General features: G+C 36.5%; 3 protein-coding genes across 8 annotated transcripts; 2 read left to right on the plus strand and 1 right to left on the minus strand.

Annotated features, from left to right (window-relative positions):
* The first annotated feature begins 15384 nt into the window (after positions 1 to 15384).
* On the plus strand, positions 15385 to 88977 carry rev3l (REV3 like, DNA directed polymerase zeta catalytic subunit). 3 transcript variants are annotated; one of them, XM_058755029.1, is made up of 32 exons: positions 15385 to 15977; positions 42057 to 42246; positions 47806 to 47880; positions 48955 to 49115; positions 53441 to 53561; positions 53653 to 53747; positions 55193 to 55297; positions 55408 to 55492; positions 56531 to 56655; positions 57952 to 58080; positions 58631 to 58877; positions 59171 to 59313; positions 59413 to 63265; positions 63350 to 64218; positions 64915 to 65003; positions 65125 to 65250; positions 65446 to 65638; positions 67142 to 67253; positions 68428 to 68543; positions 68963 to 69081; positions 69170 to 69288; positions 69599 to 69740; positions 72732 to 72976; positions 73127 to 73235; positions 73830 to 74036; positions 76639 to 76748; positions 78508 to 78622; positions 78746 to 78883; positions 79024 to 79214; positions 84313 to 84559; positions 85310 to 85525; positions 88416 to 88977. In XM_058755029.1, the coding sequence occupies exons 1-32, from the start codon at positions 15839 to 15841 to the stop codon at positions 88554 to 88556; spliced, it is 9072 nt and encodes a 3023-aa protein (XP_058611012.1). In that variant the 5' UTR covers positions 15385 to 15838; the 3' UTR covers positions 88557 to 88977. The 3 variants fall into 3 exon arrangements, with proteins under 3 accessions (XP_058611012.1, XP_058611013.1, XP_058611014.1); XM_058755030.1 differs by having other exon boundaries at positions 58631 to 58862; XM_058755031.1 differs by lacking the exons at positions 15385 to 15977; positions 42057 to 42246; positions 47806 to 47880; ... (3 more) ...; positions 55193 to 55297; positions 55408 to 55492 and adding an exon at positions 55522 to 55695.
* Positions 88978 to 90071: 1094 nt separating this feature from the next.
* Positions 90072 to 94489, minus strand: mfsd4b (major facilitator superfamily domain containing 4B). The gene is made up of 4 exons (XM_058756796.1): positions 93890 to 94489; positions 92855 to 93023; positions 92134 to 92250; positions 90072 to 91935 (listed from the first exon to the last, which is right to left on the minus strand). The coding sequence occupies exons 1-4, from the start codon at positions 94145 to 94147 to the stop codon at positions 90650 to 90652; spliced, it is 1830 nt and encodes a 609-aa protein (XP_058612779.1). The 5' UTR covers positions 94148 to 94489; the 3' UTR covers positions 90072 to 90649.
* Positions 94490 to 100018: 5529 nt separating this feature from the next.
* LOC131527534 (RAC-alpha serine/threonine-protein kinase-like) lies at positions 100019 to 120543 on the plus strand. 4 transcript variants are annotated; one of them, XM_058756707.1, is made up of 15 exons: positions 100019 to 100221; positions 102230 to 102367; positions 107106 to 107254; positions 110159 to 110291; positions 110461 to 110572; positions 111030 to 111156; positions 111438 to 111569; positions 111727 to 111792; positions 113605 to 113673; positions 113883 to 114008; positions 114158 to 114286; positions 117054 to 117268; positions 118378 to 118465; positions 118556 to 118658; positions 118851 to 120543. In XM_058756707.1, the coding sequence occupies exons 4-15, from the start codon at positions 110207 to 110209 to the stop codon at positions 118928 to 118930; spliced, it is 1332 nt and encodes a 443-aa protein (XP_058612690.1). In that variant the 5' UTR covers positions 100019 to 100221; positions 102230 to 102367; positions 107106 to 107254; positions 110159 to 110206; the 3' UTR covers positions 118931 to 120543. The 4 variants fall into 4 exon arrangements, with proteins under 4 accessions (XP_058612690.1, XP_058612687.1, XP_058612689.1 ...); XM_058756704.1 differs by having other exon boundaries at positions 102230 to 102425; positions 110159 to 110287; positions 118851 to 120542; XM_058756706.1 differs by having other exon boundaries at positions 110159 to 110287; positions 118851 to 120542.
* Positions 120544 to 121896: the final 1353 nt, after the last annotated feature.

The raw sequence follows: 121896 nt of genomic DNA on the forward strand, positions 1-121896 counted from the left end.
TCAGTATCTCTCAGAGGTTGGGTTTCAAGTATAATTCGTTCGAAGTAATGGTGCTTCATATAACGTTATCCAAAGAAACAAGTGTTAATGATAAATCCCCTGTGATGTTTGTACTGGCTACTGTATACAGGCCACCAGGGCACCATACAGACTTTATTAAAGAATTTTCTGATCTTCTATCGGAGTTAGTGCTGACTGCAGATAAAGTCCTAATCGTTGGTGATTTTAATATCCATGTTGATAATGACAGAGATTCGTTGGGATCAGCATTTATAGACATTCTAAACTCAATTGGTGTTAAACAACACGTGTCAGGACATACTCATTGTCGAAATCATACTCTAGATTTAATACTGTCATATGGAATTGATGTCAGTGGCGTTGAAATTTTACAGCAGAGCGATGATATCTCAGATCATTATCTAGTCTCCTGTATATTCCATATAGCTAAAGCTGTAAAGCCAACTTCTTGTTACAAATATGGTAGAACCATTACCTCTACCACAAAAGACTGCTTTATAAATAATCTTCCTGACTTATCTCAGTTCCTCAGCATATCCAATAGCTCAGAACAACTTGATGTAACAGGAACTATGGACTCTCTCTTTTCTAGCACTTTAGATGCGGTTGCTCCTTTATGCTTAAGGAAGATTAAGGATAAGAGTCCAACACCGTGGTATAATGAGCACACTCGCGCCCCAAAAGAGAGCAGCCCGGAAAATGGAGCGCAGCTGGAGGAAAACTAAACTAGAGGTATTTCGTTTAGCTTGGCGGGAAAGTACCCTATCCTACAGAAAAGCATTAAAACTGCTAGATCTGATTACTTTTCGTCTCTTCTAGAAGAAAACAAACATAACCCCGGTATTTATTCAATACAGTAACTAAATTAACGAAAAATCAAGCATCAACAGGTGTTGGCATTTCCCAAGAGCATAGCAGTAATGACTTTATGAACTACTTCACTTCCAAGATTGATACTATCAGAGATAAAATTGTATCCCTGCAGCCGTCAGCTACAGTATCGCATCAGATAGCGCACTATAGACCCCTGAGGAACAATTCCACTCATTCTCTACTGTGGAGAGGAAGAATTGTATAAACTTGTTAAATCATCTAAACCAACAACATGTATGTTAGACCCGATTCCATCTAAACTACTAAAGAGCTGCTTCCAGAAGTCATAGATCCTCTTTTGGCTATTATTAATTCATCATTGTCATTAGGATATGTCCACAAAACCTTCAAATTGGCTGTTATTAAGCCTCTCATTAAAAAAACACAACTTGACCCCAAAGATCTAGTTAATTACAGACCGATCTCAAATCTCCCTTTTCTGTCAAAGATACTAGAAAGGTAGTATCCTCACAATTATATTCCTTCCTAGAGAAAAATGATATCTGTGAGGAATTCCAGTCAGGATTTAGATCGTATCATAGTACTGAGACTGCTCTCATTAGAGTTACAAATGACCTGCTTCTATCATCTGATCGTGGTTGTATCTCTTTATTAGTTCTACTGGATCTTAGCGCTGCGTTCGACACTATCGACCACAACATTCTTTTGAATAGACTACAAAACTTTGTTGGCATTAGTGGAAGTGCCTTAGCATGGTTCAAATCGTACTTATCTGACCGCCATCAGTTCGTAGCAGTGAATGAAGAGGTATCATATCGATCACAAGTGCAGTATGGAGTACCTCAAGGCTCAGTACTAAGGCCGTTACTTTTCACGCTCTATATGTTACCCTTGGGAGATATTATCAGGAGACATGGTGTTAGCTTTCACTGTTATGCTGATGATACTCAGCTCTATATTTCTTCGCGGCCCGGTGAAACACACCAAATTGAGAAACTAATGGAATGCATAGTCGATATAAAACTGGATGACGAGTAATTTTTTACTGCTAAATTCTGAAAAAACAGAGGTGTTAATTATCGGACCTAAAAACCCCACATGTAATAACCTAGATTAGGGTATGTTTTAAAAACGATCATCCCTCCAAAACAGAGAAAACATCTCCCCCAAACATCTACATGTCTGTGTCTTTTAAATAGTGTATATAATGAGTTGTATTTGTTTATCATTATAGCCCCAATTCTGAACCGCCGCAATACGTATCTGAAGCAACGTAATAAAAAAACAGCAATACGTACCAATATCTACGTAATAAAAACGTGCCAGGGTTCACATATTGAACCTGTGTTTTAGCGCCACTCAGTGGACATTTCTATTTGAAACTGCGGCGAAACGTGCAGCAAGGTGCGTAAAACGGTGTCGCACAAAAAGTGCGCAGAGGTACGTATTTTTATGAGACCAGGTTGTTCAAATCATTGCAAGATTCGTAGAAAAGGAGATGTGTGACATTAATCGATTTACAGGGGTATTATTAAGACCTCATTTCTAATGAGTGGAAGAAATTAATGGTCAATTCTTATAGGGGACATCCCATACTATATTCACACCTCAGAGGAAACCATTTTACTGCACCATTTTCAAGATATGGGACATTATTCGATTTAGAGGGGTGTACAGACACCATTTCTAATAAGTAGAAAAAAACAATAGTCAATTCTTATAGAGGACATCCCATACTATATGTACACCTCATATGAATCCATTTTACTGCAGCATTTTTGAGATATGGGACATTATTACATTTTGAGGAATATAAACACCCCATTTCTAATAAGTAGAAGAAATGAATGGTCAGTTCTTATATGGGACATCCCATACTATATGCACACCTCATATGAAACCATTTTACTGCAGCGTTTTGAAGAAATGTTGCATTATTCTACTTCAGAGGACTTCTAATAAGTTGAAGAAAAAAATGATCAGTTCATATATAAGACGTTTCATGCTATATACAGTGGGTACGGAAAGTATTCAGACCCCCTTAAATTTTTCACTCTTTGTTATATTGCAGCCATTTGCTAAAATCATTTAAGTTCTTTTTTTTTTCCTCAATGTACACACAGCACCCCATATTGACAGAAAAACAGAATTGTTTACATTTTTGCAGATTTATTAAAAAAGAAAAACTGTAATATCACATGGTCCTAAGTATTCAGACCCTTTGCTGTGACACTCATATATTTAACTCAGGTGCTGTCCATTTCTTCTGATCATCCTTGAGATGGTTCTACACCTTCATTTGAGTCCAGCTGTGTTTGATTATACTGATTGGACTTGATTAGGAAAGCCACACACCTGTCTATATAAGACCTTACAGCTCACAGTGCATGTCAGAGCAAATGAGAATCATGAAGTCAAAGGAACTGCCTGAAGAGCTCAGAGACTAACCCAGTTAGCTGGATTTGATTGTTGACGATTACTCTTGATCTTGGATCATTTGGTTCTTTGAAGCTCATCCCGGACTTGCTGTCATAGCAACAGGTCCATAAACTTAAACCTGCTCATTTCATGTAAACAGGATTAGTGTCACGAATCCGGTCTGTGAACTTCCATTCACTCACCACCAGAGGTCACTCACCCACCACAGTTACTCTTGCACTACACTAACTGTTGCACATCACCTCCGGACTACAGTTCCCATCATCCATTGCACTGACAACACGCACACAGTTCATTGCACTGATCACACACAGCTGATTCCCATTTGCACACCTTACTTAAGCCATGGACTTTCTCTCCCTCACTGCCGAGTATTGTATACGCTTATCGCTCCCCTAGCCTTAGCTACTCTACAGAGCCCTTGATAGTTTTCCTTGCCTTGCCTGTTTTGGATTGTGTTTTCCCCTGCCTGGACTATTGCTTACGTTTTGGATTACCTCTCTTGTCAAGCCCCTTTGGATACTGTTCGCTGTCGTCTGACCCACGCCCGTTTAAGATGACTCTTTGCATTGCCTATGATATACCTGTCTGCCATTGTTCGACCCTGCCTGTTAAGACCACCTCTCTTATCAATAAAAGCTTGCATATGGATCCGCACGTCTCACGTCTCGTCAGCCCCGTTACAATTAGATTGCATCTTTTTAAGCAGAATTGATACTTAGAATATGTCCCAGCCACCGCTACTTTATTACAAGAGTACCCTGATCCAGGGACAATAATATAAAATAATAATAATTAAAAAATTAATTTGAAAATAATGTAACAATGTTGTGTAGTTTTACTCATTGAAAGATGTATTAGTGATGAAATAATTACTTTATAATTGTATTGGAGTCTTACACACATGCTATACAGATAATCTGAGTCCTGCATTAATTTGAGTGGTGACAGCTATTATGGGAGTGGCTTGATGGAGCACAGGAGATGCAGATAACTTGATCTCAAAGAAACTTAAATTAGTGCTGTCACATAAGAAATCTGCTTCAAAGATTAAATTAAATGAATTGCTAATTACAACATTGAAATAAAAAATGTAAAGCCTGTACAAATACTAGAAATCATGAATATAAATAATTGGGAATCATGTAAAAAAAAAAAAAAAAAAATTACAAATAAATTAAAAACAGTGAACTTTTTTATTTGTCTATTATAACATTTATGTAGTTTTGTTCGTTTGGCTGTTTCCTTATAAAGGTCCAGAAATTTGTCAACTTTTTCGTCAGGTGTCTTATTTAATGATATGATGTCATTGCATTGCTGTCTTGCCACCAGCCAATCGCTGCATTGCTGATCGTGGTTTCGAGTATCGTTACATCTGCCCTTTTCGGGGAACACGAGAACGTGCAGTAATCTTAGACAACTTAATCCAAATATTTTAATCTAATACGCAAATTCATTTGAAGAACCAAATTAGCCAGATGTCAGTTATCAGGATTAGAAGATCTGGAATCTTTCAAATCATCTCAGATGTAATAAGCGACGTACGAAGAACAGGCCCCAGGCCGTCACATAATCAATACATCTAGCTGACTGCTAGCCAAGCTAACATTCTGTGGCAGTTAATTCAGTTGAGAACAAAATGGGCCTATCTAAAGCTGCATAAATTAAGAGGAGCTGGAGATAATATATCCAGCAGAAGTTAAATCTGCCAAAGACAAGAAAAAGATGAAAAATGATCCTGAAAGAGAACCCAGAGATGCTGTTATCTGACTACAGTGGACCAGAAAACAACAGAGTCCGGAATTCCATGACTTCCAGAGGAACTTCAGAAACCTTAAACAGGAGGTTCAAAAGATTAAGAAAGATCCTGAAGTAAAGAGCCAGGCAGAAGATGAGGCCGGCACAACCTCAGTTACCATCACTGACCCCAGCTCAAGAACACATGGGCACACCAGCACTCCTGCATCTCCCAAGATAAAGGCTTTGAGAGATAGCATCGCTGAGCTGGAGCAGGACTTCTTTCTGCTTAAAGAGGAAACTACCAACAATCTCCATCATCTGCTAAACCTGACCAGCCACCACAGTGTGCAACAACTTCAACAACTCTGCTCTGCTGTAAGACATCTGGAGGAGGACAATCAAGAGCTGCGCCAGGAGCTGAGGAGGGTGAGAGAGGAACTGGCCAGAAGAGAACAACATGGCCACACACTGGAGAGACTGCTGGAGGAGACCAGAACACAGCTACACACAATACAACAGCAGCAGTGTGTCAGCAAACAACCCCACAACCACAACTCAACACCAGAGGCGTGTCAGCACAAAATCTCAGAGTCCCTTCACCCCTGCAACCCGTAAGTCTCCTCAAGCCCATCAGAACCTCAAGAGGAAAGACAGCAGCAGCACTCAGATTCATCCACCGACTACAACATCATCATCCACGAGCAACGGCAGAGAACAGAAGAGAAAAGACAATATCGTCATCCTCTGTGACTCCAACGGCCACTATCTTGACTCCAGACGACTGTTTCCAGGGAGATCCGTGAAGAAGTTCTAGTGTCCCACCTCACACTCTGCTTTAAGACTGCTGCAAGAGGGTGCCTCGTCACACATTATTATTCACACCGGAACAAACAACCTCAGCACCAGAAGGGTGGACATCACAAAAGCCCTGTCTAATGTGGTAAGAACAGCTAGCAGGATCTACCCCAGAGCAAAAGTCATCATCTCAAGCCTTCTACCTCGCAGAGACGTGAGATAGCTAACATCTGAGCTCCAATACCGACACATACAGACCGGGAGGAGAGAGTTGTGCAGCTTCCCGGCAGCTAGATGGACAGCTACGCCGCTGTAGTGGCACGACGAGGTAGATCAGACTCCAGTGACCTTATCCAGATAAAAAACTTGCTGAAAATTATGTGTGATAATCTATTATCTTAAGCACACAATGGGTCTATAGTCAAGAATGATCATTATTTCTTAATGACTTGTTATTCGTTTATTTATTAACTTATTTATTTTGCTTATTTACTTGTTTATTTTTAAATGTAACGTAACATTTGTAAAATGGATCCACTCACTGTATTTCTCTATATTCTCCATATTACCTTTTTAATTGATTAATTTATATATTTACATGATTGTGTCATGAACTCATACATTATTCTGGTAATTACAATAATACTCAATGTCATCGTTTAAAATAACGTTATAATATTCAAGGGATGTTCTCTTCAGCTTTTGGGGAGAAAATTACTAACTCTGATTTTGTTAATACTGTATATAGAGAGGTGTGATCTCGGCAATAAATGCATTAAACTATTCATTACAATAATGGCAAATGAATAAATCATATAAATGAAAAACATCAAATAATCAAAACACAAATATAACAAATACATTAAATTATAAATGAAAATGCCCCATCGGGACAAGACCACGGAATCAGATAAGCCATTTGCACAATCTGACATGGCTGCGGTTGGAATTGAACTGCGGGTTTCGTCTGGCCAGAGGAGAAATAGCCCCCCGACTGCATGAGCCTTGTTTCTCCCAAGGTTTTTTTTTCTCCATTCTGTCACAGAGGGAGTTTTGGTTCCTTGCCGCTGTCGCCTCTGGCTTGCTCAGTTGGGGACACTTTAATTTCTAGCTATTATTGTTGATTTGATTGCACAGATACTAAACTAAAGTTTTTAGTTTAAGTTTAAACTAAACTGAGTGTAGCAGAGGCCAGCGGGTAAGTGCTGTGCAGGTAAAACCTCACTCCCCGATCTCAAGTGGCGCTCTAGCGACTGAAGCTAGAGGCCATGGCCTTTAGCCTCCTTGTTAGAGCGCCCACCTCCCACGCCGGAGACCGCGGTTCAAAACCCGCTCGGAGTGGGGCGAGTAGGACCGCGACATTGGTGCCGTGACCCGGATGGGAGTGAGGTTTAGGGGGGTGAGTGTAGCAGAGGCCAGCAGGTAAGTGCTGTGCAGGTAAAACCTCACTCACCGATCTCAAGTGGCACTCTAGCGACTGACACTAGAGGCCGTGGCCTTTAGCCTCCTTGTTAGAGCACCCGCCTCCCAGGCCAGAGACCGCGGTTCAAAACCCGCTCGGAGTGGGGCGAGTAGGACCGCGACATGAGCTAGACAATGACATCTCTGAATTCAATAATGAAATGCCTGAAAATTGAGTGTTTAATCTTGTCATTATACATTACTGACACTCTATCCTCCAATTTGATACTGTTAAGTGCTTTTACACAATCTGTATTGTTAAAAGCGCTATATAAATAAAGGTGACTTGACTTGACTTTAATGCAAAGAATTTATTTATTTATTTTATATTATTGCCTCTTTTACAAATTTACAAATCAAAACATTTGAACTGGAGTCTCAGTCTCATTCGAGTCTTTAAACAAAGTGAGAAGGAAAGTACCTTTGCACTGAAAGAGGCTGTAAACCTTTATTTTCTTCCAGTTCCATTCACCTTGATTAACTACGAGGGATGCCCTACTATAAAGTGGGTGGAGAAATCTCAACGCCATCTACAAAAGCACTGGATGATTACCCTGTTTAAGATAGTCGTGTAAGTTGTCTGCAATCAAGTCGCTAGAAGAGACTTTAACAGACGTTTCGGTCGCCTGCGAACTGCTGCTGATTTTACTAGCCAAGTTAGCATGTACAGTCGGTTTGGACTTTCCAGCCTTCTTTCCAGCACTTTTCCTTTTTTCTGAGCCACCCATTGTGGTCTTTGGCAAATATCAATCTAGTAATATCAAATTGAGTTAACAATGCTTTGGCAATATGTATCTAAGTATGCCATGCCAATAAAGCAATATGAATTGAACTGAACTGAGAGAGAGAGAGAGAGACCTCTACCTCGCAGAGACGTGCCACAAAGGATCATCAACAACATCAACGTGGAGATAGCTAACATCTGTGCCCCAATACCGATTGTCCACATAGCCAACCATCATCAAATCACACATCAGCATCTCTACGACCATATCCACATCCACCGAGAGGGCATGAGACTGTTTGCAAAAACCATCAAGGCATCGACCCTGAACAGCCCTCAGAAGACACATCCGGACCGTGAGGAGAGAGCTGGGCAGCTTCCCGGCAGCTACGCCGCTGTAGTGGCACGACGAGGTACATCAGACTCCACTGACCTTATCCAGATAAAAAACATGCAGAAAATTATATGTGATAATCTATTAACTTAAGCACACAATGGGTCTACAGTCAAGAATGATCATTATTTCTTAATGACTTGTTATTTGTTTTGCTTATTTACTTGTTTATTTTTAAATGTAACATTTGTAAAATGGATCCACTCACTGTATTTCTCTATATTCTCTATATTATCTTTTTAATTGATTATTCTATATATTTACATAATTGTGTCATGAACTCATACATTATTCTGGTAATTACAATAATATTCAATGTCATCGTTTAAAATCACATGTTACAATATTCAAGGGATGTTCTCTTCAGCTTTTGGGGAGAAAATTACTAACTCTGATTTTGTTAATATTTTATATAGTTCAGATATAATTATATTACTTGAGACGTGGAGTCGTTTAGACTCCAAATCCTACACCCCTCCAAACTACAGAGAGCTACGTATCCCCTCAATCAAACAGCCTAATGTTAAAAACGGAAGAGATTCAGGAGGAATCATAGTTTGGTTCAAAGACAATCTGTGGCAGTATATTCAGCCTGTGAAAAAAGGAAAACCACATATTTGGATAAAACTTAAAAAAGAGATTTTGTGTTTAGATGAGGACCTGTACCTATGTGCCACATATATCCCCCCACATGAGTCGCCTTATTATAATGAAGACATCTTCTCAACTCTACAGTCAGAGATCATATACTTTCAGTCTCTAGGCCCAGTTCTGTTAATGGGGGATCTGAACGCTAGAACAGGGAGAGAAGCGGACTACATTAGTTCAGATGGAGATAAATATATTAACAGTTCACATACGTACCAACAAAAACATTTACTAAAGCACGACAGAATTATGACAACACGGTAAACAGACATGGAAAACAAGTCCTGCAGCTCTGCAAAAGCCTCGGTCTATACATAGTTAACGGCAGAACAAAGGGTGATATCTCTGGGTCGACTCACCTACTGCTCCTGTCTGGGCAGCAGCACAGTAGATTACGCCATTACGGATCTAGACCAAAGTAAAATCAACTATTTCACAGTGATGCCACAGCTACCGTTATCAGACCACAGTCACATAGTCCTCAGTCTGAACACGTCAGTGAATCTTCTGCCATCTTCAGAGCAGAAGGTTAAACTGTACCCCCTCCCCTCCAAATTTATATGGAGTAAAGACAGTCCTGCCCAGTATGAAGCTGCGCTCACATGGAGAACATGATGGACTCATTTCTATTGACTTCATTTGGTGAAGAGAAGAAAATTATCAATTTAGCAACAGAACAATTAACTACAATTTTCTCTGCAGTGGTCAGAAAAGCCCTGAGAAAAAGAAAACATTATAGATGTAAAAAAGAAATTGCTAAAGCTGGTTGGTTTGATAAAGAATGCCAAAAACTAAGAAAAGAATTACGATCATTATCAAATAAAAAACACAGAGACCCTGCATATGGCAAGCCGTTTTAACTTTTATTCATTCTCAGGATATGACTTCTTGATATCAACAATTCAATTTTCACTAGTTAAAATGTTCATTCTTGATATCAGGAATTAGATTTCCACTAGTAACAATGGCTATTTTTGATATCAGCAATTGCATTTCCACTAGTAACAATGTTAATTCTTGATATCAACAATTACATTTTCACTAGTTAAAATGCTAATTGTTGATATCAAGAATTAAATTGTTGATATCTGTAATTGTATTTTCACTAGTTAAATGTCACCATAGGCTGCCATTCAAAATCAATTGTTGATATCAAGAATTAATTTCTTACTAGTAACAATTTAATTCTTGATATCAGAAATACAATTCTTACTAGTAAAAATGTCTATTCTTGATATCAACAATTTAATTCTTGATATCAACAATTTAATTCTTGTTATCAGAAATTAAATTCTTGATATCAACAATTTAATTCTTGATATCAACAATTTAATTTGTGATATCAACAATTTAATTTCTGATATCAACAATTTAATTGTTGATATCAAGAATTAATTCTTACTAGTAACAATTTAATTCTTGATATCAACAATTCAATTTTCACTAGTTAAAATGTTCATTCTTGATATCAACAATTTAATTCTTGATATCAACAATTTAATTCTTGTTATCAGAAATTAAATTCTTGATATCAACAATTTAATTCTTGATATCAACAATTTAATTTGTGATATCAACAATTTAATTTCTGATATCAACAATTTAATTGTTGATATCAAGAATTGGGAGGGTAATTTTTGATATCAACAATTTAATTCTTGATATCAACAATTTAATTCTTGATATCAGAAATTAAATTGTTGATATCAAGAATTAAATTGTTGATATCAAGAATTTAATTGTTGATATCAAGAATAGACATTTTTACTAGTAAGAATTGTATTTCTGATATCAAGAATTAAATTGTTACTAGTAAGAAATTAATTCTTGATCTGACGGATAAGGCACGCAGGGCTTTTTACAGTATAAGAAGACCCCTGTTCAAATTCAACCCACCCATTAAACTGTGGCTGAAAATCTTCGATAGCTTCATCAAACCCATTCTTCTCTATGGCTGTGAAATCTGGAGCTCCAAATTTCAATTAAACTATGAATCATGGGACAAAAACCCTGTTGAAATTTTCCACCTTGAATTCTGCAAAAACATTCTGGGAATTCACAGAAATGCCCCGAATCTCGGCTGCAGGGCAGAACTGGGCAGATTCCCTCTGCTCTCTGAGATCCAGAAGAGAGCAGCGAAGTTCTGGATCCATCTTTCAGACGCGCCGACAGATAGCTACCACCACAGTGCTTTCACTTATCGGCAGAAACACCCAGAGAGTGACCCCTTTCACTATTTAGTGGAAAAACATCAACTCAATTCAACAATTCAGTTAAAGAATTCAAAAATTAAAGAAACAGACAAAATAACCCATGAAGAATACATTCATGATTGGCAGCAAAAAGTAACTCAAGTAAAGAAATTAACTTACTTCCACAGAATAAAATCTGATTATAAATTAGCGCCATACCTGAGCAGTATTAAAGAGTATGGTCAGAGAAAGCTGCTGACGAAGTATCGTCTGAGTGACCACAGTCTGTGTGTGGAGACGGGCCGACACAAGCAGAGCTGGAGAGCCAGAGAGCTGCGACTGTGTTCTCACTGCACTGAGGGACTCGTAGAGGACGAGCTGCACTTCCTCACGGAGTGCAGCAAATATAAACACATCAGAGATGCCTATTTCAAACAAATAGCTCTAGTTTCACCTGAATTTAACCATGAAAGTAACTTAGACAAACTCTGTTATATTCTGGGAGAAAAGGAAAAATGTATCCACCTGGCAGCGCAGTATGTGTCCTCCTGCCATCAAATGAGGGACAAAGGCTGATCCCTCCTTTCCATTTATAACTGCTCTCTGTATTCATTTAATAATTTATGTATTTTTTTATTAATTAATTAATTTATTTATTTAACCTACATGTACAATATGGGCATGTATATGTGTTTCCCCATGATTTTATTTCTCTGTATAATATATGTATTGCTTTGGCAACATTGTGATGTTACACAGTCATGCCAATAAAGCTAATTTGAATTGAATTGAGAGAGAGAGAGAGAGAGAGAGAGAGATTAAGCGCGTGTGAATACCTGTGTCTGTGCATCTCTCAGCAGTGTTCAGCAGCAGCAGCCTCTACTAATAGCGAATCTTTAAGTTGAACTGCTTCAAGAACCTCGCTACTGAGAAATGTCATGTAGCTTTTCAGCTGCGAAACTATTTTACTGATAAATTCGCAGGGCAGCGCTGACAACAAGTTTCTGTCAGCGTGTGTGCGTGTCTGTGTGTGTCTGTGAGAGAGAACGGAAGAAATTGTAATCGACCTATCGGTAATAAGCCCCTCCCCTCGAACGCAGACTAGCCAATGGCAGTGGAGTATCAGTTACATTGGAAGATCCGAAACTCGCATCGGTTTTATGGGGTTTATGCTTCAAAAATGGAAAAACGATGTGCCTGGGGTACTTGTAACACGGATTCCAGGTATCCTGAGAGGATGGGCAATATAATGTATTTTATTACATTTCCTGAATCCAAACAAAACAGAGCAAAATGTCCCTAAGTATTCTCTTATTATAGAATTGTGCTATAATAACCCCTATATATATACAACTCATTATACACTATTAACACTTTAAAATAGACAGAAATTTTTGTGAAAGAAAGAAGTTTTCTCTATTTTGGAGGGATTTTAATTTTTAAATCATACCCTATTTATTGCATCAAAATTTGTTAATACATTTCTATAGTTATGGGGTGGATAATTTTATCAGTTGTTTATTATACATGCAACAATACTGTTATAGTTTTTATTTATAACCATTGCGGTGTAGCTGATAACTTTGTCTAGTGCTCTTATAAATGTTTATAGCATGATTTGTGAAAATTTAACTACCATGAATGACTTGGCATATACTTCTTCATAGTGTTTGCATATTTCATTTTATTCTGTAACCTACTTTTTCTAAAGATCTCTGCACTAGTGTTAAATGCTACTGTTTTTGACAGCGTTGATAACGTTTCTGACAGATAATATGAATTTTTTATTATTTTATTTTTTGCGTTTCCCTTATCGAATGTCAGAAATGGGCTTTTTTGATTACTGGTGATTACGGCGATGCAGTGTTGCCAGATATTGCTATTAAGATGAGCAAAAGCCCATCAGTAAATAAAAATAAACTGAATTACAAATCTTTTGCAAATAAGATAAGATAAAGATATCGCTGACCCTAAACCGCAAGGTCCTACATTATTAACTTTCTAAAGTGTCAAATTAAGTGGGAAAGACAAGTCAAAAACATGCATCCTCACTCGCAACTCTCTCAAGCCTCGTTCACTCCGCCAGCGTCCCGCAGCGATCATTTTCATACCACGGACGCTAAACATTCTTGCAAACTGTCTAAACTGAATTATACATACAGACATATGAGGAGTTTAATAGCAAATTGGTCATTCAGAGAACACATTTTATTTTTGAACATGAAAAATTTACCGAGGTTCGGACCTCGGTGACCTCATAGCTGGCTATGATAAATCAACAGTGTTGATCCTGCATGTTGTCATCCGCGATCGTGATGACCGACCGTAATATGAGACTTCTCCCGCTTGCATCGTGATCTGTAAACCCTGGCTTTGAGTCACCCACCGTATTTATTTTTAAATATTTTATAAATCCCTCCATGGAATATTTAATTCCCATTTGGTGGCCTTCTGTGCCCAGAATTGTGCAAAAACATCGTGGGACAAGGTTTTCACACTGCAGCTGTCATTGAAAGACAGTGAGCAACTCCGTTTGTTTGTCAGAGGGAGCAACAGTAACTAAGGGGGGCGGGGCTTACCGATAGGTCAATTTCCATACATAAAAAGGTAGAAAACATGGAAATAGTTTTTTGCCCTATTGTTTGTTATATTTATTTGCTCAATGTCTTCTGGGGTTTTATAGGTTTTATAGTCGGCATGAAACGGAAGTAGCGATTGTCTTTTTTCTCTACTGTGACCGTATATCCGAGTGAAACGGATTCTAAAATGAGAGGGCGGGACTTGATTTCGTCCTTCGAGAATTGATTGGATCATTGGAAGTTGGGGCGTTGCTAACAAAATGGAGGCAGATCTGAATGCCAGTTTGCAGTTAGTTGTGGGGGGATTTCTCTCCACTGGATTCACCGCTGACACCCAAGCATGAAGATTTATTTATTTATTTATTAAGGATGACGAGGACGATCAACGGCACAAAACATGCCTAACAGCGCGCGCCCGCGAGAGAGTGAGAGAGAGTGAGAGAGAGAGAGAGAGAGAGAGAGAGAGACTGCCTGAATGACTGAGCGCATCCTCCATCAGGTTAAGTCATATTCATAAAAAAAAAAAAAAAAATAGTTTGCAATGTCCTAAGAGTAATGTTGTGGTAATATCGTTTCAACTTTTAAGAGTAGTGTACTCCACCATGGCTCGCGTCAGCTGGTCAATGCATTTATTTCTATAAAGTGAAGCATTAGCTTCAACTTTTCCCGTCCCCTGGCTCCGCCCTTGCGCCATCTCATGTGACCGGAAGAGAAGATGAGTCGTTTTGAGGGGGAGGGGAGGTTAACATTTTTGATTAAAGATTACAAAGGCACATGAATTTTAAAAAAATAATAAAGTGCACGGATACATTTATAATAAACACTACAGTATTCCACAAACAAATAAGAATTTTCAATTTTGATTTCATGCCGACTTTAACATTTATAGATTAGGCTATAACAACCACAACACTTCATATGGTTTTGAGAAGATAATTTTGATACTCGGTAGAGGAGCAAAATATTCTATAAGGAAGCAGGTAGAGTGGATTCCATATACGCATGGCATGTCTTTATTACATGATATATGCTTCAAGTCCAAACAGTAGTCACAATTCTCAGTCAGGTCACAGGCTTGAGAAGGCTTATAATCAATAAAGATTCAATATTTGTAAATGAAGGGATGTCAACCGATTTTATTTATTTATTTTTACTGACCAGATAAAGCTACAGTCGACGCACTCACGTTATTATAATATTTTTGACAAAAAAATAAATAAATCGCCCAACCCAACAGGTAGTAGCAGTAGAAGTAGTAATTTGGTGGAAACGTCTAAATTAATTATATAGGCTGCGTCTGAAATCGCATACTAAGAAAGAAGTTAAATAAAAACTCGCGCGGTCCCACGTTTATTTCTATGATATTTTTTGTCATCTCTGTCTGTTCAACCCTATGGTTCAACCACCTTATGAATACATGTATATATAATCTGAGGCTTTTATTGTATTGTAATCTCCCTGTTATTTCCGCCTAACATGTGCCAATCAGGGCGCTTGTCTTCTAAATAAACCAATCCGAAGGCGTCTTGTCTTTAGTGCGGACCAATACGAACAGAGACAGCGTGGAGCTTCCTTTTTCAGCAGAAGTGAAGTGAACTAGCTGACCTAGCGGCTGGGTGCAAGGAATGCTGCAGTGCACTCAACGTGGATATGGGAGGGATGGGAATGATTAGGATTGCCCAACAGTGTCGAGATCGTATTCCAGTAGCGAGAGTGTACATTAGATTTTTCTTTTAAAATGAAATACGTGTTGTATTTGAACCGTTTGAGTAGGAATTATGGATGTGATTTATGGAATCACTTGCAGCATAGTATTATCGAATGATTATCGCGATCCATATTTCTGCAAATCACGTTCTGCTTAAAGCCGCCACGGTCCAAGCAATTCTCTGCAGAAATACAAAACATCGGGGCACCTTTAAGGGAAAGCTAGGACTGACTGCTGCCTGTGCTTTTATTATTATTTGTATCATAAATCATCTCATGCCTGCCCTGCAGAACCGAACAGAACATGTTTTCAGTGCGGATCGTCACGGCGGATTATTACATGAGCAGTCCGATCAGAGAGCTGGACGTCTGTTATTCTGAGTTCAGAGAGAACGATGTCAAGAAAGTGCCCGTGGTACGGATCTTTGGGGCCACACCAGCAGGTATGCATGCATTCATTTGTGTTCATATAACGTGAAACATTACCTAACTGTTGACATTCGGGTCCACGGTAATAACTTTGTCTTTTTGCAGTTTCTGGGTCTGTTGTTTTGTGCATGTGATTAGGAGTAAGTAACCTATTTTTTGGTGTTTGGGTGGTTTTGCTCCATGCGCCATGTTGTCAACACGTCTGACCGCCATGTGGACGTGTTTACTCTGACCGAATACCCTATGCCATTTTTGCTTGGCCATTCCTATGTTGTATTAACACAAAACTCAAAAGCACAAAGCAACAAATCACATCCGTGCAGATCTTTGTGTCTGATTTCATAATGGTGTGATTGTAACACTGGCTGGCTTTTTCGTTGTGGTTTAAGATTGCAGAGGAGGGGGGGGGTCATTGTTCTGGAGTGGTGATATTAGTAAAACTCAGTCGAAAAAAGCATCCCCCTCTCTCTCTCATTGTTGATTAAATAACTGCTAATTCAATTTGAAAAATGTTTAACTCCCGTCACACTTTGGCAACACGTTACATTTCTTACTTTTTGAGAACTTCATATTCTTGCAGGAAACAAAGCTGACAAATTAAATCTCTTAATTACATTTTGAATGCCCAGGTGTTCGGGAGGCACTGTAGCACTGATATATGCTTGACAAAGTGATAAATACACTATACATAGATCTAAATCCAGAGGATCATTTGTGTCCTCATTGTTTACCGCCCTAAAATGCTGTTACAGCATTGCCACTATACTAGGCATAATAGTATAACTTCGTTGTGAGATAGTAACAGAGGGAGGGAGGCGGGGGTCATTGTTCTGGAGTGGTGATATTAGTGAAAATTCTAATTATAAAGTGAAATTAAATCTCTCTCTCTCTCACTCTCTCTCTCTCTCTCTCTCTCTCTCTCTCTCTCTCTCTCACTCTCTCACTCTCTCTCTCTCTCTCTCTCTCTCTCTCTCTCTCTCTCACTCTCTCTCTCTCTCTCTCTCTCTCTCTCTCTCTCTCTCTCTCTCTCTCTCTCTCTCTCTCACTCTCTCACTCACTCTCACTCACTCTCACTCACTCTCACTCTCTCTCTCTCTCTCTCTCACTCTCTCTCTCTCTCTCTCTCTCTCTCTCTCTCTCTCTCTCTCTCTCTCTCTTCTCTCTTCTCTCTTCTCTCTTCTCTCTTCTCTCTTCCTCTCTCTTCTCTCTCTCTCTCTCTCTTCTCTCTTCTCTCTCTCTCTCTCTCTCTCTCTCTCTCTCTCTCTCTCTCTCTCTCTCTCTCTCTCTCTCTCTCTCTCTCCTCTCTCTCTCTCTCTCTCTCTCTCTCTCACTCTCTCACTCACTCTCACTCACTCTCACTCACTCTCTCTCTCTCTCTCTCTCTCTCTCTCTCTCTCTCTCTCTCTCTCTCTCTCTCTTCTCTCTTCTCTCTTCTCTCTTCTCTCTTCTCTCTTCCTCTCTCTTCTCTCTTCTCTCTCTCTCTCTCTCTCTTTTCTCTCTCTCTCTCTCTCTCTCTCTCTCTCTCTCTCTCTCTCTCTCTCTCTCTCTCTCTCTCTCTCTCTCTCTCTCTCTCTCTCTCTCTCTCTCTCTCTCTCTCTCTCTCTCTCTCTCTCTCTCTCTCTCTCTCTCTCTCTCTCTCTCTCTCTCTCTCTCTCTCTCTCTCTCTCTCTCTCTCTCTCTCTCTCTCTCTCTCTCTCTCTCTCTCTCTCTCTCTCTCTCTCTCTCTCTCTCTCTTCTCTCTTTCTTTAGATTTCATAGATTTCATCCTAAAAGTGTATGTACGCACAAAATATTTGGCGACGCACAAAAGTTTTCAGATTTATAAATCCAGAACGCCAGAACCTGCTCAAAAATCCATTTATAAATCCCTGTCAGCGGAAGATTGTGCATACATGTGTCTCCTCCTCAAAATCACCATATGGAGCTACAGCGCCTAGTTTTACGATGCATAACCTCATCTGCATATCACTTCCATGCCCATCCACGCAGCAGCAGTTTTAACATTAAGTGACATGACATCTGACGCACAGATGCCATTGGCACATGCCACTATGCTCAGTGACACTTCCGGTGGCACTTCCGGTTTTCAGTGGCATGTGCCACTAGAGAGTGGCATGTGTCACTAAAACCTGTGACACATGTCAATGGACTGCGTCTTGTGTCACGGACATTGTCGCAGTGCGTGTCGCACCTTCGGTAGTGACTGACACCTGCCGCTGGGTGCCGCTGCATAATGTAGATAACGGCAGAACGATATTGATTTAATTAACTATGTTGCGGTCAAGTAAACGATTTATTGCGTCGCTAAATTCAATTTTTTTGTACAACAAATATTCCTCTATTAAGATTCAAATGTGTGTAATGCCCCTTAATGTGTATTTTTCATTGTAAGTTTATTTCCAGTAGCCTGCTTTGTACAATATTCAAATGTAAATACGCTTTTTTTTTTTTTTTTTGCATAGATTTGACAGTTCAGCTTATCAGTTGTAATTATAAAATAATAGAGACTATGCAGAGGCCATAGCCAAAAAAAAATAAGAAAAGAAAAATGACATTTGCCTATGCGAAATTACATAAAAATATAAACTGTCATGAGAAAACTCCACAAACCATTATAAAGTGATGTCTACTATTCTAACGTGCTTTATGAAACTTACACCAACCATTCAGAAGTGTGCTTGACCTTGACACAGGCTTTTCACAATGCAATGTAATGTAGCCTCAAGCCCCGTTCACACTACAAGCGACACGCAGCGACAAAGCGACGCGATTCCATTAATTTCAATGGAGAGCTGGCGATTTCCGGCGACAGCGAGCGATAGCGACCGTTGGCGACCGGATGGGGCGTGTCCAGCGACGCGACAAAGTTCAGAATCCTTCAACTTTATGCAAATGAAGAGCGACTTTCGGGAGCGACAGCCAATAGCAAAGAAGACTGTAGCGCTCATGTGATCATTCTCCATGTGTGATCCACCCTCCGCAGCAGCTCATCAAACTGGGTCCGGTCAAGCCTGAAGTACTGCTGGAACCGGACTTCATCCAGCCGTAGTTTCTGCACAAGCCGTTGGTACTCGCCGTGCTGACATCGAGCCTGAATGGTTTTATGGACCCAGACAGACCGGCGTTGGCTTTTTCGCCGTAGATTAACGCACTCGATGGAAAAAAGTACCCTCTGTTTCTCATTCATTTTTGTTTGTATGCACAGATTCAGTTTATATTTATATTATATTAAGTCTTTTGTCTCCAAAATGTTAGTATTTAGCGGCAAGAAACCTGATTCGCTGTCAACAACGACGTTACTAGGCAACCAGTAATGAGAACGCCCACTAGCAACCTCATCGCCAGCCCCAGGGCGACATGCGTGTGAACGCGGCTAGTCACTACCGAAGGTGCGACACGCACCCCGACAATGTCCGTGACACAAGACGCAGTTCATTGACATGTCTCACAGGTTTTAGTGACACATGCCATTCTCTAATGGCACAATGGCATCTGTGCGTCAGATGTCATGTCACTTAATGTTAAAACTGCCATCCACGTGACACCATGTTTAACACCGTCAAAGATACAAGACGTTAGTTAAATATGACATTAGGACAAAAAAATGCTATTTATACGGTACATTACATTGCTAAAAAGCATTCACTGTCCTTGTCTTGTTTTCGATTAAATATCAAATAAAATTGTATAAAATACTTCTCAGAGAATCTTTTTAGAATAGAATGGATCTCTTTCTTTTCCACTGGCCAAAGCAGTAGGCTATATAATTGTTTTAAACAAATCCGATGCTTTAGGATAGCCTATTTAAATAGGCTACGGTGTGTGTAAATAAGTGTACATAATTGTCTGACGCGGCTTCACTGACAAAATATTATAAAGAAACGTGCAAATCTTACCGTTTGCTTCAGATTCCATTCAATCACAATGCTATTTTCATAATGTTCTGAAGATCGCAGAAGTAGTCTGCCTTCACGCGAAATAAACCCCTCCGTGCAGCCTGGTTGTGCAGTATCTAGGCTAATGTAATCTGACCTATTAAACTTGCCAATGGACCGTTCAACCACCGAATCCAGCAGTGTCTGCCACAATATCGAAGTGTGCATATCGTTGATGTTTTTGTTTAAAAAATATTTTCACTTAACATGAGATATGCAGTTTAAAGAAACATTACTGTGATGTCGTTAAAACAGCATGCAACAAGAAAAGTGATCAAAACACAGCTCGTTCATTACAAATATGTCTAAATATCTAAATTCATATGTTTTGTTTAACTTTTGAATAATGACTTTATGTAATGTCAATGCTTAACTCCATTAATCAGCAGAATATTTAATGTGTATATTGCAAGGAAAAGAGAGTCTGAAATCATTAATTCGCTATTACACCAGTAAAAGTGTGCGTACGCACGGTCTAGAGTTCCCGTATGGAGTCAATTTAATGCCGCATATATATATGCAAAAGAAAATAAAGTTTTGCAAAGAAAAATAAAGAATTGCAAAATAGATAAATAAAACGGAGCAAAAGCAATGATTTTGCAATACATATTTTCCATGGCCATATCTACTAATTTATTTGCAATGCAGCTTTTATTTTGCGTTTCAGTCAAGTTTGAGCTTGCGATACCGTTTTCCCTTTGCGTTTCACGTTTCTGCGCGTCTCACTTTGTGGCGCTGTTTTGACATGGGGAGGAGTCAGGGGACGGGGGCGTGTCCAACAGGCCTGGGCATGCCTTCCTGGAAGTGACGTCATCGGCCCGAGACGCAGATCACAGCTGATCCAGGCACCTTCACTGAGCAGAGGCATACGGGCGGATCGTTTCCTTTTATTCACTAGCTTTAAAACATGCATGCTTTCGTTTTATTAACAAATGTATATGTGTATTAGCAGCGTTTGCTCAAGTTAAAGAAGTTGTTAATATGAACATCTGCTGTTTATTTCTCTCAATGTGTGCACACTTTTATAGCATTAAAATGTGTACTGTTTCATCTGGTTAACTAAATGTGCATTAATAGTGCTTGTTTAAAATCTCTTAACCTGTGCACAGCGTTCTTTGTTTACATTAGTTCAGAGTTACTGCTAGTTTTAATGTAAAAGAATGCAATTAACTTCACAAACTATACATCATTAAAAAGGTCTAAGACTCAAGCTTCATATCCATCTCGTTTTTCATTTACATAACTCCTGGCATAAATTAAGAAATGAATGGCACTGGAAGTTTAAAAAAAAAAATGAAGCTTGAGTCTTTTGGTTTAAATTTCTGTGTACGAGATATTAATGGGTAAACAAACCAGCGTGACCATAGCAACCTGGGATTATCAGAGATGTATTTATTAATATTTTATTTTTAATTAAGAAAGTATAAAAAAAAAAATACATTATTAAATTATCATATTAACACCACCACGGGGTAATTTTACCCATGGCTGTTTTTCAAATAGGCTACATAATATATTTTCAATTAAAAATATCCAAGTCTTACAGTCATTGACTTTTACTAAAATTGTGTTATTTACAATCCCCTGTTTATTGTTAAAAAAATTGTTTAGATAAAACCAGAACAAAAATGGGGCATTTATACCTATAAGCGCCATCAAGACAAATTTACGCATAATTCCTGTCATCAAGTTCAAATGAAGATGTTTTAGATGTTTATTCCTCTACTCATAAATGTTCAAACTTTGGATTAAATACTAATTTGTGTTTGCAATTTTTATCGTTTATGGTTCGCTACTGTGTTGCTTATTTATTCCTGAAAAAAATCTGAACTATGATGTAATGAATAAAACAATTTTATGATTACCCCAAGTTTATTGGTGTTGTTCTCTTATTCAAATGATAAATTATATAACTAAACAAATTAATTAATTAGGTGAAACTGTGCACTTGAATTTGTCATTGTACATCTTTTGCAATGTGGTGAATTAGTATTGCTTATAATAGTCTATTTAGGGTGTTTTAGTCATTTAAATAACATGGGTTATCTTGAAACATTTTATTAGCTATAATATTACAACACCCAAATATGTATTTATTTCCTCGTAATTCTCGTTGTCATCGCAGACTGGTTTATATTCATCATTAAGAAAAGTGATTAGTGTAACCTGCTTAAAAATAGCTGTGAACTTAAAACAACAGGACAAAAACATAGCTGATGACTAAAAATAATAATTTTGTGACTCTAGACATTGTGAAGACAGTGGCATAATATAGTGACATACTACGTTTTTAGCCATATCAAAACAGTAGTCATGGCATGGGTAAATTTGACCCGCTGGCGCTTTTAGGTATACAGCGACCTCTGGTGGTTGAAGTGTTAACCATAGGCTACGAACTGGACTGTATCGCGATGTAGACAACATTCGAATTAAGTTTATTATGAATAAATGTTACATAAAGTATAATAAAATAGGCCGACAAGAAAACATTTTTATCCATCCCACAAGTCTTGTAAGTCCATGTATTTTATTAGTAATATTTTTATATTCGTTGTTATGTATTTGATTTATTTTCCCTTCATTTCGATCTCTTAACGTTCAGGGCTGTATAATAATAATAATAGCCTAATATACACATATATTACATAAAAAGACACGATCAACGGACTGTGGGATGGATAAATATATTTGATCAGTCTCTGATAATCCCAGGTTGCTATGGTCACGCGGGTTTGTTTATGCATGATTAAACTCATGGCCACGACATACAGTATTATCACGTTCCCACGACTTAATATCTCGTGGCCAAGACAAAACTAAACCAAAATGACTTTTTAATCTTTTTTTTAAACTTCCAGTGCCAGTCATTTCTTAATTTATGCCAGGAGTTATGTAAATGAAAAACGAAGTCGAGATGGATATGAAGCTTGAGTCTTAGACCTTTTTAATGATGTATAGTTTGTGAAGTTTTACATTAAAACTAGCAGTAACTCTGAACTAATGTAAACAAAGAGCGCTGTGCACAGGTTAAGAGATTTTAAACAAGCACTATTAATGCACATTTAGTTAACCAGATGAAACAGTGTGCACACATTGAGAGAAATAAACAGCAGATGTTCATATTAACAACTTCTTTAACTTGAGCAAACGCTGCTAATACACATATACATTTGTTAATAAAACGAAAGCATGCATGTTTTAAAGCTAGTGAATAAAAGGAAACGATCCGCCCGCATGCCTCTGCTCAATGACGGTGCCTGGATCAGCTGTGATCTGCGTCTCGGGCCGATGACGTCACTTCCAGGGAGGCATGCCCAGGCCTGTTGGACACGCCCCCGTCCCCTGACTCCACCCCCATGTCAAAACAGCGCCACAAAGTGAGACGCGCAGAAACGTGAAGCACAAAGGGAAAACGGTATCGCAAGCTCAAACTTGACTGAAACGCAAAATAAAAGCTACATTGCAAATAAATTAGTAGATATGGCCATGGAAAATATGTATTGCAAAATCATTGCTTTTGCTCTGTTTTATTTATCTATTTTGCAATTCTTTATTTTTCTTTGCAAAACTTATTTTCTTTTGCATATATATGCGGCATTAAATTGACTCCATATTCCCGTACGGTGCGCACATATTTACACCAAGTTTATTTTTTATAAATCCCAATATGTACGTGGGAAATTGCTTATGCAGTTGCAATTGCTATGCCCGTTTTGTGCGTACGCAATGTTTATACATAAAACTCTCCATAGATTTCATCCTAAAAGTGTTCATAGGCACAAAAGCTCGATTTTGCGTACGCACAAAAGTTTTCAAATTTATAAAACCATGCGTAAGCCGGAACCTGCGCAAAAATCCCTTTATAAATCCCAGTTAGGGGAAGATTGTGCGTACGTGCATCTCCACCCCGACTCCTCCCCGAAATCACCATATATGGACCTTACAACGCCTAGTTTTACTATGCATAACCTCATCTGCATATCATTTCCATGCGCATTCCCATCCACGTGACACCATGTTTAACCGTCAAAGGTAGGCTACAAGACATTAAGGAAATATTAGATACGGACTATAAATGCCATTTGTGCCAAACATTTTTATTTTATTTTTTTGTGTGCTAAAAGTCATTCAATATCCTTGTTATGTTTTAGAATATATATATATATATATATATATATATATATATATATATATATATATATATATATAATAAAAAATTCATAAAAACAAAACTGTTTAAAATAGTTATCAAATAAATATTTTAGAATAAAGTTTTAAAGTTATAAAGAATAAAGTTGATCTCATTCTTTTACAATGGCTATTTTTAGTGGAAACAGATAGGCCTATATTTATAGAGTGGGGGAACTATGATGTCACTTTGTAGGTGAAAACCCGGAAGCGAGTTAGCATTTTAGCACTTCCGGTTCCATAGTCCCAGAGTCAATGGGATTTTTTAATTAAATCCCTTAAATAAGGTCCGTGTTTCACACAAGCTCAAGATACTTTCACGTTTTATTCTACGACATAAAACACACCAGTTACACCCCACTCGTGATTTTTTTAAACTGTTATGTTTCTTAAAAAAGACGGTTGCTAACAAGCTGCTAAATGGGACTACAGGCGCTGTCAGAGACATTAAACGTCATCACGCCGAACAGTTTATCAATTTAGTATTTTCCAATTGTTGTATAATTTGTAATACAATTACTTTTAGAATAACCAATGAATAGTTTCCCGCATTTTATATTTTTGTTCGACAATGGTTTTTTTTTTGCTTTGCCCCAAAATGCAACAAGTCTTCGGATGGAAGAAGCTCGTTTTATCGCTTTCCTACTGATACAGAGACTCTGGGTTCGTACTATAAGGTAAACTCATATTACATGTAAACACCACATTTACCGGCTTTACGTGGTTAAAGTTAAACTTTAATGATGCATAGTGCTTAAAGCCACGTTAAAATTAAATGTTTAAGGCAACATGAAGCTGTTAGAAAGCATATAGATTGAGGATTTCCTAGAAGCAAGGATAAAATAACATTTTGTGTATCCACCCTAACAAAACGATAGCTGAAATGTGGTACTTTGTTCACTAAAATAAGTTTAATCTTACCATATCCAAAAACTTGCTCACTCTGCTGTTATTTAAAAGATTAAATACGCGGGGATACGTTTTTAATTAAAATATTCATATTAATAAAGGATTTATTCACTTTTAATGCACCTTATTTCGAAATGTACAGAAATACGTGCTTTAAATAGTATAGTGAATAAATTATTTCATTTATTCACTATACTATTTATTACTAATGTCTCATTTCAGTTTTAGTTTGTCTCTAGTTTTGTATTTATTCCAGTTTATATGAAACGGTTCATGTAGCAAGGATTAAAATTCATATACAGAGTAAATCCTTCACTAAACATGTTAAAAATAAGTTTGAAACAGTTGTTAGGAGCGCGGTGGTGGTGACGCTGAAGGCGAGCGACCGAGCTGCTGTAGTTCGTTTATAGCCTAAGTTTAGCTTTTCAGTTCTAGGTCTTTTATTTAAGCTTCAAAATTCGTCAAAGTTATATTATTTGGTGAAGATTATTTTGATGGACAAAACGTGTAAATTTCATGAACTATGATTGAACACAGAGCTTATTTTTTGCGATTATCCAAAAGCCTATGGAAAAATCCCATTGGGTTTTTGTCGAGGGAACCAGTTTCATGCTAACAGCCGATCCGCCTACAAACTGACGTCATAGTTCCCCCACTCTATTGCAGTGTAAATACAATTGTCTGACTCGGCGCGTCACTGACGTATTTTAAAAATGAAACGTGCAAATCTTACCGTTTACTTCCAGTTGTATCATTCAAATACAGTGGTATTTTTCATAATGCTGTGGAGATGTCTTCACACGACATTAATACCTCCGTGCAGCTGCGGTTGTACAGTAAGTTATCTTTGGACCTATTCAAGGTCGTTCGACCACCGAGTATCCAGCAGTGTCCGCCATAATATTGAAGTGCGCATCATTGATCATTGTTCTCGCTAAAAATATTTTGTCATAACATGAGATCTGCAGTTTAAAGATGAATTGTTGTGCACCTATAGCACTCCTCGCTGTCATTAAAACATAGCATGCCACATAAAAAGTGATCAAGCGCATCCGCTACAAATGTCTAAATTCATATAGCCTAATTTTTGTTTAACTTCTGCATAATGACTTTATGTAATTTCAGTGCTTATTTACATTATGAGAGTGGAATATTTAATGTAAATGTGTATATCGACATGAAAACAGTTTAAAATCGTGTTTAAAATTTAATAATGGTATATTAAAAAGTGCAAAACTTATTAAATAAAAATGAAAAGCATACACACACTTTCAAATCTAGAAATCTTTAAAGAACTATATCTTGTTATGCATGTTACAATAAATTCCCCAAGAAGTGCAGCAGCATATCAATTTTAGACCAAAATAATTATAATACTTTCTAATAAATATCAGCGAAATGCTGTGACAGAACTACTTCAATTGAATTGTAGAACATTTCAGTTATACCTGTATTTCTGGAAAGTACACTATGAATATTCCATCACTGAATAAAAATGAATCACAATGCAATTTGCTGCAAAAAAAAAGTTACTGGAAAACAAAGCACTGAAGTGAATAAATTGTATTTTCACAAACTCAAGTTAAGCCTGCAATGACTGAACCAAACAAAGAAACAGAACTTTTTAAGCATCACCATCATCTTTAAGTGGAGGCTCACTTTTGTTTGAGTTTGACTTGATGCATTTTCTGCAACTGAGGGCTTGCAATTCAGACCCCGTGGTATTTTAAAACTTCATCACAGGGCCTGTGAAAGGAAACCTAATCAATCAGTGGTTTTGAATTGGGGTAAACGGGTCTATTAAGCTCACGTACCCATTAAGCACACTTCCATTTTTCAGATCGGATTATAAAAAGAAAAAATTATTTATTATCTTACATGGTGTCTTAACCAATTGATGTGTTTGTTACTATATACATCTTATAATTTCAAGTCAATCAGATCATTGCACACTGAGATACGAGTCTCCATGTGTCAACACTGTCTGGCAGCCATTTTGAAAGCTGTCTAAAAACTTTCACCAAAAGAGGAGCCCCTTAAATGTGTGTTTTGTTTAAGCCTTTATTTTGGGTACGTTTCACTACTTATTGTAAAATTAAGAGATTAATGTTCAGACTTTTGCATATTATAACCTGGAACTTTGGATGTGGGAAATAATTACATTAGATCCAATAGATAGTTTTAGCAACACAGCACAGATGCTACAGAACACAGTTAGCTGACTAGCTGTATAAGATTGTGTGCCACACTAACATATTTCACAGACATTTCTGGCTTGTACTTTTACATCCATAATATTATAAATTGACAGTTTATTGCTGGTCTGTCATTTTACAGTGCTGTAATTTTTAAAGATTTCATTATTTTAAGGTGAGCTTAAAGGGTGCACTACTATGAAAATCACACAGCTTCAGTGTGACATCAATAAGAAAAAGTTTAATTTCATAGATAGTTAATAATAGTTGTTCATATTAAACTATGTATGAACTTAATACATGACCTAGACTATTTATTTAGCAAAATCCTGTCATTTTAATAATTATTACATGAAATGTATTAAAAATTGTTGCTGCTCCAATTAAGCTCAGTGTGCTCTCTTTAAGCTCTTCCACATTGAACGTCTGTGTAAATACTTCATAAACAGACTTTAAATATTAACTGATGGTTGTCACTTTAAGTTAAGTTAAGTTAATCGATTTTCTATGGATCCTGCCAACTCAAATCAACAGACTGGCTCTGACCTTTGCCAACTAGCATCAACTTCTCCAGACTGTAAATTGGTGGAAAATCGGGGGAAAAATCGTGTAGTGTATTCAGCCTTAAGAGACTATAGATAAGTTGATATCTATTTAAAAAGAGGTTTCATAATGAGGCTAGCTTCTGTGTTCATCCCCATGAATGAAATGTTTTGTTGGTTTGTTTTATTTGATTTTTGAATGTTACTTAGCTGAACATGGACTAGTCTAGATGTTGCAATGTGCTTAGATGATACTTCATTATGAATATATAACCGATCGACTTGAATGCCTTGTTGCTTGATTTTAGTGTTCTGGGTTTTTTTTTTTGTGTGTGTTTGACTTTGTACCTTCAAAAAAATATTTTTACAATTATTCTTTAAAGATTTTCCTTAAAATAAACAATAGTTTTTAATACAACATGATGTGAGCTTAATGGGAACAGGGGTGTGCTTAAAGCGTACAAAAATTGACCCATTAAGCACAGCCAGACTATTTGAATTTAATGAGGTATATCTTAATTGAAATGCTTTTGTCATTTAAAATAAAATAAAATATTTTTGTGAGAGATTAATATTTTATTTTAACATAACATTTTCTACTGAAACCAATATCTTGTGCACTAAAAATGTCTCAATGTAGATTTTGGTGAGCTTAATAGGTAACCAAAATCAGACTTTAAAAGGTACGACTTTCAAACTCTCCCTTGTGCTTCTGTGTAAGCGCTTGGTGAAGAGGGTGAAGCGATGATCATTGTAGCCAATCACAGTCATATCTGTTGAGCGTGTGAACACAATGTCCAATCAGAGGTGTTTAAGAGTCCACTCAACAGCGGTCAAATGTTTGCAGGAAATGGATGTTTTTAAAATTTCAGTACTGAATAGTATTGCGGTCGGTACTTTTGACAATACTACATCACACGGTGGTTAAGCTTGTTTGAATTTAGGTGCATAAACCAGTACATAAATAGGGATATCTTAAAGGCTTAGTTCACTCAAAAATAAAAGCTCTGTTATTAATTACTCGGCCCCGTGTTGTTCCAAACCCATAAGACCTTCGTTCATCTTTGGAACACAAATTAAGATATTTGTGATGAAATCTGAGAGCTTTGTGACCCTGCATAGACAGCAATGCAACTGACATGTTCAAGGCTCAGAAAGGTAGTAAGGACTAGGGCTGTGTATTGGCAAGAATATGGCGATACAATACGTATCACGATACAGGGATTGCAATACGTATCACGATACAGGGATTGCAATACGATATGTTGCGATGCATTGGGATATTTCTTATTTTAAGAATGGGATATATTTTTAGGAAAGCTGTCATTTAAGAACACGCCTTACCTTAGCAAAAAATAAATAAATACATAAAAATTATTTAACCAGAACACAGTGGGCTCTGCAGTTGCAATAATCAGTCCCTGTAACATTCAACGTTATTGAACAGTTTTTTTGTGCAGTTCAAGTAAATTTATGTGCTTGAAGGATTCTTTAGTTAAATGTATATGTATAAAATGTATTTTATAAAAAGAACATATATATATTTTTAGACCCTGCTTTAAAGGTTCACAGTTTAAGTTTACAATTGTAACATACAATGTCATAAAATTTTGATCTGAACAAAAAATTACATCTGCTTAATATCAATGAAAAGTAAAGTGCTTGCAGGATTCCTAAAGAAAACTATAATTTTTTTTTTAAACAATAAAATAAATACAGATGTTGAACATTCTCAGAACCTTTCAACTTGGATTTCAGCAGTTTTTCAGTTTGTATTTGTTCCACGTGGAATTGGCGAGACTGCGACGCGAGCACCACCCAACTGCACAAAATGTCCCCAACACAAGAGAAAGCTGAAGGTGCAGAAGGTTCTTCACACGGGACGCGGCAAGTGGTGGAACTGAGGTGGCGCCCGCACCGTGGTCCCGGGGCGGAAGTTACCACAAAATCCCAAATGACGCCACATTTCAGCTGCCAAATATGTTAATGTAGTGATTACGTCCATTTTTGGCGCTATGGCATTTCTGCGCGGTGTCGGAGATGTTAGCGTGTCTCTAATACGACTGGTCACAAACATGATCCCTGCACGATCTAATGTGTAGCGTCTTATTAACTCTCTGTCATGCATTGTGTCCAACACATTTCTTCTCTCTCTTCATGTTTCGTCCATTTTCTCCACTGCTAAAGAAACTCTTAAACCTCTTAAGTCCTCGTCCGTACTCTTAACAATTTTGGACCTTAAGACCTCTTTTAAGGGTTAAGATGCTTTCTGAATTACTTTTTTCTTTACTAGGATATTTTCTTTAATTTTAAGGGGAAACGCGCATATTTCTAAGAATTTTCTTAGAATTTTGTTACTAGGAGCAACTCTTAGCGCTAAGATTTTTCATGAATATGGGCCCAGGTGTTCAACCGTAATTTTAGGAAGCTACGAGAATACTTTTTGTGCACAAAGAAAACAAAAACAACGACTTCAACTATTTATTCTCTTCTGTGTCAGTCTTTGCTGCGTGTTAATGAGAGTACCATGACACGTGTGGTGCTGTGCTGATGCTGGAGGTGGTGTTCTGATGTAGAACCTAGATGTGCTGTGCCTTGTTTACAAGCAGAAGATTTCGACAAAGAGGATAACTTGCAATTTTTAGGCCAGCCTTAGTTATTTGAACATGCAGACAGATGATAAACTAAGAGAGATGGACATTCTGCATCAATTCTTTTTCACGTGGGTTGGTATAGATGTCTTCTCGGGTCCTAAAATCTGTACCCGACCCAATCACTTCTTACCTGAACCCGATGTGCATAAATAATTTTTTATTTTTTAAAGATAAACCCGACCCGACCGCATTTATTTTCGAACCCGACTGGACCCGAACGTGAACGGCATTGACGTGTGCACAGCCTGCAGCCTCGCATCGGTCTGGAAAAATCCCGGGGTCCTGCTGACTGATTTGGCCGCTGCTCCATTAGCCTACTTTCGTTCAGTTTATTTACTTATTAGCCTATTACTTTATAGTTTTACCTGCCTGATGGATACATGTTATTTCTGAGTTTGATATAGCAAACCATCTCCGGCTCCGCAGCAGCCGGGCCAACCAACGAACAGAGGGCGGGCTGAGAGCCGTGACGTAGATGCTAAGCGCCGAATTTAAGATTGTAGTTTAGGTGAGGGAAATCTAAAACGACAGCAGACATGGAGACACGGGATGCTATTCGCTCTGTTGTGGAGAATATTCCCGGCATTTGCCAACTGAAGCCCGAAAAAGAAGAGTGTTTGGTTCACATTTTGAATGGAGGTGATGTTGTGGCCCTACTCCCGACAGGTTTTGGGAAAAGTTTAATTTATCAACTGTTACTGATTGTCAGCGAGAAACTGGGGAGGCCAAAGTCCAACAAGGCGATAATTGTGGATGCGTAGATATACTTCACATAATCTGCAAAAGTCGTTCACAGCCATCTTCATTCCGCTATTTCGCTCGATGGTTTTGTTTTCGCCGCATACCTGTGTTTACAGCGGAAGTTCGATGCGGCTGAGCCGGCACATAACATACCTCACAATCAAATGTTATGTGATTGGCTTACGGGTACACCAATGAAACTTCAGACAAGCGCCCGCCCACGAGAAAGTAAACGCTTGTCAATTATGCCCTTCCAGACTCTGTCTACGAAGCAAAGCGAAGTAGCAGAGTTTGGTATTACCAGGCTACCCATGAAGACCTCTGGTATACATGCCTTTTGAGTGCATCTCCTTTGATAATTTCTGTTCTGATCACTTTCATCTTTTTGAGTTTGTGTTTCAATAAATTGGGGTTGCATTCACATATAACTCTGTATATTATTAAATTCTATGCACATTTAAAATTTACTTATACATTTAGTCATTTAGCAGGTGCTTTTATCCAAAGCTACTTACAAATGAGGACAATGAAAGCAATCAAAATCAACAAAAGAGCAATGATATGCAAGTGCTATAACTGTTGGCTTAATGCGGAACACGTAGCAAGGTTTATTTTTAATTATATAATGGATAGAATAGAAAAAGAAGAGATCAAGTTTTTGTTAACTGTATAATAAATAAAGAGAAATCAAGTAGATGGAATACAAAAAGATTTTTTTTTTTTTTAAAGAAAACAAGCAGTTAATGAATAGAGTGGAAGTCTAAAAGGGACAAGTTTTTTTTCTTCTTTTTTTCTTATTTAAGAATAGAATTGGAATAGAGATTGCTAGAGTTAGAGGTTCAAATAAAGATGGAAGAGATGTGTTTTTAGCCGATTCTTGAAGGTGGCTTGAAGGACTCAGCTGCTCGGATTGAGATGGCCAGGTCATTCCAGGAGGGAACATTTAATGTAGAAGTCTGTTCATGTGATTTTAAAGGGTATGTAAACTTTTGAACGGGGTCATTTTTTATGAATTCAGTTATTATTTTGTCTTGTGGAGTATATATAAACATCTGTTATGTAAAATAGTGTTTTACATAACAGAACTCAGGAGAGTAGTAAATAAAAATAACATGTAATTTTCATGATTCCTCTTATTTAGTTGAAATTAACAACACATTTGCATATTCTGCAAGGGGTATGTAATCTTATGAGCACAGCTGTGTTTAAGTATTGTCATGTTAAGATGTATAATATAATCCAGTTAGATGCATCGCTGGATATGTATGGTAATGGTAGCCTAACCTAAAACCATTATTTCAAGAACAAAATCCCACTGCTCTGCAAATATACACTCTATAGTTGGTGTGGCTACTTTCCATGCCCCAAAAACATAAGGCTCAATTTGACAGAAATTGTCATCTGAAATCAAATCAAATCATTACTGATCCCTGTCTGAGTGATAGCTGCCCAATGAGGCTTTTTTTTTTAAAGCAGGTAGAATCAGGTTTTTAATGCACCATTTTTAATGCTTCCAATGCAGGTTTTTATGGGTGCAGCTGCACATTGTTTCTTTGCCGCCAACTTGCAACTTGTGGTGTTGAAATACTTTAAGGAACATTGGTGGTGGGCGAGATTACAAAGGTGATCGCAAAAACAAAAAGACATTCCGGCCTGGGTGGACATTTCAGTGTTGAATATACTGGCTGTAGCATTGTTTTCAGAGAAGCCAATATTTCAGCTCGACTTCCTAAATGTCTAAATATATTATGGTAATTTTATTTATCAAGATAATTACAAAAGATGTAACACAAATTTTACATCTCAATTGTCTAAAATTTGCTAAAAGGGTCTGAAAGTTGCTAAATCGCTAATTATGCTAAAGTCGCACTCGTGTGTGAGACGCGGGAGCTGATGGCAGGGGGCGGTGGGTATTTGTGGTGGTCGATGTGGATATTGTGGCGGCCCGCCACAAATAAATCAACATATGGGAAACACTGCAGTGTGTAGCTTTTCGTTCTTAAACAACCATGTCGGAGGACGTACCAATGTACATATTCCAACATCACAATAAAATTCATCAGGCTCAATTTGTGAAATAGTGGTTCAGTGAGCGTGAGGAATCATTTTCATGTATGAATTGATCACCAGTCCTGAGCTTAACTCTACTGAATTGCTTGAGGATGTGCTGGAGTCGACTTTACAGAGTGACTAGACTTAGGCCAAAAATAAATGCAACTCTTGATGGAAATAAATGTTGTGATGTTGCATAATGCCACAACAAAGCACAATGTTATGAAAGCTATAGGTGGTCCAATGAAATATTAAGAGTGTGCAACTCCTTTTTGGACAGGCTATGTAAAATTGACTCCAGCACATCCTAAAGACTTTCAATAGAGATTAGGTCAGGACTCTGTGGTGGGCAATCTTTCACAGTTTGAGCCTGATGAATTTTGACATTGTTATCCTGGAATATAGACATGGGTACAACTTCCAACCTGGTTGTTTGAGAAAAGGCTACACACTGCATCAGTTAGGGCTAAAAGAATTGTTGCCAAACACACAACATGCCAGAAACATATTAATCACTTCAAGTAATGAGTCAATCCTTAAATATCAAGTATTTATTCATTTAAATCCAGACAGCGACCTTTTTTGGCCTGGCAGTATAAAATAAGAATTAAATGTATAGCCAGTTATTTTGAACTATACAACCTTAAGGAGAAGAGAATTCTGATAGAACTGGACATGGGCTTAAAAACATGAGCACTTGTGTTGTTCCAGGACAGTCAAGTGGCTTGATATCACTTGCACTGCATTTAAAAAAAAAATAATAATAAAAAAAAAATAAAAGGAAGGAAGAAAAAAGCATTAAACATTGAGTACCATTTACAAGAAAACACCATTTCAGTATTTTACTTCAAAATGTCATATTTTTTTTAAATGTATTAATCGATCTTTCTTTGTAATTACCGGTATTTGTACTTACACTTTACTCTGCATTGCCATTTGTAACAGCTGCAAATGTGCTTTTATTTCTCAAATGAACTGTAGAGAACAAGCTTAAGAAAATTGAATTGAATTCAGTGTACTTAAATCTTTAAGTTGACTGAACTTGTAAAACAGTTACCAATACTCAAGTTTTCATACTAACTTCTAGTTACCTCTACTAAGAGAGAGTGAGTTTTATCAAATCAAAAATGAGCTAATTTGCTGCATACTACACACACATGAGCAAAGCGAGACTGTGATGCCAATAAGAAAATTAGCATAACTATCAATGTAAATTAGTGCTGTCAATCGATTAAAAAAATTTAATCGCGTTAATCACCAGTCATAATTAATCGCAAATTTAAAATACTAGGATTTACCTGTAAATGTGTTGAAAAAGAAATGCATGACAAACTAGTTTAAGGAAACAGAACCTTTCACACTTCCGCCAGGTATGAGACATAATCCTTATTATTCTTTTATCATTATTATTTTGTTTTTATTCAGCCATTATCAGCCTTTAAACTGGCAATAAAACGTTTACCAAGCCACATCGCTTCAATCCCAATATTTACCCAACTATTATCAAAAGTTTTTTTCTAAATAAATACAACAAAACATTTCTTGCGACTTTACGTGAAGTAATGACAAAATGTATTATGAAGAAGAATTGGACCTGTTCTGCAGGTGCATTAAAGCTAACATTAGCATCATGCTTCATGAGACAATTTATGAGATTAATAGTACACTTTTACTCAGAACTCAGTTCAAACCACTATTGAGTGTTTGTAATAACTTCCTTTTACGATCACATGTGGAATTTGGCCGTTTACTGTTGTTAAAATATGCTATTTATAGCCTTTTATAAAAGATGCACAAATGAGCATTTCAGACGTACACATTCAACTCAAGAAAATCACATACAAATATCCTATCATAATCGTGTGTTTATTATCTTATATAATCTATTGGCTGTTGTCATGTTTATTTCTGCTGTGTAAAAGCCTTAACATGTATGCTCTGCTGAAACTCACGTTGTCTGTGATGTTACAACCGCCTCTCCGTTCTTAATTTGCCAGGGATACATTCCAAGTATAATACACATTAGTAAAAGGATCTATTTTAATTTTTATTTATCTATATACACTTTGGGCTGTCGTGGTACATTATAAAAGTAGCCCAAAAAACCGCAGGCCACGGCTCTGTAATTTTTCCTGTGACCGTATTTTCAAAATAGCCCACTTGTGCCGCTACCCTGGCAACACTGGCACTGTCCCCTCATCACACAATGATAGATGACCTTCCGCGCTGCGATGACGGGAAGAAGTTGGGATCAAACCTTATCAAACGACTAATTTGCGTAAAAAAAATATTAACGCATTAATTTTTTTTGATTAATCGCATGTGTTAACGTTGACACCCCTAATGTAAATATAAGACATTTATAATGTAAATAGAGCAGGTTGACATACACTTACCACATATTCTTTAATGAGTGTCTCCGTGTCTTCATTGAGGTAGATACTTGGGCTCCTCGGGATGTAATTGCAGTTGATTTTAGTCTTCATTCTCAAACATGCAGAACAACAAGATCCCAAAAACACAACATTAGTCATTGATTTACTCGGACATAAAACTCTTGCTCAACTAATGCTGCAACTATACAATAAACCCTATCAATTGGTACATTAGTATATTGCAGTGATTTGTAAAGTAACATTTAAATTGCATGTAAGGCTGTTTTTATATTATTATTATTATTATTATTATTATTATTATTTAAATAATACATTTCTAATGATATGATTTTTCTTCTCCAGTTTGCTGAAATACAAACATTTAGACAGTGGATGTCATTACTTGTTTTTTTTTTTTTTTAAAGACTAATTTATTCAAAATTACATTACATGTTGAAGAACAGGTTAAGTAAAAAATATAATGAATGTCATCTCCTAATAATCCCCATCCACTTGGTTGGCTCTATCACTCTCTCTCCTCTCCACTTGCAGCTGGTGTGTGGTGAGCGCACTGGCGCCGTTGTCCTGTGGCTGCCGTCGCATCATTCAAGTGGATGCTGCACACTGGTGGTGGTTGAGGAGAGACCCCCCCCCTACATAATTGTAAAGCGCTTTGGGTGTACAGCAATACACAAAGCGCTATATAAATGCTTGCTTCATTCATTCATTCATCTAGTGCATATATTTAACAAAATTATCCTTTTTATTTATTTATTTTTTTAGTTCAGTAACAAGTTTATAACTCACTCAATGGCTTTTCTGTGACATTGTTTACAAGCCGTTTCTTTGACGTGTTGAAATTCTGAGCGATTACATGAGATGTGATTCATTCCGGTAGGATGTTCTGTTTCTTTCAACACCTTCTGATGATCGTTCATGTTTATTTGCTGTGACTAGAAGTAAAGAGGAAGAGATGATCGGTTCATGCGAGTTCTGCACTGCTGCTTGTACTGAGGCACTAAAATGATCTTTCACGTTACATTTAACACCAAAACTGTATTTACTATTTAACTTTAGTGATACAGTTGACAGAATCTGAAATCTGACACTTTGTTTCATATCACAAGTGTCAAAACTTACTGTGATTTATTGTTTCATTAATTTAAGTTTACACATCAAGTGAAAACAGCATCTATCGATTCTTAGGATTGAGAAACGATTAAAATCGAAAAACAGATTTCAACCCAGTCCTAATTAGTACCATTAGCTAGCTGAAATAAACGATAGTCTGTGTCTTGATATTAGTGTAATACGATATCAACCGCACTAATAATACATATACAATTACATGGTCAAATAATATACATTGAGTACAGATAAAATATATCTTACCTTGCAAATAGATTATGATCCTGGCTGCTCCAATGCAAAATGGTGAGGAGATTCAGAAGAATGCTTCTTCTGGCACTGCTTTTTTTATTTCTATTTTTATTTGCACGTGCATTACCAAAGCCGCTTTAGACATGTTATTGTGCAGTACCGCCACCTACCGACTGAAGTTTGATAAACGATTCCATTTGTATGTAAACCAATCGCATGCAATTTTAACTAATTGGATCTGAATGGTTTCAGAGCCAGCTTTATTTAAACCCTATTCATAATTTTTAACTGATTAAATCTAATAGTTTTGACAGTTAACGGATTTATATTGATTCTAAGTAATTGGAGTACATACATTTTTTTTACTCATTTAAATAATCAAATAGATGCAAATACTTAATAAAAAAAAAATTGTGCCAAGAATAATTAAAAAAATATATTTTTTGAGTGTAACCAACAGTGACGTGAATAACGGCATTATAAATAAACGGCGTTACTAACAGCGTTATTTTTTTTCAGTAAAGAGTAATCAAACGAATTACTGTTTCCCCCGTTACAATGCCCTTTTTAAAAAAAAAATTATTTTTTTTATTGGGGGGGAATTTTGGCCCATTCTTCTTTGTAGAATTGTTGTAGTTCAGCCACATTGGAGGGTTTTCGAGCATGAATGGACGGTTTAAGGTCATGCCACAGCATTTCAATCGCCACTCCAAAACCTTAATTTTGTTTTTCTTGTGACATTCAGAGGTGGACTTGCTGCTGTGTTTGGAATCATTGTCCTGCTGCATAACCCAAGCGCGCTTGAGCTTGAGGTCACAAACTGATGGCCGGACATTCTCCTTCAGGATTTTCTGATAGAGTGCAGAATTCATGGTTCCATCAATTATGGCAAGTCATCCAGGTTCTGAAGCTGCAAAGCAGCCTCAGACCATCACACTACCACCACCATGTTTGACTGTTGGCATGATGTTGTTTTTATGAAATGCTTTGTTGGTTTTACGCCAGATGTAACGGGACAAACACCTTCCAAAAAGTTCAACTTTTGTCCCAAAGCCTTAGAAATGGCTTTATAACCCTTTCCTGACTGATACATGTAAACTATTTTGTTTCTCATCTGTTTATGAATTTCTTAACATCGTGGAATGATGTGTTGCTCTTTAAACATGCTTCACTTTGTCAGACAGGTTCTATTTAAGTGATTTCTTGATTCAACAGGTCTGGCAGTAATCAGGCCTGGGTTTGGCTAGTGAAATTTAACTCAGCTTTCTAAAATAATGTGGTTAATCATACACATACATACACATACACTGTATATGATATAAAATAGTATATCAGATAATTAATATTAGTCTGGTGAGTAAACTAGCCAATGGTAAAAATTTACTAGCTAATGGCAATTCTATTGCTAAGGTGCCCATAGAGGGTTGATAATATTTACAATAATATATTGAATTTGATAGGTGTCTCTCACATTGTCCCACAGTAACATTTAAAATAGTGTAGATTAGTGTACAATGTATTATAATAATAATTTATTCTATTTAGTGTCCATTTCCTTCATTTAACACATTTGATATTGGGGGCATCCAAGTTATTTGACACATTTGAACTTTTTTTTTTTTTTTTTAAGTAACGCAATAGTTACTTTCCCTGGTAATTAGTTACTTTTATAATGATGCAACTCAGTTACTATTTGTGAGAAGTAACTAGTAACTATAACTAATTACTTTTTTAAAGTAACGTGCCCAACACTGGTAATCAAAAATATCAGTCTCTAAGGGAAGAAGTCACTCAACAGTAGTTTCTCAGGGCTTTCAATACAATGCCCAGATGGCTTCACATCATCTCTGCACTGAACGTGATTGCAAGATATGAAAAGCAAGTGCAAAACAAGTGCAAGATACAAAAGACAACTCAATTTAGTACTTGCACAATCTCTTTTAGAACAGTGCTGTGGCTGGTCTGGTTGCCTAGCAACTACAGTTGCTCATATGTTGCTGGGATGTATCTGAGTAAGCTTGTTCTAAATGGGTGGATTTTGCTCTGTGTGTGTATTCATGCATTTATGGTTCATGAAAATGTCAGTAAAGCAGTCTCTTGCCTAAAGTTGTGTCTTCTTGCAGTAATTCTCTACCCTGTTCAAGGAGCACCCCACTACTGCCTTGGTCTTACACGCTCCAGCTCAGGTTTTTGTGTCTAAAGAACAGATGAGTGATGACCTGAGGTGTGTTTGATTTAGGATTAGGTTCCAGGGTCAGTGTTGAGAACCCCTGTTCTAGAGCAGGGATACTTTTTTTGCCGATACTTCAAAAAATTCTACGATTCGATTACAATACGATTCGATTCGGGAGTATATCGATCAATATCGATATTATATTATGTAACTTTTTTACACAACCAGCTGCACTTTTATTAACTCACAAATGCAACCAAAATATATAACATTAACATTTATCTGAAATTCAGTTAATTCAATTAAGTATTCACACGCTGTCTGAGATGCCCGCTGCTTTGTGTGTGTGCACAGAAAACTTTTCACACAGTGCTCAACAGTTCAGTCAACTGTTTCTGTCGTCTTTTACACTTGCACTGGGCCTTTGTTCAGTCCTTATTATTGAGCCTTAACAGGTGAATTTAAATGAAAATGCATGCACTGGTTGTAATGCAGGAAGATTTGCAATCATGCTATTATGGATATGTCCAAGTTTACTACATGCACCAAATGAGCTTATTTATGCTTGCAGCTTTAAATCCGTCATTGATGGCCAATTGAAGCATGTGTGTACAGATTTTTAGGTCACATCTTTGTTTGCAGCTACCATATTAATAGCATTGTCAGGCATGCAAGTGACCAATTTACCGTCCAGGCCCCGTTGTTCTACAGACTTTATCAAATTATCTGCCTTGGCTGGCAGCGGAGTGTCACTCTTCCAATGCTCGGGTTTCGTCATCAAGCCAGCAGCCGTTTACCCTGTTACATAGTAATGATGGCGCGGCAAAATGCATAGCATTGCTCTCTTCACTTTTTACGTATAGGCTTTTGAACCATTGGTTTTGTTTCCAAAGTGTCGGTACATAACGGCACTTACGTCAGTCCTATGAATGTACTACAAATGCTCTAAAGAACACTGAAGGTAATCAGAAATGTATATTAGCTCTCTGTTTGCAGTGTCTGTCACGCTCATCAGGAAAGTGAGTGAAACGCACACAAACATACATTATCAAATAAAACGTCATTAATAGCCGTTCACTTCTGCGATTTTAGTACTGTTGCATTCATATCAGCAACAAACCGTATTGGATTTCACTTGAACCGTACCCCAGACCACCCCTTTTAAGCGGACTTGGGTATGGTTCAAAGGGTGCACACCCAAGTTCGGAAGACAGCGTTCATATCATCCAAATGTACTGAACTCTGACGTCAATCGAACCCGAAGTGCTAGTGTGAAAGCACCCTTAGAATTACAACTTGACTTTCTTTTATTAAGCAGCTCTCCAGTGTTGAGCTAGCTAATGTTAAATCTTTTTATTAGTGAATGCAAAAAAATAAATAAATTAAAAAAACACCTAATTACATTAAATTGATGGTTTGGTTTGCAGAGATTAAAGCTTGCTAATCTAGCTCAATACTGTTTTGATTTTTATAACAATATAAGGTGTTTTACGAGAGCTAATGTTGTGAATAAAATAATTTATTAAAAAATGTCTTATAACTTGCCATTATTTTGTTCCATATGACTTACAAAAGCTGTTAGGCAGAATGAGTTACTTTTTCATACAGTTTAAATCTTCGTGGTTTTTCATACAATTAAATTAATGTGTCTCTCTGTCTGACATTTGTGTGCCAAATATATTTATTTATATTGTAAAAAAAAAAAAAAAATTGTAGTTATTAATATATATTAATATAATTGTTTAGCTAAAGCGGTTTAATTAAGTAGTTAGAATATGTATAACTCAATATTTGGTCCCACTTTATATTAGGTGGCCTTAACTACTATGTACTTACACTTAAATTAATTATTTGGTACAATGTACTTATTGTGTACATGTTTTTACATTGTACTTGTATTTTTAAAAATACCTACAGAAATTACAGATGTAATTACATATATAATTACACTGTTGACTCATATAATTGCACCTTAACCCACCCCTGAACCTACCCATACCACCAAACCGGTCCCTAACCTTACCCATATCCCACCTCAATGGCAGCAAAAGTGTTTTGCAATACAATATGACCACAATAAGTACGTTGTACTTATTTTTTTGTAAGTACATAGTAGTTAAGGCCACTTAATATAAAGTGTGACCCAATATTTGATCTAATTGTAAAAGCTGAATAATTGATCAAAGCTTATTCATTAATCTGTGAAATAATCGAATATTAGTCAACTAATCATCTATTATCAAAATAAACGTTTGTTGCAGACCTAATGGTCTCTAAAGTATTTTGGAAACCATGCTTTCAAGTTGAAGTTCTGATTTTGGGAATTTCGTAATCTTCCATGATGGAATATCGCAATAATTGACTATTCGTGCACACCCATAGTTTATTTGTCCACAAAACGAGTCAAGTTCCAGGGGTTTTGTTAAATCTACAAATTGAGTTTTTGCACTTTGCATTTCGCAAAAATCAAAACCGCATTATGGATTTCAAAGGTTTTGGCACAAGGGAACATTACAGTCCCTTTTCTATTTTCTCTCTCTCTCTTTTTTTCTTCTTCATATAGAACAGATTTTAAAAAATGTTCTCATATTTACTGCTTAGAGAGCCAAGTTTTATTTAAGCCTAACTTGCCAGTGGTGAATTACCCCTGTAAGTCTTGCAGTGTAAGTGCAATAGACATGTCACTTGATCTATTATGTATGGTGTTTCTTTGGATTTAAAAGCAAAAAGGACAAATTTAAAACCTCGTAATGTGCAGGATATTTATCAAACAATGATGACATTAACACAAATCTGTTGTGGCAGAGAGTGTTGTGCGGTCAAACCAAACTGCATAAGTACAGCCCCTTATCTGAGAAGAGTGCATAAAATCTCCCAAGCACCTTTTATTTAAAAAATGTTTGTCACTTGTTTAAGATGATGCTGATTCTCTTTATCTTTTGTTTCTAGGCCAGAAGACATGTCTTCATCTGCATGGTGTGTTCCCATACATCTATGTGCCGTATGATGGGTTTGGACAGGATGCAGATCGTTACCTTCGGCAGGTGGCCTACAGTATTGACAGAGCCCTGAACGTCAGCATGGGAAACCCCTCGTCTAATGTGCAGCACATCTTTAAAGTGGTTCTGGTGTCTGGCATGTATGTGTAAAAGGCACACAAGAGCACACTAGTGTTTTCTTGAACCACTACTAATTTTAACTAATTTTATTTAGGTTTTTATTACATAATAGAGACTTGTATATCTGCACAAGCCTGCCTGCACAAACACAGATCAACACCTACTTCATCATTGCCTCTTAGACCCACCCACTGGTGCATTAATGTGTTCAGGCAGAAGAAATACTGGACAGGATCACTGCACTAAAAACATCACCCTTTAAATCTTATGTTACGAAAGTGGCTGTTTATTTTCAGCCATATGAATGTTTCAGAGCATTATTTGTTTGTTCGGTTTATTTCACCATGGCTTCTCCAGTTGAAAATTGGTTTGGTTTGCAGGCTTTGCAAAAAAATTTTATGGACCCAACAGTAATGTTGCAGTATGTAAGCAACCAGTGACTAAATCATCAGCTTCACATTGTTCCTCTTACTAGTATATTTTATATGAATTGATTAAATTATATATAGAAAGCGAGCAAAGAGTGCTCCCATTTTTTTATTTTACTTTTTATCAGATCCGTCAATCAAAAAGTGCGAGCTCCGAGTTGCACTTTCGCCAAAACTTCCTCTAAAATTGATGCGGTCTACACTGCTCAGTGAAACTTGATAATATTAAATATTAATAAAAAGCATATATATAAATAGAATGCTGTATTCAACACTTAATAAGTAGCTAATCTTGGTAACTGTAGTGTTAAGATCATAGCAAAAGTTTTCAAAACAGTTCCACATATAAAATTGAATTCAGTATGTAGTGTAATGCTTTTCACAAGTGTTTTCAATGGTGCAATCAGCAAGTAGTCTGTTAATTAGTCAGAGATGAGTGTGTCAAAGTATTATCCATGTGGCAGTAGTATACTGCTATGAGAGAGATCATGCATGTGACTCATCATTATTTAAGTTAAGTAGACATAATGAATATTTTAGGCAATGATTACATCTTGTGATCATTATGACAATATAAAGATAGTATTTGACTGCATTATATGAATACTTGGCTGGAGGAGATGGCACTTTAACTTGGATTTAGAGAGCATGTCTGACCCCCAGATATTTTTTAGGAAGGCTACTCCAGTGTTTAAGAGCCAAATGCAAAATGTTCTGCCTCCATTAGTAAACTTTGTTTTTAGTACTATTAAAAAGTCCAGTTTTGTGACCTTAAAGAACATGATGGTTTGTAGCATGATAGAGGATCAGTTAAATATGAAGAACTAGACTGTTTAGGGCTTTCCTACAAAAAGGAGCATAATTAAGCAGATTCAACTTTTTGTAATATTATAGACATAAGTAGGATTTGAGATGGGTCTGTAATTTGCCAATTCACTATAGCAGTGGTTATTTGACCATAAGTGCCCTGCGAAGTGGACATCACAGGATATTCCAACATGAACATATGAAACATCGTTCGAAGGGCACGTATACGGTCCATTCAAAGGGGATTAAAGTGTGCGAGACATGAATTTAAATTGTATTTATTTACAGTTGTATATTGTCACACTTCTCTATGCTTCTCAGGTGTGTTAACTAAGAGAGACGTGCAAAATATGCAGAACGGTTTTACGCGAGGACTGTAATTGAGAACCACTGCGCTATAGTATCTAGAGCAGGGGTTCTCAACTCTGGCCCTTAAGATCCATTGTCCTGCAGAGTTCAGCTCCAACCCTAATCAAACACACCTGAACAAGCTAATCAAGGTCTTTAGAATCACTATGGCTGTGTTCCAGGTAATTTTTATTTTTTCTCTCATGCCCTTCACTCACAAACTTCCCTCAGTCTCGTTTACTTGGATGTACGTCATGAGTTTACGCTTGAGATTGTTGCATGAGTGCCCACTTCTGGTGGTACCCTTGCAATGGGCTGAACTGGAACATCCTAAGCCCTTCATCACAGAATCCGCTATGGAGTTGGTTTATTGTTTACATTTTTTCCCTTACAAATTAGTTTGGTGCAGCATTCAGTATATAGGTATGCTTGGGCTGTTATAAATGTAAAAAAAAATAATAATTTATATATTGTAGAGTTGTTTGGGGTGGGGATAAATTCAACGCAATCTGCGACGACATCACAATTGAGTTGCATTGTGGTCTGTGGAGTGTCCTGAAGTGTGCATATGAAGTAGACTCGCCCCCTCGGTCAAAATTGAGGGATCGAGGGTCTGTCCATATAAACTTACCTTGTCCACTTCATAAAGTGGAACGCACTTCAAAATGGCAGCGGGGATTCCCCCAAGGGGAAGTGCTTGGGGAAGTTTGCAAGTGCGTGTCTAAAAGTGGAGTGGAACGCAGCCTATAAAGTTACAGGCAGGTGAGTTTAATCAAGGTTGGAGCTGAACTCTGTAGGAAAATGGATCTCACGGGCCAGAGTTGAGAACCCCTGATTTAGAAGCTTAATAACTGTCAGCTTGAAGGTTATCAGAACAAGATAAGGAGGTGTTTATAATGATGAGAATAGGCACACCTGCTACAGGGCTCAATTCTTTCAGTAGTGTAGTGGTAGGGATCTAGTGTACATCTCGTTAGTTTTGATGTAGTGTAAGTTTTGTAAGTTTTATGGGAGTAAAGCACTGCAATTTTTCTTGGGGGATGACATTGGATGCTAAAAACTGAAACGCTGCTTCTTATTGTACGTCTGATTGTCTGTTAATTTTCCCACTGTACTGAATAATAATCTATGATTGTTTTGATAACTATATAATTATCAGAGGTGCTCAGCCTTGCCAGGTGCGTAGAGCCCTGTCTTTTTATTACAAGTAATAAAAAAATTTTTAAAAAATTTTTTTCCCATTCACACTTAAAGTTTGGATTTGTTGTCTTGAGAGCATATGCAAAGACTATTCCCAATTGTAGAAGTGAGCACCTGGCCAATTAAATGGTGTTCTAAAAATCAGTGTAGAAAATATCCTTTTATTTTAAGATTGCCAGTTATAAGCTGTCTCCCAATTCACACATCGAAAAGGGGTTTTGTTAACAAAAGGGATAGGTGAGAGTAACTAACAACTACTAAATGAATACAATGAATGGATAAAGTGCAAAAGATTGATAAATGCAAGTGACTGAGTTGGATGTTACTATGAACGTTATCTTGTGGAAAGATAAACTGAAGTTTCCTAGAAGTAATAAGGTAAATCTTATTCTAGTTTCGACAAAAATCGAAAGATTATTTGTTATTAACTGACATCAGTTTTCTAGAATCGAATGCACTAATACACTACACTAATGCCAATGGTCTCTGGAAAGAGTTTTGGAAAGAATGATATATTTACCTTCCGCCTAGTCATGTGCTGAGTTTGAGCAGCGACGTCTTCCACTTGTCGTTGCAGTGGAAGGAAAGGAGTTGGATCCATTTCACAGTCTTGAACATGAAGCACTGGTGAACGATAAACTCCTGATCACCAAGAAGGTTCTTTGGTCTGGAACACGCAAACCGGAGCCTTGAAGGTGAAGGTTCTGAAGTCTGTACAGAAGATCCGGACTACCAGGAACACGCAGGAGGGAGGATCATTTACGTTGATGTTCGTAAAGTCGTTGCAGAAGATCCTGGCAGTCTGGAACTCGCAAGTAGAGGATCGCTGAAGAGAAGATTCTGAAGTCATTGTAGAAGATTGGGGGGCACTAAGCTTGTGGTCATTGTTGCTGTGGCAGTTTCCAAACTCCCCCAACTCACTTCTTGCAGAACTTCTTATTTTCTGCTTAGAACCTAATTTTGCAACAACATCTTAGCGCAAGGTCGACCACACCACTTGGCACACTCTTTGTCTTGAAGATAACTTTTATTCCTTCCCTGAGAAGGCGGGGTTTGCAAGTTGGCACCTTTCAGATCCAGCATTCTGATTGCCTGATGCTGTCAGGGGCCACCCTCTGGCATGAGGTCTATTTGCATAGCTTAAAGTCTGCATTTGTAACAATGTATTTAAAGTTTTATTATGCATAATTCACTTTCCAAACCAGTTCCAGATTAACCTACAAATTGTGCTGAAAATATGAAGACAAATCACCAATGGGTAATGCTGAGCATTGACCCCTGCATTCATATAATATAACATAATTCACTCTCTTCAAACTTGTTTAACTAATGATTAAATTCTCATTAGTTTGTGTATGTCTGTCTGTAATCTGCGACCGTTATGCTTTTATTGAACGGTAACATTTCATTATTGTATTAATTCACATCTGTTTACTCTTAAAATAGGTAAAAGCAAAGAAAACACCAAGTTATGTAATAACGCCAATAATGTAATATATATATATATATTTTTTTAATTAGTTCTTTTCAATGGACGTCAAGCGAACAGAAGCCTTCTTAAGCTTCCAATTTTATAACTTTGTACTTTTGAGTTCAAAGATGTTTTTTTGTTTTTTTTGGTCAGAGCTCATATGTGGTTATGTTAGCAAACAAACAAACACATTTGACAAAGGCAACTTAAGGTTCTTATCACACCACTTATCTCAGATCTCTATAGGCGTTTCATATTGAGCTGAGAGCTGATCTGTGCATTTTTAACTCTTCATCCTGGAGGAGCTGGACTACCTTTACGACCTGATTGGGTTTAAGCTACTACCCCATGCTACAAGCAGTGAGAAGGACCCTAACAAAACACAAACTTGAGACAAATCAGTCTGGAATGAAAAGGAGAGTGCAATCGTATATGGCCACCAGCTGTGAAACCATTCGTTTTTTTTTTTTAGGTGTTTTCTTGCTGTTGTAGGTGAAACTAATTTACAATCACTAATGCTTTGTAACCGGACAGAATGATATCCTTGATTGTTTAACCGACTTGGTGTTATACTGTGATTTAAGTGTTCCCTTATTCATTTAGTCATTTATTTAATTGCTTTATGATTGTTTATTCTGATAATAATTCCTTTTAGAGAGCTCTGCAGTTAAATTTGTACTAGTAGACTAGTAGTTCTCATTGGTTGAGTTATCTAATTGCATAGTGTCTTTCCAGTATATAATTGTAGTTAGATCTCTAATATGGTATTTTTACATGCAAGAATGCAATTACAAGAACTCTACATTCAAACATGTCTTTAAAGTCATCATGGAATCAAAATCGACATTTCTTTTTTTCAAAATAACATTGCCTCCCTGCTACAATGACGTCTCTTCTCTTCTCTGATGATATTTGACTTCCAGTAGTGTTTCTCATCGCAGCAATAGTAAATCAACAATCCAGTCAGTTCCTGATGGACGTGTAATCGTATCCCATTTGGATATATCACAATAGTGAAGAAAAGACCATTTCAACTTCCATTTCATGCTGACTTTAATGTGATTTGTCAGTTTGATTAGTTTTCTTTTTCACTTATACCAACTATTTGGCTATTATACAAATAATGCTATACAAAATTAATCTTATGCAACAACACTGGGGCACAGATTGTGGACACTATAGCACATAGTAGTATAGAACAAGTGCACATGAAATCGCACTATCCACAGCTAGTTAAACAATGTTGTTTGCAAAGACACAAATTTGATCTCTTCTCTTCTATTAAAACATTTGGACATGGATCTGACCATCTTATCTCTCCTTAGGCCTTTCTACGGATACCATATGAAGGAAAAAACCTTTATGAAGATTTACCTGTACAACCCACAGATGGTCAAAAGGTGAGTCCTAGTAATCTGGTAGTTGTTGTTTCTTTTTATGAACAAGTGTGTGTGTAACTACATACTGTGTGGATGTGTCAAGGGATGTCAAAAAGTACTGGTACTTCTGTCGGTGCTGATAGCCTTGTGGGCAGCGCGCCGACTTGTAGCACCGTTGCACTCCGGGTGTCCCGAGTTCGAGTTCCGGCTCGCAGACCTTTCCTGATCCCTTCCCCCTCTCTCACTCCACTTCATTTCCTGTCAACTTACTATCCTATCCAAAATAAAGGCATAAAAACACCAAAAATAAATCTAAATAAAAAGAAGTGCTGGTACTTCTGGCTCAAGTTGATGCTGTGACTTGTAAAGGTCTGAGTCTTGCAATGCAATTCCATTTTTTTATGATTCAAAGGATAACAATTTGGTTACAAAAACAAATTTCAGTGCATCAGTTGGTCTTGTCTATCCATTTTTTAAAAATACCCTCTGGAGTTGTCACTGCCAACATTTCATTTGAAATTGTATTTCAATACAAGAGAAATGCAGTTATTATAAAATTAATAATAAAATGTCTTTTTTTTAAAATTGCAGATTAATCATGAAAATGTCATTTCAACTAACTAAATATAGCTTCACATACAAGCAACATTACAAGTAGAAAACCTGTAGAACCCTTCACTATCTAAGTGTTTTAATTATTAAAAAGTAAATAAGTGTCGGTGCCAATAGCCTTGTGGCTAACTGAGTTCGATTCCCATCTTGTGATCCTTTTCCCCTCTCTCCGCCCAATCCTGTCTCCTCTTTACTGTCCTATCACATTAAAATCCCATACATGTAACTTAAAAAAGTAAATTAGTGTTATTATAGTGATACTGATTATTGTTATTGACATTATAGACAGCGATATGTATAAGAGACTGTATTCACACAGCACAGATCTGTTTTTACATAGGAATTGGTATCGACGACTAAAAATTTGGAGCCAAACTAACCTTTGGTTATTTGGTGCTAATTGTTCTGTGTGTGGTGGGTGGAGGAATTGTACATCAGGATGTGATAGGTGTTGCTGATTGTATGCGTGTTTTCTTTTTGTAGGGTGAGTGAACTCCTGCAGGGTGGAGCTGTAATGAATAAGAGTTTTCAGCCCCATGAAGCTCACATTCCCTTCCTGCTGCAGCTCTTTATCGATTACAACCTCTACGGCATGAACATGATCAGTCTTGCTGCTGTTAAGTTTCGAAAAAACCATGCAACAGGTAACACACACAGGCACACACACACACACACACACACAAGTAGCCGCTTTAAATAGGGGTGGGTGCTATAACCAAAATCACAATACAAGTAATTTTTCATAACACAATGAGCAAATTTTCCTAAATGAGTTATGTTAAAACCTTCGAAATGACATATGATTTATTGGATTCGGACAAAAAATGAGCTACGCTTATTTGAAATTGATGGTTAGCAATTTTGTTCATTTTGTCCAAACTGAAATCACCTAGCCGCCATACCTTTAAATCTGTAGTAATACCACAAAATTCGGCACACCACGTCAAAACCTATAACCCCCCCCAAAATGATACCGCAATGCACCGTGCGGGTTGCTTTGATCAATCACAGAAGACATTTAATAGAGGTGTCAGTCTTCACTTGCATCATGATTCGATTGGATTCAGAGGGTAACAATTCGATTATAAAACAATTATTGATGCATCACGATGCATCTTTTCCTCAAATTCTTTTCTTAATAATAATTACTTTATTAATCACTATATATATTTATTTATTAAAAATAAGAGCAAAGATGCAAATAAACAGTAAAAACATTCAAGTAAGAAAAACAAATAATTAAATGTAAATGTCAGGTGCAAGTGCTTTGCCTCTGATGGACAAGTGCAATGTTTTTATAATTGTGTAATATGTGCTTATAGTCAAGTCACCTTTATTTATATAGTGCTTTTAACAATACAGATTGTGTCAAAGCAATTAACAGTATCAAATTGGAGAATAGAGTGTCAATAATGTTCAAGATTAAACACTCAATTTTCAGTTAAAGGCATTTCATTATTGAATTCAGAGATGTCATTGTCTAGCTCAGTTTAGTTTAAATAGTATCTGTGCAACCGAATCGACGATAATCGTTAGAAATGAAGTGTCCCCAACTGAGCAAGCCAGAGGCGACAGCGGCAAGGAACCAAAACTCCCTCTGTGACAGAATGGAGAAAAAAAAACCTTGGGAGAAACCGGGATCAGTCGGGGGTTCAGTTCTCCTCTGACCAGACGAAACCCGCAGTTCAAAAGTTTATATTTCTAGTTTTATTTTGTAGCCATTTCTAACAATAATAGTATTTATGTAGTTAGGTATTTTATTATACTTCTAGTTATTTTGTTATATTTTTAGTTTTATTGTATTCAATCGAGGTTTTCGCTGGGGATATGTCTCTGGGGCTCATCTGGGTGTCCTGGTCTCCGCTGACGATCAGGGCTGTAGACATCATCTCTTGGTGCTGATCCACCATCTGATCGGATACGGACTGAGAAACAGAATAGGAAAGAAACAGACAAATATTAGCATAGATGCCATTACTTACGATGTAACGAGTACATCGTGTGTTATGGGGAGTGTTCCCGGTTCCGGTTGATCTAATTAATGCAGCCTAACAATCCTTTAACGGATTTGAATAATAGAAGCGTATTAATGTGTTATGTGTATGCCAGGTTAAAGAGATGGTTCTTTTAATCTAGGTTTAAACTGACAGAGTGTGTCTGCCTCCCGAAAAGTGTTAGGTAGATTGTTCCAGAGTTTGGGTGCTAAATAGGAAAAGGATCTGCTGCCCGCAGTCGATTTTGATATTCTAGGTATCTGACAACGGCCAGAGTTTTGAGAACACAGCGGACGTGGAGGACTATAGTGTGATAAGAGCTCGCTCAAGTACTGAGGAGCTAAGCCATTCAGGGCTTTATAAGTAGTTAACAAGATTTTAAAATCTATCCGATGTTTGAGCCAGTGCAGTGTTGACAGAACCGGGCTAATATGGTCATACTTCCTGGTTCTAGTAAGGACTCTAGCTGCTGCATTTTGGACCAACTGTAGTTTGTTGATCAAGCGTGCAGAACAACCACCCAATAAAGCATTACAATAGTCTAACCTTGAGGTCATAAACGCATGTATTAACATTTCTGCATTTGACGTTGAGAGCATAGATCGCAATTTAGAAATGTTTTTATAATTAGCACATGTGCATTCCAACTCATTTTGCCAGCACGGGTCACATATATCACAATACAGTTATTTTTGCTTGGCAAAATGGTTGTTTTAAAATCATAACTGAGGTTTTTAACTGAATATTTTCATAACTGAATATTTTTTTATTTATGTGCTTTTGGAAATGTATCTTTACTCTCCCTAATTATTTAAACATTTTGAGCACAAAGTGTGCTTTCTGCAAATATAATTGTTGCATGCGTAATTCGTTAGTTTATTTATTTATTTATTTATTTTAATTATTATTAATATCGAGGTGTAGTTTCACTCATGTACCTTAGTTAAAGTGTGTGGGAATTACTCCATTGTGATGGCAGAACTTTTGTAAATGTTTAAAATTGTGTGCAAGACAATCTCACACCCTGTTCAGGCCCTGTTATGTCATATAACAGTATATAGACCTTATGCCCCAGAGAAACAAGTGCGCATCTTTAGAATTCTGTCTTCAAACTACAGTTTTTGCAGTAGCTCTATAGCATCACTGTTGAAGAGTATTTAGCTGGTGAAGTGGATTTACTTATTGTATAGTTAATGGAAGATATCATGTGCATTTTAATGTTTGAAGCATATCAAATATCAGTAGACCGGGAAAATTTTTAAATGAGCGGTTCATTCTTAAATTTGTACTACCTTGCCTTCATGCTATGGAAATACAAACTGGAAGACAGAAGACAACAAGCGCAGCACTGAAAAGGGGTGCCCAATTATTTCTTTAATTTTTTTTTTTAACATGTCAAACCTGTTCACAAGTCAGACTGAATCAAACTCCGAAATCAGCGATCTGACAAATCACTTCCTCACTAAGTTGTCACTCATTGTATCATTATACAGTTGGGTCCATTTATATTTGGACACAGGTACAATGTTTATTGTTTTAGCTGTTGACTAAAACATATTCAATTTACAGTTATATAATGAATATGGGCTTAAAGTGCACACTCTGAGCTTTAATTTGATGTTATTCTCATCACAATTGGAGGAAAAGTTAAGGAATTACAGCTCTTTAATATGAACCCACATCATGCGGTCAAAGGAGCTCTCCGTACAGGTGAAACAGACGATTGTTAGGCTTCAAAAACAAAACCAATCCATCAGAGAGAGATAGCAGGAACATTAGGAGCAGCCAAATTAACAGTTTGGTACATTCTGAGAAAAAAAGAACACATTGGTGAGCTCAGAAACATAAAAAGGCCTGGACGTCCACGAAGGACAGCAGTGGTGGATGATAGGAGGACAATGATAAAGAAAAACCTTTTCACAACATCCAGCCAAGAGAAGAACACTCTCCAGGAGACAGATGTGTCAATGTCAAAGTCTACAATCAAGAGAAGACTTCACGAGAGCAAATACAGAGGGTTCAGCACAAGCTGCAAACAAGGCCAGATTAGATTTTGCCAAAAAACATCTAAAAAAGCCAGACCACTACTCAAAGCATTCTTTGGACGGCTGAAATTAAGATCAACCTGTACCAGAATGATGGGAAGAAAAAAGTATGAAGGCTTGGAAAAGCTCATGATCCAAAGCATACAACATCATCTGTGAAACACGGCGGAGCAGTGTGATGCATGAGCATGGCTTCCAGTGGCACTGGGTTACTGGAGTTTAGTGATAACGTGACAGAAACAGCCGGAAGTATTCTGAAGTGTACAGGGATATACTGTCTGCCCAGATTCAATCAAATGGAGCAAAGTTGATTGGACGGTGCTTCATAGTACAATTGGAAATGACCCAAAACATACAGCAAAATGAATTTGTGAAGGTAAAAAAGTGGAATATTCTGCAATGGCCAAGTCAATCTCCTGATCTCAACCCGATTGAGCAGCATTTCACTCGCTGGAGACAAAACTAAAGACAGAAAGACCCACAAACAAACAACAACTGAAGTCAGCTGCAGTAAAGGCCTGGCAATGCATCATGGAGGAGGAAACCCCGTCTCTGGCGACGTCCATGATGAGTTCCAGACAGTCATTGCCTGCAGAGAATTCTAAACAAAATATAAAAAATTTACTTTTTGTTTATGATTATATTTATTTGTCCAATTACATGTGAGCCCCTGAAAATGGGAGGACTGTGTATAAAAATGGTTGTAATTCCTAAGCTTTTTTTTTTATATATATATTTTTGTTCAACCCCTTGAATTCAAGCTTAAAGTCTGCACTTCAATTTCATCTTGATTGTTTCACAGAGCCAAAATAATGAAAATTGTGTCAGTGCCCAAATATATATATGGACCTAACTGTAGTTTTCGTGACGTTACATGTACTCTTTGCCTACACCTTGCACCTTTATTGCTACTTGTTTCTGATTCTGCAGGAGGAGAGCATATGTCAAATAGAGGGGGTATCTCCAGCCCATATAAGTATCCCTGCACATCTAAACTCAGTGATGGTGGGCTGAGAGATACAATGCGCTGGGAGGATGACAACATACCAAGGTGTGTCTGTGTGTTTTTGCTATACATCAATACATACCAGAATTGTATGGCATTTTGACCTTTATTTCATGTGTGGTATGTGTTTTTGCAGTTCTCTGATTTTAGAGGAGGTGGAACGGATGAGTGTGTGTGAGCTGGAGGTTGATGCCGTGGCTGCTGATGTTCTCAACCGCCTAGAGATTGAGAGTAAGAATTGGTTGTGTGTGTGTGTGTGTGTGTGTGTGAGCAAATCCCTGTCTACACTGGGTAATAGCCATGATTGCATAAATCAAAGGATTTAAAATGTGGCCATGCAGAATAAGTGAAAGTGAAAAAGTGAAAGTGACATGACATGACATGTGGCCAAGTATGGTTACCCATACTCGGAATTTGTGCTCTGCATTTAACCCATCCAAAGTGCACACACAGACACACACTGTGAACACACATCCGGAGCAGTGGGCAGCCATTTATGCTGCGGCTCCCGGGGAGCAGTTGGTTCGGTGCTTTGCTCAAGGGCACCTCAGTCGTGGTATTGAGGATGGAGAGAGCGCTGTACATTCACTCCCCCCACCTACAATTCCTACTGGACCTGAGACTCGAACTCGCAAGCGTTGGGTTACGAGTACGACTTTCTAACCATAAGGCCACGACTTCCCCAATAAGACATTATAATTACTAATAAACAGCCAATATGCTAGTATTATGTGTGCTAATAAGAAACTGATAAGAAACACTAAATAAGAAAGTGAGTGACACTTGTATACACAATCATTAAACTATTAGTTTATAGTTTATGTATTGTAGTCTCTACATTTTGTTAATATATTAATGGGCTTATATATAAATAGTGAGTTCTTCATTGTCACTGTAATTAACACTTTAACACTATTATCATTTAAAAGTAAAGGAATTGTTAATTATATATATAATTTGTAATGTGTAATTTTAAAGAACACGTAATAATAATGCAGTTAATGTAAAGGTTGTAAAAATGTAAAAGTAAAGGTCAGTTTAAAGCACTTGACATTTGAGAAATGATATTTCTCGATTTTCTGTTACCAAATCTAAAATGAAAACTATTTATGGTTAAAAAGCTGTCAGCAAAGCATTATTTATCTCTCTACATGAGCTAATTAAACATTCATTGTCACTGTAATTAGCACAATTATTGAAGAACTCACTATTTGTACAGTCTATTAATGTATTAACTACAGTTTATAAACTATGAATTAACTATAAGCTAATAAACTAATAGTTTGTTCATAATTGTTGTGCGTACTTAATTTATATAGCACATTGCATGTATATGACCTATTTTTCAGCGGTATTCAGTATGAAATTTGACCGTTTGATTCATAGATTATATTGGCTCAAATAGATTGCTTATACAGATGTTTTTTTGTTGTTTTACTAGTTTACTACACTGTTACAAAGTTTTAGTTTAAATGTTAATACAATTAGTTGTTGCATACTTTCGTAGTATTAAGCACTTTAACTGAATATTTGTTGTGGAAAAAGCAACATGGTAAAATCAAACTTTGTTAGAATCAACTATGCACGTTAAGTCTCTCTGGAGTTGTGTTGTGTAGTAAATTTTCTGAGTATTTTTTTTTTTTTTTTTTTTTTTTTTTTTTGCATTTTGTGTCCAGATCAGATTGGGAGAAACCCTGGTCTTCAGGCCATCTGGGATGATGAGAAACAGCGACGACAGGAGAGATGTCAAAGTTCTCATATTGACATGCCTGAATCACAAGGTCAGAAAAGATCTTGTATGGAAACTTAATAAAACATAAACAATTTTATATAAAATATTAATTTTTTTATTAATATTATTTACCATGTTGCGTGATGGCTACTGTTTCAGATCGAGGCTTTGTAGAGTTCGCAGAGAGTGAAAAAATCTTCATGAAGAGATTCAAAGAAATTCTCAAGGAAAATGAATTTGACATGTGAGTGAAGTTTTCCATATGTTTCTAATAAATGTGTTTTCCATCTCCAGGTTGGAAGCCAAAGAAATAAATGTGAATTTCTGTCTAACAAAGTTTACAATAGAAATTGAGGGACAAAACGTTTCAATGCAATGTTTTAATCACCACCCACGGTCCTGACAGCTTTATGGAAGCCACCTCTGTGCAAAAAACTGAAAAAGCAGGTACAACCATTTGTAACTTGAATGTGCAAGACTTCTGGTGCCGTCTTGCTCTGTATGTTATGCTACTTGATAGTGCAAACTGGTATTTATCATTATTTTAATATATTATCATAATCATAAACACACTAGTGCAAATAATTGTATAATTTACCATGCTTTACTCTAAGTTATTTACCTATAGAGACTGGATGTGTGTAATCAGACACTGGAATCAACTATTACATGCTCCTTAGAGTCTAAGGTATAATAAGGTATGAAAATGGCAACCGCTTGTAGTGTTAAAGCTTACAGTTTTAAAGAACAGAATTTAATTATTATAGATTATATTTGGGAGAGTAGACAACCATATTGCACAGTTCCTCTAGTCATTTAGGGGAAATTAACATTACTAGAGAAATACAACATTGCACCAGCCAACAGAGGTATGTGCACTTCAGTCCTCCACACTCAAGTTTAATGAATCAGCTTAGCTTTTATCTTGGGTCATTGTTGATGGTAACAAGAATAAATGACCAATCTTGAGCTCCACCCAACATGATGTCAGAATCTAAAGAAAAGAGAGAATACAAAGAAGGAGCAAAATACAAATATACCTCTTCACAAATACTGTATATTACATACAAATAAAAATAAAATATATGTCTTAAGACATAACACAGCCCAAACCCACATATGCATAAACCCCCCCACACACACAAACAAACACACACACACACACACAGACACTCACACCATGATCTCTGGTGAAGGTACAGGATGCTAATTGCATTGCTAACTGCATTGAATTGCTTGAGAGTGGGCAGGCAGATGGCTTGATGTTTATCTTGTTTTGTAGGACTCAAAGTGGGTCTGAAGTTGACTCTTTCCCTGAGCTCTCACTCTATTCTACTGTGCTGAGCCCAGATGACTTGCCTTGCATACCTGCCAGCCAAGTGGATGTGCATCAAGATGCATTTAAAGGTGAGGTGCACAGTCTCAAGTAACCCCTTGACCACATATACAATTACACTCAAAAATAACAGTACAATTTTTAATAGTCATGCCAGGGGTCCACTTATGATATTATAAATGCGTGAAAGGGTTAATTATTGATTTCCAGCTGTTGAAATATTAAAGGCATGGTTGACTGCTTTTTGTAATCTACAGCTACAAACTTTTGCTGTAGTCCATTTAAAAATGTTAAATACACAAGTTCAACAGTGATTTGATTTTGATTTATTTTGAAAAGTTTATTTTGAATTTTTTTTTTTTTTTTTTTTTTTTTTACTAAGACTAAATCAAAATACTGTAAGATTAAAATATGTTGCTGCCCTCTCTCACTGTCACAATATTGTTTATGGGTCATTAGATTTTGCATACGGGACAAATTTTGCCTTTAACTTTAAAAATGCACAAAATGATCAAAATTAAAGTTCCACTGAAATGCACTTTATGGGTTTTGTTCTATGCAAGATGTTATTCTACTACTACATCACATGGTAGTCATTTCAATCAATGTCAAGACACAAGTCATATAACCTTTATTTCTCGAACAGCTGTAACCGAGAACATTCATTTCTATGTTGCAAGACCAAAAATTTCATCCAGTTTGAATAGGTTATTTTAAGTACAGGTACACCTTGGAGGGTACTCTTAGTGGAAGGAAATAATAAATTTTAGTTTTGTTTTGTTATATTGTTAATATTCTCTTGATAGTCCTGTCCTAGTCAGTGAGGACTACATCATCAGAACATAACAGAACTCTGAAGATTCACCTGCAGTCATGTGCCAGTCTTGTTCTCAATAGGAGTGCAGGAGATATTGCCACAGTTTATATTAAAAATTACGTAACACTAGCCTCAGAAAATTGCTTCAGTGGGTCCTGGTTGGGTCCTTCAGCTCAAAATACCCCACTGATCATACATTATACTATGATGTCAATGTCCATTTTTGGCTGGAAGCAAAAAAATTTGTGTGTATCTTTAAATGCAAATGAGCTGCTGCACCCTGTGCACCCTTTCCTTTCTATTGCACTCATGTGACGTTAAAAAAACGTGACGTTGAAAAACTAAGCTGTTCAGGTGCTTGAGTTAGTTCAGGAACAGTGTTTAGTGGTATAGAGAATAACTACCTTTGGAGTGCACTTTATGCTTTGTAGCATTGTAGATTGTTTTCATGCACAAACAGCAACCTTGTACACTAAAGAAAAAAAAGCATGATAGGACCACTTTCAAATTGAATGTATTATTAAAAATGTTTCCTTTTTTCTCCATATAGACACAAAAATGCATGGTGGGAAAGATGCAGAAGTGGCAGTTGTTGATGAAGAGGCCATTTTGAGTTTGTTGGAAAACAGTCAGACCTTCCTCCCTCATTCTCAGGGACCCAACCAATCAGCAATACTTGGTACTGAGATTATCACAACTAATATATCTATTTCCACAAGCAAAAACTCTTACCTTTTCCCTACATTTTCACACTGCAATTTTCTTTTTTCCTTAATCAATAAAAAATATTAAAAAAAAAAATTCTGAGATCCAAATATACAGTAAAATATATTACTCTAGAACATTTATTTTTAATCTATGTTCATTTTTTTTTTTTTTTTCTTTTTTTTTTGTATTTGTGTATTATATATAACATTCACTAGATTTATGGTTTTAAAAAAAATGGGAGTAGGAAAAAATGAATTTCAAAATACATTCTCTTAAAACAAGTCTTAAAATATTTTAATGTCTGTTTCATGCTTTTCAAGTAAACCCATGTTTTGGATATTTATACTGGAAAACACACATACTGGTGAAGAAAAAAAAAATTATTTTGCAGTATTTTGTGTGCATATCTTTTATATTCCCAATTTTGATTTGCTTATGTGTACACACATGCATAATTCCTCTTTTCTTGCACATGCTCTAATTATATTTTCAAATTTACATTTTCCACAATGTTTTAACAGGCAGCAGTCAAGACCAGGCTATTGTTGATCTCTTTGAAGCGTTGGCTGATGATGGATTTAGAGCCGACAGGTCCAGAGCAGTGTCCCAGCAGCTGCCAGGGATTGCTAGCTGCATCTGTAACAGTGATGATGACGAAGCTGGGCCTGAGCTGGAGAAAGAAGAGTCAGAGCTCAGTAGAATCATGTCCCAAAGATGGGACTGTGACATGCCAGGGCCCTGTGCTGGGCAAAGGTCACCAGACTTCTCGTTAGTATTTTTGGAATTGTCTATTATATGCTTTTAATTCTTGTTTGCATTAATTATATAGTTATTTTAACTACATTATACAGTTCTTATTATATGTTATTATATGGTCAGTCAGGTTCATTTGAGCAGAAAGCTTAACTTATTATACCTTTCTTAACAGGCATTCAGAATAGGCCTCTTAAGAAAACACTGGCTGGTCCACAGCAGATGGTGCCTGTGTGATGTTATGCCTTTCGATTATTTAAATTGATGGCGTGTTGTTTAATCATAATCTGTGTTGCCTTCCTGCACAGATTATGTATGAAAGAAGCAAATGAAAGCTCCAGTGAAGAGCAGCAGGCCTCATCAGATGAAGAGATATATTGGAAGGGAAACAGTGCTCTTCGTACTGATCTGTCCATTCCACAGTTGGATGGAGCTGCAGATGAGAATAGTGGTTAGTAGAATTTTAATTAATTTAATCTAATGAATTACAAGGAAAAGTATGATTGCTTTTGGTGCAGTGGTGTATACATACTTGTCATGTTTCCTGTAGATTCATCACTAACAGACAAGGAATCCCGGACACGCTCATCTCTAAAAGCAACAGACAAGATCCTTGGTAGCAGAAATGTTTTTCCAAATGAAGCTGTTCGTATGGAGCCACCATCTTCTGCTAAAATTGTTATTGAATACAAATGTGCTGAGCAGAAACTCAATCAAGAGGATTTAGCAGAAAGGCAATTAAAAAGTGAAGAGGCAAATGAATATTCAACTGGATTAAGAGTTAACAAAGAGGTGCCATATATTCCACCAGTTAAACACCCAATTACTTTTAAGACAGCAAATATACCTAAACTTGGTGCTGAAAAAATAGGTGTGCACTCTTTGTACACGGATGAAAACCAAGCCACTGGCCTTAATCAGCTAGATCCTGATGATTCAATTTTTGGAAACTCTAAGCTTGCCCAGAGCATTAAAAATTATACCAGTATTAAAAATGTGGAAAAGAACCATTTATCCATCCCCGAGAATCACAAGAGCTTCTTTGTATGTTACTCTGAGCTGATGAACTGCCCCACCAAGACTGAAATGCAACTCAGTCCAAATGACTGCAGAAGACCTGTGATAAGTTTCGACCAGACACAAAGCCCTTTGGAAGAGAGCCAATCTTTGGGCCCTCAAGAAGGTGAGACAGGACAGGATAAAAAAGAGGAAGATGTCAGCAAACTGAAAATAAAATATGAGGATTACCAAGAGAATAAAACTGAGAGGACCATTGTGGCACAACAGGAGGCACACTACAAATTTTTCCCCAGTGTTATTCTGTCTAATTGCCTGTCCAGACCAATCAAGAAACAGACTGGGAGCAAGACTGGGGATAGTTGCTCTACCTTAGACCATCCTGAACAGCGAAGGTCAAGGTTAAAGTTGATCAAAAAGAAAACAACATTGGGTCAAAAAAGGGTAAGTCCTGTGAGGATAACATCTCCTATGAAAGAGGAAGCCACAGCACTTCTTTCCAACGCTCTAGGCTCTCTTAAACGGAAAGAAACGGATAAGGAGGTTGACATGGAAACTTCAGATCCACCAACCATTGAAGGTTTGATTAAGAACTCAGTAGAGGATGAACTTGCAGATATTCCTACCAAAATCTCTTGCATCAAGGTGTCCAGTTTACCAGGTAGCAAATATACCTTGCGGGCAAAAAGGAAAATGAGTTATGACAGTGAAAATGGAGATCAGGCAAGTTCTGGTTCTTTCAAACAAACTTTGGTGCAACATGAAGGCCTTAAGGGCAAAGATCATGTCTTCAGCCAAAAAAAGAGGAAACTGACTAAAAAAGAGCCACCAATCATCATTAAATATATAATTATTAACAGATTCAAAGGTCAGAAGAACATGTTAGTGAAGATTTCTAAAATTAACGCTGATGAAACTTGCACAGTTTTAACACCAGAAAAGCTTGCCGAATACAAAAAGCTCGCTCCCCTCAAAGAATTCTGGCCCAAAGTGCCAGAGTCTGCAGCAGTGAAGTACCCGCTACTTGAGCCAAAAGTAAAGAAATGTCCCAAACGAAAGGCTAAGGTGAACCCAGTGTCAAAGAGGGCCGGCACCTCTCCAAAATCTAGGTGTCCACGAGCTGGTCAGACTCGGAGGGCGAAGCATGCAAAAGCACTGATAACTTTACCGAAATTACCCCCTCCATGGCCTTGTTATGATGAGTTCACTGATGACTGCTGTACAGAGTATTCTGATGTGATGGTGGAGTTGGGTTATTTGTCAGAAAGAGCCTCCAGTCCTACTGATTCAACCCCACCTAGATGTTGGTCGCCTACTGAGCCCTTACTGGGATCAAATTCAAATCTAATAAACCCACATAATGATCCATGCCTAGGTTCATCCTATCAAGTACTAGCTCCAAAACCATACCAAAGAGGTCTTTGGGATAGAAGCAGAACACCCAGGTCTAAAAGGACTTCTGCTACCAGCCCAAAAAGACAAGCTAATACTACAACAAAGTCAGTGAACAAAGATTCAGTGACAACTGTGGATTCACAGAGGAAAGGTATTCGAGCAGCTTCAAGGAGACATAAGAAACGTTGTGAAAGTATTGAAGGAATTGTTCTGGAAGATGACACATCTACCTCTCAGAAAGACAGGATGCTGAATGAGAAGCAAGTCCCAAGAAAAAAGCAGGTCCAAGGTGAGGAGAGTGATAATTCACAGGCTCCACATTCAGTTAACAGTGCACCTATTACTTCCTCACCTGATGACTTAACTCCTTATCAACATCCCAGTTCTCTAAAAAGCAGTCAAGAGGACTTTACTATCAGTTGTTCAGGCTCTCAAACAAAGGTCACCAGCACTGGAAAAAAATCAAATCAAGATGTTGTTTTTGTCTTCAATACCATTGCCTCAAATGACTCACAAAAAGACTCACAGATTGTCCTCAATCCCTGTATTGAAAAATCTCTAAATCATATGCTTTCCCCATCCACCAAGACGGTAGGACATCCATGTTCCGTCATCACATACAGCAGTTCCAATTCAATATCACAAAATATGAGTCAAGATGAGACTATCACAAAAAATCTATATAAATTCAAATCAGATGTCTCTGGCCATGAAGAGAATCCCAGAACTGTACAGCATTTACAGTCAACCAGAAAAACGACCATAAAATCAAGAAGACCGCAAACAAAAAAGAAAGATACCATAACTTTATTGGAGTCTGTCGATTGTAGATCCTCCCTTATGCCCTCTGCTAAGAGTGCAGTTAAAGCTGGATTTCACACAGGTCTTACGTTGTCCTCAGACCCTAAAATTGATGAAATGTGTGTTCCTGAGTTGCCTTCTGGGCTCGCTGTCTTGAAGGAACTTCTCCAGAAGAGGCAACTCAAGGCAGGACAGGAACCACATGAAAGCGATCATGTGACTGAGGATATGTCTTCTACCAGTCAACCTACAGATACTCCCAAAACAGCCAAATCTAAAACGGCTCATTCATCAACATCAAGAAAACCAAGGGGTGCAAGAACTAAAGTGCCAAAAGAGTTACAGTTCAAAATCAGAAGTAATAAAATGAAACGGGATGATTTGAGAATTGACCATCTTTCATCAGATGACAGTCCTGTGTTTTTCTCTGACCCTAGCTTTGACAGCTGTTGCTCTATGGAAGATAGCTTGTCCCCAGAGCTCCCAGACAATTACAGCTTTGATATCAATACCATTGGGCAAACAGAGTTCTCCTGTCTTTATTCTGGTAACCAGTTTGTGTTAACTGATAGGAACTTGCCTCAGAAGTTTCTCAGTGATGTCAGTCAGGAGGCAATCATTGCCCTTGTTGGGTTAGGTGACAGGACACAAAAAGTGTTTGATGTTGATGAGAGCAGCAAGCATGAACAGGACTGGCATAAGTCTGGGGCTCTTAGTCCAGAACTGTTTGATAAGTCATTTTGTGAAAATGGCAAAGTTTATCCCAATAAGGTATCTCTTGATTCAGAAAAGATCTTTAGCAAAGATTGGGGGGGCTCTTTAGGTAAAATCCATGGCCTTAGCCACTTTCAGGACTTTCACTGTGAAAAGAAAGATGTGTTGCTTGACCCAGAGCCCTTTTCCCCCCTTACTTCTGCTTCTTTTGCTTATAGTGGTGTTTCCCCAAATAGTGATCCCCTAGATGGCAGTTCAGCAACACCAAGCAGTTCCCCACAGTCCATCAACTCGCTGTCCCAGCTGAAAAATGGAGGTCAGAGTTCAAAGAGTGGGGGAACTCACATTCTCAAACCTCTCATGTCTCCACCTACTCGAGAAGAAATCTTAGCTACTCTAATGGATCTGGACCTCTCAGAAGCCACCTACCAGGAACCATTCTGCAGTGACCCATCAGATGCACCCTTGAAGTCTAGGTAACATTTATAATGGATCACCTGCATGGGTTTTGTTTTTGTATATTCTTTAAAGTTACTGTTTTCTTTTTGTTTTTTTCCCAGGGAGGTTGGTGGTCGGAAGTTGATTTTGGAAACCAGGTTGGCGAATGAACTAGTTGAATTTCATGGAGACTTATCTCAAAACGGCTTACAGTTTTGGAAAATTGCGTTTTCTGCTATGACAAATCAAGCCTCTGCACCAAACAATGGGTGTAAATCCTCTATACTGACCAAGGACCAAAACCCATTTTCTGGCAGTGATCAAAAAGTGATTATGCTTCCCTGCAAGTGTGCCCCAAGTCGAGAACAGGTGCAGCTCTGGCTGCAAGCCAAAAAACAGTATGAGTGCCTTCAGAGTGATAGGAAACAAGTGGGTGGCCAGACAACTGTGGAACTTGGTACATATGAAAGGACCTCACCTCAAAATGAGGACTCTAATTTACCATCCTCAGAGAGTCATGATAAAAGGTGGAAGAAAAATGATGAAAAGGCTTCAGAGTTGCAGAGTATCAGTAGGAATGGCTTAAGTTTACCACTCCATATTTCACCAGTTAAAGCAGCTTCATCTAACAGTAGCCCTAAGAGTACGAAATGCATCTTGGACATAGAAACAAACAAAGGTTGTCAGATCACTTCTCCAAATTCTCCTGATCTTTCTACATTGCAACAAAGGCCTGCTGAGATTAAACAAGATGAGGACAAGGAGGATTTGACTGATGTATTACAATCCCCCAGCTTGGACCAGTCTCAAAATCTCAATGACACATCACTTGAAAATGTACAGCCAAAGGAGCTCTTGAGTCCATCAGTTTTTCCTGTTACGCACCTAGATTCTGATGTCAAATGCTCTTACCTGCTCCATAGCACACCTGTCCACCGGAGAAGCTACATTGATGACGATGGGTCTAGCTACAGTCCAATAAGAAATGAAGGTAAAGTTTTATGGTTTTTCTTGAAAGCTTGAATGTTTTAACTAAGTTGTTCAGCTCTGTTATCTATAATGGGTTCCCAAGCATTTTCAGACTGGAACCCACCTAGAGAGGTAAATCCTTTTGTGCCGATGGGGTTGACATAGGGCTTGGCAATAAACAATATCATATTGTGATCATTATCAAATTTGCCAATGACGATGATAAGCTGTGGACATTTTACTCAATTGGGATTAATCTATCAGTCTATAACAGCAGAAATAAATGCGACAACAGCCAGTCAGTGCATTTCACTAATAGGGCTGCATGTTCTGCTTTTTTCTGTGTGAATGAATGGCGTAGTTTTGTCTGCTACCCAGCTACACATGAATTTTATTACGATAGCTCTTTGACAGTCTCTTCTCTGTGTATTTGACAGTAGCTTTTCTCAAATGAAACAGTGAAACTCAAACATCTTCATGGCAAACTGCCAAAATAAAAGTTTGGTTTAATTTAAAGAAATTATGACATAAATATTACTATTGTACTATTACTATACAATTATAGTTGCTGATAATTGTGAATCAGTCATGCTTACTTGTCTTATGCAGTCATGCTTACTAGACTTTTTTATAGACTTTTATTTCCAAAAAAGGTGACTACTAAGCTTTTACATTTATCTTCTCATTGCAAAATTCTTTTGGATCTGTTTTTGTATAGACATAGAGCCCAGATCACAGCGACTACATCAGAAGGGTAACAAAAACAAAGATGCTTTACGGAGAGTTTTGCTTACCACACAAATGAAGGTCAGATGAATTTATTCAGATGAAAGTTAATGAATTTATGAATCTCCTGAAGTTTCAATCTTATAATCCTTGTTTAGTATTGTATAGGGTTTTTATAGCACATGCATTATATCCCATACAGAATCAGCTTAACACTATGAATGTTCCGAAAAGAGAAAACTCCCAGATTGAGGGACCATCAATCTGTAATTCATATGGCTTTAAAGTCAGTATGCAGAACTTGCAGGAGGCCAAAGCATTGCATGAGGTAGGATCTTCTTTTGACTGTTTTAGTAAGAACTGCTTTCATTAAACTGAGTGATTAATCAAACTTACATAAACACGTAAAATTCCGTTTTAACAAAGGGGGAAAAAAAGCTTCATGTCACATGGTTAGAAACTCAAGTTTATTTTTATGGGATTTCAACTGATCTCATCTTACGTTTTTATCTCCCTGCTATAGGTACAGCACCTCACAGTGATAAGCATGGAGCTTCATGCAAGGACTCGTCGTGACCTTGAGCCTGACCCTGAATTTGACCCAATTTGTGCTTTGTTCTACTGCCTCAGTTCTGATGTCCTTCTCCCAAATTGTGACACTTCCCAGATGACAGGTGCCATTGTCATTGATAAAGATTGTTGTTCTTCAGCTCAAGGTGAGATTGGTGTTGTTTGTTTATTACTGATGTGTGTACCAATTGTAATTGTAAATTGTAAAAAAAAAAGCACATAACTATAAATCAACTTAATGTTGATCAGAGATGTGTTTCCCGTACAACATAACTCGCTGATTAACCACCTTAGTATGATGCATTGTAGTGGAAATGAACTTTCTAGTCACGACTTTTCCCAAACACTGTTGCATCTTTAATGTTCAAACCACATTAGTTCAAGGGCCATTGTTAATGACTTGTGCTAAGTAATTGATTTGAGATCTCCGAGATGCTGCTGTGTTGATGGCACCTGATGACTAATTTACAGTTTTACCTTTTTTCTTTTTTTTTTTGTTCCCTGTCATTTTGCTTTATTTGATGTTTGATTCATCACAGTTTCCCTCGTACGTCATACTGTGGGGTTCCCTTCATGGGAATTATGCACATGCGCATTCTTTAAAAACACTGCTTATTGATGCTGCACTAAAATATATAGATTCAAATTTGTATGTATTTAAATAGAATGGAAGATATCGATTGTAACTTGAAACTTGCGACCATAGTTGGCTAACGATGCTTTTGGGAAACTCTGTCCTTGCTGGTTAATGTTGAATCACCAAAACAATTATGCCATGTAATTGACACAATTTTTGGTTTTGGGTTAAATATCCCTTTAATCTGTCCAGCAGCCATTTAGCCAATTAATGAGAAATTTTCTTTGATCTTTTGACATAAAAGTAGTCATTGTCATATTTTAAGACTGTATTTTTAATATTATTGCCTGTGTGTGCAGTGGTTCTGTTATTTTGGAGAATCTGCGTTTTGTTGAAGTCAACAGGTTTTACTTCTAGACCTACCAATCTCTGTTTAGTAATAGAGTTACTGTAATAGTTGATGTCAGCATCAACTTCCAAAAAAAAAAAATATATATTGTTTGCAAGTTGTTGTCTATGAAAGTTATTTCATGTTTCTCCTTTTCTCTAGACAGGGTGTTAAACTTAGTTAGCACATAGTGTTATAATTAGATTTATTGCACAGCATTCTACAATACATCATTCTGCTTGGTTAAAAGACATTCTAAGGACTTTTAATTTTTGTTTAATTTTCATCAACTGAAGTAGTTCCAGGTCTTACTCTTGACCTAATTGGTTACATACTGTATTTACTTTTACATGTATTCATTTAGCAGATACTTTTATCCAAAAATTACTTGCAAATGAAATACATCTGCAATTTACACAATGCCAATTTAAGTGTAAACTAGTTAAGTACAGAAAGAGGTGAGATATTATAGTAAATGCCGTTGTTACATTTGCTGCATTACTTCACTTATAAAGTTTTGCTTCACATTGGCGTGTGCATTATTTTTCAATAATTCATGACTTACCTGATTATTTTTTTAGTCTTAACATTAGTATTAGTCCTAGTATGCATGATTACATATTTTGTATAGTGTTTAGTCCGTCTATGTTGCAACATTTATTACCTGTGGTATTTTTACTTTAGCCTCCAGGAGCACAGCACCGTTGCTTTTTAAATCTGGTGTGACAGGACTGCCGGTGACCTATGTCAGTGATGAGAAGGAGCTTTTTGAAGAGGTCACAAACATTCTTAGAAAGTAGGTTAACAATGTATATTTTGGATATTCTTTCTTGTATGTAGGGCTGCTATCCACGGTTCAAGCCTCCGTTTCTAGGTCTAAAATGACGGTTTGGAATTAGCAATGGTAAGAGTATTTTAAGGACAAAAATCTGATGAATATCTTGAAGTACAACATCTGAACAATGTCTTAAGGTGTGGTAACCATAGAAAAAAACGGAATAATTCAGCAGCCTATCGTCATTTACTCCTTACATATAAAATTAACTTGTATATGCTGATATTGGTCAAATCTTTATTTAAATTTTAAAGAAATAATTCACCCAAAAATGAAAATTGTCATAAATTTTTATTCTTGAAGTTCTGAACTTTTGTTTTGTTTTTTGTTTTTTTCCTGTTGAACACAAAAGTAAAAGTTTGAAGTAGCTCTTCTATACAATAATATGTCATTGTTACCATTCTGTAATGCACCAAGCAGGACAAAAAGTCACTGAATATATTTTCTTCCACTACCATTCAGGAGTTGCACTCAAATTAAACTTTGAGTGGAGGGGCGATGATGATCTGTAAATATAAGCTTAAAGACAATAGACAACACACAGTAGAGTCCACAAATGGACCACAAAACCAGTCATAAGGGTCCATTCTTCGAAATCATCCGAAAGCTGAATAAATAAGCTTTCCATTTGATGTATGGTTTGTTAGGATCGGACAATATTTGGCTGAGATACAGCTATTTGAATCTTGAGGGTACAAAAAAAAAAGTCAAAATATTGAGAAAATCGCCTTTAAAGTTGTCCAAAATGAAGTTCTTAGCTATGCGTATTACTAATCAAAAATTAAGTTTTGATATTTACAGTAGGAAATTTACAAAATATCTTCATGGAACATGATCTTTACTTAATATCCTAATGATTTTTGGCATAAAAGGAAAATCAATAATGTTGACCCATACAATGTATTTTTGGTTATTGCTACAAATATACCTCAGCGACTTAAGACTGTTTTTTTGGTCCAGTGTCACAAATAGTATTCTCATTTTGTGTTCAACAGAAAAAAAAAACAGCACACTGGTTTAAAAAAAATATTAGGGTGAGCATGTTTTTACTGAATTTTGATGATGATGATGATGATAAGCTATACACCCAGTACAACAAATAAACTCATGAACCCACCAACCCCACCACCACTAGATATGACCCAGACATTCTGGTTGGATATGAGGTCCAAATGCACTCTTGGGGGTACCTACTGCAACGTGCATCAACGCTCGGTGTAGACCTGTGCCAGCAACTCTCCCGTGTGCCAGGTAAGGTTAGCTCATTTAGCAGTAGGGCACCTGTTTATTACATGTTTTTGCTTCACTATTTCACCATAAGAATTAGTTCCAAACAAAGCCGTAGCAGACAGCCTTTCTAAGCAACAAACAGCTTTTAATAGTGAGTTTTTTTTTTTTTTTTTTAATGAATCGAGTGGGCCAATGATTCAGTGACCCATTCATACAGACAGTCACTTGGTTTGTTTCTGAATGCATCAGCCATTCGAATGAATTGAATGAATGAATGACTCGCTCATTAAGACATACTGAAGGTTTTAGTTTTATGTTTACAGTATAATTTCATAAAAAAAAAACATTTTGTGGAGTTGAGGCAGGCCAGGTTTTCAGCCAAATTAGTTTTTTCGTATCCCTTTTCTCAAATGTTGTATTTGATGTCATTACTTTAACAGGAGATGCAAAAGAAAATCGGTTTATGGCAGAGAAAGACGAATATGGTGCAGACACTATGACGGAAATCCATATTGTTGGACGTGTTGTCCTCAACATGTGGAGGATTATGAAGACTGAGGTTCCCTTGAAATTCATACCCCAAGAATGCCAGAGCTAACACTGTTTATCTGAGAGAGTTTTATCAAGTGCTTCATGTATGTTTTCAGGCTTCATTGAATAACTACACTTTTGAGAATGTGGCTTTCCACCTCCTGCATCAGCGCTTTCCTCTCTACAGCCATCGCACACTCTCTGACTGGTTTGACCACAACACACACCTGCACAGGTGGGAATTGTTCTCGCATCTGTCAGATGCCTATTACTGGTCTTGTTGCAGGGTTGTTCCTATGAATATCATTGCTTCATTCATCTTTCAGATAGTTAAATTCAGAATTGAATCCTAGCATACTGATTCCTGCATATTGTACCATATACAGTGGGGCAAGAAAGTATTTAGTCAGATGTTAAATAAATAGATGTTAAACATCAGTGCATTTATGGGATATCATTTTTGCACTATGCATGTGATATTTCTGGTCATACAAACAAAATGGTGTTTATTACATTTTGTGTGTGTGTTCTGTTGTTTGGGTCAGGTGGAAAGTGGTGGATCATTATGTGAGCCGTGTGTGTGGCACAGTCCAGTTGCTCCAGCAGCAGGATATTATCGGCAGGACAAGTGAGCTGGCACGCGTGTTTGGAATCCAGTTCTACCACGTGCTAACCAGGGGGTCACAGGTAAACATCCATCTAAAACCTGTCACACAGATGCCTTTAGCTCTCTGTCCGATCACAATATACAGTACAATTGTGATCAGAATTGGTAAATATGAGCAAAGAAGTCTTTGAAAATAAATCTGCGTTGTGTATCCTTTTGATATTTCATTAAAAGATTCCACAAAAGTCTAACCTTTCATTGAAGTAAAACGATGGGAAAATCTCATAATGAAATGTTTTTATCCATTGCACAGCTATTTGCCACTTTTTGCAACTTCCATTTGCCAAGATAGCACTGAATCTTCTCCTATAATGCCTGATGTGGTTGGAGGACACCTGGCAAGGTGTTCCATACAGAATCTCTCCAGATTCTTTCAATTCCCAAGTCCCATGTTGTTGCCGCTCCTCTTCAGTTCACCCTACTAATTTTCTATAGGAATAGGGTCAGGGGAATGGGATGGCCATGGCAGATCATTTTGTGTTCAGTGACTCATTTTTGTGTTCAATGTTTGTTTTGGATCACTGTCCAGACAGAAGACCCAGCCATGGCCCATGATAAGATTTGTTGCAGAGGCAGTGGAGGTTCTGAATGTTTTTAATTTTTTTTTTTTTTTTTTTTGGTATTTAATAGAAAGACAGTTTGCAATCTTAAATATTTTTTCACTTTGTATCATTGAACATAAAGATGGTATATTTTAAATATTTATTTAATAGCATCTTTTTACTAAATAATAATACTTATACTGATAGATTTTTTTTTAAATCAATTTCTGGGAATTAAATGAGTGAATATTGCCATTCAACATTACAGTAAAATTTGTGATATAATTTTTAACATTTTAATAGCCATAAACTGCTACAAAACATTTTTCTTCTTTTAAATAAACTTAATTCAAGTTTGTTGTATATAGTAATGTTTCGGAGTTGTTGTTTTTGTGCTTTCATTTTCACAATTTTCAAAATTTCAATTACCAGTTAATGCAAGGATCGATCCTCTCAGAACAACATCAGTATTGCTTATCATTGAGACAAGCATGTTACTGACAGGATAAAAAAAGGCAGCCAGACGGAGCGTGAAACATGCAAGCATCCTGTGAATTTCACGTGTCATGACCATCAGTGGCTGATCATAGTCACTTTTACATTTACATTACATTTAAATTTAGTCACTGAGCAGACGCTTTTATCCAAAGCGACTTAGAAATGAGGACAATGGAAGCAATCAAGATCAACAAAAGAGCAATGATATGCAAGTGCTATAACAAGTGTCAGTTAGCGTAACGCAGTACACACAGCAAGGTTTTTTTATTATTATTATATAATAAATTAAAAGAAAACAGATCAAATAGAAAAAGAATAGAGCAAGCTAGTGTTAGAGGCCTTTTTTTGTTAATTGTATAATAAATTAAAAGAAAACAGATAGAATGCAAAAAGAATAGAGAAGCTAGTGTTAGTTGTTTTTGTTTTGTTTGTTTTTTATATAAAGAAAACAAGCAGTAAATGAATAGAGTGCAAGTCTAAAAGGAGCAAGTTTTTTTTATATATAGAATAGAATTAGAATAGAGAGTGCTAGAGTTAGTGGGTCACATAAAGATGGAAGAAATGTGTTTTTAGCTGATTTTTGAAGACGGTTAAGGACTCAGCTGCTCGGATTGAGTCGGGCAGGTCATTCCAGGAGGGAACAGTTAATTTAAAAGTCTGTGAAAGTGATTTTGTGCCTCTTTGGGATGGCACAAATAAAGCGACGTTCACTTGCAGAACTAGCTTCTAGAGGGCACATAAGTCTGAAGTAATGAATTTAGGTAAAGGGGTGCAGAGCCAGTGGTGGTTTTGTAGGCAAACATTAATGTCTTTATTTTTTTTTAATTATATTTCTACTTTTATTCTTATTAATGTTAAAAACAGTTGTGTTGTGTAATATTTTTGTGAAAACCTGCGATGCATTTTTTTTTTCAGGATTCTTGAATTACAATGAATGAAAAAATAACAGCATTTATTTGAAATACTGCGTGCGTTCATGTGTTTGTTTGTTTTTTGTTTTGTTTTTTTTTTGGTTGGTTTTTTTGGTAACATTGTCAAAGTCTTTGCAGTCAATTTAATGCACCCTGAATGCATAATGAATAAGTGACACTAAATGTTTTCATATTAGTGATTATACCGATTTAAGTGTCATAAGTATAATATGACACAGTAACAGTTTTTAGTTTGTTTAGAGTTATAACTAAAAGTAATGACTTGAGATTGAAGTGTCATTTTGATAAATTCAGTAAGAACTGGTTTTTAAGAAGAACCATTTGTTTCGAAGTGAAGGCTAGAATACACAACGTGACTTTTGGCCTTATTTGCAGTCTGGAAGAGTCAACACTAGTTGACAAAAATCAGTCTGCAGATTGGGGAGTCATAGGAAATCACATAGTGGGCACTGACAACTGATTATTATTATTTTTTTTTTTCTAAACTTTTTTGGCCATGATTCCATCCAGCTGAAGAATCAGACATATTTGATATTTTGAGCCAGTTTTAGAACACACTTTCGTTTGTCATAAGTCTGCTAGAGACCTAGTACAATATGTGTATTGATAGGATATATGCCAAGTTATTGATCAAGTATTTAAAAAAACATTGGGTCTCATTCACTAATAATTTTCACGGATTATTTCTTATTTGTACATACAGGAGAACATTTCACAAATAATTATGCCAAATTCACAATAAACACCTTCAATACAGCCCCAGATTTTAGACCTGTCATTGGACAGCTGTACATGCTTATATCTGTGTTGTTATTCAATATATAAATTATATATAATTTATCTTTTTGTGAACGTTTGAACAGATTTTACGCACCAGCTTGTCAATAAACAAACATGTGAATGAGATCCAGTACTCCTTTTAATTCTTCAAAAAGAGAGATTCACAGATGTGTGTTATATTTAGGTTTTTAATGATTAGATTCATAAATACTTTTTTGCAGTTTTGTGTTAGTAGTCAATCTTTCTCCTCCCATTGCAGTACCGTGTGGAATCAATGATGTTAAGGATTGCAAAACCAATGAATTACATCCCAGTGACTCCAAGCACACAGCAGCGTGCCCAGCAAAGAGCCCCACAGTGCATTCCGCTCGTCATGGAGCCAGAGTCGCGTTTCTATAGCAACTCTGTTATTGTGTTGGATTTCCAGTCACTGTATCCATCCATCATCATTGCCTACAATTACTGTTTCTCCACCTGCCTTGGACGCGTTGAGAATCTTGGAACGTAAGCATGCTTTATATTTAGAGTAAAACTACATTAGATCTAGTGTTGTAACGTATATTAATGCAGTATTTCTATATATCCGCAGTATTTCTATATATCCACAGTATCTGTTTTGTGGTTCATTAGTGTTCATCTCTTCCACTCTCTCAGGTGTGATGAGTTCAGGTTTGGTTGTACATCTCTCAGAGTCCCTCCTGACCTCCTTTACCAGCTCAGAAATGACATCACCATTTCTCCCAATGGTGTCGCATTTGTTAAGGTAGTTCTGAGAATACACTGCCATTAATCTCTTTCAGTTAAACACCACCTACTTTTATGTGATCCTTAAATGGCATGTGATGAGCCATTTAATTTGGTAGTAGTAGTTGAAGTGGAATACTACTGTACTGGAGCTTGAATCCTTACTGTATACTGCACTGCCTACTATTTGGATATCGACAGGAGCTCAATTACACAATTAAACTACATTTTCTTATTTACATTTTCTTATTTACTAATTTACTTATTGCTGTTATAAAACAGTAGCCACAAGAATATGATGATTAACACCAGGGTTCAATGAATAATTAAAATAATGTAGCTAATATCATTGTTGATGTTGCTTCTGCTTTTGGTTACCAAGCATCATAAAGGTCATTCTATGAACAGAAACCGATATATAATGCATTGATTAAAAAAAATTCAAGATTCAACAGATCGGATTTATTTTTTTTAATTTATTTATTTATTTTTTTAACTTTGAACACATTTCATCCAGCCAGATTTTAGAGCAAAAACGGTCAATTTTATAATAATATCTTGTATACAATGCCTGTGTCCAAGTCGGCTCAACTCAAAGTCTCTGTGTGTTCAGTCATCAGTGCGGAAGGGTGTCCTGCCAAGTATGCTGGAGGAGATCTTGAAGACGAGGATCATGGTGAAGCAGTCCATGAAGGCGTACAAAAATGACAAAGCTCTATTACGCCTGCTGGATGCCAGGCAGCTTGGCCTTAAACTTATTGCTAATGTCACATTTGGTTACACTTCTGCCAACTTCTCAGGACGTATGCCCAGCGTTGAGGTGGGTAGTGTAACTTTACATTTTAAATCAGTGGTTCTAAACTGAATGGTTGCAACCCAGAAATGAGCCGCATGACATATATTTGAACACAGGCAAAAAGGAAAAACAACTAATTGTTTTGATGACAAAATAAATAGCCTGATCACCTTTTTAAAAGTTTTGATTTAAAATTTGCTCTCGGCCAGTAGGTTTTTGGCTGCTAAATTCAAGAAACTTTTACAGACTGAACTACGGTGGCCGAGAGAGCTCAACGCGCTGCAAATAGAAAAAAAACACCTGCAAATTAAGAAAACAACTTTGTCAATTTGTCAACACACAGCTCTGCAATTGCTCACAACACAACCAAATAAAGAAACCCACTGCAAATAGAAGAAGAAAAAAAAACTGCAAATAGGGATGCATGATACATCGGCCACCATGTCGTTATCGGCCAATAAATTATTATAATTTTTGTTCTGTTATCGAACCGATAAGAAAATTTGGTCGATATATTAAAGCCGATAAATAATGCATTATTTCCTGCAGAGGCACTTAAGATGCGCACTGTTCCCCATGATGGTTTTTAATTGTTTGAAATATTATTGGAATCACTTCAAAAAGGAAAATACAGTGAAGTGCAACATTATGCAAGTCTGTCATATTATAATGAGAACATTACTGTTAAATAATTAATGGACTCTTTGGGCGCCCGTGTTTTAGTACTTTGTTACGGAAAGAGCGCATCCACAACGGATCTACATATTCATGCACAGTTAAGTTCGCTTGTGCATTTGCAGCCTTTTGTGCAATTGTAGGTTGTAATATTGAGTTTATTTTATGCATATATATCTGATTTATCTCATAGGTCCATAGAATTTGGTTAAGCTAATAGATCGTTACTAGAGCGCTTCAGTGATCATCTTTAGCTCAGCGCATGCAGCTCAAACAACAGCGCACAACATTAATAACTATATGATTGGGACTATCATATATATAATATTATATTGAGAACATATTATTATAAAACGTTGTGAATTCTTTGGTTTAATTTGTGGTGTGTCAGCGAGTTGTTGCGGGGAGAGCGCATCCAGAAGTTACACATTCTGGTTAGCACGTAACTTAGTTCGAGTTCATTTGTGCATTTGCATCTTTTTGTACATAAGTTGTAATATTATGTTTAGTTTATGTTGTACAAATAGCTGATTAATCTCATATGATGAATTTCCTTGAGTTAAATAAGCTGCCAGCAAAACGCTTCTGTTTACCAGTGTTCATTCAGCTCAAAGTTTCATTGCACGCAGCTCGAACAGCAATGCACAACATCTATATCATATATATATATATATATATATATATATATATATATATATAATATAAAATATAAAATATTATAATGAGAACACTATTATAATAAAACGTTGTGAATTCTTTGGCTTAATTTGACGTGTTTCAGCGCGTTGGGGGAAGAGCCAAGATCACTTGCGCATTTGCGTCTTTTTGTGCATGTATAAGTCATAATATTATGTTTATGTTGTATAAATAAGCGCTTCAGTTTACCGGTGTTCATTCAGCTCATTAGCAGTGCATGCAGCTATTTGAAACAGTGGTATTAAGTTAATATACTACTATTTCAAAATCATTGATATATTAATTATAAGAACCACCACTTTTATTTTTATCATATTATTTTCATCAACAATATGGTTTAATTAAAATAATTTAATTGTCGGTGCGGAGGTTATTCCGTTCAATTTATCTATGGCACATGATTTAAATTTATTTTTTATTTATTTTTTTTACATGATTTTTAAATGTAACCGTTAAGTAATGTTGTCCAGTGACTTGTATGCATTATTTAAGCATTGTTTTATTTATTTGTACGGCTGCTTTGTTTGATTAATGTTGAAGTGTTTAATGCTTTTAATGGTGAGACTTTTTTTGTAATCGGGTTCAAAAATTATATGGATTTAGATTTATCGGCCAACATATCATCGGCATCAACATCGGCTTTCATTTATAAAGAGTTATCGGTATCAGCCAAAATTTTCATATCGGTGCATCCCTACCTGCAAATTAAGAAAACAACTTCATCAATTTGACAACACACGCACTGCAAATGCTCACAACACAACCACACAAAGAAACGCGCTGCAAACAAAAAAATTTTTTGGGTTGCGTTGTGAGCATTTGCAGCACCTCTGTCAAATTGATGAAGATGTTTTCTTGATTTGCTGGTGCTTTTTCTATTTGCATGTGTTTTCTGAAGTTGCAGCTCTCTCGGCCACCGTACTGAACACTAGTTAATAAGCAACTAGTTAATATTGAATAGTGTTCCCTAATCTAAAGTGTAGCTGATTTTGGTTTTTGAATGCTTATGTATGATAAATAATTTTAGGTTTACCCTTGATGTTTGACTGGAAGGGCCAGTCTTTCTTAATTGGTATGCAGCAGTGTTGTATGCACAATTTGCTAATGACCAAATATATAACTTAAAACCAAGTCAAATTTAAGACCCAGATTTTACATTGAACATCAAATGGTAACCTAATGCAGTTTGTGTGCATGATTACTATGTTGCCAAAGAAATCAGAGAACATATTCTGTCTCTCTCCTCACATACCAGGTAGGTGACAGCATTGTGCACAAGGCCCGAGAGACTTTGGAGAGAGCCATAAAGATGGTCAATGACACAAAGAAGTGGGGAGCACGTGTTGTCTACGGAGATACAGACAGGTAGAGAAGTAAAAACTGGCTCAATTAGTTCATTTCAATGTAGATATGACCTACAATGTTGCTGGCCAAGCAGGTGTGTTAATTTTATTATTATTATTTTTTTATTGGTCATTTTCCTCCACTTTGACTCATTCAGTCTGATTTACAGACCTTTTTCTTACATGAATGGTAAGCAATATAATATTACTAGATGAATTAGCCAAGAATAGTGCTGTTGCCCTATAAAACGTTGTTCATTGTTGTGGTGGGCCAAATGCAGTTCAGTTTTAAAATTTATGCTGCCTTCTGATTGATTTTTATGAAATTCCTGCTCTGTCTGGTATGTGAGAGTGTTCCTTAAAAACAGAACTCGGTGTCAAGTAGGGCTGAAACGATATAATAAAAAATAAATAAATAAAAAAAATTGTCGACAAATATTTTTGTTGTCGAGTAATCGCTTGATTTCACATGACCTAATGCAAGACACACCTGAAACTGAGCGGCGTTTGATGAATATGTAAATATATATTGCACACTTTCCTCTCAGTAACAAAATAAACACAACAAAAACTGACAGCAGTGTGAAAGCAGCAGTTAAAAATGCATCTGATTACAACGATGTGGATGTTTGCATGCGCTCTGCAGTTCAGTACTCAAGTAAAGTCTGTTAACATCATGTTTATTTATATAGTACTTTATGCAATAGCCTTAAATCAAGCAGCTTTACGGTATTAAACATGAAAACCCAGAGTCAGTGTCGCTTTCAGTTAGAATTACAACTTGATTTTCTGAAATAAAGCAGCTCTCCAGTGTGGAGCTAGCTAATGATAAAATGTTTTTACTAGTGGGGGAAAAATATTGAATTAAAGTGATTAGTTTGTTTTACAGAAATCATTATCATAACCCGATACCGTAGGCTATTTTAAGATTCTTATCACTTACAAAAGGAGATGTTAGGCAGAATGATGTGTTACTTTCCATGTAGCTAATTAAATGGTGAGAGAGTGTGTCTGTCATCTCGTTTTGTGTGCCAAATACATCTATTTGTATAATGAATTGGTAACACTTTAACTAATGTTAACAAATGATACCTTATTGTGATGTATTAATTAACATGAATGACCAATACATTTATTAAATTCATGTATTAATCTTTGCTAGTGTTGGTTAATAAAAATAGTTATTCATTGGTAAATGCACTGTGAACTAACATGAACAATGTTAAAAAAACACAACTTGTGATTTTTATAAGTGCATTAGTAAATGCTGAAATTAACATTAACCAAGATTAATAAATGCTGTAGAAGTATTGTTCATTCTTAGTTCATGTTAACTAATGTTAACCAATGAACCTTATTGTAAAGTGTTACCAATTAATTGTATAATAATTGTAATTACATAATATGCTTTTCTAAAGCTGAATTGACCTTTATGTTAGAATATGTATAACTTAATATTTTAACTAATTGCAAAAGCTGAATAATCAATCAAAGTCTACTGATTATTCAGTGGAATAATCGACGATTAGTCGATTAATCGGTCTAATAATCGTTAGATTAATCGATTATCAAAATAATCGTTTGTTGCCCTAGTGTCAAGTTAATATAACAGTGTTCATAAATAAGCAGACACTAATAACGTAAACATGTTCTCATTGGCTGTTATGTTGTGCAGTAGTTTTGCGTTCAGTGTGAACAGACAAATTGCTTGTCAGTGGAAATTTGTTGTTTTGTGCCTGCTTAGTACACCGTCTCTGATACCTGTCCGTTTCTCTTTTTAGTATGTTTGTGTTGTTGAAAGGAGCAACCAAGGAACAGGCATTTAAGATTGGTAATGAAATTGCAGAGGCTGTCACTGCTACCAACCCTAAACCTGTCAAATTGAAGTTTGAGAAGGTTTGTGAAGTGGTTTGTGTCTATAAGTGTACTCTGTTTTTGTTTTGAAGGGGAGCTCTTTTAAGCCATATGATTGCTGTATTCCAATTTTGTGACTGTCTGCGTTCTTGTGTGTTTGGGTAGGTGTACCTCCCATGCGTGTTACAGACAAAGAAGCGTTATGTTGGATACATGTATGAGAGCTTGGATCAGAACAACCCAGTCTTTGACGCCAAAGGCATTGAAACTGTACGTCGTGATGGCTGCCCTGCTGTTGCCAAGGTAACTAGCATTCCAAAATGATTATTTCCTTTTTGCCCAATCACTTGATAAAGTCCTGCTCCACCTATCATTCACATTGCAGTTGCAATGCAGTGTTTCTCAGCCAGTTGAGGTTAATGAATGAAATTCTATTATGTTAGATTCTGGAGCGATCTCTGAAGCTGCTTTTTGAGTCACGTGACATCAGCCAGGTGAAGCAGTATGTGCAGCGGCAGTGTGTGAAGGTGCTAGAGGCAAAAGCCAGCATGCAGGACCTCATTTTTGCCAAAGAGTACCGCGGCAGCGGATCGTACCGACCAGGGGCCTGTGTCCCTGCTCTGGAACTCACCAGGTGAGTAAGTGTATGTGTTTGAAAAGGTGGGTCAATGCCAAGTATGGATGTCATCTGAGATTAAAACTGAGATATTAACAGGTTATGGAAGACAGTGATGGCACTTATGTTTATTATTATGCAAAAAATTTGCAGTTGTGTTGTAATTGAGGTAAAGTGCACATCTATGTAATTTAGATTCTGAGCATTTCTACACTTTATTCAAGAGAAGGTAGAGTATTCATCTGATCACTATACACTGTATTATGTGTGAGATTACAGCAGACTATTTAGATGAAATGCTCATTTTAGCACTGTTCGTTTACCTGTTATCTTTTTAACACTGTTGTCAGAGACGTATAGGTAGTGTGTGCTTTTTTGCATTCCCCAGCAGTGTGGTCAGAACTAGAGTTTAGTTTGCCTTTGCCTATCAACACATAGGGAAAATATATTTACTCAAATACTGAGTAATCCACTATATTTACTCAATAAAATTGAGGTAACAATTTGCACTCACTTTGTTTGAGTAGATTCTATCCTATATATTGAGTAAAGAGTACCTAAATTTTACAGCTATGACAAACTAAAAGAAATTAGGTAATGTCTACCTAATATTTTTCATTAAATTACATAACTAATTACTTATAAAAATTGAGTAACATTAACTCTATTGTTAGTAGGCAACAGTTCATCACTGTAAAACCCAACAAGTTAGGGTAACAAACCGTTTGAGTAAACCGATTGCCTTAAAACATTTAAGTTTTTAAAACTAACAATTATGAGTGCTCTGAACTTATTTCAGTCAGACATCTACAGAAGATCTTATTGAGAATTAACTAAGGTTTAGATGTTGATTTATTGTTTCAATTGAAGTAACCATGTTAGAGATCAGTGTCTGCTTTAGTTGGGCTCTTGACCCTTGACTTCTGTGTTAGATGGGTTTTTTTTTTTTTCTCTGGTTGTTGTAACCATGTGTTCCTCGGACATATTTGTTACAGCTCAAAAGCCCAGAGGAAATGATCAGTAGTTGGTTGTCATATATTTATAATGACAATCATCTGTAAGTGAACTGATCTCATTGAGAGTGAGCACAGACTCGTTGTGTGTCTAATCTCTGGTTAAGTGAATGTTGCATTGATTATAGTAAAAGTGTTTCTGTGACAGTCAGTTAACAAAGGAGTTTCTAAACCGTTTTTCCACAAAAAGTTTCAGTCTATGGCAGCAATTGGACTCACACAGACATCATGAATCAGCTTGTGAACCTCAAAAATGGTGACCATTAAAAGAAAAGAAAAATCATGCTGCAATGCATGCTGGGTACTAGCATAGTACAAAACTTATCCATGGCTCCCAGCATGCATTGCAGCATGATTTTTATTTTATTTTACTCAGTTTTATTGAGTAAATATAGGGGATCACTTTTTACAGTAACAAGCATTAATATGTAAACACAAGTGGAGTATGTATGAGAGCACAGCACACCTTGATGAGGTTAGCATCACTTGAGCTGGTTTTAAGTGCTCCATGCAGTAAGCAGAAACAAGTTTTCCATTGTTTTTGTTATTCAAATTGACAAAGCAATAATGAAAATTAATAATTCTAAAAAGAATGGACAAAGTCTTTCTTTGCCTTTATCATCCCTACTTATAAGTGTGTTAAGTAAGAGGGTAAAAACACATAAATCACATTGGTATACTAAAAGTAGCATTTTTATAATGTAAAATAAATCATGTAAAATAGTGGTAAGTAAAACCAACCATTTATAAACATTCTAAACACTGTAAACATAGTAACACTCACTGCTAAAAAAAATCTTTCAAATGTAACACTACAGGACAAGAATTAAATGTATGGTATAAAAGCATATATGTTATTTTATTATATATTTATAGTTGTATTTATTAGAAAACAACATTTATTATAAACACCAAGCCTAAATGAAGCTAAACGGAATTACCAGTGTAATGTGTTATGCAGATAAACTTAACATACCTTACCCTGTCTTACAAGTAGGGGTGTATGGAAAGTATTCAGACCCCCTTAAATTTTTCACTCTGTTATATTGCAGCCATTTGCTAAAATCATTTGTTCTTTTTTTTTTTTTTTTTCTCATTAATGTACACACAGCACCCCATATTGACAGAAGAGTATTTTTGCAGATTTATTAAAAAAGAAAAACTGAAATATCACATGGTCCTAAGTATTCAGACCCTTTGCTGTCCCTGCAGCTGAAAAACACCCCCACAGCATGATGCTGCCACCACCATGCACCATTTTGTTATTGCAGGTTAAATGCATTCATGTCTTGTATTAAACAGTGTGTAAATACATCTAAATGCCACTTCAGATGCAGTTTCTGTGTTTCCTCTGCACTGAAAAGATTAATTTTGTTGATACTGATTTCATTTGCTTGGCAAAAGCCCAAATGTCTATTTCACTGATTAAATGTAAGAATTTGACTCCAAAGATAATGGACACTTTTAGGGAAAATGGCTTTATAAAGGTAAAAATGCCCATAAAATGTAAAAATCAGTTTAAACTTATTGGAAAAGATTACTTTCTATCAATGTGAACTGATCACCACACAGAACATGAAGAATATCAAAAACTTTAGGAGTCAGCTGTCCACGGTAGTCCTTAAGGTACCAGCACAATAACACACAGCAAAATATCGCCTGATAATCGTCATCGATAAAATACCAGAAAAAGTTAAAGGGGAGGAAAGATAAATCCCATGAATAAAACATTTTGCACAGTTTACTTGCAGGATATTTACAGAATTTGAAAAACATAAAAAAAATATATAATTTATATATAATTTTTCAATTAAAATATAATAATATAATGGATTTCTGTTATTTTGACAGGTAACATTTCTGATCTACAGCGTTTTTCCACTTCACCACATTAAATTATGTGAATATAGGGAAATGAGGAAATAAACATCTATTAAAAATAATTTGTTGCAAAAAAGACAGTGGATGAGAATAGTGATGGGGCGTCACTTTTTTGACTCTGAATAGCTCTAGAGTCGGTAGTTGTAGTTTATATTAATGCAATAAATATACATTTGGTTTTCCATGGTTAAACATTTTGTTCATAATCTTTAACCTTAAATCACGAAAACCTTACATCAAGAATAAACAAGTCAACGAGTGTACTTTTTTTTTTTTTTTTTGTATGTACTGAGAATGAAAAAAAAACAAACAAACCTTACTGCGTTAAGCTAACTGAGACTTGTTATAGCATTTGCATATCATTGCTCTTTTGTTGATTTTGATTGCTTCCATTGTCCTTTAGTCATTTAGCAGACGCTTTTATCCAAAGGTAAATGACTAAATGTACTGTATTTATTTTTTATATATTTAACACTCCAGTTCAAGCAGATTAAGACAAAGATCATGTGTGTTTAGCACCATCACCCGACCATTATAATGGGGTGAATTCATTCTTCCTCGTTTTATTTAATTCCAACCATGACTGTTTGTCGTGACTTCCTTTTGTGAAATTGGGTATCGTCAACAGTTAGGGAACATTGATAGCTACTCATTTCAAGGTAACTTCAGCACTAAATTGGACTAATTTGGATAGTCACACTAAAAGTGTGTTGTTTTGATAAGGGGAATTTAAGGCAACATGTCAGAGAAAAAATTAATAGTGTAATTGGAATTGATGAGACACGGTGGGATTTGGGAAAAGAAATGAGATTTCATGTGCATAATTACTCATGGAATATTGTTAAAATCATGGATTGTTGAAATCATCAAATTTTGATATAATTTTGTAATTTAGAAATCTAATACATTAGCGAGCCACCCGAATGACTGCTCAGCTGGAAAACACACATCTGATGAATCTTATATATGATGGGTTTGGTAAAAGTGCTTAGTTTAGAGGTGTGTTTATTCACAAATTTTATTGTTTTCAATATAAAACTTGGAATGATTTGTATTTATGAGTACTTTTTGAACATTTCCAGCACATAATACTGATAACCTTGATCATTTTGGTCCCTGTAATTGTGAAATGAAATTTCATCTCAACACTACACAGCATAAATGAGTATACCTCTGAACATAGATATATTTCTGTTTATCACTTTTAAAATTCATGGAAAGATAACAGTATTATATCATTTAAACATATACTTAATAAAAAGTATAGAAAATGTCACCGCATCTGCAAAACAAATAAATTTTGCTTTTGCTTAAATGAAGGGTTGGAAAAATGAATACGCTCTTTTGTAAATCCAACCATTAAATTCATCCATTGTGTAATGTTCTAGAATGTAGTATGTCCATAACTTAAAGAATGCTTCTCTGACTTTTCTTGGCATGGAGTTGTATAAGTTCAAGTTCAAATTGTCACATCTATCCTGTTTAACTCACATAAGTCACTGTCATGTTGAAAAAGTGCCTAATGACACAGGGAATGAGGAGAGGGCAGCATCTTCTGTTCCGTTACACATTTAGGTTGGTATGAGTGTCTTTTGCAGATTGAGTCGTAGTGCTGATTTGTGCCAAAATGCAACAATCTCAGCAAAGTTTAGTGAAGAATAATAAGGCTTAAGCCATACAAAAAAGACACTAACAGTAACAGGAAAAGCCAAACGTAGTACAAATCCAAATGAATATCTGCCTTTAATCACGTTCATTTGCTCTTACAATAGTCATCAGCAAAATGAATTTCAGGCTTAGTCAAATATTTTTGCAGGAGTAAATTAATTTACATAACCCCCCCCCCGCATTACATAATAATCCAGGGAAACTTGCAAAAAATAACAGTGTGCGCTCTGCAGACATTTTTACTGAGTGATATCAGGTTTGCACATTTGAATGCGTGTCTGTTTTTCCAGACAGAGCTCAGTTTATTGTCTGTACGCTGCAGGACTGCCTTACTGTACCTTAGACTGCTGCCTAGCAACACACCCATTAACAGATGCTGAAATTAGATCTGAGCCATAGTTGAGGGGGAATTCTGTCTTCTGTTAATATTGCTGCTGTTTATGTGTTCTGATTTGCAGGCTGAATATAAATGCTTTAAAATAACAGAAAAGTTGCGGTCCAAGATTTTTCTTTTTAATTTTGTTTTTGTTTTTTCTTTTCTGTCTGTCTCTCAGGCGAATGATGGCGTATGATCGACGTTTAGAGCCACGCGTGGGTGAGCGTGTACCGTATGTTATTGTGTACGGGATGCCAGGACTGCCGCTCATACAGCTGGTTAGACGTCCTGTAGAGGTACTGCAGGACCCCAGTCTGCGCCTCAATGCAACCTACTACATCACCAAGCAGATCTTGCCACCGCTCGCACGAATTTTCAACCTGATTGGAGTAGATGTGTTCAGCTGGTACCACGAGTTGCCGAGGGTTAGTTATTTGTCATTTTGTCTTTTAGCATATGCAAAATATAAACGATTAAGCTTGAAGTTGAAACATCATTCACCTTAAATGGGTGCATCTACAAGTAGTTCTTGTTCCTTTGTTACTGAATTATACTAGCTAGTATCTATATAAAGGCACCATCTGGTGGTAGGTAGGACTGCAAATGTGTAATGTTTTACATATTAAAATACTTTCACCTGTCCCAGTTTCGTATGCAGAGACAACTGTAAGTAAACCAGTAAACTCTCCTGAAGAGAAAAAATCGTTGTCTGGTTCTCAAATATTGCTTGAGCCAGTGTTGCTCTGTCGAGCTGGTCTGGCTGCTCAAACAGAATGGCGTGAATTTTGCATTCAGCTATTCAGACAAGTTCCCCTTCCTGGTGTCATGTCTGTGCCCTGCTGATCTTTTTAAATAATGACTGATTTCCCAAATACTGCAGTTTGCTAAGGACAACAGGTAGCGCCATACCAAACAAATGCCATTTGTTTGAGCCATTATTGCTGTGTCAGGCTGGTAATAATGTTCTAACTAATAGAGTGCAGAGAAGAACCACAGTGTTTGCGCAATTTATTTGTTTGTTGGGTATGAAAGTCAATCATATCGTTAACTAGGCATATACAAATTGGAGAAGGTATTTTAACATTTCAAAAAACTGCGTGCTTTACCTTTTTAAAAAGCACAGTTAAATGAAAAGAAATATCCAGTGAAAGTCTGTGGTGTTATTCACTGCATAGGTACAGAAGGCATGGAGCTCTGTGAATGGAGGCGGGGAGGAGGGCACAAGAAAAGGCACCATCTCTCAGTACTTTACAACGCTGCATTGTCCAGTTTGTGATGAGCTGACACAGCTAGGAGTGTGTGAAGGTTGTCGGGCTGAACCCCAACGTGTTGCGGTCCACCTACACCAAGACCTGCGGCTTTGGGAAAGCCAGCAAGACCAGCTCCTAAAGGTAAGAGGTCATGTTGTCTTAGTCTTAGAAGGCCATAAAATGCCATTTGATTCCATCATTCCAATACATTCTTCATAGCAACCTGTGTATGTGTTGCTCCAAGAGAGCAAACATACATTTGTGTTGTTCTTTTTTTATATTAATTTAGTCATACATTCATTTATACTGATTTATCATGTAATCATTTTATTACATTTTATCATATAATCATTTATAATACTACATTTTAAACAGATTCTTTCATTCATTGGTCATTAAATTATTATATTTTATTTTTCCATTGTTTCCAAAGTCTGAGCATTGAAACATGCAAATGAGATTATTCAATACTGTTAATGTCAATACTCTAATGTCTATTAATAACTTGGCAAATTTTGTAAATCATTATTACTTTGTCTCCAGGGGCCTGTTCTTCGTACGTGGATTACTCAGTTAGCTGGATTTTATTGTTGACGATTTGACATTATCCAGGATAGTCAAGTTCTCTGAAGCTCATCTTGGAGTTGATGTCATAGCAAGAACTTGGCTCAAACCTGGGGTGCGTTTCCCAAAACCATCATTAGCTAACTATGGTTGTTAGTTCCATTGAACTCTATTAGTAACGACAGAACTTGCGACCATAGTTGCTTTTGGGAAACGCACACCTGCTCGGAGCAGACATATTTCATGTAAACAGGGTTAGATTGTATGATTTTAAGTGAAGGTGATACTGAAAGTCTGTCCCAGTCACTGCTATTTTCTTACAAGTGTACCTTATTAAAGCAGGAAAGATAATAATTTAAAAAAAAAAAAAAATATATATATATATATATATATATATATATTAAAACGATGTGTAATCTATAATAGTAGAGGAATCCATAATGAGAGAGTCATTAAGGAATAGTTACCTTATAGTTTTATTGCAATCATACACACATTACGTAGTTTGTCTCTCAGCCATGCATTAATTTGAACAGTGTGCTTTTATGCTTGTGGCTTTGATGCATCGCAGGAGATGCAGGCCATTTCTCAAATCTCAAAATGCTTTTATGATGCACAATTCAGTGCTTAAAGTTCTCCGGCACCGTGCCGGTGTTATGCCGAATTCTGCACCCCTGCCAGATTCTGCACCCCCTCGTTGAAGTCACTACCTGATTCCCTAATCCTAACCCCTCCCCCACACCTACTCCTAAACCTACCAATACTAGGGGGTGCATAATCTGGCAGGGTGCAGAATTCGGCACAACACCGGATCTCTGGCATGCGGCGTTTGGCTGCAGGAAAAATAGAGAGTCCTACATTTAAAAAACACTTGTTGATATCACGCTCAAGTTCATGAGTTCGCCTACCAATGTATGAGAGGAGCACAGCTTTCACTCTCAACCAAACTAACTTTACTATCCAATTAGAAATTTGCTCTTATGATCGCAAACACGAGACGCGCATAATAGTATCCAGCTGATGAATGGAAAAGAAGCCTGGGTCTCGAGCGTGACACGTTGAAAAAGCTGCGAGGCACAATGGTCAAAGATATTTACATAGAAAAGCTTTTTGAAAAGCAGTGGAGCTTGTAAAGTCTTTGTATATTTCCTATTTTATATTCATTTCCTAGTATTTAATTTACCATTATTTCTTTTCAACAAAACAGTTTCAGAAATGTCATGTTTTAGATTGTAGGTCATCTTGTACCCTGTCAAGGACAAAGCTAACCAGCAAAACTTGATATCAAAATCATCCTAAATGTTTTGCACAATTTTGTAGTGAGTAAGTTTCAAATAGCCCACCATAATCTGTAGTCTGAGTCTGACAAGGGCTAATGGCAGATACGTTACTAGTTAGTTTCAAGGAAAATAATTGTCAAAGTTGTGTTTGGTTTTTTTTTGGTTTTTTCCCCCCAAATATAACCCTGTGTATGTGTCCACCCCCGCAACCCCCCAAAAAAGTTCAGGCTCCAGGATTTTTTTTTTTGCTTTAACCCCTGACAATTAATTTAAACATGGTCAGTTATGTCTTAAAATGGGTCTTATGGATTAAGAAACTTAAATGAATGCTGTCACGTATAACATCCACTTCAAAATTACATGAATTTCTAATTACAATAATCTTGAGCTTTAAAAAATGCAAAGCCTGTACAAATACTAGAAATGGTGAAAAATAATTGGGAATCATTAAAAAAAAAAAATGGTTACACATTTTATGCATTTATTATAACTTTTATGTTATTTTGCCTGCTTGACTGTTTCCTTGATCTTTATTAAATGATGTGATTTACGTTGCCGTCTTGCCTCCAGCCAAGTACTGCTTTGTTGATTATGGTTTCGAGAATCGATATATCTGCCCTTTCCGATTAACATGTCAACACAGAGTAATCTCAGACAATTTAATCCAGATATTTTAGTCAAATGTACTAACTTGTTTGAAGAACCAAATTAGCCAAAAATCAGTTATCAGGATTAAAAGATCTGGTATCCGTCAAATCATCAGTATTAAGCGAGATACGAAGAACGGCCCCCTGCTGTTTTTCCTCTTCCGGCTTTCTCAGTCAATTTATTGGCTGATAGAAGACTGTTTAATACCCAAAACTCATTAACAGCGAGTCTTGTCTGGTACCCAAAACAGTATTAACAACTATGCTGACTAGTTGTTCAGATACTAGAACAAAAAAAAAAAACATTTTCTGACAGGATTTGATCTAGATCTAATATTTCTGGAGTGGAGATTTGATCTAACAGTGTTTTTTGTTGTTGTTTTCTTCACATGTTTTATGTGAAAGAAACTTAAGCTGCAATGAGAACCAGATTTGGGCCCTTTAGTCAAAAGTCTGGCTACATGAGAGACTAGAGGTCAAATGTTTCATGTTTGTCATATATCAGTCTTTTATGTTCTTCTGTTGTGATTTGATTGACAGGTATGTAGAAGTTGCAGTGGGAGTGCAGAGCGTCAGGTGCCATGCGTCTCATTGGACTGCCCTATACTCTACAAATTATCTCGGGTTAATCGGAATCTTTCCCGAGGACCATATCTTCGCCAGCTGCTGGAGCAGTTCTGATAGTCCAGCAGTCTGTCCCCTTTTCATTTTACTCTGGTGCTAAACACTGTGCCATTCAGCACAATTTCTGTGTATAATAGTTTAAAAAGGTGCTTTTTTCTATGTGTCCTTGGAGAGTTTCCATCTTATACTGTTTGATTTTGTGTGGTACTGCAGTGAGACTAAAGAGGCCTTAAATACAGACAAGAGGAAGATGATCTCGATGCACTGTGTTTGAATTTGCTTGGTAGTTGTCTTTAGTGTTCATTAAATGGTTACATTTCTGCAGATTGACAGGTCAGACATTTACAGAATAATCCTCTCTAAACTGAACCGGATGTGCTGTAGCAATCTAAATGAAGCGGATTCAGTTCTGACTGTAAATCTTGTGGAGCAATGTTTGTCTGCAGTGAACCCTCCCTCCCCTCCCTCCCCTCCCCTCCCCTCCCCTCCCCTCCCCTCCCCTCCCCTCCCTCCTCCCTCCCCTCCCCTGCTTTCATTAGATCAGTCTGTTGTAAATAAACCTTGCATATGATTATCCAAAATTCTGTCTATGAACACTGATAAAAAAAAAAAAAAAAAAATCTAAACATTTTTTCACATGTATGTTCTGGGAAGTTTTATGTCTGTCCATTCTCTACAGAGGCAAGTCTGAGGACAAGCAAGTCAATATCAGCCTTAACTTAGACTTCTGCAATATGTTTGATAAGTATATATTGTCTTTGTGCATAATTGTTCTTTTAAAATACTTTTCTAATGCTTTCTCTACTTTAAACCAGACATTATGTTACCGACCTATGCTACCTACCAGAGCTACATAGCCTATGTTTTTGTAAACTTGTAAAAAATTTTAAGGTGCTTTGTTTTTTAAAGAACATTTGTGGGTGGAGATTTAATATTGATATAATAAAATTCAGTGTATTTAACAAATGTTTGTTTCAGTTAAAATGGGTCCTTTGGTTTTTACGTCATTTTGGGGTATACACTGTTTAAACCCTTTCCAATACAGATCTGTAAAACTTACCATGTTTGTCATGCTTGTTCAATGACCCATAAGCAATTATTGACACTAACAATTTACTAACAATTGACAGGCGATATGAAAATAAAGTCAGTTATAATAACTTGGGACAGTAATGAGACTTTTCTACTGACTTTGAAAAACACTCCCAAAAAAAAAAAAAAAGATGCCTAGTGTTCCTGCAGTTCAATGTGAGAGGACGTTGTTTCCTGAGTTTATTAAAAGTTTTTTTTTTTTTTAAGTGCAAAAATGATTGTGGAAACTGGCAGCTGCTGTCTTTAATCACAGGCCATGTCCAAACCGTCACACTGTAGAAGATATTTGATGTTTATACAGTCATGTTGAGTGAGACCTCGAACGAATAAGATCGTCATGATAAACAGGGCTACCTTATATAAGCAGTAGAAAGGACTATGGTTTTGTCCTGACAAGCCTCGAGTGACAATTTACACACAAGTCACATCTGGTTAGTATCAGGCTTTGAGGGGAAAAAATAAAAATAAAAAATCACATAATTTAAACCATAATGTGTTAATATTTATTAATTAATTAACAATCATTCAGTATGATTTGAAAAGTGAAAATAAATATTTTGTAAACAAAAGGTAAGGACTTTCAACAAAGACATCAAAATATTATTAATGTAACTTTATACATTCATTCTGACCATACAATACAAAAAAAATGACTTGTGAATTGTGCTGGTTACCATTGTACAAAATAATTTATGGTCAATTAATCAACAATAACAAATAAGAGCAAATCTGAGGCAAATGAGAGAAGAGATGTAGTCCGACATTGGTGTCCAATAATTAGGCTGATCTGAAATAACAGGACAATTCTCAGTTAAATGTACAATATGCTAATTACACTTCTTTAGGATAATCCTGTACAGTGGTAAGCAGAAACAGGCTTGGTGTGGGTCATGTTGCTTTATGTAAGGGACATCAAACGTGCAGTTGGCATTTAGGAAGTACCAAATCAACTGGCTAGTGTGATCTTTTCACCCAAGAAGAAAAAAAAAAAAAGCAGCCACTTCTCAGTTCCTGGCTAAGAGCTAAAGTCTGAGACTTCTTTGATGTAGTGCAACATATTAGTCTTTCTTCTCCCTGTTGAGGGACATTAACAGTTTGCGTCTGGGAGAGTCTGTGGAAAAGGGCAGTGTGTGAGACAGAGAGGCCAGGGTTGTGGGGTCTCTTGAGGGTGCTGGCAATGGGGCGGTCACTGATTGGGCAGCAAGTGCACTGGCCGCAACATCAGGTGGCACTGAGGCTTTAGAAGGAGAGCTCAATAGGCTGGCATCGTCCATCTCTATCACCTCAAAGTCTGCATCATTCCACTGGTCAGCTTCACTTTCATTTTCCTGCTCCTCTTCTTCCTCCACATTGTCCAGCAGTGCTTGCCGGTACTCACTATCATCAGCATCCTTGGTGCGTTTCCCTGGCGTTTTCCGCAAGGTGGCGTCCCCTCCTTGTGACGCTAATTTGTATAAGACAGGGAACAAGATAGAAGTGAAGGTGGATGTGCCAAGTGCCAGGTACATCAGCAACGGCTGATTCTGCACCTGCCCCAGTAAGAAGCCCAAGAGAGCTGGCAGAACCATTTCTCCAAGAGCTGCACCCACCACAAACACCGCAGCTGACCGCCCTGTCACAGTCGTGTACTGCTCAACCCATGAAATTCCACTAGGAAAAGTGGTAGACATAGAGACACCATATATAGCAGTGCACGCCCAGAGCATAGGGGAATTTTGGCTAAAAAGACAAAGCAGGAGCGCGGAAACTGTGGTACCCACTAGACTCATTAGGATCAGGATGCCTGGGCGCAGACAAGTAGCAAAGAATATGGCCAGACCACGACCAGCCGCAAACGTTCCCCAGAAGAGTGAATTCAGTCCTGCTGCATGAACCGATTTCATTCCAACATAGTCCTTGCCATAGGTAAATATAAAGGAACCGTACGCCACCTCACTTCCAACATAGAAAAAAAAGAACAAGGACAGCAGGATTATGAGTATGTTATGGTGTTTGGAGAACAGCTGCTTTCCTGAGTGTGTTTTTGCCCTATTCGAGCTGGGGGAACTGCAGGAGTACAGGAAAAAAAAGATGAGTGACACCAATAAAACAAAAGCACCAATCACGATGTAGGCTGACATGGATGTTAGAGTGGTGCTCTTTAGATGGGTAGTTGGCAAGATGGCATTGAAGGTCTTGGAGGCATGGCCAGACGTGTAAGTGGAGACATTGTTGTAACTGTGGCCAAAGAGTAGCTTGGCTATGATTGGAGAGGCAAAGGCTCCAGCAGCAAAGCTGAAGTGCAGAGCCTGCAGGTGAGGTCCAGCTTGTTCTCCCCATGTATTCAGTATGAGAACATTACCACCTGTTGACAACCAGAAACTCAATTACAGTAGCACCTATTAAGGTTTTTATATATATATTTATATATATATATATATATATATATATAGTAAAGTATATGAGCATTAACAATGCTTAATGCTACTAAAATTCATACTGTTAATTGCTTAATGCTGGAATTAAATTACAACACCTTGTCTACACCAGGCACTTATCTTACCTGTATCTAAAACTCCCATTGACACCCCCACACCGGACATCAAAACAGTGAGCAGCCAAGCCTTTTTACAGAAAGGAGTACCAGACATCCCAAATGCTGTGATTAACAATGAGAAGCCTGCAGATATAAATCAACTGTGAGTAACGAATCACTAATCATACTTTATAATATCACACATGTATCCAAAAAAAATAAACATACAAATACAAAATAAAGGGGAAAACATACTCCAATGTACTACTGACAAATGTCCTGTAACTGCCATGACTTTTGAAGTTTCTAAAACATTTCAGCTAAATAAATCTACTAATCTGTGGGGTCTTAACACAAAACATAAACCATGAGACATGGCTCCTCTGTTAACAGTCACTAAACTCATACAAGATAGCTTCTAGAAGAGTAACAGGGATGCTTTATTGGGCAATTTAATCTGCTTTTCTGTAGCCTTCTGTTTATTTTGCCCGTTCTGCTTTTTCTTTCTCTTTTTGATTCATTTAAAGAAATACCTCAAAATAACGGTTAATCAGGTGATAGTGAAAGGACTGCAGATTCTCCAAAGCTGCAACCTTTGCATTATGAGTCCATATGGTTAACTGTTAGACCAACTCCTATAATCAGTTATAGCACACTTTCATAAGTAAATGATTTACAAAAGTTAAATATTAAATGGCTCTTTCAATTAACACAAAGTCCTTTTCTCTATGGAGTCTATGGGCCTTACCCAAAAGCAGATGGGGATTCACACAGTCAAACAGGATCCCTCCTAACAGGGAACCTCCAATATATCCCGATGAACGACCCACAAATATATAGGATAAATTACTGATGTTCTTGTTGACATTGACAGCCAGGTCTTCAAAGGTAGGGCCCAATACAGAGATGGCCATTCCCTATAAATATAGCATGTAAACAAATACATAAATATAAAAATACACGATAGTTAATGTGCACATTCCAACAGGTGCACATAATGATATCTTACAGAGGTACAGTCTTGACATTCGATGGTACTTGATATTTATATACCACAGCATTTACATGGTACTCCAAGATAATTCAAACAATACTATGCTATTATAAATAATATGGCATTTAAAAAATAAATAAAAGGTACTTTTAGTGAATGCACAGAATCTGTTCATAAATCATGACTCCTGAGGTGATTAGATCTATAATTGTTCAACTTAGTTCTTGACATTTAGAGGTAAATAATGTGCTTCAGAAGAGACATTTCTGCAATTTTTATACCAATCCCACACTTTAGCATTGTACGTGTAGTATTGCATTACTAAACTAAACTCAGCCACCCTACTGTGTACATGGTGTTGTCTGCATATAGTACCATGCTAATACCACGGTAATCAAGTACATTGCACATACTATGTTACATACTCCATGGCACATATGGTAACCAAGCAGTATCATGTCAAAATATCATAGTATTACCCTGAATTCATAGTACCCAGGCCAAGATGAACCTGTCAGCCCTGTTACACCACTGCTAACTTGTCTGACATCTTCCCCTAGGCAAATAATCCTGTTTCACTAGGATACTGCAAGGCGACCAGGAAATTACCATAACAATGATTTTTAACATCTATTTTCAGTTACACAGACACAGGACAATAAGCTACCTACATAGACGAAATAAAAAGGGATATTATTTTATCCCTGCAAAGCACAGGTTTTAGGTTTTCATATGAAGGACTTCTGTTTTACATGTTGCAACAATCAAACCGAACATGCATAGACCTACCAGACCGAGAAACGATGCGCAAAGCGCTAGGCTTACTAGCCATCGCCAGCATGCCCCAGTATTACCAACTACATCAACCCGATCAGTCCCCGGGTTCAGTACACCTTTGCCCCCCTTCAGAGCGCTTTTCAGTCCCTTCTTCACGTCTTTTCGTTTGTCGAAAAGCGTATCCTCTTCCTGCTCGTCGTGTTCAATGCCCTCTTCCATCTTAGCGAAACGAACGTGTTTTTTCTTCGGCGCCGCTTCAGCGGAGGGCATGGCAGCACGACTGTACGACTGTCGCGCTCTTGTGTACAAATAAACTGTCAACACATTCGTTGGTTTATGGCCGACCTAAAATGACCCACACTTGACCTATTCTTGCCTACCAACGTGTTGTATTTATGGTTTTATTTAAAAAAACAAACAAACATTTGGCGCCGATCATAATTAAAGCAAAAATATCGTGTGATTATACACTGTAAATTGCAGGTACTAGTTAGAAAGCTTGAGGTTCAAAACTTCCGTATACTAGGCGCGCATGCGCACAAACCAACAATTCTTCTACATGCGGCTTGCAAACCAGCTTGCGTGCATATTGCCATCTCTCACGCTGGAGAGTGGATAGACTTGAAAACTCTCTCTCTAGGTCTATATTTATGTATTTATTTTATTGAATGCTTAGAAAACAACAACCACTCTCATAACAATACAACAGACGTTCTTCGTACGTCGCTTATTACATCCGAGATCAATGACACATCCAAGATGATATCATCGCGCTAATTCGGTTCTTCTAACGCACTTGTTGCTGATGATTAGTATATCTGGATTGAGTTATCTGAGATAACTACGCATTCATGGGTTGGTTTAAAAGGGGCTATGTATCGATAATCGAAACCACGATCAGCAATGCAGCGATTGGCTGGCGGCAAGACAGCAACGTAATGACGTCATATAATAATAATATTAAAAAAAGACACCTGACGAAAAACTTGACAAATTTCTGGGCTTTTATAAGAACCAAGCGAATAAAACTACATAAATGTTATAATAGATAAATGAAATGTGCACTGTTTTTAATTTATTTGTAATTTTTTTACATGATTTTAGGGTGACCACCTGGCAATCAGGGCCGGAGTGGGATCCATTTTCAGCCCGGGAGTGTAATGCTCAGAGGTGGACAGTAACGAAGTAAATTTACTTGAGTATTGTACTTAAGTACACTTTTTGAGTATCTGTACTTTACTTGAGTATTATTTTTTCTGGAAACTTGCGACTTTAACTTCACTACATTTGAAAGACAAATATCGTACTTTTTACTCAACTACATTTATATCAAGGTCCCCAAGTAGAAAGTCGTTATATGTAGCAGTTTTTACAGTGTGTGCATTTTCAGATTCACTGAACCCTTTTTTCTGCGAAAATCCGGCCTGCGATCTGCCAGGACCTTCCTGTGTTGCCAAGTGTTACAGTATTTCTAAGCCTGCAGTTTTCCGCCTAGCTCGGGATCTTCCCCACTAAACTAATGTAAACGTCCGCGCTACTGCACAGCTAAAAGCGCTCTAAAAAGGCATGTGTTAACTCATTAAAGCCCTTTGGAAAATTAACCATGTTTTTACTATAGTAATCATAACTATGGTATTTGCAGTAAAATCACAGTATCCACAAATGGACTGTTATCTCACTATAGTAACCATATGCTATTTGTAGTAAAACTTCAGTAACCACAAATTTACCATAGTTTCATTATATTAACTATAGTTTGATTTTTGTAGTTAAACTATGGCAATACAAATGGTAGGCTAATATATCTGTCAAAAATCACTGCCCTCACTTTACTATATATATATAGTATATGTTGTAGGAGTGTAGGAGTGTTAAATGAAAAAATAAAGATGATTATCTTTATTCAGTTGTTCCATTTCTATAGGTTTGGTAACATAAAAGCTCTTAATTCCAAAGATAATACAAGCTAATCAGTGTATTCAGTAGGTTGCATTAGTGGCATAAAGTATTGTAAGTATACAACAATGCGACAATAAAACAATACATTTACTTTTTACTTTTGATACTTAAGTACTTTTAAAAACAAGTACTTCTGTACTTTTACTTAAGTAAAAATCTGTCTTTACAACTTTCACTTGTAGTGGAGTAGTATTTGAACAGTGGTATCTGTACTTTCACTCAAGTAAGGAAGTTGTGTACTTTGTCCGCCTCTGGTAATGCTCAAGACCAGCCCACCACCTAACCCCATCCAACCCCCTCCCACTGTGGTGGAATCTGGATAAATGAAGTGACAGATCTGTTCTTACTATCCTGTTATATTTATTTTTGGCATGTTTCAATAAAAAATATGAATAATGTAAATATGGACATAAATATCAATAACAAATCACATACTGAGTTTTCTGCAACAAGTAGTCCAACTGTTACATTATGAAAAAATGGTTTGCATTCAAACGAAAATAAAGTAGTGCAGTAAGAAATTTTTGCACTATTGTTTTATATATATATATATATATATATATATATATATATTGGAAGAATACAGAGTTTGCCCAGCACTATTACTACCATTTTTGAACAAGAAGCAACGTCACAACTCTTTATCCATCATTTATCTGTAGAAATGTATTACCTGCAAACTGAAAATTCCCAGTTGCTTATCGTGAAAGAGCGATAGGAAGATATGTAAGAATGTGTGGTCGTCGTTGTGTTAGAGGAAGACATAATATGTGCAAAAATGAACAAGCAACTGTCAATTTTCAGTTTATTTGTAAAAAAAATAAATGTACTGTAGCCTATATAAAAATGTTCTTTCTTTGTATACTAAAGTATTGACTTTTCCCTGTAAATTTTTACCTACCATTGAAATCTAAGTCTAAAATGTTTTTGTGTTTAATAAAAAACAGAAAGAAAAAAGATTGATTAGTGAAATGAAAGAATGGTTTAATAAAAAATCAGAATGATTAGCAATTGTCTCTAATTGGCCTGTTGTTTTTTTTTTTTTTAGCTAAGCCCTCAAAACACTTCTTATTTTCTGGTATTGCATGATTTTGATTATATTTAATAGTTTACACTTTTCATAAACATTTGCAATAAGTATTAGTTTTTAAAGGGTATCATTACATTCTTAAGGACTCTATGCTTGCATTTCTTTTCAGGAGCACTTGTGCTACTTAAAAAACTTTAGGAACACCTTCTGGTCAATGACAGAAATTAACATTTGACTCCTTGAAGTTTTTTTTTTTTTTACCTTTGTAATGCCTCTAACTTTATTAAATGGATGCCATCTTTTGTGCCAAAAAAATGTATATTTATAAACTTTTATCAAAAAATTTAATTAAACAATAAATTAAATTAAAATAATAAGACACAATCAGGAAAAATAAGTTACTAGTCAAATGAAATCAGCATCAACAATTCAGCTTTGCACGGCACAGAAGAGTGCCGTGCAAACAATGTTATGAAATTGATGTTTTAAATATAACGTTTTTAATATATATATAACCATTTAATATATTTAAAAACCATTTAAATTACTCAGTTTATACTTTAGAAATGAAACTGAACTTTCACGATCTGTGCTGTGAGGAGCAGCACGCGCACCGATAGAGAGGCATTTCCATTGGCTGCAGTCTGCAGGTATTATGTGGGGATGGGGATGCACAGGCCCTCGCCCGGCACATGTCCGACAGTTTAACAGAATTACCGGCCCGAGTCGAGCCCGTCTTTTTTTCCCCTTTTCCCAAATCAGATTATAATACTGTTTCAGCTATTAAAATAGTTCTGTTTTGTATGTAATGGCAATAACTTTTTATTAAGTTAATTTAGAAAAAGGTTTGGAGCATTTTTTTGTTCGTTAAATAAGTTTTTTCTTTCTTAAAGTAACGACCAAGCGGCCAGCGGCAGACCGGAAGGCTGATCATAGCTGTTTGATCAATTTAGCCATCTCAAATCATCAAGACTTGCCTAAAATAAAATCTATAGCTAGCCTACAGAAACAGTTCAAGCATATAACAATGTTTAAACGTTAAACCTAGATAAATGTGCGCTGCATCTAATAGTTTGTGTGGAGAGTCGAAGCTAAAGCGCAGGACATGGAGGCACCAGCACAATCAATTGCATTTTTTTCAATGGAAACACCTTAAAATACGCCATAATGTTCACTCATAAAGGTAAGAGTAATACATCATTCGGAACTGTAAAGGGTCTACTTTTATTTGTGTGCACTCACAATATCAACAAAACGTCGTGCTTTTAATAAAAGAAAACAATGATGCGCTTTCTGCCATCTAGTCTTGAACAGGAGTGCTTCACTAAAATGAACCGAAAGTCAGCGAATACATGCCTCACAGACATGATAAATATATCTATAGAAAGCTTTAAATTACTACTTAACGAAATAAATCAAATCGATAACAAAAACTCTTTCATTCTAATCCCTGAAGATGCACTTCTCTCTAAAGGCGCGTCTAATGAGAGGGAGAGTCAGGATCATCATCTTCACCTTAGCGACACTGACACAGAAAGCACTAGTTTATTAGTAAATAATTCAAATATATCCTTACTATTTCCCCCGACACATTCATGGTAATTACTTTTGCTGGGGCTTTGCGGCAAGCTTCAGCCTATTGCGTGTATTTGAACGCAGAACCAGCTGTAACAATATTTACAAAACAATTGGCTGGATCGAAGCCCGGCCCTAGAGGCGTAAAAAAAAGTCGGGGATTTATCTCTGATAAATCTCTAAAACTATAGATAATAGATATATATATATATATAAAAAAAAAAAAAAAAAGTTAGTCAAGACAAACTTTAGGCTGTCTTGAGAAATAGCCTGAAAGTTTTAAGTAGTTAAAGCAGGGGTTGGAGCCATGAATCATTGAAGTCATGAATCATTTAAACCAGTGTCTATGGTTTTTGGTTTATAGTTCTATGGTATATCAGTTTTGTAAATCCGTAGACATTTTTAATGAGACATTTGTGTAATTAAAAGGAAGAGTATAGCCTAGTTCATAGTCTCTTATTAGTCTGTTTAGACAAACCCTAGATAAAACAAAAAAAACAAGCCCTGTAAATTATTAAAAGAACACATATTATACAGACGCTTAATAAGTAATGGTATTTGATGATTTGTTAATTAAATCTGATATATTACACTTCCAATAAAACATTTGCAAAAGGTTTGTAAAAGCTGTTTTATGTTTGTTTTGGCCAGAGTTTGTTGCATTTACACAGTTTTGACCAGCAGGCGTCACCAGCATGTGTTGTTTCAAAAGCTTTGAAACAGTGATTCGTTTTGTGAAGCAATCGGTTCAGTTAATTCGCTTTGAAAAGGTTAATTTCTTCCCTCACTATTTAGCAAACTAGAACACACGCGGTCATACAACAAAAGACTATCGCTGCATTACTGCATTGTAAATCACTGCAATGATTTCGTGGTTAACTTTTTTTTTAAACCTCACCTCATTGTTTTATTTGGAAAAATCTAATTATCATTTTATTATATTTTTTTTTTAGGTATGAGATTACTGATGACAAATTCAATAACCACTTTGTTCGCAATCATAGCAAGAGGAAATCTATTCCAGCGTCACAGATTTGTTAATCTATTAACAAACAAGACTATTAAAATATTAGATGCAACCTATAGTACACTCAGTATATTCAAAATATTGGTAAAACAATACAACAGATGACAATTTGTTAATCTTTTTGTTATTCTTTGCGATTTTTAAATGAAACATTTTGGGTAATAACCTGCTACTGTCATTTTTTTCGTAGACTATAAAGTTTTGTCTTTGATCTTTGAAAAAATCTTTAAAAATTACTTTCGATGTTTAATCTTGTATAATTTTTTGTTTGTTTGTTTTTTCCCCTCTAGCTTGGTTATTTATTATTATTGTTTTATGATAGGCCTATCTCATTCTCTATTGTAGACTGTGGATTTTTTGGGATCAAACACAAAGGAATAGTCCATACACTTATATATTTGTTGTATATGTAAGTGTATAATTATAATAATTGATCTAAAATTCCTACTAAAGTATTTTCAAACGGAATATTTTTGCTGTGTGGTAAGGTCTCTTTGAGGAAATGTTGGGTCTGTTTAAGAAAATCTGACGTCACCGCCTGCGCAACTCATTGCTCACTTACTGCACCGCACTGAAATATCCCTCACGAATGAAGGATGAAATAACCGAGAGACAGATACAGTATATAGCGAAATAAGAGCGGAAAGAGTTTTGCAGGACGTACTTTTACCCACAACATGATGGAAATAAGTTGTACGAGAAGACGCTCGAAGAATTTGTGAAATGAGCCGAAGCCACATCTGAAGTCTTGGGGTATGACATGATTTTGTACACATGTGCATTTATTTTTTTAAGAAGCTATGCATGATAGCAGTCTTGTTTTGGGTAGAAGTGGACATGAGATGGTTTCCTCAGGCATCTAACCGCATCACGGCTGAAGTTGTCCGAGCTTACAAAACTTTTGTCATCTCAGTAAGCAAGCGAACATTCTATTCTTCAGAAGTCAAAAATCAGACGGTCAGGGTTTTGTTGTTGTTGTTTTTAATTTATTTGTTATACAGTATATGGCAGCTTTCAAATGCCATAAATGTTAATACACACTCTAAAAAGTGTAAATAGAGATGCAATGCAATGACTGTACATACCAACTGCATCCAGATCAAACGGCAAAATTATAAGTTAGAGTGATGTTTGGCTTCAAACATGTAGGCAGACTTAGACCATATATAAACAAATGATAATAAAACCCATACAACAAGATTAAAGCTGATACTGCAGGTTTTTGTTTATTTTTTATAAACAGTTCTGTAGGCTATTCTGTGTCTGATTTGCGCAATGTGGTGGTCAACCAAGGTAGTTTAGTGCCCAGGAGCAATGTTCTCTGTGTGAAGTTGGAAAAGATGTTTAGAGCGAAGGAAAAAATGCCAAAAATGCTTGACATAAATCTACAATTGTCTACCAAAACCAGCTAGCCCTGTGTATTGATCAGTATTGTGGATATATTAAAATTGTATTTATTTCTTGAATAAGAAAATGAGAGGGATTGCTTTATTAAGAAGATCATTATTTTTCAGTATATTTAGATTATAAATTTTAGTTCATTCGGAGATGCCTCATGACTTTTCTTACATCCAATTATCAATTTTTTTTATTTCACTTAACAGTGTACTACTCAAAACCCACTACACAAAGGCTGTTTAGCTTCTGAGAGCAATCATGTCCTGGTTTTAAGAAAAATCCTTAAAGAAAACCACCTCATCCCCAAGCTGAGAAACCTGGTGGCTCTCTCAAGGTGGTCCATTCTCAACCAGGGGTGTAGTGGTTGCTAAGGAACTGAACATAAAAACAAACAGCCCTCTAAAAGCAGTAATTCAAGACCATGTTGTCTTACCCGGAATAATTTAAATTTCTGTGTTTGGAAACTTTGAATTCTGTATTTGGAAATTATCCTATACTCTACCTTGTAAATAATCCCTTATTTATTTACACACCAATTGTTCTAAATTAATTGTACATATGAACTCATGTGAGCAAACATTCATGTATTTAAAAAAATGAATTATGTATTTGTCATCACTATGCTACTAATATTAAATATTGGTTACATTTTGGAATAATTTAGGATTTTTCATGTTTTTTTGAAAGACGTCTTATATGCTCCCCGAGGCTGCATTTATTTGATCAATACAGTCATAAAGTAACAGCAATATTGTGTGATATTGATCATGTGACACTGAAAAGACTTGGAGTAATAACTGCTGAAAATTCAGATTTGCCATGACAGGAATAAATTACAGTACATTTTCAAATATAATAAAGGAGAAAATCGTTATTTTAAATTGTAGTAATATACCACAATATTATGTTTTTTACTGTATTTTTGTTTAATAATTGCAACCTGGGTGAGCATAAGAGATTTATTCCAAAAACATCTTTAAAAATTCTTTATGATTCCAAACTTTGGACCTGTATATACTTATACTATGTATAACCTTACTAGGTTATACCAGGAGCTGGCATGCAATTAAAAATGTAAACTTAGTTCTATACACACACAGTTATGAAATATACCTATAAGCAGAACAAGGCACTGGTCTCTGCTAAAAAACTAGGTGACTGATGCCTTTTCCTCCCTTTCTCTCACTGAGCTGAAATTTTGAATGAGGTGGGTGGCCTCCTCAGGGGCCTCTGTCTCTCACTCTTTCGCTTTATTCGTGCCACGTGACCATCTGCGAGGCCATTGAGTTCATATGGAGTGCTGCATTGAGCACAGGCTTGGTCGCCCGCCCACTTTTTTTTACTCTCTCTTTTTCTCCCGCAGCGTGGCGGCTTTGGGAGGGGCCGCGCTCAGAGACAAGCTGCAGTGGCAGCACCAGACAGTGAAGCTGACACACATGAGACTTCCCTGGTGTGTGTGGGTTTGTGTGAGACAGACAGACAGAGAGAGACGTTAGAGAAGGTAGTTGTGCCTGAGAGTTGTAGGTCTGTGTGCACCTTTGCATTTGCTTGGCATCATTGTGAGTAAATGGTTCTTCAGTGTGTATTTTTGCGTGTACATGTCTGAGGAATTTTCTCATTACAGCACTTCTCATAGATTGTGATTGCATGTCAGCTAACTTTCTTTCTTTCTTTCTTTCTTTCGCTTTCAGCCATTGCCTTTCGTTTTGTGTAAGTGCATGCATGTATATTTTGAGTCAGAGGATTACCTGCATCTCCTAGCTGCTGATCTTTGAGGCAGGGGGAGGGGAAGTTCACATGGGGTTGTTGTTTCAGACGGCTCTGAGGCAGGAGAACGCTGTTCTTTCTCACTGCATTCCAAGCAGCCAGAGGCTGCATAGCTGTGGGGTGCATCAAGGGCAGCAGGTTTTAATAGTCAGACCTCAAAAACTACAGTTCAAGCTATTCCCCAATTGGTTTGTTCTAATACTATATTCTAACTGTTGTGCCTTTTACAATAGTGTGCCAAATATATATGCAAAATTTTATCAAAGAATTTTAAAATTTTAAATTGTGTACACAATATCCCATTGACTCTTGACTGTGCTTACACACTTTTACTGGTGTGAATGAATCAATTAATTATTTTTTTGTATATCAAATGTAAAGCAGTTACATTTGATATACACACATACATTAAATCTACTGCTCATGAATGGAGTTAAGCAGTTAAATTACTTAATCATTATTATAAAGTAAAAAAAAAAAAAACTTAAGGCATCTAGCTTAAGACTATATTTAAGCTATATTAGTAGTGGATGTGCTGGTATTGGATTGCTATTTTTTTCATTTTTACGAACAAGAAGGATCCGTAGGTGATGAGAATTCAAAATTCCTTTAAATTTTCTTGTGTGTACAAAGTGAAAAGCTCAGTAATGCACGCTTGGTTCTGAAAAAGATGGCTTAATAACGTAGATTGTATAGAAACCCTGCTGGCTGTCGAGGTTTGAAAAGTCCATTGACCAGTTTAATTAGTTTGATGGCACACTACTGTACAACTGCTGCCACACGTGGTTGTGCCATTTTGTGTGCAGTAGCTTGTCGTACCTTGTGCAATGACCATTCAACATGAAAATAACATGTCTGTATGGGAATATGCATGTATGTAAGTAGCATGCTTTATGAGATTTAGCATAGTCAAACAAGGCATTGGGGGGGATTAATAGAAGGAATTTTGTGCAGGTTCTGGCATACCTATGGTTTTATAAATGTTAGTTGATCAGTCAAAGTTTTGTAGGCAAAGAACGTGGCTGTGTTGGTCCACAAATCAGCCTAGAACAACATAATTATTACATAATTGTCAGATAAATAAATCATGAGAGATTGCAGAGAAGTAGCAGTAGCTGTAAAGTAGGCAAAGGGCTGGTGTAAACACTGGAGATTTCTTCATGTCAAGTTCTATTATGACAACTCTCAGAAGATTTTAGCATGGTAATGGATGAGACAATGTTTATGTATTTGGTCTTTGCGGAATAGATCTGTTACTCTGCTGTGGCTGACTATAGCTGTAGTTGGAGATTATTGCTGCTGCTGCCAATGCATATGGCGATATGTTGCTGTGAGTATTTAAGACATGCTGCTGCGTAGAGCTGCACGATTCTGGATAAATTGAGTATCACAATTTTTTTGTCTCAAATAGAGATAATGGTTCTCCCACGATTCTGAACTAAACAAAAAAATGTGTGACAATAATATTGCTGCTGTCTATTTAAAAGTGTTTAATTCATTTGAATGAAATATTTAACATTTTAATAAATATGTATTTAAACTATTTAATACACCAATTTTTAATATTAAAATTTTGAAAAAGTCATTTGAATGAATGATTCAATGACTCACTCAAATACTTCACTTCATTACTGGATGAATCAGCGTTTTTGAACAAATCTCTTGAATGAATGATTCAATGACAAATACATTTTTTTAACAATCACTTGGCAAAACGATGCAGTCGACGCAAATGTTATTTGAAGCGCCAGTTACTTTCAAAAGGGGATTTGCTCTATTTTGATCGTTACAATAGAAATCAACATTTATATCTGAACTAAAAACTTTCATCCCAGTATTTCTGTGATAATATGAATGATCGTAAGACAAAAATAATACTGTGTAGTTGAAAAGACTGTTTGTGAAGCTCTTTCTTACCCAAACATGGTAACTATCTGCTCTCTGTGTTCCGGTAAGACTTTTTCAAAGGTTTAATAGACACGGGCGAATCATTGTCATTAAAAAATGGGATTGCATGGTTGTTTGAATCGAGATTACGATCTATTGACGATTAATCGTGCAGCTCTACTGCTGCTGCACAAATAGGCTACCATTTATAATAACCCGTAGCAGATCTATACAGGTGGAGCTGGGGAAGGTGACGGGTTTTAGAGGAACTCTGAAAGCGCACTGCAAAATGCTGAAGTGAATGCTAACCAGTCATTTAAATGTAAAGCAGTAAACTTATTGGCTGCGTATGCAACATGGACCAATCAGCTTGTGCCAAGTCATTTAACGATGTGAATATCATCAGTTTACGTTAAGAACCCATCAGCCTGCACCATCTAGAGTTTCATGACAGAACTTGGCATTTGTTTTTTTATTCTGCAGTGTTTTTTATTCTTTTCTTTTTTCTTTTTTTCCAGATGCAGTGTTAATACAGTGGGGCAAAAACATATTTAGTCAGCCACCAATTGTGCAAGTTCTCCCACTTAAAAAGATGAGAGAGGCCTGTCATTTTCATCATAGGTATACCTCAACTATGAGAGACAAAATGAGAAAAAAAAATCCAGAAAATCACATTGTAGGATTTTTAAAGAATTAATTGGTAAATTCCTCTGTAAAATAAGTATTTGGTCACCTACAAACAAGCAAGATTTCTGGCTCTCACAGACCTGTAACTTCTTCTTTAAGAGGCTCCTCTGTCCTCCACTCGTTACCTGTATTAATGGCATCTGTTTGAACTTGTTATCAGTATAAAAGACACCTGTCCACAACCTCAAACAGTCCAACTCCAAACTCCACCATGGCCAAGACCAAAGAGCTGTCAAAGGACACCAGAAACACAATTGTAGACCTGCACCAGGCTGGGAAGACTGAATCTGCAATAGGTAAGCAGCTTGGTGTGAAGAAATCAACTGTGGGAGCAATTATTAGAAAATGGAAGACATACAAGACCACTGATAATCTCCCACGATCTGGGGATCCACAAGATCTCACCCGTGGGGTCAAAATGATCACAAGAACTGTGAGCAAAATCCCAGAACCACACGGGGACCTAGTGAATGACCTGCAGAGAGCTGGGACCAAAGTAACAAAGGCTACCATCAGTAACACACTGCGCCGCCAGGGACTCAAATGCTGCAGTGCCAGACGTGTCCCCCTGCTTAAACCAGTACATGTCCGGGCCCGTCTGAAGTTTGCTAGAGAGCATTTGGATGATCCAGAAGAGGACTGGGAGAATCAGATGAAACCAAAATAGAACTTTTTGGTAAAAACTCAACTTGTCGTGTTTGGAGGAGAAATGGGGGTGCATGGGGGTGGAAACATCATGCTTTGGGGCTGTTTTTCTGTAAAGGGACCAGGACGACTGATCTGTGTAAACGAAAGAATGAATGGGGCCATGTATCGTGAGATTTTGAGTGAAAACCTCCTTCCATCAGCAAGGGCATTGAAGATGAAACGTGGCTGGGTCTTTCAGCATGACAATGATCCCAAACACACCGCCCGGGCAACGAAGGAGTGGCTTCGTAAGAAGCATTTCAAGGTCCTGGAGTGGCCTAGCCAGTCTCCAGATCTCAACCCCATCGAAAATCTTTGGAGGGAGTTGAAAGTCCGTGTTGCCCAGCGACAGCCCCAAAACATTACTGCTCTAGAGGAGATCTGCATGGAGGAATGGGCCAAAATACCAGCAACAGTGTGTGAAAACCTTGTGAAGACTTACAGAAAACGTTTGACCTCTGTCATTGCCAACAAAGGGTATATAACAAAGTATTGAGATGAAATTTTGTTATTGACCAAATACTTATTTTCCACCATAATTTGCAAATAAATTCTTTAAAAATCCTACAATGTGATTTTCTGGATTTTTTTTCTCTTTTGTCTCTCATAGTTGAGGTATACCTATGATGAAAATTACAGGCCTCTCTCATCTTTTTAAGTGGGAGAACTTGCACAATTGGTGGCTGACTAAAGACTTTTTTGCCCCACTGTATTAACACTGCATCTGGAAAAAAAGATAAAAGAAAAGAATAAAAAACACTGCAGAATAAAAAAACAAATGCCAAGTTCTGTCATGAAACTCTAGATGGTGCAGGCTGATGGGTTCTTAACGTAAACTGATGATATTCACATCGTTAAATGACTTGGCACAAGCTGATTGGTCCATGTTTTTTTGCCCCACTGTATATTCAGTAAGAGTCACACTTATGAAAAGTGCAAGCATGTTTTGTGCTAAAACCCATCAGCCTGCACCATCTATAGTTTCATAACTGAACTTGGCATTTGTTTTTTTATTCTGCAGTGTTTTTTATTCTTTTCTTTTTTCTTTTTCTCCAGATGCAATGTCAGTATATTCAGTAAGAGTCACACTTATGAAAAGTGCAAGCATGCTTTGTGCTAAAACAGTGGGATAAAGCTAAAAAAATATATAAGTAAGCTTTATAAATAAATATAAATAAGTCAGAAACTTTTTTTTCTTCTGTTTCCTTCAGACCACCTGTCCTGCTGAATGTCTTGGCTGGAGACATCCAACAGTTCCCACCTTCTGGTCCTGGTCCGAGTCAAAGGGACAAGAGGGTTTTCTCTCCGGTCACAATGAGTGATGTTGTCATTGTGAAGGAGGGATGGCTACATAAGAGAGGTACAAATTCTGTGAAGCTTTCCTCCAGTTTCAGATGCAATACTTGTGAGAAACAAGGAAAAAAATCAATTTTTGTTTACATTATTACCATTAGATCATGTTAGTTATCCAGAGAAGAGGTGGTTATGAACCCAGTCCAAATTAAGAGTCCAAACTACATTATGATTTATGCACTAAATCCAACAGAAACTGCACAATCTGCATATTTATAAACATTCACAGCTGTTTGTTGCTGCCTGACCTTTTGCTCTCCTCATTTGAATTGAGTTGAGCATTTTGACTGCTCTCAGCTCTTTCTACAATCCGGTGTCAATTCCACAATTCACCTTGCAAGTGTGAAGCTCAATTTCCATTGGAATTAACTGAAAATGCCCGCTCTGCTCTGCCTCGCTCAGCACAAGTGTAAACACTACGTCAGTGACAATGCAAAAGGTTGCACGTGTCTATAGCTTTTACAAAAGCTGCCATTCTGTTTCTTTTTTTAGCAGTTTATTTTAGTGGAGTAGTTTTATATTTTCCTTCTTTTATTTATTCAGTATTTTCAACATTGGCCAACATGTAATCATATCACATTCTTCTTAAGTAAATTTTCCTACTGTACGTGTCAGTGAGAGGATATTACTGTGTTGCACTCCTCAAAGCACGGAAATTTTGAGCGCATGTCTGTCCTTGCAAACCACAGAGCATCGGAGTCATTGGGCCAAAGAGGCAGATGCAACAGTGTGCAGGGAAAAAGCCTGAGGGTGTGGAGAGCAGAAAACAGTAAAAGGGCTGAATATCAAGCACTCGGGGTGTTTGCTCGATCCTCATTTTGCCAGGGTCCATGAGGCATGCACTGCTGGACAGTGTAGGGCTGTGTGCTTCTGTAGGCAAGGTCATTCCAGTTCAGCTATGCAGACAGACACCACCCGTAATGGCCCAGATGAAAAGCAACTATGCTTTTGCCTGGATTTATGCTGCTTAGCGTGGCGGCAGGCTTGTTTTGCCCACAAGGGATTTAGGGAGTTATTTTTTTCCCTATGTGTGGCCCTAGGGGCATGCAGGACACTGTATTGATATTTTTTGTTCATCTGTTAATGTTTAGCATATGTCTTTTTTCATCAAAACATTCTTTTGCTTATTAGTATAATTGGATTTGTTTGTTTTCAAAGATGCTCACCTGCTTATAATCCCCTTTACTAACAAGAAGTGTTCCTCTGCTCATCTGTCTATAAACTTAGCTGATGTCCTTAAGAAGAAGAAAGTCCTGTGCTTAATTTGGAACAGAACAATTTTCACAGAAACTTGTTGATTATGTATACACACAGAGATGAGCTGGTGTTTTTGTTTTTCATCACAGAGAATTGCTTAGATCATATGTCACTAGTGAAAATGGACCTTTCTCAAAGGAAGCTTCTTGATACAAGATGGCAATTGATACATTGACAGTACAGTAATAAATAATGCCCCTTAATAAAAATGTTTTTTTCTATCATGCATTTAAAAGACTGACATGCTCCCGGACGATCATGTGTTATGATCTTACCGTGCGCATGTTTAAGTGTGTATATCAGTGCAGATATGAGTCAGCAATAGCAGTAGCTAATTTTAAACTGCTTGTGTGGCCACGCTATCTTTTGTGTCGCTTCCTGTTTTCAAGAATCTGACTCTTAGTTACCAGAAGTCCCACTAATGTGGCGACATTAAAATAAAAACCCGACAAAGAAATGAAAATCCAACCATGAAACCCCAAACACCAACAGCAGTCATGGCTTCTTACTGTTGTTTTTTGAGTAAACTTGTGCAGGCTTGTGTAGCTGACAACCACTCTCATCTGATTGATAATGTGAACTCTTGCATTTGACAGGGACTGTCTTGGTCTTATTTGATGTTACTTATTTTTTTTTTTGTTTGTGTGAACCTTATCTTGAGTGAGTTATTCAGAACTAAACAGTAGTTTCCTGTTTGTTTTGATGACTGTAGATAAGCTGATTAAATAAAAACTGTTTATGGTGAAAGTTCTCAACCTTCTCTTTTCTTAAGGGTTCAGGGATGCCCCTTTTACTATTTACCTTAAAATACTGCAGGGTACTTCCCCAACAAGAAGAAATGGACTAGTTGTAGGTGTGGACTTGCAGTCTGTGTGGTTTAAAGGAGAACAGCCTGTGACATGTGTACTGTACATTGAGTAGTTTCCCAGAATTTGGTCATAAATATTGACTGCTTGAGTGTCTACATAAGAAGCAATACTACTCAACACTTATTTTGTTTACATCTTATTTCCTGATTGCATTTAATGCATATGCAGTTTATTTGGAAAGTAATTATTCACTAATCATATTATTCTGTTTTTAGAGTACAAGTTGTGATAACTTTAGTGCCCTCTACACTTGGTATAAGAGACAAAATTTTACTGGTGCCACCCCCCACTTTCTGTTAAATTAACATCAGGATTTTAAGTTAAAATAAAAATATATATAAATCTAAAATGGAAAGTCTTTTTTTATATGTTTTTTTTAAAATAATGTGCTGTTACTGGTCAACATTTCTTTTAGGTTTTTATCATTTTGATCTCCTTCTCTCTTAAACAGCCTTGTGGTGTGACATTTTTAATGAATACTTTACATAATTACTTTACATATTGGTCAAATAAATGCAGCCATGTTGAGCAAGAGACTTTAAAACATTTTTTTTTAATTAAGTGGTATATATGTTTATCATATATATTGTATCATATATAGCTTATATATTACAAAATGTTTTTTGAGTACCACTTATGCCTCCAGTTTAAATTTGTCTTTATTACAATACCATAATAATACATAAAAATGTTTTTAGTGATCCATGTTAGCATAACATACATTTATTAAATGTTTCCCTGTTATCTTTGGATATGTTTTGTTCTACTAATCTATTTATTTCCAGGAGAATACATAAAAACATGGAGACCAAGATATTTCTTACTCAAGAGTGATGGAACATTTATTGGGTACAAAGAGCGGCCACAAGATGTTGACCAGCTGGAAACTCCACTCAATAACTTCTCAGTGGCCCGTAGGTAGCCATTTTGTTTTATCAGTTTGCAGAGGAACACACACACACAAACACTATACTTTTTTGCTGTATTTGTCCCCTTTTGCATCCTTTCCTAATCCCACCTAAGAACACCAAAATAACAACGACAACAACAGCAAAAAACACTCTTTCTCTCTCTTGTATTCTCTCAGAATGTCAGTTGATGAAGACAGAGCGACCGAAGGCAAACACTTTTATTATTCGGTGCCTGCAGTGGACTACTGTTATTGAACGCACTTTTCATGTTGAGACCCCAGAGGAAAGGTTGGTATGTTGTATTCAGAAGCAGACAGTATCCACCTTTTTCTTCAACGCGGAAGTAAGCCTATGGGTGAGACTTTCGGTTCATTAGCCGCTATAGGTAAATAACGAGGAGAATAACAACGTGCAGTAAACAGTAAAACTGTTTGCACTACAAACCAGTGTGTTCATAATTAAGATAACACATTAAAATAATATGATAAGACACACTAATTTTCAATATCAAGCAGCAAAACGAACTGTTTTGTACAGCTAAAAATAGCTGGACATGGAAGCTAGACCCATAAAATTTACAAATGGCCGCGCCCATTTTTACGTCAAGAAAAAGGTGGATACAGTACAGCGTCTACTGTTCAGCTTAAATTCCTCAAGTTCCCTAAAGTACATTTTTTAACTCTTACTGAACAAAAGAAAGCTGTAAAATTAGAGTTCCCATACATGATTTTATTTTTTTCGGCAGGGAGGAGTGGACGAAGGCCATCCAGGCTGTGGCAGATAGTTTACAGAAGCAGGAGGAAGAGAGAATGGACTCTTCACCTGACCCTATGGACATGGAGATGTACTTGTCCAAACCTCGACTCAAAGTGGTAGAGAGTTTCTTGTCTTCTCTATTGTTTCTATACAAATTTAAAGATAAAGAGTGTTTTTTTTATTTGGGTTAAAATATTTTTTAAGGTTGCTAAAGAGCTCTACACAAACTCTATCAAACACTATAAGATGAAGTGAACCTCAGTTCATTCAGAGGGTGAAAAAAAACTAAATAAACAAAATGTTCTGTGTAAATTACATTTTTGTACCTTAGATTTGATTTTTAAAATGATATTGGATATTTTAAAACTGTAAGACTTTTCTTTATGCTGTTGTGTAGACAATGCATGACTTTGAATACCTCAAACTCTTGGGGAAAGGCACTTTTGGAAAGGTCATACTGGTGAAGGAGAAAGCCACAGGAAAATACTATGCCATGAAAATTCTTAAAAAGGAGGTGATAGTAGCAAAAGTAGGTCCTTTGCTTTTTTCTGTCTACTTTTTTCCAGTAAATTTAAACATTGGTTTGTCTACTTGCCTGTACAATTTATTTTGGCAATTATATGCATAAATTGTAGTTACTTCATATTAGAAGTTCTAACAAATTCTTTTCATTACTTTATTTACAGGATGAGGTAGCACACACACTTACTGAAAACCGGGTCCTCCAGAACTCCAAGCACCCTTTCTTAACAGTAAGCAAATTATAAAAGTAGAGAGACTGTAAAGAGTAAAGAGATATTTTAGAATTAGCGTTTATGACACACTAGTATATGTAAGGAATAATTGACGACGGGCCGTTGAATTATTAGAAAAATAATGCACACCCGAGGTGCATTATTTTTCTAATAATTCAACGGACCAAAGTCAATTATTCCGCTTATACTATGGTTGCCACACCTCAAGACATCGGTCAGATGATATATTTCAAGGCATTCGTCCGGTTTTTCTACTTAAATCGCTATTGTGAGTAGGATTATTTCTTCCGCATCTCATCCAACGCCTCTGTTGCTAATTCCAAAACCTCACTTTTAACCTAGTAATGGAGGCTTGAGCCGTTGATAGCAGATTAATGCAGTTAATACAGTTAATAAGTAAATTATGAGAGAGAGAGAGAGAGAGAATTACCTCTGTGCGTCTCTCAACAGCGCCGTTGTTGTTACCTCGCTTGTGAGAAGTGATGTAGTTTTTAAGTCGTTTACTGATAAAATCGTCAGAGTAGCGCTAACAACATTAGCGTGATGTATGTTAGTGTGTGTGCAACTAACTGTTATATATGTAAGGGAGAGAGAGCAGGAGAGATAGAGTATGTGCTAAGCCTAATTTTGTGGCAAAAACACGGACATGATCTGTCGTTTTTATCCTTTTGTTTACTATATTTATTTGTTTTGCCAGTGTTGTTGTGGGTTTTGGTTATTTTGCTGTTGTAAGACTTTTGAAATAACAGAAATCATTTAGCGAAGTGATATGGTCATGTAATGCGGTTAAGAACTATGTTCGGCGTGCGTTTCCCTGAAAATAATTGCACACCTTAGAACATTCGTCAGCCAATCAGATTCAAGCATTCAACGGCCCGTAAGTAATTTATGGAACATTCCAGGTTCAGTTTTGTGACAGGATTTTGGGTTAAATTTATTTTTAAATGATAATTTCATCGACTTTAAAATATTTTTTTTTAAATTAAGTGGTGTATATGTTTATCATATATATTGTATTATATATATCTTATATATTACAAAATGTTTTTTGATTATCACTTATGCCTTAGATCTAGAAAATTGTTTATTGGGTGGCATAAGGACTATGAGGGGTGGCATCCATGCATAGTTCTTGTCAATTTATGGCCTGGCATAAACATTTGTGTCCATGAATATTCAAAATATTTGCATTACCACAAAATAACCATCTATACTGGTAATAATTTCAAATAAATAACAAAATATCAATATCCAGGGCACCAAGACACTGTCTATTAAACATATCAATAGATTCTAAATGTCTCTGAGCTTGTAAGAGCAGAACTATCATTATTACATAGCAAAGCTGTTTTGTTAATATTATTCTATCTACCCTGACCTTCAAACTTCAAACTCTTTCAAATTCAGGGCAACATAAAAAGTTTCAATCTAGTTAATGCTGATTAGATTCTTACATTCTTAAATTTTTTGTGATCAGTAATTTATTATTGATTTCAGATGGCAAAAAGCGATGATTTCAGATGCTTTCCGTTATGAAAGCTGCGTGGGCAGGTGAAACATGCCACAAGAAAATAGTTCACAGGTCAAAATAAATCAGGAGAAGCGTTGTGGAATATAATATCCTGCAATCCCAGGCATCCTGTCCGGATGGGATTAGATTTCTCTGAGGATCTCTGAATTAGCAGAAAAATTCAGCTTTTTCTTAGGGTGGCAGTCAAATTTGTTTCCACTGATAATCAATATTAAACTAGAGAATAAATGTAAATGTTCCTTTAGTAGCGAAGACCTAATGTCACCTCTGTGTTTCAGGGTCTGAAGTATTCTTTCCAGACTCATGACCGATTATGTTTTGTTATGGAGTATGCAAATGGTGGAGAGGTGAGATCTTGTAAAGGTGAAGTTTAGTAATGATTGTTTATTAAATTTAAAGAAGTAATTATTTATTTAATTTGCATGCAGTCAAATGCTTTATTTAAATAATGTGTGTACTACGTATAATATATTTTATTCCAGAAGATTAAAAATTCCAGTTGGTCTTATTGTTTATCATTTGGGATATTTATGGGGTATTTGTTCTTTTATCACAGCTTTTCTTTCATTTATCGCGAGATCGCGTTTTTTCGGAAGAGAGAGCACAGTTTTATGGAGCAGAGATCGTCTCAGCCCTGGATTACCTTCATTCTGAGAAAAACGTTGTGTATAGAGACTTAAAGGTGAGATTAGTGGAAAAAATTCCATACAAGATGAATCATGTTCAATAACTTTAAATGTGTAAAATGACTTGTTGTATTTAGTGTAATGCTACTTGTTATGTCATCATCAAACCAATATATCACATAACAATAAAATTATTCTGTGGAAGTTGGAAAACTTGATGCTGGATAAAGACGGCCACATAAAGATCACTGATTTTGGCCTGTGCAAGGAAGGAATTACGGAGGGAGCAACAATGAAGACGTTCTGCGGTACACCAGAGTATCTGGCTCCTGAGGTAATAAAGCATTACATGAAAGATATGTGAAATGAGTTCCGTACACTAATAGTTTGTAAATATACTCTGTAATAATGTCTGAATGAACATAGAGAATAGAGAAGGAAATCCAGGTAGGAACAAAAAAACACATTTATTCTGTCTCTGGAAGCATATCTTCTCTCAAGGTTGAGGCCCAGAGAATGGATGTTGCCTCCTCAGACCTTGATTTCGGCTAGGCAGAGGTGGATATTTTCATTTTGAGAAAGATAGCCCAGAGTGCCTTTTGGTTCTCTCTTTCTCCTCCATTGCCTTTATGGAGAGACACTCTGGCTAATGTGTGGCCGATGGCTCTCTTATATGCCTTCCTGCCGACAGGAGAGTGCAGGAAGACAAAGTGAGTCTTCTGCTTTTGGGGTTTTAATCAGATTTTGAATGCAAGAGCTCATTCATATGGGAGTGGGGGGGTTGCTATGCACTTTTAAGTGGTGTCGATTTGGAGCGTGCAATCTGGATCTGATTCACTGCCCTGTTGGTTCAGTGCTGGCTATCCCTGAAAACTTTCGTCTGTGGGCGGACCCCGGCAACACTTACGGTGTATGCAGCAGAGTGATGGATAACTTGACCTGTATTTTACAGTGCTATTGTGATTCCTCCAACATTTAGATTTCACACCTTTCGCATGTTATATATTTCCTTATCACCGCATAATGAATCAATAATTCCAGCTTGCAATTACTATAAATATATCCAGCTTTATCCACACACTCTGCATACATATTGAGGGTAGCACCACATTAAATTGAAATTGTACAAATCCTTGCAGAATTTATACCTTTCAAACCTATCACATTTGTGTATCACATTATAATGTATTTATAACTCCAACTTGCAACTGCTACAAATATATCCAGCTTTACCCACATACTGTACATGTTTGTCACTACCCCAAATAGAAATAGAACAAAACCTTACAGATTTTATACCTTTCAAACCTTACAGATTTCCATATCATAGCATAATGTATTAATAACGCCAACTTGCAATTACTTCAAATACATCCAGTGTTATTCATATACACTTACTCACATAAAGCGATCTCAGCTAAGTGATTGTTTATAGCATTGCCATATGTAAACTAATCTATTGCCAGCTACTATCTACTAATCTATAGCCTAGTGCTAAATGTGGGTACTGAATGTATATTGTAAAAACCGATATACAAATGAAAATTGTCTTCCATCTTTCAAGCATTTAGGAGTATATATGGGAATATACCACCATTTTAATCCACAGGTCCACATGCTATCATCTGATCTGTCATGTGATTAATCATGGATAATAATAGTACAGCGAAAGCGATTAGATAGCAGATGGCTCCTTATGCTTTTGAATCGCTCTTGTGGTCGTACACCGATTGGTCTGCACAGTGCCTCTTCAAATTGAACATACCTAATGGAGATGTTGAGAACTGATGTCATTACAAGCCATGAGCTGTGATGTGAACAGAGCTGGGTAGTACATGATTACATTTAATCTGGATTACGTAATCAAATTCCAAAAATTAAGTACTTGTAATTAGAGTAAATTAAATTTTAAAATACTCATAATCAGACTACAGTTACTTTTTTATAGATTACAATTACATATTATTCACACCATTGCAATAAATTATTTATAATTTATTGATTCTCTCTAATTCCTCTTTTTCATCTTCAAAATTTTCCCTTCTAAAATAGCCTACTGCTTACACTCAGAAAGTCCAGTTTTGTGGACATTTACACAGAGGTCAGTCATTAGTCAGGAGGCAACACAGCATTTGACCATTGGATTTACAAAAATCATTTCAGGTTTAACAAGTGTTTCAACATTGCATCAACTAGCCTACTGATGAACACATTCATTTTTATTTGAATTATCAATCGGCATGTTATTTAACCATGTATTATGGTGTTGTATTATTGAAAGGCTTTTGTCTTTCAAACTCATAATTTACATGTAATGCAGACATTCCCAAAAGTTTTGTCATCTGAACCTCTTTCACCTAATGTATTTATTTTAAAGGGGTGGACAGCCAGCTATTTTCAAAGGCTTGATTGTGTTTATAGGTGGCACTGTAACACATGTTCATGCTTATTTATAAAAAAAATTTCATATATTTAACACTGTTTCCATTCTCCTAAAAACGGTCTGTTGACTTTCTGGTTCTATGAAGCCCCTTCCTCAGAAATACACAGTGGGCTCTGATTGGTTAGCTGGTCCAGTGTGTTGTGATTGTGTGCTCCCGGGAACAGGCTTTATGTAAATTTTAGGGTTCGTGATATAAGGTAAACATAAAATATTTCATTTTTTAGTAATGTTTTTATTTTTATTTGATTTGTTATTTTTAATTAATTTATTTTAATTTTACATGATTTATGATTTAATTAATTGCTTTTCATTAAACTCACAAACCCCCTGCCGTTCCTTTACAACCCCAGTTTGTGAAACCTTGATGTAATATGTTTAATACACTTCATGTTGTTAATTACAATGAATGCAATATATTTTCTTACTCTTTGTATTTTTACAGCAGTATGGTATCCTATTTAAATCATTGTGATAAACAAGTTAGGACAAAAGCAATCTAAAAGTAATCCACAAGTAGTCTGATTACATTATCTAAATTGTGTAATGTGTTGGATTACGTAAAAAAACTTTTTCCACGATATTGTAGTTATCTACCATGTTAACCAGCAAAATCTTGACCCCTTGGCCCCACTTTTGGTTCTCTGCTGCTTTTTCTCAGGTTCTTGAGGACAATGATTATGGCCGGGCGGTGGACTGGTGGGGGTTGGGTGTAGTCATGTACGAGATGATGTGCGGCCGGCTGCCCTTCTACAACCAGGATCATGAGAAACTCTTTGAATTGATCCTCATGGATGAGATCCGTTTTCCTCGTACACTTGGACCTGAGGCAAAATCTTTGCTGTCAGGACTGCTTCAGAAAGACCCAAAGCAGCGGTGAGAGACCTCTGATTGTTTTGAAGTCACTTCTAGTGTTGTGTAGTCTTCTCCATGTGCATTGTTTCAAGAATTCATGATGAATGATGGATAACTGTCTCTCAAGTAATTGATTCATAACATCACTTGGAAGGTCTGTGAGTCTTTTAATTGATTTGTATGTTTTTTTTTTAAATCTGATCAGTTAAAATGAAGTTTGAATGAAGTTTAAAAAAATAATGGTCAAATAAAGAGAAAATCTTTTCTTTTGCTGGCAGTAATACCACCATAGCTGAGCTACCTTTTCAGTCTTCACTGCACAAGCAATGCCACTTGGTACCTAATCTTTTGGGAGTGTTTGTACTAAAAATAGCCAAATGTAATGAACATTACTACTTTTTTCATATGACTTATTTAATTTTTATTTATTTATTTGTTTGTTTTTTTGCATAGGAATGGGGATTGACTATAGTGACCAGGATTTAAAACTGCTAGTGAGAGACAAGATTGTTTCATTTCAGATGTGGTAGAAGAACAGACTGTGATATAGGATGACGTGATATAGAGCAGATGGACTCACAGATGATAAATATAGATTAAGATGAATCACAAGCTATGAAGACTCTTTGTCTTTTGGGAACAATTAATTTAAATTAGTAGTCTTACAAATAGTCATCTGTGGCATTATTTTGCTGTTGCACTGTTTATTATATATCCTGCTGAATAAAAGAGTCAGGTGGCTTCCCAGCCTGACCAGAAAAAAGTGGCCAAAATCCCTCTAAAACCAGACTGGTTTAGCCTGGGAGACCATGCAGCATGGATTAGCTAACCAAAATATTGATGGGAACAGTGTGAATCAGATTATGTTTTGAGAAATTGCCATAACAGAGGTGCTTTGTGGTAACATAGTGGCAGTAACTGTTGACTCGTCAGCTTGCCAATGAAAATGCTGCTCTCTTGATCACTTGGTGAACTAAGAACTGTGTGACAGGAAAATCTAGTTTAGTGAAAGTATAGTTTTGTGTGTGTGTGTTTTAACACTTCCCTGAAAGTTGATCTTGGAAGAGGCTTTAAAGGTAACAAGGCAATGTAGCTGTTTGTTTATCTGTTCTTGGGTTTTCTTTCTGCAGGTTAGGTGGAGGTCCAGATGATGCAAAAGAAATCATGCAGCATAAGTTCTTTGCAGGCATTGAGTGGCAAGATGTTTATGAGAAGAAGGTGAATAATAATAATAGCATGTAGTCATTGACAAAATGCTTTTTGTTGATAAAGAGAGGCCACTCAAATATAATATATGTTTCTCCACAGCTTGTACCACCCTTTAAGCCCCAGGTAACCTCAGAAACAGACACTCGCTATTTTGATGTGGAGTTTACAGGGCAGACCATCACCATCACACCCCCAGGCCAAGGTGATGACCCTGTCTTACAGTACATGTTAAAAACTCTCACTTAACAGGTATTTGGATAATAACGAAGGCACCACCTAGTGGTAATTTACGGATTGCTCTATAAAATAGAAAATAGAAGAAATACTGTTCATTTTTCATTGGTCGTGCTTTTTATCTGTGTTGTTTTAAGTATAACTCTTTTTTTTTTTTCAGATGAAAACATGGAGTCCTTTGACAGTGACAGAAGACCCCACTTCCCTCAGTTCTCATATTCTGCCAGTGGCACAGCATAAAAACTCTTTAAAAGAATACTTGACCTAGAAATTTCTGTGATCAATTACTTACCCCCATGTCATTCCAGATCAGTTTGACTTTGTTCCTTATGTGAAACCTAAATGGATTTTTTAATACCCTGGCAAAACTTTCATTTTGTCATTTTTGGAGCTTGACATCATGTCCACACTACTGCATCAGCTTCAGATTTTCTACACTGGATGAATCAAAGTGAACGTTTTTGATCCATTCGACCAGTTGGCAGAAGTAATGGAAGTGCATGGAGTACACCAAAGATGGAACAGGGCATCAGTTTCCTGTTGGAAATTTGTTGTGTTGTGCTACGTCCAGTGTAGACAGCATCACTAGTTATAATAGGTTCTGTTTGCTTTTGTGGTGTCACATTACAGTGCTTGTGTAGACATGGTGTGACGGTCACCACGTTTGGAACAATATGAGGTTAAATAAAGGATGACAGAATTTAGATTTTTGGGGTGAACCTTTCCTCATTCCTAATAACACACACTTTCTATGCAAATACACTCCACTGAGACACTGCTAATAACTTATCAATAGCTATTGCTGCACTATACTTCTTTTGTAGTAACACCCTTCTACAAAAGAATACTGGATTCACAATGTTAAGATTTTATCAGTGATCATTATTCAGTCTAATTCTTTATTGCATATTGCTAGGTTTTTGAAACAGGCTTTATTCTTTGTTAGTCATTTGTACATTTTTACAAATGCACTGATTCTTCAATTTTAAGACATAGTTCACCAAAAATGAAAATTCTGTTATCATTTACTTGCTCTCATGTTGTTCCAAACTTGTATTATTTTCTTACACACATTTTTCTACTTAAGTTGCACTTAAAATGTAGTCCTTAAGTATGATTGTAGTGTATCACGGATGTGTCCTATGAGGACACAATATAACCTAATACCAAAGAAGTGATGAATTACAGTTATGTTAGAGACTTATGTTTGAGTATAATTAGTTTTTTTGAAGATTGCTTTGATTCTCTTTTAGATAGAATTGTCTTTCAAAAGATTCAAAGCATTTGCCAAATACTCTCCACTCAGATTTTTCTCAAATAGAACAACTAGAAATTCATTATAGTAGATTGTTTTGCCCCATTGAGGACATCACTACTTGCATGACATTTACAGCTAGTGGTAATTAATTAAATAACTTTTATGTCAATGCAATTTACAAGATTTATAAGATCTGTCCCTGCAGTTTATTCACACTTTTCATGACTCTCAATTGTCAAAAAAGAAAAAGCAAAAAAAAAAAAAAAGCCTTCATATTTGTTTGTTATTATAGGGAGAAATGGTTATACAGCATAAACTAAAATTGCCAAACGATCAATTTAATGAACTTTATAGCATTCTTACATGGATTTATAATTTAAAGTTTTTTTTTTTTAACATGTTGCATGGTACCCAATATTTATTATGTCATTTTAAATGTTGTATTACATGAATTTATTTAAGAATTGTATTACAAGGAATTCGTTACTAAATATTCCAGACCCTTCATTTTGTAAAATACAGTATGCTGCAGTTAATTCAAGCAAAACAATTTATTTGGCTTCTATTTCAGTGTGTTTAATGTTCTATTGAAGACATTGGGATAAATTATGATTTTTCATCTTTTTTTTAAATTGGCGTCAACAACTTGTCATTGCTGTAAAAAAGGGGGTAGCATATTTTAAAAGTTGCATAATAATATAAATAATATGACAAGCATGTTTTAGCATTTTGCCCCTTAGATAAAATTAACAAAAACTGAGCATTTCTGAGAATGGATTTGGTCCATATTTGAATAATGAAATTCTGAAATGTTGGTTGGTAATGTGTATAGCCATATATATATATATATATATATATATATATATATATATATAATTTTTTCTACGTTATATTTTATAAGTTTTTCTACTTCACTAAAAATGAAACATTTTGAATTGGTACACTCCATTTTCAAATTGTGAATGTTTATCTAAAAAAACGAGCTTCAGTTATTTGAGTTATTTTCTTAGCAGAGTGAGGGACAAAAATATTATACAATGTTTTTAAAAAAATTAATTAAAGATCTTATCCTCTCGTTTTTGTTTATGTGTCATAAAAAATGCTTATTATTATTATTATTATTAAAGACCATATCCTCTCGTATATATTGATGTCTCACACCTCTAGAAGAATAACGATCATGCTTGGGGAAATAGAGATTATACCGTATTAGTTTGAGATCAGTTTATAGCATCAATTCAAATATATTTAAGACACATAGACTATATGAATCAAAGTACTGTGATTTTTTTACAGTTGTTTTTTTTTTTTTTTTGAATGCTTACAGTTTCTGAAACAATGGCTCCTTTTCTCTAAACCTGCAAACAAAACCACAAAATATGCACACAACCTTACACATGTCTTGCAAAAGCAAATACTTCTTTTAAAATGATTTTAGTCATAAAAATTTTGTTTTTGCATAGTAACTCATCACTATTTTAATCAATAATTACAGGTACATGCCAAAATACGATAAATGTAAAAACACTACTTTGCTTGTTCATTGTGCAGTGGAGTGCACAGGAGTTTGTCATACTTACACGTACAAAAATACACTGTATGTACATTAATCAACTTTACAATTAACTGAACTGAATTAACACTGAACTGATGAGATACATATGGCTTGTTAGAGCTGCATTACAGCAGAATTTGAATTACTACTGCTTTGAAACAATCAGAAATAAAAGTAACTGTAACTTGTATGCATCTTCAGTATTTACATAGAATTACACAGTAGGCAAGGCAAGGTAAGTTTATTATAGCACATTTCATACACAATGGTAATTCAAAGTGCTTTACATAAACGGAACCAGAAATTAAAAAAAAATATTTAAAACGATCTAAAATGAATCTAGAACAGTTAAAAAAAAAACCGATTATACATAAAATACAGTGAAGTTAGTTC

Source organism: Onychostoma macrolepis, chromosome 20, assembly GCF_012432095.1.
Source record: "Onychostoma macrolepis isolate SWU-2019 chromosome 20, ASM1243209v1, whole genome shotgun sequence".
In the NCBI taxonomy this organism is placed as follows: domain Eukaryota; kingdom Metazoa; phylum Chordata; class Actinopteri; order Cypriniformes; family Cyprinidae; genus Onychostoma; species Onychostoma macrolepis.

Bases quoted from the DNA above. Each gene is read 5' to 3' on its own strand.
- rev3l (XM_058755029.1), top strand. From the start codon at position 15,839: ATGTTTTCAGTGCGGATCGTCACGGCGGATTATTACATGAGCAGTCCG. The intron at 67,254-68,427 runs GTAGGTTAACAA...CACCACCACTAG, and splicing joins GTCACAAACATTCTTAGAAA to ATATGACCCAGACATTCTGG. The intron at 69,082-69,169 runs GTTCCCTTGAAA...GTATGTTTTCAG, and splicing joins GGAGGATTATGAAGACTGAG to GCTTCATTGAATAACTACAC.
- LOC131527534 (XM_058756704.1), top strand. From the start codon at position 107,209: ATGAGTGATGTTGTCATTGTGAAGGAGGGATGGCTACATAAGAGAG. The intron at 110,573-111,029 runs GTTGGTATGTTG...TTTTTTCGGCAG, and splicing joins GTTGAGACCCCAGAGGAAAG to GGAGGAGTGGACGAAGGCCA. The intron at 113,674-113,882 runs GTGAGATCTTGT...CTTTTATCACAG, and splicing joins AGTATGCAAATGGTGGAGAG to CTTTTCTTTCATTTATCGCG.
- mfsd4b (XM_058756796.1), bottom strand. From the start codon at position 94,147: ATGCCCTCCGCTGAAGCGGCGCCGAAGAAAAAACACGTTCGTTTCGCT. The intron at 92,251-92,854 runs GTAAGGCCCATA...TTATATCTGCAG, and splicing joins GAATCCCCATCTGCTTTTGG to GCTTCTCATTGTTAATCACA. The intron at 91,936-92,133 runs GTAAGATAAGTG...GGTTGTCAACAG, and splicing joins AATGGGAGTTTTAGATACAG to GTGGTAATGTTCTCATACTG.